Consider the following 144,179-nt stretch of genomic DNA (forward strand, 5'->3'; position numbering starts at 1 on the left):
TTTGTGGACGAATTGAGGATAATGAGGTTCTGAGGTTGGATGGTGTTGGTATGCGGCATGCATGGCGGAAGGAGTATTTCCCGCCCAGTGGAAAAAGGTAGATGTTGGTTCTAATACCAAAGCCCCAAAAACCACCTAGCCCACCACCACGGATATTCCAAAGTTACCTCTCGGAGAGACTTCTTTGGGACGAAACGGAAGATGGGCCGAAGGAATATCTTGTAACAGCAGGTGTTCCCCAAGGCACCGTACTGGGGCACCTGCTATGGCACATAATGTAGGGCGGAGTGCTCGGCCTTCGCGTGCCAAAGGAGGCAATATTGGTTGGTTTCGCAGATAACCTGGCAGTGGTAGTAGTTGCGAACTACCTCCAGGACGTCGAACTGTACAGAAATAGAACCATTCATGCAATTAAAGCATGGCTCCAAATAGTGAAACTGGACCTGAGCTATCAATTTATGAACATCAAGATGTTTTGGAATGTTCGCGCTCAGAACTGAAATAAAAACCTTGTAGATGGTAGGAAGACAAGTAATTGGTCGACATTTTGGAGAGCAAGAGGAATCCGGTTTCTTGGGGATGAGAAAAGTTATCCCCTTGGTGGAAAATTCGCGAACTAATTTCGGATCGACAATCATCTGATTAAAATGATTTGTCAATACCCTGTGATTGCCTTTGTAACCTTATCAACTCCTGGTGCCTTCCAATTACCTGCCTTTTCAAGAGATGCTTCTACATCAGCTTCAGTTACGTCAGGCGTCGTCATTTCGGGGAGGGCCCCGTATGAATGCATAAGATGTGGGAGTCACGTTGCTTCTAAATTGCTTCAATCACTTCTCCAAAAGACTTCTGCCTGATTCAGATGAAGGTTGCTTTCATGAATTGAGTTGGTGAGATTGGTTGTCTGTCCTTCGCTGAAAGTTCTTTTAATACCTACGGATGCGATTGCAGCATACCGCAAGTTTCTGCTTCAGCACCTCGAGGATTTCTGCGATTGGCACATCATTGGAGAGATGGTAGTTTCCAATGATGTTCGCAACGCATCTGTGCCCTCTTTGTGATGGACTTGCTTGCATGACACGGCTAATCTCCTCTCTCAAAAGTTCGAGTTCTCCTGTGCATACCCTTGTTATTCGCTCTAAGATGTTGATTATGGAGGCGAATAACCGTGGCAGCTGCAACCTAGATCAGGCCGTTATCTCGCTAGCCAAACCATCAGCCAAAATTCCATCAACGACAGCAATGATTTCAGTAGTTGACGAAATAAACTTTAGTTTTGGGATCTTTGGCCTAGCGTTTGGGAGAGTCTCAGCATATTCTGTTAATGCGACCTGGAATGGGGTCAAAGCCTCATTATAAATTGGATCGACATCACCAGTTATTAAGCTTTTCCTGACTACTGGATTCATGGAATGGCCTACAGATGGAGTACTTGTGTTGTTCCTTTGACTAGTCCGGTAATTTGATGACTCCAGACCGAGCTCAAGTGAAACCTCTTGGAAGATTTGCTGCCTAGTTGGTAAGGCAACTCGGTTGTTATTCACTATCACCCGGTACTGGTTGACGACGTCTGTTCCGGAATATGACTTAGTTCCGGAAATCAGGTTATGAACGCGTCATGTATTTCGGTGTCTATACCCTGATGGATTCCGTTCCAAATCACGGTAATAGGTGCGGACGATAAATTCATCGAGTTGTTTCGAAGAAACCATACGACGCCTAGGTCCTAGGCCTAGGTTGACGGCATAACCGCCAAAACATCCAAGGGCGAACAGCCGCTCTAATGTTGTTGAGCGACTCTTAACCGTGTTGGGTACTGTCTTCGCGTCCCCGGGTCGCATTAAAATTGTGAAAAATGTCCCCAATTTGCTGCCACGAGTATTGGGGAGATAGTCAACCCTGCAACAGAGCCCCAATGTTGCCATGTCCCATGGTTACCTCCAAAGGTAAGGAAGGTATTTGGAGGGGAGCCACTGAAATACAGTGTAACGTCGATTTCTCCACCCCGGATTACGGATTTTTTAACGACGTCTACTCCCCCTGAAAGGGAAGAATAGAAAAGGGAAGACGAACACAAATGGAAACTTTCTGCCTGTCCGTGGTTACTTATTAACAAGATTAAATTGCGATATTCGTAGCTGACCTGGTAGGTTATGTCACTCTTCGCAGCCCATGACACACGCCTGGTTGCATGCAGCTCTCTGTGTGCGACTCAGGTCGGGATTAACCTGGTACGCGAGGTATATATATATATAAATTATTTCAAATCCCCCATTCCATATTTTCATAATCAACGCGACGATAGTAGTCATGACACATGGTGACAATCATGGTCATAGACAATGTTTTCTATGACAGGACAAAATCAAATGTTGTCTGAATCAATCTTTGGCAAACTCCGGAGCAATTTGCACTGTTGTGTTTATCAATATATGTATATAATGAAGCAACTATCACCTAACAAGCAAGCCGTGCAACTTACAGAGCAGAGGTGGACCAGACCGTTCAGTTACTGCTTCTTCCATCATACTTTCTAGCATCAAAAGATTTTGGTACTGCATAAGACTTGCTTCCAATAAGACTACAGTCAGGATCCTGTCACAAACAAGGATACAGGCTTTAGGAAATCACATGAATGTTATTGTCAACATCAATCCTATATTACGTACGTACTTAATCCAAAAAAAAAATATGATTTTGATTAAGGATTATTCGTATATTGTACAGATAAAGCCCCCCCACCTTCGCCTAAGGTGGTAATCAGGATCAATATCATTCGTTGGAGATTACATCTTCCAGCGGTTATGATTGCAAGATTCGTACAATTTTATTTCATAAAGCCTCGACTCACGGTTCGGTTTGGAACCAGATAAAGTCGAAGAATCCCTGGTAACCTCAAAAGACGATAAACCAAATGCGTTTTCAAAATGGTCACCCGAGGAAAAATAATCTCCTTGTAGTCACTTTCATGTAGATCACTCTTCCGTTTGTTACATTAGCCAAGCCAATCTTTTTGAAATTAAATGACGGCAGCAACCTACTTGACGATATCCTTCATTTAGTCAAATCCTTTCCGAAAATTCCATTTTATTTTTAAAAATTGTTCATCCTTCATCAATTCCTCGTTGAGACCAAATAATGTTCAAACGTCTCCCAGAAACAATCTTTTCATGGAAATTCAATTGAGAACTTTTGAAATCATTTACAATACATTTTCCCCCTTTCACACTCTCACTCTCCCGAATTAAACCAATTACGAATCCGCACCCTTCCCATTGGCGTCGTGTCGTTAAGTTGAAAAATGGCAAATTGAATAAGTGACTAAACAGGGTCCTCAGTAAATAAACGGGGAGGCAAAGGCAATCGTTTATCTGTTTAACAGATTTCTAGACAAAACTGCAACCCTCGACGATTTTGTGCGGAATCAATGGTATATGAAATGTAATTCCCTTAATTCGATATGTGCTTGGCAAGGCACAGAGGGGAGACTGAAAGAAAGGATGAACGAACAGTGAGTGGTATCCTTGCAGATATGGGACGGTGCCTTGTGCAACCTCAACAGCAAAACACGTACACATTCGAACCCATCCTCGATACAGGACTATATGAACATCAGCAATGATTTCGTGTGACATTTTAGTAATGGGAAGTTTATTTAAACACAAAACGATTATACGCACAATGAGGGTAATGAATTTCATCCCCTACTTATGTTTTCTTTGATGAACAATTGCGAGAAATAATGGCAGTTAACAGGAGTCGCAGCCATGAGGCAAGGAGGATGCAAGGGAGGGTGACGAGGTCGATATCAGCCGATTAACAATATTATTTTTGGGGTAGATTTCTCGAGTGTGTATGTGGTAAAATCAAAGTTATCAAAGTGAATTCCAACATGCTTCCTTATGGGAAAGTGGTGAACGGAAGTTATTGGCAAGTAGTACAGCATTTCAAATAAGTATTTTTTTCAAGGACGTATTATTCAATCATGATTTTAACTAGGAGATGCATAAAGCGGTTAAGAAGAACCGAAACATACAACACAATTTGCATTTGGTAGTTTTTTAGGAAGCTCTGCTGAAAGTCATTCAGTGATGACCAAGCCAATATCGTCCTTGGTAGAATGTTCATGTATTTTCCAAAGAGGCTACAAACAGACATAGTAAAATTATCAGGCACAATCCGAACATTTTTCTCTGCCAGTGTGAATCTGAACAGCCCTTCCAAGCACTTCCTCAAGCAGAAGACTATGAAAAGGTGGCAAGTACGAGTACACGAAGGGGTTGAGAGAAACAAACGATCCATTGCTAATAAGGTTCCGTATACGCAGCGAAATTTGAAAAGGGATCATTTATTGCGAATAAAAGCGAACACCAGTCAGCCTAATACTTTAGACCTCATTTAACTTTGGCTTCATAAGCTATTTATTCGATCCTTCGACATACTTCTCACACTTACCCCCGCACCGACGCTACCCTTGATTTCCTTCCTTCCATTTATGCTTTATGTACGTATGTGCTCCTGCTAGGCTCAATCCGTATGGGTACCATATAAATCTGATGTCTTTTGTTCGACGGTTGAAGCGAAGTCTTGTTAAACGGAAATTGAGAAATTTGTGTTTGGAACATGTTTTAAGTTTCCACGCGAAAGCATTTTCAATATCTAATGTGTAAGTGGGATGCACCACTCGTGGTGTAGTTGGTAAATGGGATGATGATGATGGGAGAGTTGCTGGTGATAAATGAATTTATACTAATTTGATAGCGTTGTCATATGATTTGGAATGTGTTCAGTTGAAAAGATATCACCATTCATTGGCTGGTCGTGGGTAATTGGAAACTTTTCTGGAGTTTACTCTAATATTTCCTTATGTGCGAATATATAATTTATATAATTCGAAAAGTATATGTATGCAATGAGTATATCTGGTTGTTCACTTCAATATGATAAACAAATTTTCCCTCTTCCCTTACAGAGATTTCACTCATAATGAGCAGTTTTAATCTTCTATAATTTTGTTATTAATAGCAGAATCTCCATCAAACTTGCCAGTATGGTGCCCTTTGTAAAAACCTATATTTCGTCTCATAATTCTTGAATGAACTTTAAAGGACAGAATTATCAATAAATTTCGGAAAAATGCAGCAGATATTCGAGTGGATTGTTTTTTTTTGGGTGTAGGTGGAAATCTTAAAAAGACGCTACTGCACCAGGTTGTAGCAGTGTTTGGGATTTTCACCCACTAAAACCACCTCCACTTCTCCGTCCATATCCTCGCGGGACCACCGTGAAGTATTACTTCGCGAGGAGGGCTCCGGTTTACACCAACGCAACTAAGTCATGCGCTCATCGCGCTTTCCAAACTCGCTCCAGTTCCTCTTCCTTCAGCTTGTCCCGCATCGCAGTTATTGTTCTGCTTATCGCATGGGGTCCGATAACTGGCTTTTAGGAAGCCCGCAGTCACTTCGGCCGGATTCACCCTTCTTCTCCGGTAGAGACAGTGCGCCTCATTCGTCAGAAGATCCAAGGGAATCATTCCCGCTATGACACACACTGCCTTACCTAATACCATTCTGTATCCACTGCACACCCTCAGTGCGATTGGCCGGTACGCCGAACTTAACCTTCTCTAGTTTACTGTGTTATCTTGTGCGCACGCTCAGACAGGAGCGGCATATAGCAGGATGGATTTCATCACGCCTGCGATAAGTAGCCGGCGACTAGATTTTGGCCCTTCAATATTTGGCATCATCCTTACTAGAGATGATCTAGCTTTTGCTGCCTTTTCACGAGCATAGTCCAGGTACCCCTGAAGCTCAACTTAATATCTAATGATCGATTTTGAGACGACCTCGTGGTTACCAACGCAGATTTTAGCAGTGTTGTTTTTACTGCAATTGGTAATAAAGACCCCAAGCGTCTTATCTTCCGCCAGGTCCAATTTCACCATTTGGAGCCATGCTTTGATAGCATGAATGGTTTCACTTGCACACAGTTCCACGCCCTGGTGGTCTTTCGCAGGTACTACCACTGCCAGGTCGTCTGGAAAACCAATCAATGTTGCCTCCCTTAGTACGCGAAGGACGAGCACTCCGTCATAATGTACGGGGCCTGGGGGAACACCTGCTGTCACAATATATTTCTTCGGTCCGTCGTCCGTCTCGTACCAAAGAAGTTGCTCAGAAAGGTAACACTCGATTATCCGAGCTAAGTAACCAGGGGAGTTTAGCCAGGGTGCCCTTAATCCAACCCCAGTTGGCTGAGTTAAAGGCATGGCTGACATGCAGCTTTACCACCGCGCAGGACTTACTAGCGGCCGATGTCTCCTAGGCTAGTTCCACGACCGTTGCAATGGGATCAACCGTGGATCGCGCTCTACGAATCCCATACTGCCGCTCCGATAGACCACCCGCTAACTCGAAGAACGGAAGCAGCCTGTTGTATATCACCCTCGCCAACACCTCCCCATAGTATCTAACAGACAGATATGGACAGATATGAAGAGGGTGCGCCAGGTGGTTTTTGGGGCTTCTGTAGCAGAACCAACCTCAGCCATCTTCCACTGAGCGGGAAACACTCCTTCAAACACACATCTCAGGAACGAGAGGCAGATCGTTTCAGCAAAAATTCAATGATTTGTAAGATCTCCTTTAATATCCAATGCGGTAAGGAACTGAGGCCAAATGAAATTCGTAAATATCCAGAAAAATACGGAAACAGGAAAGCAAATCACTCTTCCGCTGAAGAATTTTGACCTAGAAAGGTCACTCTTCATTTTACTAGGAGTCAAAATTGTTGAGCTGTGGGAGTTTATTAAAGACGAACACCAAGTGCAGCAAGGAATACAGAATATGTACAGCAAATCACGGCAAAATTCGAAAGAATCGACCGAAACCATAGAATTGGTTCTCCGACAGTAACGCAGTCATTGCATGTGATACCCAACCGTATAGTCGCGGATCAGTCGATAAACAAGAGGGTTTGCAAAAGGAAAGAGGAACACCCAAGAAACTAACAGAATCCTCCCCAAAAAAACAAAAAGACAAGTCGTCCACTTTGAGGAAGGGGACAAAAACTTCCGCAGTTGATAGAATAACCCAAAACGTTTGCCCCTTCATGGGAGTCGATATCCAATCAAAAAGCTCGTGACAATTGGACTCAGTTTGAGCTAAACGATGTTAAAAGCAAAAAGGAAAATTGAGGATGTGTCCGGATGTGATCATCATTTCTAGCCTTGGTGGTATGACCTGCATACCTGAAGAAATGGAAAAGATTGTGGAGGAAACGTCAGAAGGATACGGAGGAACCAAAAGGGGGCTCTCATGCTAAATCTGAAAAAGTCCGACGTGAGCAAAGCCGACTGCTTCCACCGCTACAGTGGGTGCTCGAAAACAAATTATTATATAATTGCGGGATTTAAAGGAAGTCACTTCTTAGGCAAAATCTGCGCTGTCTTAGTAGAGCACTTTTAGCTACAAGACTTATAAGGTGCAGCCATTGTAAGCCTCAGAACGCAGTATAGAGGTACATGAACCTACCAGCAGAGGCAGCAAACACACTACTGGACGTTAGGGAGACCCATGTTAAATAGGTAATCTACGGACTTAAACAAGAGGTTCTTCAAGAGTTCTTGAACGGGCAGCTAGCGAAGACATGTGCAAATGACCTTCATTGATCTGACCGATCTAGAGGATTTGTGAAAAATAGTGACATTGCCCGGGAATGTGACAGAGACTAGTGCTGCTATGCGAAGGAAATAAGAGCTTGGATAGCAGACATAGTGCCAGAAGCCGGAAGACCTCCACTGCGGTGAGAATGAAGTTGATTCAAATCAATTGTAGTTATTGTAGTGTCACTCCTACCACCACCACTTCCGAATCGATGAGGCAAGTAGCTATAATAAGCGAGCTCCATGCACTTTGTGGGCATGCGGTGTCCTAGTCACCTTCTATTTGGTATGGAAGGGGAAAAATAGACGGCTTATACGTCTATCGTTGCAATATTCCCCCAAACCTGACATCGGCTGAGTTCGAAGACATATTGGACAAATTGATCTTGGACGCGAGAGGGCGCAAGATTCCCATAATATGTAACATCACTAATGTTTACAAGACGGCGTTGTCTTGGGAACACCTTCTCACAGTGAGGCGTCATGTTAGGTAATAGCAGTCAGGTTAATACATACCAGAAAAGAGGCACAAGTTCTGAATTCACTAGCACGCGATACTTCAGTCAACACTACACCCACAGTGATTACTAGGCAATCGCCTTCGGCCTGAATAACAAGCCCAGTGACCTGCTAAACGATTGGGGACCTGCACGTCCAAGAATGAGGAGCACGTCAGGCTGGTCTGCTAAAGCAATTGATTTGCAAACATTTATGGAAGTAAGACTCGACTAGGACACATGTCACGGAGTCATCGGGAGAGCATGCTACTTATCGATGCGGAGACGTTGTACTTTCCCAAATATAATACCTAATTGCTGGTGAAGAAGTCATTTTCTTCAGGCGAGGTGCCATAGAGTGCAGAGAGCACTGGGTAGGACTGACCACGAGACGAAGTACTGCACCTATATGGAAGCTCGAAGAAATATCAAACGAGTTATACAAAGAAGCCAGAGGGAGCGCCTCAAACAACTCCTCGCAGAGGTTTTAATTTTACTTTTAATAGTTAAATTAAAAGGTTGGGTAGTTCCGCAAGTTCATTCTCTGATCAGCATGTGAAAGAATCGTCAAAACGTAACAACAACAATAGAAATGGGGAGAAAAGAGTCGATAAGTATGATGGAAAAAAATCTAGACAAACTGGCAGCAACGTGGTCCCCGCTTGTGATACCTCTATATCAAAGTGCAGAAATAAGTACTACAGATTGGCAATGGCGTGATAAAATGATATAATCAGGTGATTTCGTGTCGAATACCTGCAATAAGGAAGGCTTACCAACGTGCAAATAAGGAACCGGTTATTGCTAGAGAAGGAGGGCATACAAGCTTGCCGGAGAAAGTTGCCAAAGGCGATTCGGGACAACAAATGAAAGGAACTGTACAATGAGTCTGACATCAATCTTTCGAAAGGAACCTATACAGTGGTAATGACCAAACCGAACGGAGGCAGTTTTATTACTCAAAATAGTGTCTATTTTAAAGTCAATGTGCTATTACAGTCTTAAAAAAGCATCGTTCGGAGAATACCACAAATATGACATATGCAAAGTTAGGAGCCAACAACGCATCTAGATTTGACGGGATACTTAGCATGACTCTGATGACAGGGATGAAAGTAAAAGGAGTGATTATTTTACAGTTTCAATGCCCGTTTAAGAGAGGGATTCTCTCGGAGTCAGTGGGAGAAATGCTGCTAAAGGGTGGTCAACCATTCTCCTATCTCTCTCATTTTTTTAATGGACAGTATAAGAAAGGTGCTAGACTTTGACTTAGATATTCCTAAAGCTGGACTTTAGTTTGTAGTCCACATTGACACTTCTCCTAAACACTCCTCGTTAATGCGAAATAAGAAACTAGACTAGACTGGAATGAAAGGATTTTGAAGGGACAGACATTGAATAATCTTAACTCTATCAATATTAACCTTCAATGACAAAGTTCTTGCGATAGATCTCCCAAGGACCTCCTGACCGGGATTTCTTTAAGCTGTCTTTACACCATTCCAATTATCGCTGATCTTAATTGCATACGACAGCAGGAAATCCCATATATAAAACACCGAATCATCCAGAACAATTCAAACCGTGAAGAAGGAAATTACGGCTTTTCTAACGAGAGACCTAGAGAGCAATTAACCACCATCCCCGAGAGCTTCAGCAAATTTTAACATTTTTTGCATTTTCCACTCTTGAAATTTCGAGTATAGGCACTGGATGACTCTTGAGCGATTAGTTGTTTCACCGTCGCCTGGTGAATCTCTTACCATTGTACCACCTATAGTTGTCTACTTTTAAAACTTTTTTTTTTTTGAATTTTCCTTTTTTCTAAGTTTGTAAGTTTTGATTCAACGAGTAATGTCGAAAAAAAAGCCCAATCTAGTTGGTGCAGCATAGCTAGATAAAAGGCTTGGTTAAAGCCGAATGTTTCGCGGTTGGTTTGCGGCCCACATCAGCACCTTTCCCGGTGCATGGTAAGATCTACTCTGCTTTGTTCAGTTATTCCGTCCTGCGAAATTTTCTCCGCTGGATCTGTCTTTCACTTATTGAGTTTTCCTACTGGTTCAGCCATCCTCATTTCAAATACATTTTTCATTATCGTTGTATCGTTTGTAGGACAGACTGACGCGGAATAAAGCTTCCTGGGGTCAACCTATCTCTCTTTTAGAATAAGTTGTCTCTTCTCTAGGGTTATGTGTGGCTTTTCAGGGGCCAAGCCTCTCGTCCACCAAGACCGTTAGTGAGTAATGATAGTCGCACCCTGTACCAGGTGACCCTACTATTAACAAAACGCTTCGGATCCTAGTCTGGGGAGTCGAAAACACCTCCCCCAATCCAGGGTGTCATGCGAGCCGTCTCCATTGGATAGTTTGCAGTCGGGGGTAACTAAGCGTATTCGAACGAAACCTCACTGATATCTGGTCGCCTCAGTGAGTAAGTTTGCCCTTACACACAAACTGGTTAACCAGGTGGAGTCACATCTCCGAAATATAGATGATTACACTCAAGAAGGGAGAAGTTGGGACGTCAAGCAGTAGGCAGTAAGCCAACATTGGTATACTGCGAGGACAACAACCAGGAAAGACCACTGCAAGGCAGGAACAAGCAAAAGCGTATTTAATCTCGGGTCAACACTATTAGCCAATGGAGAACTGCGTTGTGAAATTGCTTCACGCATTAACGCAACCTTGATGAAGTGGCGTTCCACAACTGGTGTTCTTTGTAATTGAAGTGTCAACGAACGCAATGTCGCCCGTCCTATCGCTCTCTATGGTTCTGAGTGTTGGCCGACTATAAAAGACAATGAAAAACGTCTTGCGATAATGGGGACAAAGATGTTACTTTGGACTAGTGGCGCGAGACGTTTTGATCACATCCGAAATGAAGACAGCCGCGATCGTTATGGGGTTGCACCGATCGTGGAAAAATTGCGAGAGAGGCATCTTCGATGGTATCACGGTAGAATTCAGTTGCCAAGATTGGTCTGAACATCGAAGTCGATGGTAAAAGACCAAAAAGCAGGCCGAAACAGCGGTGGCTTGATACAGTAGATGGGGATTTAAAAGCCTCGGGATTGCACCCAGATCAGGCATTCGATAGGGTCAAATTGCAAAACCGATCACAACGAGCCGACCCAGGTTGTGAAAGGGACAAAAGCTGAAGAAAAAGAAGAAGAAAAAAAGTTATTCTCGAAATACTGGTATTTGCAGGATAAAAAATATTTACCGCCTGAAACGGTGTTTGCAATTGTATCTAATCAACCTTAATTCGATCTTCTTCTATCTCTACTGGTGCACTTTACTGATGTTGCCAACAGTGGCTGTAGTTTTTGACTGCCACAAATTCGATCAACAGCCAAGTTGACTCGGTTTTAATTCAAATGCCAAAAAGATCCGTTTGAGTGCAGTATTTATAAACTCGCTATCGTCAAAAAAACAGCTGAAATAATCCAGGGACGCATGAGGGAATACCTCGAAATCTTGATCGACAGAGGCCAGGCTGACTTCTGCTCCGGATCCTCCGGTATTGACCACTTCTATATCCTTCGGATTGCTTTGAAAAAGTGGGCGAAATTTAGATCTCATCGCATCACCTGCTCTTCATCGATTTCGAAGGAAGTTTTCGACAGCATGAGCAGGGATTGTATGGCAGAGCGATACCAAGCATCCGAAAGTGGAGTCCACCAAGGTTCATCTTATACCTGTTATCATTTGTTCTTGTTATACAAAGGGAGGCAATTAGAGTCAGATTGAAAATTAACACCAACAAAACTAAGATTCTCAGTCTGACGACTCATTGCACTCTGCCAATCTGCAAAATGGACTGAGCATCGAAGGCGTTGACCAATTTTTAGATGTTAAATGCGTCGTTTCTGTTGACGGTAGCGGATATCGCTAGACACATTAATAGCCCTAGATCAACTTTCGCTGTCATGTCTCAAATCTGGAAATGTAGTTACCCCAATATCAAGACAAATTGGGACAGCTTTAAGCTAACATTCTTTCTAGGTGGCCAGATAGGAGTAGTACATAGAAATGGATCCCACTGTTGAAACTAACATACTTTAAACAAAGAACTCAGGCCACAGATCAATTGATCAGAAGGTGAAAGTGGCAATGGATAGGTCACACATTAAAGAGGGGCGACAATTCCATTGCTGACTACACTATGCATTGGAATCCACTCTCCAGAAACGGCCGACTAGTGTTTCTCCTCAGAATCACTTGGTGTGATGAAGAATACAGGGGTCTCGGGAAGTCCTAGAGGAAGTTAAAGCGCATTTCAGTGGACTTTGTACGATGGTGCGGAAATGTGGTTGCCGCGATATTTCCCACCAAGGGGGGGGGGGGGGGGGATTACAATCATATGCATATATTATTGCTTTTCAAAATAAATAGTTAATAACGTTTTGATACCTGATTTTCTCTGTTTTCACAAGAGAACTGACACAGATTCGCTCAGAGTGTCAAGCATACCCTGTGCATCCAAAATGACTGAAATTTTGGTGAGTATCTATTAGAGCCTGGACAAATACGTTCTTTATCTTTTATTGACTGGTGATGATATTTTCATATTGGAGTCGGAGACTTTTCAGAGAGACCTCGTACTTACAAAATGTCCAATAAATCATGTAATTTTATTTATTAAAAATTAAATACTCGAAAATAAACCAATTCAAATCATGACTATCTATCATAAAAATTCCAATAGCCATACAGTCTGGTTTAATTATATCTAAACCATTTTTCAATTTGAATAGGTAAATATTTTGCATAATAAAGTTTAAACCTCTGTTGTAGGCGGTGTGTATGTATAAAACAATGTCATCTTTGATGTAAGATACACGCAATAAATCTATTCAGGTTTTTTTTTATTTTTCGCTTCGTTGCGTCACTTTTATCTTTTTGCATTTTTTAGTAAAATCAGCTTGTGATCTGCCCACGCAAGTTCGAAATATATTTTCATATCAAAATAAAGCGGCTAATTTCACTATGGTATGCCAATTATAACTTTTGTTAACAAAAGATCAAATGGTACGAATAAATTTGAATGAATTAAAATGAAAAAAAAGTAGATATTTTTCATATTAGTTCATTAGAATGCATTCATGACTGCTTAGTGAGAATATATGTATCTTTTTGTTCTATAGGAGAAATGCTGCTATTTCCAATTTGAAAATCATGAAAGGAAAAACTCTTTTTCAAAATGTTGGCTCTTTTCGTGTGGAATTGAAATTCAAATTATATTTCCCTTTCACTTTGTCAATGGTGTTTCCTCCTAGATATTTATTCTATGTATTCTCAGGTGCCAGTTTGGTATTCAATTCGAACGCGTTCTTGATGTTGTGAGGGTTTAAAAAAGTCGATTCTCAATAAATATTCTCCGTGAAACCTCCTTCCCTTATTAGTCCAGAAATAGTCCTCATAAAATGTAATGACTGAAACTCCAATGACTAAAGTCCCATAAAGATTTCTAATTAAATCAACATCTTATTAAATTGTCAATGATTAATTAAAAATTATGAAACCATCGCAAAATAATTATTTCCTTTCATCAAGCTAATTACGATCGTTTAATATCTCGCCTGAAAGCAGTTGAGATTTTCATGGCAAGCCAGTCTTGTACGTTCTGTGTCGCCTTCCCCCTTCCCGGTTCCATGCTTTCGCTGTTATTCGTTAATTAGGCAAACAACCACCTTTGCTCTTCCACCCCCGCGACAACCTTTGCCCTCCTTTTGGAGTTTCCGACGCTCCATATCTGCCCCTGCGTATCTACTCATCTACCACCCACCGCATTTTGACCCAAACTTGATTGTGAATATTAAAGAGAAAATTTTAAATAGCCGTAATTAAGCAACAAAATTTTCTTTTCAACATAATCCACGCCATGTTTCTTCCGATTAAATGGTTGGCAATACAAGGGCTCAAACGCTGAAGAAAGAAAAGTGAAGGGAGCCATTATAGTCGTTCAGGACAAAGAAACGTTTTATATCAACGGAAAGCTTTCTCCGGGCTCTACGAAATTAACACAATGTAATTATTACAGCGACAACAACAACAATACCGTTTCGCTGGTCCGAAAATAAGATCATTTGTGGTCTTATAAATTCTGTCTTTTCCACCAGAGGAAAACAATTGCAACACGACAAATCCTTAATTTTCCGACAGTTTCTTATGTATCCACCGCCGTAGGAGTTTGTTGTCTGAGTAGGTGAAGGCGACGAGTGGTAATGGTAGGTTGCACTGTGGGTTTGTGTCGCACAGAATCACAATCTCAGTGTAATTAGTGAGAAAGTGGAAAGAAAATGGAATATTAACAACGCAGAGTAATGAGTACAAGTTATTTTCCAGGAAAATAAGTCGGTTTTAGAACATCAAGCAATCGTGAAATCATAAACGGCGTAATGAACGTAATAAGGAGATTATGATTGTTCTCTAAAAGTCATAATTGAAATACGGAGCTGGCTTGACTTCTGAATTGGCTAAGGAGATGTTTTTGAAAGCCGAGCACAGCTATTGCTCCTTTTCTTACTTTGATAATAATTGACGTGGTATAAGCTGGCTTATGATCCCCTTCGAACTTGACAAGAATATGAGTTATCCTTTCTATTGAATGTCAGAACTGAGACCAGCTTTGACAAGTACTAATCGAGATCTTCCGTTTGATACCCCACACGACCATATTTGGTGAAAGAAAATTATACAACCCCCCTTGCATGTATGGAAATCGTTCCTTAAGTTCCATGTAACTCACTGTATGCGTCAGCGTTCACAGTTTTCACCTTCCCACCGAATTTGGTGTCAATCGCGTAACAGACAGACAGATTCACTGACAGCAAACGAGAATACTTCAAGGAACTTTACGCGGAAACAGACCAAAACTATTGGGGAACAGCGTAGAGGGTGGTTATGAAGAGGACGAAAAAGTGAACACTACAGCTGACCTGTCCGAATCTTCAGGAAAGAGATTTGCGGTTGAATAGATGATGATAAAGCTACTGGCTTGGATGCTGATCCCAATAGAGCCTTCAAACTGGCTATTAAGACCAGATCCGATTGATTTATCAGCGTATTTGAAGCATGCATGGTTGAAGTAGTTTTCCCCGCTCAGTAGAGAGGCAACAACTAGTTTTGCTTCCGAAGTTCAATAAACAATCAGGATTTCAATTATCATACTGCCCGATTTGCCTTACCGACACATAGGAAAGATCCTCAAAAGGGTAATCTACAGTAGACTTCTCCCTATCACAGAACATAGGGATGGCCAATGGGGGCGGCAATTTGGATTTCCATAAGCTCACTGAACGATCGGCGCCGTTGAAGTGGTTTTGAAGCTGGCTCAAGATACGATGCCGTCCAATAAACACTGTATCGTGGTGACGTTGGAAATCAAAAATGCATTCAATTCAGGGAGCTGGGAGAGGATAAAAAGCTCATTGGCTAAAACGGGTGTCCCTAGTTATTTGACTAAATTTCTCGGAAGTTATCTCTAAAAAAGGACACTTTCGTCCTATGCGGATGCGGATGTCGTGGTCATCGTGGCAAAATAACCTGAAGACGTTAAAGTGTACGCTTAAGAAATCATTAGCGCATTGCCGGAGATGGTTCAGCTTGATCTTGCGAGACAAAAAGCGAAGGCGGTCTTAATGGCAAGAAAAGGAATACAATTAGTATTCGTGTCGGTAGCCACATCATCATTTCAAAGCGGTTTATCAAATACCTGGGGATGATGAAAGGCGCTAAAATCAATTTCAAGGGACGTCTGGAATATGCCTTTGAGAAAGCGGCAAATACCAGCGTATCATTAGCACGGATTCCTAGACAGTCCTAGACTACTTGTGGCCAGAGTAGTTCGCTCTACACTATTATACGCGTTACCAGTTAGGGATGAAGAACTAACGTATGAGAGCAGTCGGAGTTGAGAAAACATGACTTGCCACTTAGTAGCACTAAGGAAACAATCTCAGGCGAGGCAACATGCATTATTGCGGGAATGATGCCAATGGGCTTGATGGTTACAGGTAGTATCCGCACCAATTCAGTTTGGATGATTCTCCCTTTTGCCCTGAATGTAGTTGCGCACCTGAGGACCCGGAGTATGTCTAGCTCTGCTATCCACGATCTTTTCTCAGAGAGAAGAAGCCTGGAAATTCTCTGAAAATCGGCACAAACCCGAACAACGAGGTAATGTTGAAGTCGGAAAGAAATCGATGTGCGGTGAACCCCGTAATCAATGGATTCAGGCAGAACTTGAAAAAGTGGAGGAGAGCGCGAAGAACGATAGGTTTGATAGCTCAAAACGCAGTCTTCCGGGCGATGTAATGCTTTGCTGCTGTTCCGCGGGAAAGGAAGAATGAGAAAGTGAAGGTGGTTTTAGTATGTGAGAATCTCGCGAATTTAGACTCGGATCGCTATCTCGTTAGTATGATGCTCCCGACTCGAATAACAACACCACCTAAAATCCGCGCTGGCAATCAAGTGAGAGTCAACACTGAAGCCATCCACAGGACAGCCCTCCTCAACATCTATAAGAGCGAAATAGATGCCGCAATAACCGCAGTCAACAGAGATCCTGGGGATGAGGAATCAATAAACGACCTTCCCAATCACTTATCATTAATATGGCCACAAAAATACTTGGCCCCAGTCGGAACGGCTGCATTTTCAGAGGACACGAGCACGCGCGGAGTCTTCTCACGAACTCCGGTGAGCGGTGAAGCGACTTCACAGATGGGAAAAGGAAGCCTGGGAGAACCAACAAGTCTATGAACTGGAAAAGTACACGGAGCATCCGCACTAAGGGCACAAGCTTTACCAACATGTCAGCAGCATCAAGCGTTACGCACCTCGATGTTCATTTGTCGAGACAAAGAGCGAAATCTGATTTCCGACAGAATGGGCATATTGGAGCAATGGGTTGAGTATTTTGATGAACTACTGAACAACCAGAACATCGGCGTGTTGGAGGTCCTGCCAACTGAAGACGACGGACAAATACTGCCTCCACCAAGTATAGAAGAAACATCATCATCATCATCAGCGGCGCAACAACCGGTATCCGACCTAGGCCTGCCTTAATAAGGAAGCCCAGACATCCTGAATTTGCGCCGAGGTCCACCAATTTGATATCCCCAAAAGCTGGCGTCCTGACCTACGCCATCGCTCCATTTTAGGAAGGGTCTGCCTCGTCTTCTTTTTCTAACATAGATATTGCCCTTATAGACTTTCCGGGCTGGATCATCCTCATCCTTACGGATTAAGTACGCCCACCGTAACCTATTGAGCCGGATTTTATCCACAACCGGACGATCATGGTATCGCTCATAGATTTCGCCGTTATGTAGGCTACGGAATCGTCTATCCTCATGTAGGGGGTCAAAAATTCTTCTCTCGAACGCGGCCAAGGTATGGATGAGGATGATCCAGCCCGAACAGTTTATAATTGCAATTTCTATGGTAAAAAAAGAAGACGAGGTAGACCCTGCCTGAGAGGAAGCGATGGCGTAGGTCAGGATGCCAGACAGCTTTCAGGCATATCGAATTGGTGGACGGATATCTGGAATTCCTTATGAAAGCAGACCTAGACCGGGTACCGTTTGTTGCGCCGTTGATGATGGAGAAAGAGGATTTAAAATTGCCACTATGTGCACCTCATGTGCAGAATATCAGGCACCAATAAAAATGCCTATCTTCTTTTTCTTCAGCCTTTGTCCCGTTCACAAGCGGAGTCGGCTCGTCGTGATCGGCTTCGCCATTTGGCTCTATCGAATGCCTGATCTGGGTGCAATCTCGAGGCTTTCAAATCCCCGTCCAGCGTATCAAGCCACCGTTGCTTAGTTCTGCCTTTTGGTCGTTTACCATCGACTTCGATGTTCAGACCAATCTTTGCCTATGGTGAAAGAATTTCTAGCCGGAACTGTCAAACACTTTCCAGTTACACGACTCCTCTGTTACCAGCAACCGGCAATGCGGGGAAAATGATCAGCTCAACTTATCAACTCTTCTCTGTACTCGCTCGACGGAAACCAAACGTGATTCCAAAAGCAGTGTCCGTTTTTCTCACCGTCTTTCGTGAAAACTACACACCCCGAGCAAGCCACAATATCACGATTTCTTCCATGTCGCCGTTTTTTTCATCCTGTCAAAACAAATTCCCCAGCTATGATGCGCGGCAAGGCGGAGTAGGCCAGGCACAACGATAAATTTCCCTTCCATGGCCGAAGCTTAACGACTCAAATTTGAAATTTCAAATTTAAATATCCAAACTTCAAAAGCGGGCAGGAAAAGTATATCGATGTAACATATCGACCATTGTCAGTTGAAAAGATAAATGCGCGTCCATTTAAAACTAGTTCAGTAGGTTTTTACTCCTTGGTATTGTCCTACAATATCTATGTAGATTTAGGGAAGTTTTGCCAAATTACTTTCTTGCCATCTTTGCTACAAAGTATTCCAAGTGGTAAAAATGTTAAGAAGGCAACGTCATCGTCAAAATTTTGGTTTATATTTGACTTGTTAAGATCCATCACACTCTTGAGATTTTTGGGGAAGTACTTGCGCCCTTCATTCAAATTTTACTGAACAAAAGGATTTAGTAAAAGTACTAGACTTTTAATTAAATTCATATTGTCGCTTGGTTAAATTCGCTTCCGTGAACATTACCAGGGCCTACATTGTTGTTTCCTTTCCTTTTCGCTTTTCTATATTTCCCTGCGCCAATATGAGTGTTACTGATTTCTTTTAAAAATTTTAAGGCCTTATTTTGAGCCTGCAGTGTTGCTTAAGCTGTATAAACGGTTAACCCATCAGGAAGTAAAAATGGATTTCCAGTTTTTCTTTTTTGATCCTGACACTAGAATCTTTAAGGGGGTCATCCCGTGTGTCAGATACGCGGAATCGAATTTTTTTTAAGTAATATGCCAGATTAATGTCGATCGCCGTAATAAAGCTCGTATTTATCGATCCGAATGACGTTCGAATGGCTTCGCTAAAAAGATAAAAATTGAAGCCAAGGCTGTACATGTGTTCCTTCAAGAAACCTAAACTTTATGGATTAAGTATAACAGATTAAGGGCCAGTTAAGATTTTATGGCCAAAAATCGCATCTTACTTTTTAATTGCGTTTTTCTCGAAACTATGTGTTGAAAATCGGCTGCCACCATAGCCCAAAATCTATCCAACGAAATTCTTTGAAACTTTCAGGACGTATTCAGAACATATTTCTACGGTCCGCAAACTAAGATAATTGCGATTCGTTTAGTAGTTTTTTTTATTCATTGAAGAAGCCGTGAAAAAACACCAAAATTCTAGCGTGGCAGCAGAAAAACACATTTTTTTGGAGATGGGTATATAAATTGCCCTGTATTTCAATAACCGACTATGTGATCGTGATGGAAAAATTGTTATGCACACTCAAGATATTAGTAAATCTATGGTAAGAAATTCGTATTTGTATCTTTATCCAGTTCTTCACAAAACAATTGTAAATAAAGCCAAAAAACGGCCTTCACACGGGATGACCCCCTTAAGAAATTTAGAACGCTGACCTGATTTCGTTTGTTCATTTGCTGTCAGTTCAAATGTTCCTACTGAACAAATTGCTTTGGATTTAAGGAATACTGCTTCCTTTCTATGGGCTCTGGACGCTTTTTCTTTTTTAGACGCTTTAAAGTGGGCATTGTTTCAAACTGCTTCAATTGTCAAGATAGCAAGTGGTTTTCTAAATGTTCGAATTTTTCTTCAAAATTAGGCAAGTTTTGCGACTACACTCGGTCGAAGGATATCTACGATTAATCATTGATAAACCTGAAGAAACAAGTGCACCTAAAACAACGAAAATCCTACTTTATTGCGTTTGAAGCAAAATCCACGAAGAAAACATTTAACTTTGCCATTCGCAGATTTTATTACAAAACGGCCCATTTTTAAGGTTTTGTGTAAAGCAAAACCTTATTAAAATCGGTTTACTGTTTGTCACACGCATTTTTCCCGGAGGCGGTTGTGGTGATTGACACTCGGTATACCATGCATTAAGGCCTCCCACGAACGCAATCGAGGATCATGTGCTCTCGTTTCACACTAGTATATGTAACAGTCGCTCATATTCCACACTTGTCTCTCTTGCCAAAGGATAACAAACTAATAATTCTCATTTGCATACCGTCGTATGCTTCTCGCAAGTTGTTTATTACGTCTACAATTCCATGGTGAATTTGGAATTTGTCACAAAATTCTCTCCATATGTCTTCTTTTATTGTAATCTCATCAGGATCCATTCACTATGTAGGTATCTTGATTAATTGTCCCATCTAAGGATGCTAAGGATCTAACTACCAGGTTCGGTTAGCTGAGAGTCCTCCCTTCTTCATTCCCCTGATTCTTGTGATATTGTCACCTAGGCAGCTCTCAACAAATCTCTCTGTCACCCTTACACAGAATCTGTTTACCATTTAAATTAAATTAAAATCTAAATTGATTTCCTTTTCCTGGAAGATATCAAGCAGTCATCAAAATATAGGTATTTGAGAAAAAATAAAAATTTTTGAGAAAAGCTAAAGAAAACACTTCGGATTTTAATTTACCACTTCACTTAAAGGCTCAATACAAGTTTTGTTTAAAGATCAGCAATCGTGTAAGAATAGGAGAACGGGGCTTCTTTAGCTTCACCTATTTCATGCTCACGATAGTCCAAGCGCCTCTTCCCATTTTCTATGATTTCATTTACAAACCCAATTTGAGTTCTATACGTACTCCGATCCTGACTCTTTGGAACTTCTGAACTTTTTTGGTGTTGGAAGTCCTGCTCTAATAACCTCCGACACTTGTCTGGTCTTCTTTATGCCATCTGTCGATTCTCACTTTGGCTTTGTTTGAATGGCAATAGGTACTTATAACGATGAGGGCATCTTGGAATTGTTTGACAGCGCTACATTTGCAGGACATTGGGACGTCGAATTCAACTCTCTCATGGCCTTTTTAAGGTTTTGTGTAAAGCAAAACCTTACTAAAATCTGTTTAATATCTTTCTGTCCGTCCGTCCATCTTTCTTTGTTTTTTTTTGAATGAGGAAATCCATCATAGATACGTATCTGGAATCTAGGACACGCATGCCGGACGACTAACCTCCCATATTTTCTCCACACTCTACCCTCGGGACCACCGTTTCGGTATTGCTTCGCAGGGCTGTTCAGTTTATAGCTGTGCACTCTATACGAGCTGCTACCGCTTTGCTTTTCTTTAAAATCGGCTACTTTAAACAAATTTAAAATTAGTAAATATTCAACAAAAAATAATAATCCTAGGGATACCTGGAAAACTATGAAGAAGCACTGTGTAAAATTGCAAAACAATTGGTACAGTAAATTTTGAGTTATCGCGTACACGGGCTTCAAAAATAGCAAGTTTCAAAAACGCGATTTAAAGTTTCGCACACTAAAAAAAGCGGCCTTGAGAACACTGAGAACTTCGTCAATTTTACTCCGTTCGACTTGACATTCTGACATAACATTCTTGATATGCAAAATGTAAAAAAATGCTTTAAATACCTTAATCTCCCTTGATCTGTACAGCATCAGAAAATATTCGAAAAAAGAATTTTAGTAAAAAATTAAAGAAAAAAAAACATACATTTTACAGACATTTTGGGAAGAAATAGTATTCAGTTCACATACGTAATATACTTTCACGAGGGTTTCAGAACACATCAATCTAAAAATAATTCTCAGTCTTAGTTAGTTCCTTAAAAATACCTGAACTGACGAAAGCATAGAAGTGCACGGAGCAAGCCCGCTGGGGCGCTAACTGCAAGAGCCGGTTGTACTCCAGCAAAATACCCTCCTCGTGGACCGCGGCTGTGGGTTGCGGCGCTTGTTAATGGCATGTTGGCGAGAAGGCCCTCCAATATCTCGTCATAAATACCGCCGCTTTGCATCCTTTTTTCGGGGGTAGGATGGTTGGTGAATGCATTTATGCACACAGTGTTGAACTCCCGGTTCGGTATGTCGTCGGACTATCCACTAAATACCTCCCCATCGTCAGAGAGCTAGCCTGGAACCGTTTGTCACATTACTTCGGGCTAGTTCCCGAACTCTTCCGCCTTGCGGACCCTCAAATCACGAAATTCCTTTCACCAACGGGAGGGGAGGAAGGGAACTGTCAGTTTAAGTAATTCCCTGCCATCCGGCTCCTCCAGCGGTCGAGCTCCATCTTCTTAGCAACGAGAAGGGCCCGAACGTAATGGTCAACTCAGCTCCACCTGTCAGCACTCCTCAGCATCTCTTCAATAATGTTGTCTGAGGAGAGATCCCCTGTGTTCAAATAGAACTGCTGGCGAACCCCATCCCACCTTCCACAAGAAAAAAAAATGTGGTCGTCGTCGTCCACAACTCCATTGCAAAACACACAATTCGGAGATCGCGCCTTTTCAATATTGTGCAGGTAAGACTGAAAACTTCCATGCCCACTTAAAAATTGGGTAAGGAAATAGTCAGTCTCACCATGCTTCCGATTCAGCCACGCTACTAAGTTTCCGATGAGCCGCGCATTTTCATTTATTTTCATTTTCCACGAGAGCTGCCACTCGTCTAGAGTGCGTCGCCTTTCTTCACTAGCAACCACCTCCCTTGGCTCATCTCCCTTGCTCTTGTATTTGGCTTGACGCTCCTTAGCAAGAAGGGCAACGGGGATCACTCCCGCGATCACGATCACGGCCGGTTCGCTTTGCACCTTCAACAGAATCTCAATCGCCCTCTCCGAATTGAACAACCTCTGGTGCTAAGCTAATCGCCGTAGTTTGACCAGTACGGGAGGAAAGTCAGTAAATGTTGAAATTATGGAGTAAACATTGTGCCCTACTTCATGAATAAGGTCATCATTGACCTTCAGCTGTTCACCCTGGAGAGATGGAGGTAAACCATTATCTTTGCCCTTAAGAGCGCGCAAGCGATCCATGTCATCTCTCTAGGTGCGGCGGAAGCTTTCTTCACAAACAATAAGGCGGCATCTGGCAGTTGGGTTAGGCTATTTAGGCAAAGGTAACAACAAACAATGTCCAGATTGAGAAGTGCGTAGTTGTCCACTGTTTCGAGAAGGTCCAGTTGCATGCAGTGAATTCCTGATCCGTCTCGAGGAGCAGAACAAGGTCCTGGTGGTTCTTCTCGCGATCTAAGGCAATTCGACCATTCTTGTGTAGCGCCAGGGCAACCACGGAGGACATGCGTTTGTTTGATAGTATATGGATGGTATTGCCTTCTTGGTACTCCAATTGTATGAACCTCTCGTCCAAAGACTTAGTGTCACCTAAAAAATGACAATTACGCAATATAAGCTGCTTTGTAAAATTTATCTGGCCACGAGTGTTAGCTGATAACTGAGAATTTTTCAAGCTGACCTACACTTTTCCATAAGGGTCTACCATTTTATATATTTTTTCGAGTTCTATTTGCCAAAGGCTGCGAATTTTCAAACTAAATCATGTCTAGGAAAGTCTAAGCTACACTTTACGATAATCTTTGATCCACTCGCAAATTATAACACTATCCAGTTCTCCACCGAGTTCATAAATTCTAAAGTTCAGTGTATCCAAAGATCGCATCCCCAACAATTACCCCTGCCCTCTCACAACCGACAGTCCTGTTACAAATTAATTATTAATGAACACAATACCAGTTTTCTTCGCCTTCGCAATTTTTCATCCTCCTTACGAAACTATTGTCATCGTCGTACCCGTATCATCGGCCTCATCCCCAATTTGGCTCCACCGCATAAAGCCAACCCCCGCCCTTAGCCCCGAAAGGTAACTAGTACAGTTTCCACACATAAAAATGAATCTGACAATCCGATGTGGTGAACAAAAGTTTTCCCTTTGTTGTCGCTTGTCGCCGTATTCCTCCCATCCACTCACTTGAAAATATGGCAAAGAAAAAGCTCAGCAAAAAGCAGATATAGAGCTCGAAATGAACAACGTTTTTCCGACACCACAAAAATTTTCCACCACCTACACGTCAACAGCCCTGAAATGAAGTGAAAATTGTCTAGTGTAGACAGATCCAGTCTCGAGGGGGCGGGGAAACACGGTCGGGAGGTTGTGTGGGAAGCGCGGGAGGCGCTAGGCAACACTCCGAGATGACGAAGAAGAAAAACATAATTGCATTGTTTCCTCCCCCTGAAAGTTTCCAACCCCACATATCACAGAAGGTGAGTGTGCATTGAAGCAGCACCAACCCCACTCCGTCCCGATCTCATCCGCTGCGGCTTCAAGCATCAGCACAAATTTTGCACCCTTTGACTGACACAAAAAGGAGCACAACTGCGACACGCGCGGCAGGGGCAGGGGGAGGGGCAGGGCAGAAATGAGATGTAGGAGCAGACGAGAAATTTTATTGTCCCAAGGATAATAATTTCGCACTTATATGCTGACAAAAGACTTCCACCACCACCAATACACCGCAAGCACCAGGACGGGTGCGAAATAGAAAGAAGAGAATTCCCAGTATCCGCGGGGCACCCCCACGCCAGCCAGCCACTCACCCTGTCTCCGGCATCGCTCGCCCAGACAGGACGTCCCCGAGCTATTATGCTCGGCAATTAAGTCTCATATTGCCTGCCTTGCCCCCTTCATTTGCGAACTTCGAATGCATCGAAAGAGACAGGCGAGGCGACCAGTCGACTCCATATCTACGCCGGCTATGTACGCCCAACCGCATTATTTACATGAGCTTTATGTGGGAGACTGCGACTGCCCAATAAGATGGGGAATTGCAAGGGGGTGTGTTCTGCAGCCATTGCAGAGATGGCGTCTCGCTTCCACTCACGCGACCGCCTCTGTGCACTAATCGGCTGCCAGCGAAACCGGTTGAGGGCGGGCCTTGGTGCTGTCGCTCGTGCGGATTGGCAATGAGCGCCGCCTCTGCTGATTGAAGCGTTGCTCGGAACCTGTTCTGCGGGCAATTGAGTTGTGCAACCCTCCCCTGCGGTTAATTCTGAACGACTGAGATTATCGGGAAACCAGTTGCCAGTTGTAGACCAGTCGTGATCTTGTTTAGACGTTTTTCTTGAGATTTCTTCTGTGCGAGAGGCTGCCCGTTGAGTGCGGGTTTCTTTTTGTTTATTTTCCCAGAGTCCTTCGTGCTTGAGAGCTGTCTGACAAATTTGCTCTATCATTATTGTTGCCGGTTCGGTGTCTGGTGTGAAATTGTCGTTTTGTTGCGTGACACAGTCTCTTATCGCGCAGATTTAATTGATGTCGCTAATTTAGTGTTTTTTGCGAAACTGCAGTGAGGAGGGAAGCGTTCTGCACGCAATTGGATTAAATGTTGTGGATGCGTCCCATCGGTACAGCATCGATTTTAGATTTTATGGGATTCCTGGGCTTGTGATGTTGCTCGAACTAGAGGCTTAGTGCTCGGTCCTGACTTCAAGTTGATCCTTTTTTGTGACTTTGGGTGTGTAATACGTAATGAGTGTGACTTTTGTGATTGCAACAGAATACGCTCCCGGTTGGTTGTAGTGTGACTAAATGAACCAAGTTGCAATTGTGCCCAACCCCTGAGTAGAGAAATCACATAATTTAACAACATTTATGATAAAATCTTCAGGAATGACAGTGACTGGTATCCGTGCAATAATGACGAGCCCGACGGTTCCACCGCAGCAGAAAAGTTCACGAATTAGTAATTTCAGTGTCGCCAGCCTCCTAGCGGACACTCGACCCAAAAGCCCACCGGAGCCAGCGGACGTGATGCTCCCCACAAATCTGTCCGCCCATCACCTCAACCACCTCGCCCCGCCACATCAGAACAGCAGAAACAGCAGTAGTCCACCAAATGCTCACCATCATCTGCATCACACAAACCTTAATCACCACAGTCATCTTCTTAGTCACCAACCCCCAGCGCCCAGTTCGTCACCTGTCTCCTCCATCCAAGAAACAAGTAGTATTAGTACGAAAAATGAAAGACACACTCCACAAAGTTCAGCGGAATCTGAAGTGGACTATGACTCGAATCAGGAGGAAGAGGACTCGATTGTGGACATTGAGGATATGAATATGAATGATTCGCGATCGACACCAGGTCACGATAGTAAATCACCGCCTGTTCCAACAAGTGTCTCTGCAGCGGCGGCTGTGACCGCGGCAGCTGCAGCAGCTTCATCCCAGCTTCTTGCCACACCCGCCGCAGCTCTCGCAGGACATGTTCCAATCAGGCCGACCCCGTTTAGTGCGCTCGCGGCTGCAGCGGCAGCGTGGGGCGGAATCGGCGGTGGTGTACCCTGGCCAGCAGCGGCAGCAGCAAGACAGATGCCCCCCTTTGGACCGCCCGGATTGTTTCCTGGTCAAGGATTCGGACCCGGCGGAGTTGGTGGAGGTGAGTTTGTTTATTATTTTCATGTAGGCTAGATCGTGTAGATTCGGTGTAGAATTTTGATGTTTAGGATACTTCGATCCTGGAAAGGTGCCTTACAGGTCATCCGACTTTCTGGGGGTGAAGGGTTTGGTCACAAATCCTTCTCACAGTTGTCAGCTAACTCCTTGAATGAACTATTCTGCTACTTGTTGATCTTGTTACAATGGTAAAGCTACCTTCCAGGCTCTATTTTGATATCCTGTCTTGTCTTGTACCGCATTATCAGCTCGGGACAGTGATACGCCTGGACAGCGTGTTCGCTGGATAGTTTTTCGTAACTGCTATAAGGATTTGAACAGAGTCCTGATTGCTTTTCTCCAGTTAATATGAATTTCGGGGGTCTATAGTGTCTGTTTATCCTGCACTTCCTGGAAAGAGCAACAGTTGACCACAAGCTATGGCTATAATGGGTGTCGTGTTCCTCAAGAAATTCCGTTACAAGTCGATTATAAATACCAGTATAATGACGAAAGACCGTGGTTCTATGGTGTCAACCCACTTTCTTTATATGTGCTCCTCTTTCTTGTAAACAAATGTACGCAGAAGCTTCAAGTTGTACTGCGTTGTACTGTAACAGGGTCCTACGGAGGAAAATCAGGCATAAGTCAAAATTACGCACTTTCTCCCCATCCAAACTGCTTAATGAATCTAATTTTGGGGCAGTTTGTCTATTCCGGATCCCCGAGTATTGTCCGGGGCCAGGAGAAATCCTCTTTCGTCCTCTCCCCTTTTTCTCTACAGGGTACATATATGTGAAGATTTTGATAAAGTAATAACTAACTTAGGGATATCGAATTGGTGGACCTCGGCGCAAAACCGGGATGTCTGGAATTCCTTATTAAGTCAGGCCTAGACCGGATGCCGATTGTTGCGCCGTTGATGATGATGAATAACTAACTTATTGGGATCAGGATCGATATTTTAGGACTTTTTTTCGCTTACAAATAAGGAAGTAACAGAGAGATCCTCCCTTCAAGTGAAAAGGGATTATTCCTCCTTTTTAGATTACAATTTAGTTTATTCAAAACAAAACCGTATTTCGGGAATCAGTTATTACCTTCTTCAGTGTTTATTTCCTGCCAAAAAAGGAAGAACCGCCTTTTGTTTCACTTGAATTACTTGGTAACAAATTACTTCAAAAGTAGTCTTTTGTTTTTAGCCCCCATGCAGCCCATTTATTTAAGTTGACAGCAATGAAGAACCGAAACAATCGGGGAAAGGCAACAGCCAAAAATTAAACAACCCCTCACATATCTCTAATTGTGAATACATAGTATCTTTTTTATTTAAATTAGTTTTTAGAATTTTTTTTTTGAATTAAGGGAGTCCTGATTATGCCATCGACTTACTAGTGGGTTAGACTAATTGGAAAAAGACTTTGTTTCACTTTTTGTTGTCCTCCTATTTTGCACTAGCTCCCAATTTGTAAAAAATGCCACTTGGGGTTTCATTCAGGGCAAAGTAATTTTTGTACCTTATACACAGTTTTTGCTTCCGAGATACCTTGGCTCCCAATTTAGCCCTTTCCAAATAATATCAATAAAAGCGCGTAGACTCTTTTCGAGATTTAAGTTATAAAAATTAATGGGTGAACCTGATATGCTATAACACTCTGACCCTGTTAGGGCAAATCAGTTTCTTGGGTTGAGATACTATTTCCAATCTTAAATCTCAAAATAATTCGCGATGATGGTCTGATAAGTTCAAATTGTAGTTAAAATGTTCAAATTATAGTTAAAATGTTGCTTATCTGTCTAAATTTGGTGGTAGATGTGTCAAAATCATTAACATTTGTGTACGGTCGATTAATAAAAACTTGCTATCAGTACTGATTGCTTTTACTCATGGTTAGTTAGGAGTCCCCACCATCTAGTTCACTCAGTGGGAGATTACACAGTTCTGATATTTGTTTAACCTTAAACCAATCTTTCATAGATTGCTGAATGACATTCTCTAAAGATGCCTACTTTCCGTACTTGTGAACTCCGTTAAACTTGTTAGGCGATACTGAGTAATTACTTTTTCAAGATTTTAGAGATTACCGATATCCGTATGTATCATAGAAGTAGCGAAATCCTATAATACTATGGGATTTATTTTTTTTATTTTTTTGAGGATTTAGGGAGTCCTAAGTCCGCATCCAATTGATGTTGGACCGGACTAATTGGGAAGAAATTTTTTTCTATATTTGTGTTCCACGGATCCCTCTTTTATGAGCTAAATACTCAAAAATTCAAAAAAAAATCGAAAAAGTAACTGACAGTTTCGTCCTGTGCAGAGGTAACTCTTTAGACGCTGCCTCGCCCCTGCCGTAGGAATAGCTTATACCATTTTTAAGGATAATTCGATGGTAATTGGCAAAAGAAAGAAAATGGAGGGGGGCGGTGTGGAAGATTTATTTTTGATATGAATGTCCTTTGAATAGTTTAGAAGCGAAAAGCAGGGGATCGCATTACTAGATTTGATAGTTGCTCTTTGAAAACGGAGACATTCATAGCCAGCGTTTACATCATTTTTTCCTGAATGATTACCCAAATTATCTTTAGTAGCAACGAACCAATTTGCAGAATTCTATATTCAAATTTTGTTGAGACATTTTGAATTGGATGGGTTTTGAAAAAATAGAGAAAATTTAACTCACTGGCGTCAAATTATGAGATTTTTTAAAAAGACTGTTCAGCCTAAAAATCCAAGCAAGTTTTTAGAATACAAACCCTTGTCACGGACAAGGCAGTGGGTATTACCCAAAATGGGAGTGACAGTCGCTCAAAATGAATATTCAAGTTGACTATTGTCAACCACGAGGAAAAAGGTATAACATATAATTATCTGAAAAACTGAATAAGTTTGTTTAGGTTTTCCAAAACTAAAGCGCAGTTCCAACGAAGAACCCGTTGATTAACGTTGATTACCTTCATGCTAGCTAGATCAAGAAGGTAGGATATGCTTCGTTGCAGTGTATTTAGGTTTTAGAGTAGATATTCAGAGGTGACTCTACTTTACAGGCTGCCGGGAAGGACGCCAAAAATAGGGTGTGGGAAAACTTTGGACAGGCAGAAAAATATTCGGAAGAGATGTTGTCAGGAATATTGTTGACAATAATTTGCTGACCATGATTCTAGCTTTTAAGTTTATTCAAGATTCAGCTTTGACACCTGCACAAAGCGAAATATAAAATAGAAAACCGAAATACCTGACGCGAAGTCTGTTTTTATTGTTGAAGTCCGCCCCCCTTTCGAGTTATAAGCCTATTTTCGATTGCAAATTACTGCATTTCCTTAGAACTTGAAAATGAGTACTAAGCCACATAAAGAAATTGTATTCAATGGCATGTCTGGTAGCCCAAAGTGTGTTACACAAGACAAATACAAAACCCTTCATGACTGAAGTCCTTTGTTTTCCAAGACATCTATGTAATATTGAGGGTTGATTGGTCGCTTGCTTTCAAAAAAAATTGGGTAAAATTAAGTTTTCTGATAGTTGATAGTTCTGTGCTTCCACTTAATACTTTCCTCCTCCATCACTCAGGCTTGTAATAGTGAATTCGCGTCACTGGTTATAAGTCCTTCAAAAAGCTTCAATGATTAAATGTCTAATTATAACATGCAGTCCTTCCATGGTACAATTCTCTATCGAACTTGTCATCCTGAACTGCCAGGTACACGATGATTATAAAACTCTGATCCGAAATAATTTTAAGTATCCTAACATGAGTTCCTGGAAGTTTTGCGTTTCGATTCACCGTCTTGCTTATTAAATAAACCTCGTGTATTTAGTTTACAATTAACTAAGAAAAGTTAAAAATTAATTGATACCTCGTCTAGCTACTGATCACTTCAAACTATGCTTAACTTGGGTGATCGGCCGAGATCACGTCCTTTTTTCAAAATTTATTTTATATGTCGAGTTTGGGGTACAGTACATTCGCAGTCCCTTTGGCCTTTAGTGTGCTAAACCTTATAATATAATATGATCCTGATATTTGATGATGCAATAAATTTATATTAAATTTCTAATTTTGACTTATCTCAACTTTGTTAATATATGTGGTGTTTATACCAAACTTTTCAGTATTGGGCTATCTATTATGATTTGTATCGCTATCACCATGTTTTTTGATATTTTTTGGTTAGCTTGTTACTGGGAACGAGTCCCGTCTCACTGTCTGTGGTTTCTGACCCCTTACTCCCTTACTTTACAGCCAATATCAAAAGAAACTATTTCATTTTGAAAATTATACCTATTGTTTCAATATCTACACCAAATGTCACTCCAATATGTATTAGCTTTTACGAAGAGATTGGCTTTCAAAGACAGTTGATGCTGTATACTCCACAAAGTAGTGAACAGAGAAGATCTATGCATAAGCGAGCCTCATTGATTTTTGAGATCAACAGCGGCAATGTAACTCCCTTGGCCGGGTCACTTTTTGAAAATTCCTGGTTTTCTTGGTTTTGTAGAATTTTATGATGAACTATGAAATTCGTGATATTTGCTTAGAGAAGGGGAAAATTTGTTAATTGTTTTCATTTAACGCATTGAGCTTTAAGACATATTTTTGAATATACCTGAAATTTCACGCTCCCTTATTTATACAAATCGTGAAGATAACGATTGAAAAAAACCTCCTCCAAAGTTTTCAATAAAAAAAAACTGTCAATTTTTAGTTACTTTCAATAGTAACCTGTTAAGCTATTCTTGTTGCATATATTGGTCGTCCTGATTCCTTTACATGAATCTTATTGCCGCTAAATGGGTGGTATTGATTCTGAAAATCGAAGGACTGAGTGCTTACTGCTTTTCTATTGTTGGCCTTGCCTTTCTGGAAACTCTTAGAATTGGATTACAAATGTAGTCTTTGAATTTCTTTACTAAATAGTTTGCTGTCTCTTAAAGTGTTTCTTAGGGTCTTCCCGACATTTCCAATGTGCTTATATTCGTGATCAATTTCGTTCAAGACAGAACTCTGGTCAAGTTTCCTTCACCCGGATCAATACATAAAAACCGCTTTTTAGTAAGCCTTGAGAATGGTGTTCTTTTGCTATAAACAGGCAAGTTGGAGGATTTATTATGCTCATACGATTGCTAACTAGCCTTTTTAAGGTTTTGTGTAAAACAAAACCTTATTAAAATCGGTTTACTGTCTGTCTGTCTGTCTATCGGTCGTCACACGCATTTTTCTCGGAGACGGTTATGGCGAATGACACCAAATTTGGTGGAAAGGTGGGAACTGTGAACTCTCACGCATACAGTGAATTACATCCTTTTACGTCGAATTTAAGGGGCGAGGGTATCCATACATGCACAAGCTGGGTGTACATTTTTTTTTGATCAAATATGGTCATGTGGGGTATCAAACTAAAGTTATCGGTTAGTACTTTTTGAAGCCGGTCTTAGTTTTAGTACCAAGCAACCTTTAATTTTAAGTGGTTTTGCGTAAGTTACCCTAAAAGAGCGTGTTAGATTACTACAAACCACACTAAGATATGTCAGTAGTATAGTAGGATAATAAAAGATAAATTTGCCTTTGTTGCTGTTGAAATTCGGGGCTGTACTAAAAAAAGACAGGAAAAAAGATCGGTAGCTGCTTTTCTACCCAATATTTGCTAAGCCTAGTTTAATGGGAAATGACAATGATACTAAATACATATTTCGACTTCTTAGCCACATAAATATTTATATAAAATTTTAAATATTTCTAGGCACATATCTCTTTTTATTCCGTTTAATGCTTCCGGTTTTCACCATAATTTCTAGTCCACATTTTCGGTGACAAATCAGTTTTGAATATTTCATTTAATATTTGCTTATTTTTAGTTGCTAGCAGGATGAAAATCATAAGAAAAAAACAAGTAGAGGCAGCTTTCTAAGAATATTTAAATCTATAAGTATTATAAATTAGTTCGCTTTTATAAAGGTAACCGTCCAGAATTGTATACAACGAGTGAACGGACTAAAATTATTTAAATTATTTCTGACAACATTTTGTATCTAAATTTAATATAAATACTCACTAGAACATTCATTACTGATTTCAAAAGAGGGATATATGCGAGATCATTTACCTCAATTGCTTTAAGGCAATACATTTAGGCGTTTTATTGAATTCCATTAAAAAAAAAATTAGGAAAAAAAATATTTCTCTTTCCTTTTGATAAAATATTAAGAAATACTTTGAAAGTGGTGATGAAGTTTTTCTTGTCAAAAGAAATAAATTCAATGCTATACATATTTTTCGTTTATTCCCAGTAAATTTTAGCTTCCACAATTTGTCTACTAATTTTTTTGGGCGTTCTAAATCACTTTTGAAGTATTGCGGGTATAATTTGGGCGATTTCCTGGCATACGCTGGCTTTAAGTTTTGCAGAGATGTCGGGTTTATTAGCATAAGCCTTACTCTTCAAAGATCCCCCTAAAAAACCGTCTGGCACAGTCGGATCCTTTGATCGTGGTTGATAGTCATAACCGCTGTCTTCGAAATCAATCATTGTGGAAACATAGCCTTCAATAACTCCATTGCTTCATGAGCGGTGTAGGACGTTGCGTCATGTCCTTCATTCACGATCAACTTGCTTTCCAAGATATCACAAACCATTGTCTGGTATTATGCTCCATTGACCGATAATGTTGCGCCATCTTCATCCTCAAAACAGTACAGGTAAATGACTCTTTTCGAACATAGGCCGCACAACACAGTAAAACTTCACGACATGACAATTTGATGAATGTAAAAGTTCCTCTTTTTTTTACTAACTAATGCTGTCATCATCAACGGCGCAACAACTGGTATTCGGTCTAGGCCTACCTTAGTAAGGAACTGCAGACACTGTCAAACGGGATCCAGTGAGCTTCGTCAGTTACGACCACGCGGTTTCCAAAATCAGGTTCAATTTCAAGGATATTTTTAATATTTCCATCTCGATATTTACCGTTATACACACGTTTCATTAAAGTTAATCAAAAATGTTCTACGTTTCCAATACGGAATGTCTCATGTCGATTTGACATTGGACAGTTGAATTATACGTAATTAGCTCAAAAAAAAAGTGAGATTCTTAAAAAAACTGAGTTTTAAGTGAGTAAATTTTGGGGTAAACAAAGCGTTGTGCTGATAGACACAATCGCAACCCTTCTAGTTACCTAAAAGTCATTTTATTACCAATGTAGACGAGGCGATTGACAGTTATACTTTAAAGGTGGGTACAAAAAATCGGTCAAATAAACCGCACATCTATCACGTGTAAAAAGTATTTTCTTTAAGGTCAGAAGAGTCCTGAGTCCGCATCCATTTGCTGTTGAACTGGACTAGTTGAAAAGCAGGTAACTGCCAGTTTTTTTGGTTCACAGACTCGTTTTTTTGGGTTACTCAGGTTTTTCATAAAGGAGAAAGACAACCTTCGGTTTTGTGCAGGTCAGAGGCAACTAGACGTTTTTCCACCTCTGTCTTGGGAATATCGTAACTGAAGTAATTCCTACATGTTGATCGCTTCCTTCCAGAAAGTAAAGTAGCGTCCAATGAATTGCATCTATCCTAGACGAAGTCGTTGTTTTCTAAAAACAAGTCGTTTTGACCAACAATTTTAAGCAGGACATTCAACAGAATTGTATGTTATACTTATATTTGGTTAACCGGCAATTCTTGGTTAATAATGCTTATCTGAGTGTAATTATGTGGTGTTTCCAGCGATTAATTATTTTAAATAATAAAAAACTTGTTTTTTCTTATTCGCTGGTGTTTGAAGGTAAAAGGGATAAATTTTGAGAATATGCATAAAAACTTATCTTTTCAAAAAATTTGAGACTAGAATATCCTCTTCATCGCTTACAAGTTAATTTTTGGCCCATTTAATTTGTTTATTTGACAGTGCTAAGTTCAAAACGAGAGGTCCGTGGACCGAAAAAATGGGAGTAATTTGTTCTCCATTTGGACCGGTCTGACATTAAGAAGATGCGGGTTTAGGACTCCAAAACAAACAATCTCTAGCTGCAGCCAAGCTTTGGTCTGAATTGTGGGCGGATTTACTTTCGATATAATTTGCATCTATGTTGCGTCTCTTTTGCCAAAAGTTAGGTCTCCTAGATTTATTTCAAAATATGGGACACGACCTTATAAAACTCAGTATAAACCATATGCAATTCGTGCTTATTTGACAGCCGAGAAGTTTGTAGCTGTGGGGATTAAACAAAAGTTGAAATATCACAACAAAAAAAATTCTTAAGGGAGGGGTAAGGTTTTGTACTTTCAAAAAATTCATTTCGTTTTTTCTTATAGTTAAGCATGTATATCCCCTAAATTTCAACTTGATCCGAGTAAAATCCTCAAAGTTATCGAGCAGTTAGTCGCTCCCTTTGAATTGTAGTTCTAAGCTTTCAAAATTTTAGACGCGTTTTTCTCAAAACCACTTTTTCAAAGTCCGTGTTCACTTCCATTTTAAAACTTCTAGACCGATTCGTTTAAAATTTGATATACGCGTTTTGCATATGAAATACCTCCCCCAACGTTGAGTTTTAAAATTTTTTTTTTATTTTGGGAGGATTTTTACTTACAAAATGGCGGAATTTTTCGTGAAAAGTAGCACTTTTTACATTAAATGGCCGCTAAAAATCTTTAAAATTGAGAAAAAAATCTGAAACCGTTGAGGGAAAATTCATTCATATCTTGACTAAATTCAAATGGTTTTTTCTTTCAAATAATTTTCAGCTGAGATACAGTGAACACGGCAAATCGTCTTTTCCAAAGGGCTCTGGAAAAAGCTCTGTCACTGGCTTCTTTATGAATATTTTTGCAATAAAATTTTACAGAATATTCTTGAAAGTATACTTAATGATGTACAAAAGGTTTTAAGAAATTAACTCAAACCGTTTCTCTAAAAAGAAATCGTAAAAAAGGTGCATTTTTTCACGCTGAAACCGCTACCCCTCCCTTAAACAGTTTACTCGAAGTTTCTTCGGGGCTACATGATATACATTCATCGGGAGTCGATGAGGTTTCACCATCACAACCGAAATAATTTCTGAAAATTTAGAAAAGGCTAGTTTGGAATAATGAAGAAAGAGCACTTATTCATCCATTATCCGTATATGTCCTTTCGTGAATTCATAAATGGTAATGGTTTGCAGGAAAATAGCTTCGAAATTGGTAAACGTTCAAGATCTTCGCTTTCTTGTTTGCTCATTTCAATTAGTAAGATTAGATGGTGTGGAATTTTCAACTATGGTTGTAGAAAGCCCAACTGCTTTCCATAAAAGGCGTTTAACTCTAATGCATATGCATTAACAAAATGTCAGTCACCAATTACGAAAATAATAACTAATCATATCCTAATATCAAATTCACAACACAAATTATAATATAAAACCGTAGAACAAATTAACGTTCGTCACGATTTCGCTCTTGTGAACTTAACGAATTAACTACGTGGAAGCTATTGTTCGTCAATCAAGTGTTTCATTCAAACGAGTTCCGTAAGTTTCTCAATTACTCCAGAGGTAAGTGGCCTAGCCAGTGAGCAATTGTGATATGCGCTCACTATTTTCCGATCCCTTACCTATAAATACCTTCCATTTGATGATTACATTAGCATTAGAACCATTGAATTTATTGGCTTTGATTATATAATGCAGTGATTGGAAAAAAAAATTAAGTGATGATTACTTGAACGGCTTCCTGTTGTCAGTTCGTGCAATTTAACGAGAATTGAAAATTGCAAATCTTTCAGATGGCAAGGAATTGATAGCTTCCGAACTGCAATTGTAATTAGTCATCGGAATTCACAGGAAAGAGATATTTTCTCTTGATCGATGCCACTCAAATAATAATTAATTTGTTTTCATGATCTCACCAGCTAATTATGAATAAACAACTGGGAGATGTCACTTTGACCTGTAATGAATTGATAATTGAGTGAAAAGTAAATAGATTAACGCATTATCACTATATCGGCTTAAATTTTGTGTTATCACTTGAATTTCATTTTGGATGGAAACATAGTTAACTTCTCTGGTCAATTGAAGGGCGGAAGTCCGAGTTGCAATTCATTTCATTCATTAAATTTCTGGGGCTTTCGGCTGGAAGATGATTGAAGTGAAATTTTATATGAATTTCATGAGTTTTGAGAGTGAAATATGATATCACGCGCGTATCATATGCATTATTATATGCATCCACTTTTAACACGTTCCTCCAATAGGACAATGGCGTCAACTCTGCCTAAACGAATGCTATTGCCACAATTACTGGCCTCAACGAGCACAGTCTCATATCTTTACAATGGATTTGTAAATTAGAACGAATTACAATGATTCGAAAATAATATAAATAACAACATGCGTCCATCACCATTCAAAAATACAATTTCAAATTAGAATACACATCACCAGGATATTTTTGGATATAAATCTCGTTGACGCATAATACAAAATAATTCAGCTCTTTTCTTATCACCTTTTATCGTCAATTTAGCACCCGTCATTGTATAAATAATATAATAAATAGAGGCGTTAAGGCACATGGTGCTAGAAATATACATGTACAAGTACATATTCATGCATGCAATTTATAGTCAGCTTTTATTGAAGTAACAAGTTTATTATTTAATGGGATGGACAGTTTAGTATTGTTGTCAAACGGTAGCGGGCAGCTCAATTAGTTGATATAGGATGTTATTTGATGGTAGATTGTTAGTATGAATGCGTGCAGCGAATGTGAGGTCGCATGTGACATTGAAAAGATTCGCTGCCAGAACGATTAATTAACAGCTTGAACTGCTGAGTTCTGACATTTGTTTTGAAACTAATTCGTCTAGGAAAACAGCACTGCTCAGAAATGCAGGTTCTCAATAAAAGTCTTTACCAAGCTACTTCGAATCTTCTTTTTCTTGAGCCTTTGTCCCGTTCATAAGCGGGGTCGACTCGTCGTGATCGGTTTCCCTATTTGGCTCTATCGAATGCCTGATCTGGGTACAATCTCAAGGTTTTTAAATCCCCATCCAGCATATCAAGCCAACGTTGTTTCAGCCTGCCTTTTGGTCGTTTACCATCGACTTCGATGTTCAGACCAATCTTTGCAAGTGAATTCTCGTTAGCACGAATTTCGTGACTATACCATCGAAGACGCCTCTCTTGCAATTTTTCCACGGTCGGTGGAACCCCATAACGATCGCGGATATCCTTATTTCGGATGTGATCAAACCGTGTCACGCCACTAGTCCAACGTAACATCTTCGTCTCCATTACCGCAAGACGCCGTTCATTGTCTTTTATGGTTGGCCAACACTCAGAACCATAAGGAGAGCGACTGGACGGACGACATTGCGGTAAATTTTAGATTTAAGACTTCCGCTGATACGTGGATCACAAAGAACACCAGTTGTGGATCGCCACTTCATCCAAGTTGTGTTAATGCGTGAGGCATTTTATAACGCAGTTCTCCATTGGCTGATAGCGTTGACCCGAGGCTCACAGTGATTGTGTCTGTTTCATGGGGATCGGTTGTCAAAAATTCAGTTTTGTTTAGATTCAATCTGAGACCATGTTGCATGAGGCGGTCATTCCATTTTTGGACAAGTTGCTCGAGATCATTTTGCTTTCAGATGCTAGGAAAACATCATCTGCATAAAGCAGTGTATAGGGCGTTGGACGTTGGATATCTCTTGTGACGGTGACCATAACAAGAACAAAGAGGAATGGTGAGAGGGGGCTTCCTTAATGAACACCAACAGAGACACGAAACGGTTTTAATACACCCGCCACACTTAGAACTTTACTTTTCGAATTATGGTAGAGCAATTGAACCCAGCGCATGAGTTCTTCTGGCACTAAGTGTTGTCGTAAAGCATACCAGATGAGTTCGTGTGGCATACGGTCAAACAGAAATGCAATGTAACGAGGGTGATGTTACTCACGGTGTTTCTCCATGAATAACCGCGCAGCGTGTATTACGTTAGTAGTTCCGCAGTTTTTGACAAATCCGGCTTGATTCACGGTTATTTCAACGATTTCGCGAATACGGTTGTCAAGAATGCGTTCGAAATCAAAAGTAACCGGATCAGACGGTAATTTGAACATTATGCTGGACTACGTTTCTTTTTCCATATTGTAAGTTTAGTACTTTCTTGCCAGTCAGATGGTGTTCTTCCTTCCTAAATAACCCGATTAAAGAATTCACTGAGCCACAGTGTTAGGTCCCAGCTCTTCGTTTCCCAGAGCTCAGATGCGATGTCGTCAGGTCCTGTGGCTTTCTCCAATTTCATTCGTTCTATTGCCTCCTCCACTTCAGTTTTGTTGACAGTTAAGTCCTTGAGGGTTTTACGTGAGCACTTGTCTGGAAGACTTAATCCCATGGTCTTCTTAGGACACGTATTGATTTTGCCACCACTATCAAAGCCCCGCTGAGAGAAGCAACAACGGTACCAGTCTATACCAAGTGCATGGCTTAGCATTCATATTGGGGGATGCAAGAATTACCTAAATCTCTACCGAACGAAGGAGTCCGGCACCCGTGTTGAAACGCAACACCACGCCGAGGCCCGACGGTGTTTTCTCGCTTGAGCATAACCACAACCCTCATGAAACTCCCACTAGGGGGCCTACAATAACCGCCGCAAATAACCGAGCTGTCCTCACATACAACGGGAGTTCACTCGAAGTATGAGAGTCCAGGAGCTATCCCGGTTTCCATGGTATCAGTATACCCCTGGTAAGCTTTCGTGGCCAATTACCACTTCAGATGAGTCCCCGTGCAGGCTCAGGACTGATCGTCTTGATTAGGCCTTTGGAGCATTCGCCTACTGCATCACGGCCGGCAAACCAAAGTGATTACAGCGTCTCCCGGTGCCGGCACTATGGAGGTTCTCCTCGGCCGCTTGGTTTTGGTTTGGACGAGAGGGTTGCCGCCCCGTCTTCCTCAACGCCACCTCTGGCACCAGTTGCGTTGACAGGTAGAACTACTCTAAATGTCGGCAATGATTCTAGAAGTGGAGGATGAACAAATTCTTCAGTTGAAGTATTCTTGCCATTTATTCGTTGCGGCTCGACGGTTGGTAAGCAAAGTACCGTTCTTGTCATTAGCGCAACAGAAGTGTTCGATATCCAGTGTATGTTCGTTACGGCTTTAAGCAAGCCGGTACAGATCTCTCTCGCCATCTCGACTGTCCAATTTATCGTGAAGATTTTTGTAATGGTTCGCTCGGGCGACAGCGACTGCGACTGCTTTCCTTGCTTCCCGGTTGGCAGCCTTATAAGTTTGGTAATTGGCCGGTGCTTTATCGTCGAGAAATTCGTGGTAGAGGCGTTTGTTTTCAAAGACTTTCATTTCAACATCATCATTCCAAAGCCAAGTATCTCGGTTGAGGTAGTGCTTACCCAAATTGGTGACCCCGAGGGCTGCAGAGGCCGCTTTGTGGATCGTATCTTTCATTTGGTTCCACGAGGCTTCCACATTCGTAATGGTCGGTAATCGTGTGAGTGAGATCGTTTCTTTTTTCTTCTCACGGAATGGTAAAATGTCGGCGTTTTATGAAAATATAGTCGATTTGCGTTTTACTGTTTCCACTATAAAATGTAGGAAAATGCGACAATCGTTTAATGAACTATGTATTCATAAGCACAAGTTCCACACAAGGTCCACACAAGGTCCGCAAAATCGATTATACGCTCGCTACTCTCTTTGCGCGCTCCGAACCCCTCATGGCACCTGTTACCATCCACATGCCCATTAAGGTCGCCGGCAATGATAATATAGGCGTCAACAGGCGTGACAAGTCTTTTCGTCGAGAAGTTGCCAGAAGGCATCTTTCTCGGCATTAGGCTGTGTCTGTGGTGCGTACGCGGTGAAGAAGTGAATAGTGCGATCAGCTGATATAATGGTGAGTTTCATTAGCCGATCATCAAATCGTTCGACTTCTTTAATGGCATCACGGAAACCCTCTGAGATGGCAATGCCAACACCATATTGAGTGTGTGGGCTACCAAAATAGAGAAGTTTGTAGCCATTTTTACCGCGTTCGCATTCAATGTCGCAGCTTTTGGCTCCAGACCATCGGGTTTCTTGTAGAGCGCAGATGTCAATGCACCTTTTCCGAAGGGCTCTTGCGAGTTCCTCCGTCTTTCCAGTTAGGGTACCAACATTTAGCGTGCAGACACGTATTTGTTTTGTTCGTTGTGTGCGGACTAATTTGCTTACGTCCTGACGCCGTCCATGCATCAAGAACCCTTGCCCATTTCTCAACAGAACCGGGGCCCGTCCTGCTGCGTCGACTGAGGTGGACGCCCTAGCATTTCTCCGGGGCTTGTGACTCAATCCGTTCAAATGTTCTCAGGAGAATATCAAATTCAAAACAATCAACTCCAAACTACCATCAATAATCATCGCTTTGTTTCGAATTTCCGATACAAAATCCCTGTTTTGAAAATTTCATCCCAACACTATCTAAAACATGACATAGCAACGTACTATCTTAGAGATACATGTCACCCAACAAGACAAACAAATGTCATTGGAATTCACTTGGGGAGTACATCCAATGGTATCTATTTCAGTGAAAACGATGGACTCGAAGACTATTTCAGTGAAAACGATGGACTCGAAGACTTCTTGATCCCATATCAAGTTAAACAAAAACCTCGGGATTTTGACTAGTCTTGTCATTCGAAACCCTTTCTTTGTTCCTTGATTGTGTGCCACCGAGATCGTTAGTAGTTAATTGATGGATTGTGATAAATTGAATTTGTCATAGCCTAATTAGCTGCTTTTGTTCATGAGCTTGACACATATAGAGGTAGTAGGGGTAGAATGAAATTTGCTGCTAAGGATTAGATGGGGAGAGGCTTTTGTAGAATATTTCAAATTAGACTGGATTAAATCGACTAATGAAATATTATATGTAAAGGTACTAAATTGACCCAATCTGCCATAGTCTTTGCTCCATTAACCTTTGTATAAATCCCAATGAATCTCCGTAAATGATCACTCCTGGTTTATACCAATTCAACGACGGACATTCAAATTCCAAACCCAACATAAAATATTGAAACTCAACACTATATGCCCTTCCTACACAAATGTATACAAGTTTCATGAAGATATGGGCAATGTTTTACTCGAAACTATTCATGATATCATGGGAACTCTACTTTTTATTGAATCACATTTTCGTTAATAGTTTTTCTCTTCAGTAAACACACAATGGGCTTCTGAAGTTGCTACATTTGTTTCTTTTGTTGACAAATTGTATTTGATGTCCCGTCCCGAAGTGTGTCTTGTAAAGTGATAATTTAAGGTGAAATAAATTTTCCTTGGATATCTGAGCGTACGTGGTTCTGTTCAAATTTTTTATAATATTGAACCCGCCTTTGGATATTTTTTATATATTTCGGGAAAGAAGACAAGTATCTTTGATGAGAGATAAAAAAGAACCTCTAATAATGATATCCACTTTGATGCAGTAGAAATAATTTTAAAGACTGTCCCGAAAACAAGATAGAAAGATGAAATTGAAATATTTGTAAAACCTGGTCGCTGCTCTATTTTTTTTTATAGTGCTGAAAGTGAACATACTGTAACGAATCTACCTGAAATATAGGCTTCTTTTTTTGTTCAGCTAAAGGACCGCTAACCACTCATCACTCCATCTGAAACCGTACTTCGAAATAGATGTCCTTGTTTGTATCAGTGGATTGCACCCGACCTGGATAAGAGATTTTTTCAAATTAAGGATCATTTATAATGGTCAAACAGGTGCCACAAGTGAACATCGTAAATTTCGGACCCTTAAACGTTTTTTCTAGGGCAGATCCCAATTTATATTTCAATATATGCTAGGAGCCGTGAGAATTACATATATTTCCACTTTATCCAACCTTAGCACGAGATACAATTTTAATTTAAATGTATATAGCAGGGGAAGTATTTCTGAACCATTTGACACAAGTTTAGTATCACATCTTCTTCGAGAGGGGACTGTAATGGTGCACAAATGAAGGTGGGATGAAAGTGCAAGTTTGGCTGCCATACTATAAATGGAAAATAAGCACAGTATCACACAAAATATCTTAAATTGATAATTCAATTAATATGTTGTAACACAACAAATGAATAATAATAATATACTATGAGGAAGTATATGCATTCAGTAGTAGTGTATTCAGTCGGTTTGGAAGGGATTCCTCCTGGTAGAGATGCAGAGTTAGAGGCGTGGGCCGTCGAACGCTAGTGCAGGCCCTGGGCTCCGAAATCAAGTAAACGTTGTAACCCATTCAATTAAGATTCAGCAAGTCAGCAAGTCGTGAAATTTATCTGGCTTTGTGGTAATATTCTAGAGCTTTCTGAAAACCTTAACTTTATACCGTCAATTTCGCTTCCCTGTTTGCTTATTTGAGGGAGACAATTTTCTTGAAGGCGAGTCGTTATAATGCCACGTTATTTACCGGTGTATATATGTCAATTCATTCATGGCAGAAGCTATTCATATATAGATGGTTGTAGTAGTCTGTCAGTTGTTTCTTCTTATTTTGACATCTGGCAAAAATAGATAACACACACCGTTTGAGGTTTCATGAGATAACATACTTTTTCATCGCTTTGAAAATGTCGAATCCATCTCCAGAACTTATAATTTTTGGGGGATCTCCCTCATTCGTTTGAAGAAAAGTGCTGCTGAAATTCGTTGTTTGCTGGTGGATGCGTAGCTGAGCATGCTCTTTCCCAAACACAGTATAAGCGATAACACTGAGACTCATTGACTACTCGCAGAACAATTGAAAACAAGCGAGGATATCCTTACCTTTAAAAGGTGGGAAGGTCAAAAGTGTGGAAAAAGGGTGTCACAGGGAAGACAGCAAGAAAACCGAAAAACCTTTCCAGACGAACCATGCATTGCTTGAAAAGCGACTAGAATGGGATGCCAGGTGCAATACCAGTCAGGGACACAATTGCTGCAATTCGTTTGGATCCCACCCTCTCTACACTACATTTGGTGCCTTTTGACTTCCGATGAATAATGCGCTTCAAAAGACCAACGCTTCTACTGGCAAGGTATCCACAAAGCACAGAAAATGAGAGATAGGTCAACAGTTTTACATCCACGATCAAACCGAATGTCCACGTCTTCAAATGACCACAATACAACGAGAAATACCCTAAAGTGATTTTGCAACCTGCTGACGTCGTTTTCTCTGACTGTCATTTTCTTCGATCAATGAGTATCTCTGATTTTATGGAAAGGTAAAAAATTCGATCAAATCGTAGATCGCCTCAAAAAGTTTTCACTCAATTAGCTTGTGTGAGTTGCCTGTAGCAGTCCGGAACTAAGTTGTGCTGAAGCGTCCATCGATATCGCCAAAATATTGTTGGGCTCTGGGAAATATCACGACCTTATTTTTTTCTTTTTTTTTTTACCCCTTGATCCATGAGCACAGGGGATCTCTTGACACCAGCAATAATTGCGCGCTATATCACCACCTGGTACTGTTTTTAGTAGTGTCTAGCGATGTCAGAATTTTGATGTTTGGGTGAATATCTCCTCGTTTTTGAAAAGGATTCACCTCAATATCCAGCCGTTTGTTTTTATCCCTAAGGAATCTAGCGTTTTTCAATTGGTAAGGACTCAAGTCTTTTCAATTGGTAAGACCTCTACTTCTTTTTGAAGTTATCTGTAGTGAAAACATCAATTTACCAGCCAAAATTCCTGTAATTTGCAGGATGTTTCAGGCTCAGGCTTAGGGATTGAGTATGAAAAAATTAGCAGCTAACATTCATCGAATACCTATGATAATATCTTTATTAGAAACAGGACATATTGTTAGTGGTTTGAAAGATTTGAGAATGGTGACTTCAAGTCGAAAGCTGCTAAATGGATTTAAGTCCATCCATTTAACAGGTTTCTATTGCTTTCGAACAAATTTGTACTCGCACCTGTCAATTTATCTCAGGTCGAAAATTTAAAAACGAAAATTGATTGAATATGAACACTGTGTGACAATACGTAGGAACGGGACCCACCCCATATCCAAGCTCTTCAGCTCACTCCGGGTCTGGGGGCAATCCCCTCTTTCTACTTATCTCGTCATGCTCGATGTGGAAGCATTACGTAGTTGCACCTCATATATCGGTGCTTGTTCTCCTATAACACTGCGACTCGATATCGGTCCTTGGTTTTTGCTCCTCTAGGTAATGCGACTGCGTCCTCCGAAAATTGAGCAGCGTGTAACTTGTATTAGCGATTGAGTCCTATCTTTTTTCGTTGCGACCTAGACTTTGAGTGGGCTATCGTCCATACCATTTACATGGCCTGCACACTGGACCATCCGAATTATAATATGGAATACATTTGGTTCGTCGTATATTATGTCATGTCGTAGCTCACTGGTCGTCCACCCTCATTGGGTTTAAGGCCTTTTCTACTCAAATTCATAATTTTCACAATTAAATCGGCTTTTTTCGAGGTTACGCCTTAATTTTGTAATTCCTTCAATGTGGTTGTTGCATCGAATTGGAATTACGAAATTGCTTGGAAAAATTATGAAATCGGTTTGAAAAATTATGAATTTACTTGAAAAAACAAGCTATATGAAGTTCTCTGTGTGGCCGCCAAAAATATGCCTAAATGTGTGATTTGGGCTGAAAATTTGAAAATACTCAATAAGAACTCACTTTGCTTATAAAGCCCTTATTACACTGAAGGCGCAACAACCATAGTATGATCTACTTCTGGTTTGAAAAAGAGTTCCAAATATCCCGGCCAACGTATACAATTTTGGTATCACTAGCAGCCTACGTATTCGCTCCATCTGAGGCAGGACTGAGCTTCTTTTTCCTTTATAACTTCAAAAATCCTTTGGAGGATTTTCTGTAGGAAAGTATTAATCTTCTTTTTCGAAATTTGCATCAAGGTCCACGTCTCGCACTCATGCAGACGCGTAATTTATGATTCTGTAGGTTTCTCCTGACTTCTTTTTTAGGGGGCGAGGCATATAATTCTTTGGGGTTTACAATAATCTGCCTTTTGTTTTTATGCTTTTCGTTTCCGTTCTTCGTGCTCCTAAGTAAACGAGTTGGTCTACTTGTTTCAAGTTGTACTCGCTTGTTCTAATATCCTTCCGAATAGAAGCTGCTTTTCGTATTTGGTCCATATATTTCGTTTTGAACTCGTTGACACTGAATCTCATTTCACTCGCTGGTGAATCTAACTCTGAAATGCCTCCTTCATACGCAGTATTGATAATGCAAGAATATTTGCCCCGCTTGTATTTCTGGTACCTACTGAAGTCATTTTCGTGATAACTGTTCGAACAAGAAAGTAAAGAAAGTGAGGACGAAACGATTCTTTTGGTTAAGTTCTGAATCTGTGATAGATCTTGGTACCTGCCTGACCTTGTAATCAGGTACAAAATTGATCAGAGTGGTGGCGAGACCATCCTCTTTGTTAAGTATCGGCTCTCTCTTTGGTAGAATTTTTAATATTGCGAGAAATTTTCGAGTCCAGTTTCTGAAAATTGTTGGTCCGTTGAAATTGCCCGGACCTGAAGAGACTTAAATAACCCTCAATGATGTTTTCTGCATGCTATTTTAGTCCTTTCGTCAGTTTTTAACCAGAGTAACTAATAATGATTTGCAGTTTACTGAATATCCACTGATGGTCATCCTCTTCCCCCACAAGAATTAAAAAAATTAATTTCCGACACTGGAGCAAGGAAGTAAGGAACAACCCCAACTACTTTGAATATTTTACTGTTCAATCGAAGTGGTCTTCTCCTTAATATATGTATATGGTTGCCTTTTAGTCCTTGGTGGGGTATAGCGCCCCATCATTCGCGGTTACCTGAAATGCACTTCATCCTTCCCAAAGTTTGTTAATTGTTAGAGAGTTAAGTATCAGGTCCAATGATATATATGCAGAATGGACACATAAAGTTGAACTGAAACGCTTTCACTAGATTTCGGCCGAATCGTGTCTTGAAGTCTCACCTTCATCTTTACTCAGTGCTTAGAAGGTTGATCAAAAACATAATGACATAAGAATATGAATGAATTTCAAATGGAAAATGCTGATTTTGAAATGAAAAATTCTGAATTTGGTTGGGAAAATTATGAATTTGGCTTACAAAAACCTTTGTATAAGTCGGCATGATTTGTTTTTCTTGTTAATCACTTCTTAGTTGACCTAATAAAGCCATTTGTTTCGTTTCCTTTTGCTCCAAATATCATTTCAGCTATGCTCTGAGAACCATCTTTAATTTTACACTTCATTAGTTTTCAATTTTCTTCGGCATTAATCTGATGTTGCGTTTTAAAATAGGCGTTTATAGTGGAAATGAATGCTCCGGTTTTTCCATATCAAGTTTAGGGATCCAGGACTTTCTGATGTAGCTGCATTTTGTTACGCCCTGACTGCATTTAGTTTGAATAAGGAAGCAGCCCGAGTAGCAGTTTGCTCCTCGTAGTCTCCTGACACCTAAGGTACTGGAGAATCATTAATCAGAATATGGTCGATTTGGTTAAAAGTGTGTCCTTCGAGTGATTCCAAAGTTATTTTGCCTTATGTCCCTTAGGGGGTAGAATTCGCGACTATATTTTTGTTGGCGAAGTCGGTGGCTCTTTTACTATTATTGTTGTCATTATCGTCTCTTTCGAGCCTTGAAGTCACGAAAGGGCAACCAGTCAAAAATTCTGTGCAGTTGAGTGTAGAAACGACCTCTATTGGCGCCATTTCTGCTCTTTTTTCGCCTCAGTGGGTGAACCATACATTGAGGAAGTTTACTTTGAATCAGATTAAAAAGGTTTTTTTGTTCATCGGTTTGATGTTCGTTACTAGCTATTTAACATAATTGTGTTGTTTATGACACAGGTGACACCAAATTTTCTATTTATTGCATTTTTGTAGCTGGTGAAATTTTTTTAAGATCTTAGGCCAATTTCTTAGATTGTAACTTTGTTCCGGGATGTCTCCTGGTGAAGCTTCCACAAAAATTCAAACAACAATTTATTTTTCGTTATTATTTTCCGAGGCAGTACAGTCAGCGATTCACGAAAAAACCCTCTTCAACCTCCTCCGCTTGCAGTTTTGACATGTAGATGCTGAAATATAGCGGTTGCTTCACAGGATTTGAGGTAGCCGTCCGCCAGATTACCGTATGGCCTTGTGATCTTCACTATAATTTGGCTATCCTTAACTGATTTTATTGAGTCAGGTAAAAGTTTTTTTTTTGCTGAAGATTCTGGAAGTCCTGAGTCCGCACCCAATTGATGGCGGACCGGGCCACTTGAGAAGCAATTTACTTCCTCTCTGGTGGTCCAGGGACTCTTCTTTTTTGGGTTAAACACCCAAGTTTTTCAAAAAAGTTGACTGCCGGTTTCGTCCAGGGCAGAGGTAACTTATCAAGGCAGAGGTGAGGCAGCGTCAGATGAGTTGGCTCTGTCATGGACGAAACCGTCAGTCAACTTTTTCCATTTCCTTACTCGCAACCATGTTGGTTTTCGTTCTGGCTTTAGTAAATATCTTTATAGGCATAGCTTTTCTTTGTACATAGTAGGTTTATGAATTTTCACAGAAACCTATCTAGAACGCACTGAAAAGATTAGTTGACGTGAAATCGTTCAAATTGCAGTCACATCATCCAGCACGAATGCTTTGTCATACCCTTTGATATTACAACATTCAATCGGTTTTATTCCATCTCCATTCCGATCTAAAACTTGCATTTATCTTATTGTTACGTATCCAAGGCATTCAGATTTACAAAACGTTCACACCTCAAACGAATCACCTGACAGTAAACTCATAATTCACAAATCATATTCATCCGAACAAAGTGGAAATGCCACAAGTTGCTAATCTGCAGCGAATGCAATTAAATTCATCATTCATAAATTCATGCAGTCCAATTCGCTGAGACGATTAATTACGCAAATTAACGATTAATTAATAATTTCCATATCACATTTCAAATATGTAGGAGCATCATCACTTGCATACAAACCAATATAAACATTAAACTACTGCAGCTTGGAGAGGATAGTGCAATACTTGCATCTAATGCAGTTCTGCTGCGAAAGTGTGTAGAAAAAATGCATCGTGCTACTGTTTGGTCTGAATGGGTGCTTGTGGTCCCAGCGGGAATTAGAGTGTGTTGCTGTGGTTGAATGGGATTTTCTTGCAGGGGATAATGTTTTCATGATCTCTTGATATTTTACGCAATTTACAGAGGTTCGATTATGTGTTTGTATCTATTTTGAGTAATACTAGATACAGTTCTGTGTACGTATCTAGTTTGGTAGCTTGGGGCGGGGCAAAGGCTGAAGAAAAGGAAGAAGAAGAAGAAGATTTTACTAGTCAAAGATGCGTTTAATATCTCTAATGAAGAACATCTTTCCAGATGGGAAATGATGCATAAAAGATAATCATTTTGTGCATGCGTGACAGAAAAGAAAATATTTTATTGAAACTGAATTGAAATGAGGAGATAGGAGAAAAAAATTCAGGGAAAATAATGGAAAAAATACATAAATAAAGAAAAAATCGAAAGAAAATACTCGAGTGTGGAAGGAAAAAAAATAAAAGTCAAAGACATTCGTACTGAAATGAGAACTGCTTTTGCATGACCAATTACAGCTGCTAATTAATGTTTCTTGGTGAGATTAATTAATTCCGTTTCGAATTCACTTTTTATGAACGTGCATATAAGTATAGATACATACAACTGCAAGTATGGAAGTGCATGTACGTTTTAGACGAGAAACCCTTGTCTCAGAAGCAATTGAACTTCATGTTTCTGGAATTCCTGCTTACCTTTTTTCTTGTCCCAAAGTATTCAAGTGCTTGAGGCTTATTCCTTCATGTTGAACAATATAAAAGTCTGATCGTGATCCTGGTTGGCAATTCAGTTTAGACTTTGTGATGTTCAAGCGATTCGTAATGAAAGAGCTTGAACAATTCAAGTGATTTGAACAAGACGACATTCGCGCGATTCACCATTTTTGGTTTTTCTTTCACCAGGTCAACGCTAATTGATCGAATCGTACTAATTACCAGAATCTGAGAAAAACAATCAGAACAGATTTGTTTCCAGGCTCTAAGGTATGTATGGGTAGGATATATGTAGTAGGCTCCCCTAATAGGAAGGAGACCGAAGGCCTAGGATTTTAAAAAGACTTAGAAATGATTTAGGATTCATCGCAGTTTTGGCCTAATTTTCACGGAAGAATAGCTTGGAGAAAAGTGAAAATTCGGCACCGACCAACATTATCTGGTGTGCAGTTTGCTCCAGGCGAAAATCCATTGCCTTGATGTGCTCGACAAAGCTGAAGAGATTATATTTTTCGGCTTTTGAAAATGTGGAGCCTTTGAACAGAGCCTCTTGAACCTGAGTAAAAACTTGATATGATTTTTAAAAGATTGCAAAACTCGTGTTTCTCGCTTTAAGAAAAAGGTGTACTGTCCAAAAATTAATTTTGCAATTAACCGCTTAAAAATGAAAGAATTTTAATTAGGACCAAAAGCACTACATCTGGGTCGTACCAAAAACGGATGTGTCGCCTGTACTTCGTACGTTATACGCTAGCCACTGATGGGACCATAATGACGACTTTGGCAAGGGTAAATACGGAATATCATACGTATCAGTAGTCGGTTACGTACGTAATTCTCGCCTAATTAATTATGCTATTGGTGCTCACATTGATGCCAGGCTATAATGAAAATTTCTTTGTAGAAAAAAAAAAAAAACCGTAACTAGTGACAGAATTAATTGCTTGCATAAGCTTTGTGGCGAACGCAATCCTGGACATTTTAGCTTATAAGTCTTAATTGCTACAACTACTGAACGTTAAGTCAACTTTGCCGCACCGATAATTACGCAAAATCGATCACGATTAAAAGTCAAATGGCGAGTTTTAATTAGTAGAAATTTCAAACGTGTACTGTTATAGTCAGTGGCTGCTTTCTCGATTAGTGGTGCTATAAAGGTGAGACATTTCTTGTTTGGCTTCTTAATTGATCCAATTAGTATATTGTTCCTATGATGTAGGGTATAGATACTTTGACTAAGCTCACTTAGACTGGATCCACCAAGGAGAAATCCTATTTAATGAACCACTCTTGAAAATAACTTGCCTGAAAATACTCAAGAAATCGTTCTGATGAAAGGATGTTTGCGTCCAAATTTAGGCCATATAAATTAACATTAGCATTAGATACAAGATACATCATCAGATTTTTTTTTTCCTGTCGTTTTTGGCTTACCTTCACCATACCTGACGCAACTCATCGCTTTGAACACGTTCCTTACCTAAACTTGCAACTTATTAATCTGAACATTTTCTTTTCTATGTTTAACTGCGTTTTCGCACATTTCTTCGCCATATTCGTATTGTTAATTGAAAATCATCAACAAATTGATTTTATGCTTTTACCGGAATGCAAGTGAACAGAATATCAATAGATGTGGGGAGCGCTTCATTAGCCCTAAAAAGGCACAACGTCATTGGGTTTCATCTGTAATGGAATTGCTTTCATATTTTTCCTATTGAGACAAGTGTCCACGTCTTCCTACATATTTGGATTGCATATTTGCGGATTATTGAATAATGTGATGCTTTTGCTTCAGGGGAATGTAATAGGAAGGAGTCACTTGAATGTTGTAATATTATGCATTTATTCGATTTTTACTATTTCTTCTTCTCCAATAAATCCTAAGAATTTTCAGCCGGTTTTGGTGACAAGTTCAGAAGAACTATTGGTTTAGTGTTAGTTATCGCATTTGGACATCAAGTGAAAAACAATATCAACAATATATGACTAGTGGGGGGGAGCGGAGCTCCAAAAGCTCTGGCTTTTTTTGGGCCCATTGTATTGTACTATCCCCTAAAATTACCTATTCAATGGCTTCTCGAATCAGAGAGCATCCTCCAGAGGCGGAGACTATTCAGATTCTTCATTGAAGAAAACTTTACGGAGTTGCCTTCGTCTGAGGTCTGAGGAATTCGGGCAGGTGGGTATGAAGTACAGTCCCATAACCGGTATAACCGCAACCAACATCCCAATTTATTTCCAGCTGGTAGTTCAAGGAATAGTGTTCAATTAAAATCGCTAACAGGGTTTTCATGTCCCACTTCTTAAGGGCTACAAAAATACCCCCAACCCCAAATTCTTTCACAAAGATTCTGCCTAAACCAATTTCACCCTAGAGTAGACGTGACAATAAATGGCCGCATAGTTTTGGCTCACCATTGCTGGTGCCAGTCCGCCAGCTTTCCCATTATCAGCGCTGTTCGAGTGCCCTAATATCCACATGAGGAATATTTCGTTCAGTCGACCAAGTTTCAACAACCACTAGTGTCAATTCCATTCCAACTGGTATGATGTGTCATTCCTGTTTAGTGCTGATAACGCTGCCTGGTTGTCGGAACCATGAGACGACCCCGCCATTTTGTCGCAAACATTCTTCTTCTGTCAATAAAATGACATATATCTCCGCCTGGAATATGGTTGTCGTTTGACCGAGAGTTCGAGCTAGTTCCATAATAGGATTTGCCGAGAACCGTGATTCGCCCGATTCATCTTCAATGACTAACCTGTCGGTAAAAGCTATTAATCCTAAAAAAAACGTGGTCATTTATTGATCATTCTTCTCTCTTGGTGATCACGACGAGGCATGTCTTTTTAAAAGAGAATCTGTAAACCATCACAGTCACCTGATGTTTGCCAAAAACTTTCCAGATGGATGCATGATTGTATGATTGGCCACTCGGAAATGGTATCTAGCCCATATGCGTTTCTGCAGATAGCCTAGATTCATGTTCAGACTTACTGCTTACGCTACTAAGGCCTATGCACTTCCTGACGTTTGATTAACTGACCTCAGGCGTACTTTGCTAGTTCCTGCAGACGACTTTAGTTTGTTACGGTGTTCGCCGTAGATCAATGTCGAACTAGGCTCTTCTGCCACACTTGTTAATTTCTCTCTTCTTGGGTGAAATCGCAGGAGATGTACCTCCACCTGATGGATCGGCTTGTTTATAGTAAAGGGTCATTGTTGATTGTTCATTTGATTCCCACGAGTATGAAGATTAGGAGATCTGTCATGACATAGCCTACCGTATCACGCTAGGATTAAGTTTACTCATTGTGGCAACCAAGTGTCAGTGATGCTCCGTTCCAGTTCGAGTGCGCTCAGTTGACTATCCAATTGCCAAGGCTCGCATTACACTCTAGATTGAGGGAGACGATTTTTACCTCTCAAATCTAGATCCAGTTTAGGTAGACGCGAAGCCACATATCAACTCCAAAGAGCGATAGGTTGGCTCCTAGTCGGATATATTCCGGAATATCATATCGCTGATGATGATCGGTGACATAAGAAAACTCCTCCATATAGGGAAACTAAATGTTGGTGTAAGATAGAAAGGAAGAGTAAAGTTTTTAAGGCTCGTGCGCATCCTAATTTCATTACAATCCTAATTAATTCGAAATTTCATGGGTTCAAGACATGAATACAAATAGATTCTTGTAAGAACTATTACACGAGAAAAGTTTGTTTAAACAAAACATCCGGGAGGGTCCGGAATTCTCGTGCATTTGCTTATCGTCGTTGAGGGCTGCTGGCCTTATATTGCTGTCTGAAGGTCGAATTCCCATTGTCAAATGTCCTTTCAGTAGTGTCGGAACATTTCAGAAACAGAATCTTTGGTATGACTTGCAGTTTCGTCGAGGGCAGAGGCAACTCATCACACGCTGCCCCGCCTCTGCCCTGTTCACCGAAGTGATTACAAGCTGGCACTGCTCTCAGGGCAGAGGCGAGGCAGCATCTTATGAGTTGTCTCTGCCTTGGATGAAACCGCAAGTCATATATTTTGCAACTTGGATGCTTGCTAAAGGATGAGGGATGATAAAGTATAATAATAATAATCGTTGGCGCAACAATCCATGTTGGATCAAGGCCTTGAAGTGTGTTAGAGCACTTCATTCAAGACCGTAACGGTACACTAGGAGGCAGTGTGGTCAGCATTGCGCTGATAAAGTATGTTGCTTTCAAATTGACACTAAGGATCCGAAATGGAAAGCCGAAATACTTATCGGATCCAACATTAAGCATTGTCTTCTAGAATATTACTGCAAAGACTACTTCGAAAAATGGTAATCCAATTGCAGGACTGGACTAGCGAGATAACCATCACCGCGATCGACTGTCCGTCAAAGTTTAAACTCACTTCTCAAGCATTCGAAGAATTTTTTTAACACACTGGGGAACAGATTTCTTGTTGCTGGAGACTTTAATGCTAAGCACCGGCATTCAGACTAATCATTCCTAAAGAAACGCAACTGTGGGAAGTGCTAGCACTAGGCATTAGGCTTGATATCCTCTGGATCATCTGGATAGCTCACTTATTGGCCAGCAGATCGACGAAAAATTCTGGACCTGATTGACTTCGACGTTACTAAAAACGTGAAATGGGAGCTGATAACGAGCGAACCATGTTATGACTTATTTTCAAACCACTGGACTGTCATTATGGCATTTGCGAGCGTATCTCATATAACAAGCTATACAAGTAGGCAAATTAACAACCAAATCTACGAACTGGTTGAATTTCCGTAAGTGTATAAGTACTCATCTGTAAAGTATCTCCTTTGAAAAGTGAAGTAGACAAAGCCCTGTTGAAATTCAACGAACAATGACCCTGGCTGCATAGCCATCTACCCCACACCGATGTTTCGGCAAACTTCCAGAAAATATTTCCCCACACAGCATACTACAGCTGGTCCAAATAAAATGCAAGTTGTGAAAACAGTGACAAGGTCACAGATATACAGTTATCAGTTCAATGCGAATCGCCACTGCGATCAGTAGACGGCAGTTGAGCAAGAAGTGATGCAAAAAAGGGGAGGCATTTGTAAAATATATGGAAAAAGTATTCCTGCTCAATTTACCACAGATGGAGTCAAGACTTGTAAAAATGTCTACGGCTATGCCGATGGGAACTTCTTATTCAAAGCTAAACAAGTTGCTTGAGTCTTTAGAAAACAAGTGCATTCCAAGAAAGCTACAGGATATGACCTGATCATGGGAAAAATATTGAAGGGAATTCCGGGGATTGCTATCACTCACATGACTCACATTGTAGGGCAACCCTTCGTCAGAGTGTGGCATTAAGGTCTGATTTTTCAAATAAAGAAGTTGGTTTCAGTACAGTTTCACCGAATTTTGGAATCCTATACCTCCTATATCTCGGGTCTATCAAACTACCCTAACCTGATAACCTTAATGTTTGCTGATGCTACTGACAACTTAAGAATCCACACCGATCCCAGATCGGATTAAAACAACTGACAAACCTATCTAAGACGGAGTGAAAATTGGCTGACAAAATGGAGAATTTGGGTAAAGGAAACCATGTGCTATCACGTCATTTTCACCCTGAACTGACAGAACCGCGCTAAGATTGGCATCCATTCCCTCTTTTACTACAACCGGAATGATGCCTTTCGGGCCCCACGTATGTGTCCATTTTGCTCGCTCCAGTAATACCTACTTTGCGTACCAAAGCCTAGTCCTTTGGTTGAAGGTTGTATGCACTTGTCGGCCCTGGGTTGAGATTTTGGATGCTGCTGGAAAGTGCAGTTCAAACAAATGGTTTGCCGTTTCTTCATCGCATTCTGCGTACCTCCTGCTTCGTAAACATAGATAACCCAACTTCTGGCTATGTTCTCTGGCAAGAGTGCCCTTCGATTTTGAAGTCGCCTCGGGAGAGTTTGCCTCTCTCCATTATGATGGTCTAGCCGACTTTATGCTCATTTTTAGAGTTTTCTGAGCCTCGGATTTTCTGCTTAATTCATGTCATAACAATGTCAGCGAATTACAGGTCCTGACTAGGTAATAGGAAGTATAAATCTGATATCGATTGAGTGTGACAAGTTAGCTTGACAACCTTGAGCTGTCAATTTTTTATTTTTCCTCTCCACGTAGTATATGAAGACATTGACAAGTTTCGATCAGCAATAAATTCCTAATGAAAACCGTTTCAATAATTTTATCTTTGAAAATGATGTTCGTATCTTTTACCCCGTGAAATATAGATATGAACTAGGCTCGTGTCTTTTCATCAGTTCAACGGTTTGAATTGCCGTTGGACAGTACCACATTTCAGAAACATGATACGGTTAACAAGGAATAATCAACGCATGATTTCGCCTTACTTCATCAAACAATATAAGCGCTGATTAATAATGATGAGGTAAAGAACGATTCGAAATTATCATAATATTTTCGTTAATCCCTAGGATTTTCTCTTTGAAATCAACCAGTTGAAAGATAGAAATAACCGACGGAAAAGACATAACATTTACCAGTCACCAAATTTATTGCTGAACACCAAGGAATATTAATACATCTCTCCACATGGTTCTGGCTAAATAATTTCTATAAATCTAACATTATTGATTTTATAGTCGTAAAATATATCACACTGATTTGTATCGTTGTTTGTGCGCGGCACACTTTTGGTTTTTGTGTTTTTATATCTTTTTGTTGTCTTTCTTTCTTAATTTTGAGAAAATTGATGAAAGGTAAAGAGTACAAATGTATAAGCGCATACATAATTTAACGATTCAAATATGATAATGTAAGGCGTCTGAAGAATTGGTGGCACCACATTTGTTATATTTTTGATTGTTCAGAAACCTTAAAAGAGTCTGGATTGTGTAGATATTTCCCCCTGGTTTGGAATAAATAAAACTATAATCATCAGATACTAATTTTTGGGCAAAAAACATAGTTTCGGGTATGGTTGATAGTGATTAGAGGAGAAGAAAAAAACAACAATCAACGAAATAAAATTGAGTCGATTTGAATTCCATCCATGGGGTTCGGCTTGAGTCAATAGTCGGCCTCAGTGTGGTTTACCATTAGATTTAGTTAGTGAATGAAAACTAGAAATTTTTCACTTTTTATTGACTGTATCAAAGTGAGCATGAGATTTCGGGATTATTTGAAGATAATAAATTAAATAAAAAAATATTTTCTGCCCCATATTTTAGATTGAAACTAAAATTCGCAAAGTTTAACATATGCACATATAATTTCGTGGGAATATGCAATATAGGCAACAGGTTATTGCGTTATTTTAAAAATCAATCTTATACATCTTAGATAAAATGTGGAAAATCGATTGTAGAATATTCCCACAGTTTGCTTTTGGGGCGCCAACATAAGATTTCATGAGAGTCCAATGTCTTTTATTTCATTTTCATTTTATTTATTTATTTAAGACACAGAACAATGCGTAGAAAAGATACATTCGACTAGATATTGTCCCTGAAGGGAGGAGAGAATAAACGCTCTTATCTTATCTTACGCCTATAACCAAGAAGGGAAAAAGAGTCAAAGGAACCAAGTCATTAAAACCCTCACATAATTTTGACAAGATAAGTGTTGGCTACAATTATCTTTATTAAACATATACAATATTTCGGGAATCAGTTTTTCCCTATCTCAGTGTTTTATCCTGAAATAAACTTGATTCCCTAAATACTGTATATATTTAATAAAAATAACAGGCGGGAATAGTTTCGAAAAGTACCAATTAAGCCCTTTTGCTGAAAAAAAAATTTTGCACCCCCATTCGCATGAGCTCCTCTTACACTCAACGGAAAATAGTGCCACTTGCTATATGTAAAATGATTTGCAGAACACACTTTCCCACCCAATTTGGTAATTCGAACAAATTGGGTGTGACAGACAGACAGACAGACGATTTTAATATAGTTTTTTTCGCCAAAAATCTTAATGGGCGTAGGGTTGTTTCGAAGAAAAAATGGAGTGTTTTTAATATTTTTTTTTGGCCGGATACTGATAGTACTAACTTATTTAGTTAATTTCTAGATAATAATGAAACAATCGAACAATATTTCCCAAAATTTCTATTGCAAAAGATTTAGAATTTAACGAGTGACAGTGAATCTCCAGAGACACTTCGGGAAATAGTTGTTTTGCGGGGTACCCGATATCTTGCGATACAAGCATCTGAAACACAAAAATCAAAACGCATTCGTTAAAGGAGATGTTTTTTGAGGGAGCCCTGGAAGGATTCGTTTTTTTTTGTCGATTTTTAAATTTTTCGAATTTTGCTATTAAGTCAGTGAATTTAAACAAATTCGTCAATTTTACTTCGATCGTCTGGAAATTTTGACACAATATTCGCGAGATATCATGCATTCATTTAAAAAAATAAACAAAAAATTCAAAGAAAAAACTTTAAATACCCCACCCTCCCCTTAAAAAGGGACCCAGGATTAGATCAAACATTTGGGAAGCACGATTGACAACATTAGGGAGGGAGGGAGGGACAATTAAAACGAACGGAAGGTCAGGTATGGTGTTGGTCGCCCAGCAAGAAGGGGGGTGTCAAATCCTACTCACTTAGAATGCATAATTTGCAGTGCATAGTGTGCAGAACACTAGAGAAGGAGTGCAAGGGTCTCGGAAAGTCGTGGGGGATACTGAAGGGTGTTTCAGGTAATCGCGATCGATGGCACGTAGGTGTGGTTGATGGGCTATACCCCACCAAGGGTGAATGGAAACCATATTTTGCCCCAATTGTGCCCAATACCAATTCCAGGCGCAAATTCTAGTACAACATTTACAATAATATCATCTTCAGATATCCAAATTGGGTACTTGACAATCTTCTTCAGCCTTTGTCCCATTTGGTAGCAAGGTTGGGTCAGGCTTACCACTTCTCAGGGTCGTAAGTTTAATTCGAGAAAAAAGGGGGGATTTTTATATCCTCGTCATCCCAGGCTATCCTTATTTTGGTTCGCTTTTGGGTCGTTTCTTATCGATTTAGGCCGATCTTGGCTTGGAAGTGATACTCGTATTCAGCACAAGCCATGACTGTATTTTCGAAGGTGTTTTTCTTGGGATTTTTTTCGATGATGGGTGCAATATCACATCTATAACGGATACCTTCATTTTGGATATGAATGCAGTGAGTTAAGCTGCTTTTCCAATGCAACATCTTCGTCTATTGCAATGACCTCCGCAAGGGTGGAGGTCTGTTGTATATGTTAGTTTTAGCATCGGACCAATGACACTATCTTGCGGCACGCCTGCTTCGATGTTATATTTCCCAGATATTTAGATGCTATGTTCAACTTTCTGCCAGTGATGTTGAAGGTCAGTGTTTCCTGAAAAATAGAAGGCAACATCTTGTTAACTTTATAGATGAGGCGTTTACGTCACACCTTATCAAGCGCTTGCGGAACATCCAGAAAAGCGCCGAGCAGTAGCCTTTGCCTTCGACAGATTTGTTGATTTCTTAGACAATCTCTTCGCCTGTTCAGTTGTTCCATGTCTTCCAGGGAAATCGAACGAATGGGATGGTATAATTCTGTTTAAGTGAGGCCGCAACGTGGACAACTGAAGCTTCTCAAATAATTTCGAGATGATCGATAGAAGACTAATGGGTCTATATAACGTCATACTTGTCGGGTCCTTATCTGTTTTCGCGATCATTTTGATTTGCGGAACCTTCCAATCAGGAGAAAGTATCCGAAGCCCCATTGTAAATATGATTAAGTTGGATACGTGCAACGTTAGGCAATTCTTGCAACACGTTATCCGTTACTAAACCGTTTCTTGTGGCCTATTTTGTGCTGAATGCTATTAAGAATCGCATCATTTTAGCAAGCTTGAAACGTATAAGTTTTCTTGGTATGGTTCGTCATTCGGAGGTGGCTCCTCACCGTGTTGAAAATTGGATTAAAATACGTTCCTATGATGTTTTGCAAATGCAGTCCTTTTCTCTTTATCACTGTGTGTCCAGGTACCGTCCGACAAGCTTATCGGCGATTCACGCTGTGTGGGTCTTTCTGAACGTTCCATTGCTTGTCAAAGTGAATAATATCTGCTTGATGAATTTTGTGAAGGTTTTCGTGTTGAAGGGAGACCCTATGTAGCTCTTTCTTCGCTGCTGTCAGTCGCTTTTTTAAGCTGCCTACCAGTAACATCTTAGTATCCTTTTCTTGTTTTTGTTGGTCATCAATTAATTTCCAAGATGAGGCTGCCGTAGTTGTACCCACCTTTTAGGTTAGTGTTTCACGATAAACCGCTGGTTTGATCAAGACGGTAAAAGTCCTGATGGCATTATCAATGTTCGTCTTTCGTTTTAAGTGGCAAATGCTGCTTATATGGGCACTTATATACATATTTTCGGTATTCAAGCCATTTTGTCTTCTTTGTTGTTAGGTGCAGAGGTTTTCCCGCTCAGGTGTGAGTACAAGTATAAGATTAGATGACCGGTGGGTGATCAGAATCTAGGTCGTACGATGGCTGAGACAATAGTTGCTCTCGCCAATTCTATAAGGTCAGGAATTTTATTGAGGTATGTTAGCCAGTACCTTGGTTTTCCACTGGAAACTATGCCAATATCTTGATTTCTCATAAGAGCTGTTCATAGGTTCTTGGCTCTTGGAGTTGTTAATCGTGAGCTCCAATGTATATGCTTCACGTCTCCGGCTGCAATAAATCTGTTGCTGGGGCTTTTGAAGAAGTCCTTAAATTGTTCGATGGTGATGGTGCACCTTCGTGGACAATAGATTGCTGTCACTGTAACAGACTCCCCCCATTCTTCTATGCGGATTGAAGTTTCTTGAATGTGTTTCATTGGATGATCTTCAAGGGCATGATGTTTTACTCGATCTTTTATAAGACCAGTACCTTCGTGCCCTTTTTCTTCGGTATGTTCAGTGCCTTAAAATTTATAACAATTTATACGAACGCAGTTTTTTTCTGCCAGATGGGTTGCAGATAAAAGCAGCATGTCAATTTTATGGTCCAGGGGAAGTTTTTGGATTTCCAGCTTTTGGCGACCAAAGGGCGTTCGTATTCCTATAGCAAATTTGGGCCGTTTTCATTTTTGCCTAAGCAGAGTTTCATTCATTGTTTGAAGAAGTTACAACATAATATTTTCTAGATTTCCAGTTCCAGGTGGGTTTTGTGCCGATGAAGCAGTGACTCGTTTAACAATGCTAGCAAACATTTGTCCTTGTCGGGCAGCAGGGGGAGGTTTCTGCTCATTCGGTATGCTTGAATGTAAATTGTTATGGGCTGCAATTAGTTGTGACCTAAGTGGCTGAAAGACGGTTCGTAGGATATCCGCGTAAATAGGACAAACCCTAAAGTTTACTGTGTGGTTGTTTCCACAGTTACTGCATTTTCAAATTGGGGTCTTTTTATTCGCTTGACAGTCTTTGGTCTTGTGTAAATCGCTGCAAATGACGCAGACACTTGGGAGTAAGAAATACATTTTAGTGTGGCCAAATTCTTGGCAGTTGTGACATTGTATTGAACCATTTCGTTTATACGGTTCTTCAACGTCAACTCTTCGATATAGCATAGTAGAAGTCGCAGTTCGTATATGGGTTTCGTTCTTCCCTTGTTTTTTTGGATGATGCTTCCGACTCGGCAGGAAACCTAGGTTGTTGTATTTTGTTTCGATTACTATTGTAAGGCATCGATTTAACTTTAAATTCTAATTCCAACAAGGATTCCGCTCTTTGAAGTTGCCGTCGTAAAGTGATGGATTTTATTTGATTAGAGTCTTTCTTCTGGTTTGTGGCATAATTTTGGCTTTCTTTTCGTTATTTTTGGAGGAACTTCCTTTCGTACCTCATCCAGTTTCATGAGGTCCCCTTTCTAGACTCCCTTTGATCATGCCAGGACAATATTCGGGATGATTTGTACAGTAGCGTACCAATTAGATCCACTGTTCTTGAACGATGTTGAACAATGCTGGGGTCAGCCCATTGCCTTGGTTTATATCGGAATCTGTGCCAAAATATCTTGTTATCTGTTTGTGTAGCTTTACTGGAACGTTGGAATAACTTATTGACATTCTGGTGAGTCTAATCACTTTTCCCGAAACTTCAATTTGGACAATATTTTGTACAGTGCCGAGCGATCGATACTGTCGTATGCCAGTTTGTAGTCCAAGAAAATTTGATGGAGATCAACATTGTATTCCCATCACTTCTCCGGTATCTGCTCGTTATGTGCTGGTTTCTACCCCTTCAGGTTACCATAAATTTGCCTCAATCGCTATGCATGTGGCTTTCAATATTTTGGAGTAAATTTCATGGCAACAAGTTCAACAACATTCGCGTATATCTTGGGTGTCAAACTTACAGATATCGAGTAGATGTTAAGATCATTTAATTTTCCACAAATTATAACAAAATGGTTTCCAAGATAATTTTAGATCAGTTACTTAACCCACATTTACAGATAAAATAATTAGCTATGACTTACAAACTAGTTCTTAGCCTTTAAAATAGGAAACTTAATGGAAAATTATCGAATTAAATTCAATAGCATTTTCATCAAATGTTTGCAGGTTAGTCCCATAATATCTTGAACGTGTTGTGTACGGAACAGATATTAGTTAAATTGAGAATTTTATTATCTTTGCTTCTCTGAACACTACACTTTAATTTTATATTTTGAAAAAAAGCCTCATTTTATTGACTGTCGAAACAAGACCAACATCATTAAAATTAATTTTATTAAATTTCTATGAACTGGTTTCAAGCCCATCAGATCTTTAATGATGTGTGCATATGTGATTTTGATTATGTAGATGTATCTATAATATAGTGAAAAGTTTCATGTGTTGGCGTTTTTATTGATTTTCAGTCAACCAAGTGAATTTATGTCATCGTCGTTGTCATAAACAAATCACACCAAATTGATATTATATATCGACAAGATACTTGCAGCTTCCAATAACTTTTTCGTTTTACTTTTGGTATTTTCGAAATGGAATGTTCGGTTCTTTCATGATTATTTTGTTTTGCTAATCGAGGTAGCTACAATGTCGTCTAAATACGTATGCAAAGCAGTATCAAGACAGTGATTTATTATCAATCATTTTGATTTTCATGAGGAACTGGCTATTTTCAGGTGAAAGATAAATTGCTGACTATTGAAATTCGATATTAGGAGCTAATTAGTTATATTTGAATTGTTTTTCTACTCCAGGAGGAATCGGCAATTTAGACTTGAAAGTTGTTTAAAGGAATTGATTAGAATCTTTATTTTTTGCACTAAATAAATCATTCTTGGTTCAATAAAAATTTAAGGGAGTGATCCCAGTCTTAAAGGCCAGGCACGTTTCTCTACGAATCTTAGCATAACTCAAGATAACAAGTGGGGACCATAAAATAAATGTTGTCAGCCATTGTACTATATGATAAGGTGTTGCTATTTCAATAAAATAAACCACGAAAAGTACAATTCAAGCAGAATATTTTAGGATAGTCCGCCGTGCCTAGTGAGTGAATGTGTATGCGTTCTTGAATGCGAATGCAATTAAGTCTGCTTGTTCTTAAAATTTAAATACAAATCACTGCTCAATCAACAAGTGCACCACTGCAAAAAAATGTAAAACGCTTGACAGTGTCGGAATGAGCCATCCCAGTAGGAAAGTATGAAACAAAGTAGATTTTTTTGAAATCTCGAATCTGCTCTTCTGGTGTCTTCATAATTTTAAATTTTTTTAGTCCTTAGCTCCGAAGGAACAACAATGTCCTTTCCTATATTTACTTCAAAAATGTCAAATACTGCCTTAATTTCAAATTTCAAAAAAGCGTATCTAAATCTTCAATAAATTTCCCAATAGAATCCGCACCAATTGCCAGACACAAAGAGACAAAAGCAGAAATTCTCCCAGAAGACTATCTGAAATCAATTACCAGATTATGTGGCGTCGATTAACCAAATATCTGCACACTAAATAAGCTGTCTCTGCCATTTGTCACTGAGAATCTTAAGATTTTTTTCGAACATGTATCTTTTCTTGCAACTGATTTTTTAATCTTTTTTTTTTATTTTTTTCTCATGTTGCAATCTTTGTCTTCTGCTTTTCCCCGCCGGGTTCCCTGTAATTAAATGCTAAATTCTGGCGGTTTCTGGTAAAAATGTGACCAATTTATAACATGAAATTGCAATCGGAGAGAGAAAGAGGAGCACAGCCCACATGAAGAGACTGAATTCGTACACCCATTCTTAAAAAGAAAAGAAAATACATTAGGGAAATATATGGGGTATTCACGCTATGCTAAATGAAATGGAGTTAAAAGGGGGCATTCAAATAAAAGCACAAAAAAAATTTATAAAATGCAATTCCCCGACACTGACTGAACATTTCGTTTGATGTCTCTCTAATAGTTCGTTTTCGGTAATTTTGGAGCCCTTTTTCGCAGACAAAAACAACATTTTTTTTAAAGCCAGGGAAATATGCAAATTGGTTTTAATTTTCATGTCGTTTTAGAGAATTTCGGGAAACTGAAGAATGTTAAAGTGTGGTCATAGATTTTGTTAATTTGTCGCAATTTGGCCAGTTGTGGGTATAGGAGGCTCGACGACAAAGTAATCTTTAGTTGGGCATCTGACGGTCCCACGATATTTGAAGAAACATTCTAATCATTTCGTGTAGTGAGTCAAGTGGGTTTTTTTCTGCTTTTTCAATTCCAGACAAAAGGAATTGCTATTTTTTGATGTTGGCAGGGGTATTGTTATCACCAAATGGGATTGGCGATATTGTGAGCCTGTCCTGTGTTTGGAGATGACAGAAAATCCTGGAAGCTTCAGTGCTCATCTGACCGTGAAGTTCTGACCGGTTCATCTGTCATTTGGGCAAAGCATAATCAGGTACTACTTCAAACGTTGTGCCCTCTATGTACACTCTACATTTGCGCACTGCCTCCACCGCTGCCTAACATTTCTGTCCAGTGACTGTGTAGTTTCGCTAAGGCTAAGTAAGCTTCTTCAACATATAGGCACTCCATCTCCCTCCTCTGTCTTCCACATCAGCACCGCTCCTATGCCATATTGATTTATGTCACAATAGATGATTAGAGGTTTGGAGAATTCGGGGTTGTACAAGACCAGAGCCGAAGAGAACTCGCCGTGCCGAGGTGGCTTCCTCAGACCAGCAAAACTGATGCTTCTTTCAAAGCTTGTCTGTCAGTGGTGCAGTCACTGAAACGTAAATTAGCACACATCGCTGATACCACCCAAACATTCCAAGAAACCACTCTAGCTATTTGCCAGTTTTCGGACAAACAAAATCGTTGATGGGACGTGCTCTCCTGGATTTTCAATATCAACCCAGACCGTCTCATACAGAGAGTCACTTCGCTTGAGAGCGGCAAGTACTGGTCGAAGGTCTCTGTGATGACCGGCAAGTCATCTAAATATACGAAAACTGGATAGCACAAGTGAGCAGGGATGACTTTCTCCATCAGTCATTGCATGGTTTGAGTTGCATTGTAGAGGACAAACGGCAAAGTTACGAACTGATAGAGTGGTCGCCCTGAAATTGTGTTAGCAGTCATATCCTTATGGCATTTACCAGAACGCATCCTTCCCTTGGTAGCACTGTTCGCCTTACGCGCATCAAAGCAAAGACGCACTTTCCCGTTTCCCGTTTCCGTTTCATCACAAGGGAGACCGGCGAAGACCATGCGCTTTACCATACCTCGATGACTCCCAAAGCCAACACCCGGTCAGTCTCTTCATAGAGGAGCTTCCCGATGACGGGGGAGACTGAAAAGTGTCACTGCTTGATCGGTTTATTATCCCCGATATCGATATGTGTATCGTTCGACTTGTACGTCCTAAGTTCTCCGACTCAAAAAACGGAGAACTGCCAGTGACATCATCGAGCCTTTCTCACTGGTGTGTTGTCAACTGGCGTTGTTTGACGCTTTTGAATAACACCTACATGAAGCCGAACTATCTCAAAAAATAAGCAGCAAGGTATACATTTTGGATTAAGGGGGGATAAGGAGGAACAACATCGATTTCGTCAACTGTCGGCTGTTCTGAGATCCAATTGTAAGAACGGTAGAGTAGTAGAGACGATGACTGCGCATTATTCGCCACCAATAATGACGTAAGCGAAGGATTAGACGCTTAGGCTTTTTCTTTGCCTCCTCTGCTACTCTGAAAATTCGTTTTCTGGCCTCTTGATATTGCTGCAGCTTTATGTGCAACGGCCTCCGGTGGTAGGGCGAAATCCGAGTAAGTCATATCTATGCTGTTGGACCGCTTCAACACGATAAATTTTGGAGTTACTGTATAAGATGTCGTAATATCCACGCAGTCACGTGTATCCGATGCAGGAACGCTCTGACGACCTGGATTCAGCTCTGGAACTCGATATATTGAAAACCCGGCCTTACGCGTATTTGAGAGCCCACAACCGCAACAGAAGATCTTAGGATCCTCCCAAAAGTCCTCGTTCAAATGTCCAATCAGCCGACTATTCCAGCAGACCAAATCAGAACCACAATCTTGATCATCAGATTGAGAATTTTCTGAAATTTTCTTCATATCCACTTCTTCTCTAAATTCAGCGGAGTAACTGTGTTGTGTAAGCACAAAACCAGCACCGAGGAAGGACACATGTGTCCGAAACACGTGTCCGTAGTTAAACCGCAAACTTTTCCTTTTAATAGGTTTAATTAAAACGAACTATAGAAAGCAAAGGAACTACTTTTGTAAAACGTATAGCTGTGCAATGGGTTAGAGAGCCTGCTTGAGAGATATTCCTTTAAAACTTCGATCTGCTGCACTAACTCACACAGCTCACGAACCGTACTAGCCCGAAAGTGCAGAAGTTGTGTCTAAAGTCAGGTCTCTTTCTAGTCTATAGTTCAAGGATATCCCAGTTATCTAGAGAGTCCTTAAATTTCCAGCGAACAGCCTCATGAAAAGAGGTCCACTTGATCCGTCTGACAGATAGGTGGTAGGATTGAGCGTGTTAAAGCCTCCACGAGAAAGATAAACTGGCTGATTGCAAAGATTTTGATGTGACACCAATAACCAGCCCCAGGATCCTTTGATTCTGTAGACTCGATGCGTTGACTTGACATTAAGCGGTTTTGCCTGGAATCCCAATATATTCCCGCGTTAAACTGGTGATTTAATTTTATTATTGGCTTTGGTTCACCGTCTGTCTGCAATAGACAACTGTTTCAAAACACTTGCTCCGATTATTACGGAATTTTAGGGAAATATGGCGAAAACAAATAAATACTGAATAAATAAAGATCGAGGGGGGGGGGGGGGGTGAAAGTACAGCTCGAAAAACTGATTCCCAAGCCGGCACTGTCGTAAATTACAATTATGTAGTGATGGTGGGTCGGGCAATCCCGGAGGGCACCCGACCGCGTAAAGCCTTTCATGTAATGTGGACGGCTGAGACTGTCAACCCGCGGAGGCAGAGTCATAATCTTAGCCATTTGGCACCAAGTGCAGTGTATAGATCAGTTAAAAAAGACTCCTCCGATCAGCTAAAAATGATGCGTGGGGTCTCGGTTATATATTCGAAAAATTGAGGCCGCACAGAAGCTTTATTTCTTTAATGCCCAATAGATGAGTGGAATTATGCGGACATTATTTTCTACGGATCCTGTTCCTGGAAGACGCTGGAGGAAACAATCTTCCTTATGAAAACTAGAATATATACGGGCATAGCTACGTATAAAAACTGGTGTTTCGCCATCGTCCTGACCTCCTGCTCGGCGCATTCAATGGTTACGTGAAAGGAGGCATTTTTGCTTGTCTTTGGAAGGTGGCAAGGCTCGCGGAACTGAGTGAAAATCCTCGAATATTTGCGAAAAGCTCATGAGAAGTATACTCTCCGAAGTGATATGTCCTAACTTGCAGTTATCCCCGAAGCTACAGATACAGTGGAGCGCTCTCCGGACTTGAGGGGCTTTGACAGGTTGAGATGTTTTGGCATTACGTTCGGGTTCATATACTATCGAACAAGATTGACCTTGGCCGGTAGAGGGGCCAGAGGACGGGGTTTTTTTTTGAACAGACAGTTTCCTTCCCCCTCTCCCCTCCGGTTGATGAAAGGAATTACCTGACTTTAAGGCTCTCTAATGCCGGAGAATGGTAAAGCTACTAAGAGCCAGGAAATGGCCCAGTTTTTGAATAACCCTTAATCTTGACCTAATTGAAAGGTCCATTATTTCATTAAAATGAAATGATCTCTTATCGGCACCGGAGTTTCCCAATATCTTCAAGTTTGCTTTCATGCAATTAGATTGTTCCATTATCAGACTCTTATGATGAATAGAAATAGCTAATAATTATCACTTTGTTAATTTCACCGCCACCCACCTTGATGTATCTTTAATTAAGAACCATTTAGAACATTCTAAAAATCATTAATTTAATGCATACCCAAATTAATATCACTTTTTAGGTGGACTTTACTTTCACTCAATTACCATCCAGAACTTTGATTCACTACGAACGCAATAAATATCTTTAATCGTCTTCCTCTTTTCACTCTTAAGTGCATTTTCAATGGAACAACATATTGGATGAAAAAGTAGTCATAAATTAGATGTGTTTCGACTTACCGAGTACAAGATTTATTACCAAATTCTCAAGATACCAAAGAATATCGATGCTTTAGGCTTAAATTGTTGATATGTTTTGCCTCCAGAAGATTGTCACATTTGACGCATTCTTCCAAATAAAGATTTGTTCGGTGCTGGTAGCTTCTACAAGATCAGGGCAATATTTTGGGGGTCTGTCTCGCAGCCGCGATGCATTGCTTGAGTGGCAGTTAATAGATGATGTGCCCTAACTAATGGTCTATTAGTCAGCATCAGTGAGACAGTGTAGAGAGCGTAGTTTTTTCGGCCCCGCGGAATAACTTTAATTTAAGTGTATTTCCTTTCACAGATGGGATGGGGTCTGTGGTAGAAGAGACATAGTTTTAACTCTAGGGACGTTTTTTACTTTTATTGAAAGAGAGCGAGGTTATGACAATCATACTCGGTGGAAGAATCCCAATGGCTCAAAAAATTATAGTCTAGGGAGGCTTACCGCATTTTGTTCAATCCACTAACCAAAAATTTCAGAATTAAAAATAAACATATCAGTCTTTGATAATACCCTCATTAAATTACAACGAATTTAGCAAACGTTCATCCAGCTGACACCATCTACAAATATTTACAATAAAAGATTCTTACTATTGTTCTCGTAGCCTTAATTCAAATCAAATAGCCGAAATACTCGTTAAGTGCTTTTAGTCACACTTGAATTATAAGTACATAATACACAGCACATACCGCACAAATGCCACATACATATGACGTCCTCCTCAAATTATTATTTAGGGGAATGATGATCATATAATTACCAAATCCGTCCTCTGAAATATGGTATGTGTGCAATGTACAGAGAGAGCGTGGAGTACAACAAACCTCACAAAATGATCTTCCGCCGGAATTATCAAATCAATTTCAATATAGACACGCGCATTATGTCAACTATCTGTCCACTTTACTTAAAATTATTATCAAAATAAATTGACAAATCAATTTTCTTCAATTTAAATAATTCTTTAATTTTATTCTGTTGGAACTTTAAGCACGCAGGTTCACTAGTAATAGTATCACTCAAGTTTTGAATGAACGGGGTTAATTTTATTTCATCTTTTATAATTGAGAAAATATTTTTTGTGGAATGTTAAGATAGGGTTTATTCGTGGGGTTTTTGATTTATTGTTATTATTCATGCATTAATCATTGATTTTAATTATTCTCATTACTCCCTGATTATTATAATCATTCATTATTAATAATCGGAATATGTCCATTGGACAATAAGAGAAGACGTATTGTAAATGATTCTGAGCTTCCGCCAATGATGCCCCAATAGGAAGGTAGCAACCAAAGCTTTTCGTCAAATCGAATGATGGGAAATCTTCACAGAACTGCTTCGACAAAATCGGAATAGTGCATTAGACTCCCCTGATGGTGTACTTGTCGAACAAGAGGCGAGGACTGACAGGAAAAACACATCCTGAGGATGACAGCAGTAGTTTTCTGCCGCAAACTGACATCCATCATTGAAGTAAGGGATCAGGACTATCTTGTGAACAAACAATAGGTAGAGGAAGTGGTCGTGCAGGACTAACCAATGTGACCAATTTCAAGGTAGGAGTACCGTACCCGCGAAAACAGTGAACCCGTTTCTCGATGACAAGAAAATTAAGTTTGGGTAGACCATCTTCAAAGTACAGAGAAACGCAATTCAGTTACAACTGCTGGGCCTCTGAGCGCATCGCCGAGGCCTGCAAAGGGTAGGGCAAATAACTTTGTATTACAATTATGGCTAGTTTGGACACAGAGCCAGCACTTGCTTATCGCCAAAATGCTGTTTTCTATGCAAAGATGTGGCGTGCGATATGACTCACGTTCCTTATTCAGAGGGCAGTGTCATGTACACTCTGCAAAACAATATAAGTAGGTGTACATAGACGAGGCAATGCAGTGAAAGATAAGGATTGATATGTTCTTCCTCAGCAAACAGTAGTGAGATAGCTGATCACAACTATGCCATCTCGGTGCATTTGATACTGTTGTCATCTGGGTTCGAAGTGTCGCATACTTACAGCTTGACCGATGATTTCGTCGGGTCCATTGTACGAGAACAACTTTTCTCAGGCTTTTGAGGCATGAATCTTAGGCCGCCAGGATGGGATTCGTTCTCCTGACTATCGGTAGCGCTCCCAGATTCTGGCACCCAATGCAATGACGGGGATACTGAAGGATTACACGGCTAGTCGTCGACAGTGAATTTGGCTGCTCGCAATCCACTAGGGGTAACTAAGGGAAAATTGACATAAGTAGATATCTCGGTGCTATCTTGAAAGGTATAAATGAACTAAACGGCGATGCGATGCGACTAAAAGCTTTTTAGTAAAGTAATAAACATGAAGTTAAATTGTTGAGGATGCTGGAAATCCTGAGTCCGCATCTATTTGAAGACGGACAACGATGGTCGGTCGACGAAAAAGTCAGTTAACTTTTTTGATTAAAGTAAAATTTGAATTTTTCCAATTAAACTTTGCATATTTACACGAAAAATAAGGATTGCGAAAAAAGCCCAATGAACCTTGAGATGAAGTTTATCACAGCAGCCTACGACATTTCGTAAAAAAAAACCTGATTAAAAGTGTGTACTGATTGACAGCAGAAAATACCAATTCGAGAAGGAATTGGATCGGCCAGGGTGCGATAAACCAAGATTAAGTAGCCCTTAGATGCGCAGGATAAAAAGATGTGAAGAAGGAATTATATCGTGAAATCAATCGGCAAAACGCGCTTTGCTGTCACAAATTCGTGAAAGTTGGTCAACCGAAAAAATGGACCCCGTTGACCACATTGTTTGATAAAGGCAGCTAAATTGGAAGAAATCCTGCAAAAACACTTTTTCCTGCCTATCCTATAAAGATGACGTTATCGATAGGGAAAGATTACTTCCAATTGCTCAGCCTTCGTGGTAAAGGAATTGGAAGAAGCGGTCTTGCTCAGGAAGAACTAAAATGCCCGAAACTGGATGGTATCTCCAGCGAAGTGCTGGTATCTCGCGCACCTTCGAAAGGTGGTCTGTCAATATGAGATCCTGGATGTTTGTCATTTTATCCCCGGTGGTGGCCGTTTTCGGGATACCTGGAGGTGGCTCATCAAAAATCGACGTGCGACCACGTTGCAATTCGTTAAAGCAATTTTTTACGTACCCTGCACAGAATCCAAGCGCTATTTGATTTTGCTGTGCGATTTCCTTCCAAGAACATGAATCGGATCACCAATTGAAATTGCTCTTTTTCCATTTTTCTAAAATCCGCGGGCACACCTGCTTCTTTCTATACGTGGTCAAACTCGACTAAAATTCTGAGAGGCGTCTACGAGCATGTATTACACGATTGTGAATTTCCCTTTCGATAGTGGCGGTAAGACTAAGTGCTTATCGGACCACCCTTGCACATCTTTTCAGCTGATCCAAACAAATAAAATTTAGGTTGATCACTCCAAAGTAGTTGAATTCCTCCAAATTCTGCAGGCTCTGCATATCCTTTTGCAAGCTGGATATAACGCTCTAAAAGTTACAAATCCTAGATATTGCTGCTGCGACTTAGTTGTCCTTTTATTCGTTTCTGAGTTCACGTAGAATATGGGAAAGGATCAACTTTGCTTTGGTTCTACAAATTATTTTATCTTCAGCTGTACTCGGTTTCTTTGCCCGCCGCTTTATTTGTTTTATTCAGTGTTCATAATCAACGATTTTGCAGTGAACTGTTGATCTTGACCACAAACATTTCTTCGCAATATCGTGGTTGACATTTTCTCCTTGACGTACTAATGAGTTATGATTTTCCTCATTCTGGAGAATAGATTTCCCTCACCATCCATCCACACAATTTTTCAAATTGAACAGAAGAATACCATTAATCTGAAGAGCTTGAACGCTAACGCTAACTACGTGATCAACCAAAACCACCTTCAATTCGCAGCTGACAGTAACTGAAGTGACAGTTTTTCTCTTCAAACTACGTGTCCCATTCGTGTTAACAATGTAATTATTGCTATTTATGGGACTGTCAATTATGCGACCACTATTTCGAGGTTGTCAAGCATACGGCAGCAGGTGTTGCACCCTTCCACTGGAATACTGGGAAGGGGTGTGGTGCTGACACGCAAAGACCGAGGAGATCTTAGTTCTTCGTCAACGTATCGCTCTTTCAGTGCTTGTCACCAAAGCAGGATACGTTTAAACTGGGATACGTTTGGGCAAGTGATCCGAACGCTTAGTCGAACTGAAGTCCACAATTGTCTCCACAAAACTCAGGCAGGACAAAGAAGACTGAGAGCCAAATTGGGAGGGGATCTATTCTTGGTTCGGGTCTCTGAGAAGTCGTACATGATTGTCTACTACGAGCCTAGATGCCACGCGAATTCCACCTGGTCGGGTACGTGGATGTTACCGCGACCCTAATTGTTGCACATTCTGTTGAACAGATCCGGGGTACGCTAAGAGTAATCATGCGACCGTAACGGTACACTACAGTACACTGTAGGAGGCATCCTGATTTACCTCAGGTACTTATTCATAGCTGAGTCACCAATGAAATTTGAACTGCGACCTATCGCTACGTCAGCCCTGCGCCCTAGCCACTTGAGCGATTCGGACACAGAGATATCTAAATACCTCAGAGAAATTGAGAAGAATAAGGAAGCTGTTACTTACACTCTTAGCATCTGGTAGTCGTCTTACGGAAGCGGAACTAGAGGGAGATGAACCTCATAACTCAATAAAGACTTGGAACCGTGGTTTAAACGGATATATCTAGAGAAATTGAGAAGGATAAGGAAGCGGTTACTCTTGAGGATAGTACTTACACTGTTAGCGTCTGGTAGCTGTCTTATGGAAGCGGAACTAGAAGGAGATGTACCTCACAACTTAACAAAGACTTGGAACCCTGGCTTAACCGGAGACAGAATTTAAGCTACCTTTGCACAAAACGGGGTATCATCTCACCATCTAACTTGACTACTATTTCATAGAAAAGATACATCAAATTATGTATCCAATCCAAGTTTTAAACAAAACAATCATATTTTAAAAGTTCGATAAACTGAAATTTTATTAATACTTTTTGCCCGTCAACTGAACTATCTTTATCGAAATGCAATTTGTCTGTTTCTCTGATAAAATTCGCATAAAATTTCAGATAAGCCCCCAAAAAATTACCTTTTAAATGTGTCCGATGGTTGTGGAATGGAATACATGAATTAGTTTCAGATTATATTTGATGATTTAGCCACATGTAAGATACATTCTAAACTTGATATATTGTGCAACCGTTTAGTGAAGTATAAAGATAAAAGAAATTAATTAATTTAACGCAATGCTAATTTTTGATTTTATGGGAATTGAGTCGCCAATTTAGGTGAGTGATTTTGTGAAAACTACATTTTAGTGTTTTTTTTTTTAATTTGCATATTGTTGTGAAAACATCATTTGTAGACCGTTACATTTGATAACGGAGATTTATTTAGTTTATTTTATGGTTGTATCTAATTCAGTGGACTATGTAAGATTTATAGCGTTGTCAAACTGTTCGTATGTCTGACTTAGCAAAAGGACTATCCGAAAGATATCCATCAGATTTAAAAATTTATTAGATGAAAACAAATATAGGAAACAAAGATATAACACTAGAAAGAGAGTATGACTAAAATTGGTCCTTTTTCTTTGTCATTCGGTCGTCGCAGCGATACAATCTTTTTAAACTTTAGTCGAAATAAATTTTCATCGAAATCGGTTCATTGTCTGTCTGCTTGTTTCCGAATAATGAAGTTGAAGGCTGAGAAGAGGTGAAGGAGGTGCCTGAAGTGCAAGTGTTGAAAAGAAAGGCGAAGTCAATAACGGATAAACCAAGGTTATGAGCAAAAGGGCGAAAAAGAAAATGATTAGAATTCGCTCAGCGGCGATTGTTCTGTTTATTTTGGGCAATCTGTCATCGATCCGAAAATATCGGAAATAAGATTTCACTTTCGAGCTGAAAAGACCCAGCATGGGTAACGCGTTCCGTCCCAGCAGAGTGTTTTGCCCTGACCTTTGTTTGTATTGTATTTGATGCTTTAGATCTAGCAAGGGAGCGTCCCTCTGTCTAAAGAATGTTCGTGTATTCTAAACGTTCGTTTTCCTCAATTTTTATTCTTGAATACTTTATGACGTAGAGCAGGGGGAGTCTGTCCTGCGCGCATGATAATTAGTTTACCATTAAGAATGCTCTTTTTTAAAGTTCAATTAAAACGCAACGTTAAAATATTTTTTATTATATTTTTTTTAATTTTCAACAGAATTTAATGCCCTTAATTGTGGACCTCAACAATTTTCACATAGCCGCCTTGCCAGTGTCGGCAGGACCGAGTATGAGAAACTCAATTTTTCATCACTTTTGAGCAAATATTCGACTCTATTTCGTCAATTGACTGTTCAATGTGTCGTGAAGCTCGTCATGGCTGGTTTGTTAGAGTAGACCATAAATTTAATATATCCACAAAGAATGGAGTCTGGCGGTGTCAAATCCAGCGAACGTGGCGGCTCCGTCAGGCCGTTTTTTGGAATAATCCTATTGGCGAACTTGCGCTCACTAGAACAGCGGTACGCGATCAAATTTTGCGTGCTGCATGGGAAGAATGCAACAGAAACTTATCAAATACTTCAAGATGCCTTTAAGGAGGAATGCATTTAGATATCCCAATGGGGAAAGTGGCACATGGTCTTCAAGGATGGGCGGGAGGAGGTCACTAACGAGCCTCGTTCTGCTGATTCTCTTCTTCGACGCCAGAGGAATTGTCCATTTTGAGTTTGTACCGCAAGGACAAACTATCAACGCAGCCTTTTACCTGGAGGTGCTAAAGAGACTGAAAGGACGGGTCGCATGCGTCAAATCAGGCATCAAAGACGTTTTCAAGTTCCACCATTGTGAACAAGACCTCCATGGTGCCCCAGCCTCCTTATAGCCTCGAAAAAATAACTGAAGAGAAAGCACTGAGAATGATGAGGACATTCAAGTTAAAATTACAAGGTTCCTGAGAGGCATTCCAGTCGAGTAGTTTCAGGGTGTTTTCCAAGCGTTTTAAAGTATTTTAATCATCTGTACCAGTTGGGTGAATAAACTTATTTTCCCCGGTATATCCGCATTACTTTTATAATTTTGTTTATTGACGAAACCACTCTGCCGAAAGTGAACCTCGTCGGTATAGATGGTAGTAGGTGTGGGTGATCTTGAAGGGATATAGGCCAAGATCCTTGCATAAAATGGGTCACATTGTCATTTGTTTGAGCCCCAACTCTTGAGATGGACGTGGAATGGACTCATCCTCGGTACGACTGATTGAAACAGCCGTGATATTTTCTTCGAATCGCTTTTTGCATTCTGTTTGATGGCTTCACATTCAAAAGAGTTAATTTAGAGTCAAACTTTTCCACCATATCAACAATAGTCTTCTCATCTGGACGATTATGGCGACCGTAAATTCCGCGCAATTCACGCTATTTTTATAACAAATTTTGATAATTTGGGGATGTTCTTCTGGCGTGTAGTTGGACATCGTTAAATGGCAGACCTTGGCTGTCAAAACGCGCTTTGGCACTGGAGAGGAGCTTCACGCATTTGTTTATAATGACGTTTTAAAAAAGTGGCGTCCCTATTGGTAAATCCGGTCCAACCCAATTTGGGATATCATTTTGGTCCGTACGTTTAGAGGAAAGAGTTGGTAGATTAAGAAAAGAGGAGTGTTGGTGTGTAAGGGCCATAAAGACTAGAAGAATTTTGCGTAACTCAGCGATTTTTTCCTGTCAAAAAAAAGGTCAAAAGATTTGTACCAATTTTTTTGTACAAAAACAAATTAAGTATTTCAAAATGACAGAGGCATGTGGTGCTCTGAATAAAAAGTATTTGTGAGCGATATACGCTCTTCCAAGAAGGCACAAAAGATGCTATTGATAAAGCCTGCTCTGGACGACGTAAGCAACTGATGAAAACGTTGAAAAATTGAAAAAACTAAATAGTATTGGAGGATCGTTGAATTAACATTAGAAAAGTTGCTGATAATATTGGGGTCTCGTTTGGTTCGTTTTAAGCAATTTTGGCGGTTGTTTTTGGCAGGGGGGCAGGAGATGCGTGTCAGTGAAGTATGCTACAAAACTTAATTTTAACCAGAAGAACCTTCGCGCAAGTATCGCCCAGGAGTTTCTGAGTGAAGTCAGTGACGATTTTGATCTATAGAAAAGGGTCGTAATTGTGCATTTGGTCTTCCTCATTCCAAAACTGAAGAGGCAAATGAAAGGACGGGGACTTACAACGGTTGAGGAGATAAAGACTGCATCACCAGAAATTCTCAATGCTATACCAATAAGTGTTTCCATTATTGAAAAAAGCGTTGACACCAGTATGTTATTTCCGAGGGGCCATGCTATAAAAAATTAAATAAAAGCTTTTTGACAAAACTCAAAAGTCAGCTTATTTTTGGATCACACCTCGTACCGACGAAGCCAAATGTATATCATACAAGTCATTCAAATAGCGTATTTCTGACAACATCAAGATTTAAACTGTGCAAATCGAGGGAAAATCGATTTCTTGAATCTCTGAAGACAGAACAAAATGTCGTTAAATCAGACTTGCTTCTATCCACAAAACTGTTTGTACCTGAAGTATTGAGCTTCCAGTTTCCACTTTGTTTTCGTAACAATTTTAAATTTAAGTGAAACTGATCGTCAGTTTTTTTTTATAATCCTAATGTTACGTACGCCAGCAGAAGCGGGACAGCACAAAGATGAACACAAACATCCATGACCAAGCGGGGCCCGAATCTGGGAGAACGAGGTCCAGAGGTTGGTGCTCGTCGAAGTGAGGCATCGCCATTTTTCATGTTTTACCACCAAAAAAAAAGGATATCCAAGGCTTTTTGATTGTAAACGCATTTTTATTTTCACTTTGATTCCAGTAGTTTGCTCCTCACTTCTTAAATGCATAATGCATACCTCAATCTCCAAGAATCAATACAATTTCCCAACCTCGAGATCTCCGCCGTCAATTCTACCTGCTTCCAGGTGGCAGGGTAAAAAATTAACTGAAAGCAAAAGCCAAAACGAAGCTATAGAATTAAATTATCTAAATTGATAGCTCCCCGTGGGTTTACTCAAACGCACATTCGATACAAAGGGGCTTCTGTGGACGCTAATTAGGTGTTAAGTTATGGGTCCTATCTAATTGCTAGATCTAACTATTTGAGTCTTCTTTATGGGTTATTTGGTAATGTATCCGACATACACGCTAACTATAAATATATTTATCCAATTCGAATTAATTAACTGACGGACTTCCATCCACTGGGTAAGTTAGGGTCTGTGACATAACTATTGTTCTACCATCACCATTATCATCATCGAAGATAATAGTCGATATAAATTTCATTAGGGATCTCTGTAAAAGGAGGTTTTATCTGATTCTGAGAAAATCGAACACGGAAACGATAAATGACAATTTTGGATGTCTTATCGAGAAAAGATAATCTTCAGAAACGAGAAAAAAAAAGGGTTCAAAGAAAATCAGGAGTTGTAGCTTGTTTTCAAGGTAACATCTGCTTTGAGAATTGAGGACAATTTATCTGATGCATCTATGTGGAATGAAGGGGTGATGACAATTTTAAGGAATAAAAATAAATTGTTGAAGACATGTGACCACTAGATCAATTATTAATTTGGCCTATTCAATAATAAAACCTTACAATGCAGTGACAAAAGTAGCAATTTTCACTTGAAATATGGGTCCTCTGCATGCCAGCCCCGTTCTTCGAATTTCTGAAAATTAATAAAATATAATTTGTCAAAGTTTTTACTGTTTACATCGTTTTCATTCTCCATTAACAGAAACAATGATGTGTGAAAAGGGAGCACGATTTAAACAATTAATTTGCGCTTCATTTCAATAAATTCAGTGGGGCAAGAAGAGCTGAAAAACGTCCTCCTTTCTTTTCACATATGGTAAAATGGTTCGCTACTAAATTCCCACTGAGGAATAAATACAGAATGAGATAGGACCATCAGATATGACAAAGTGTACATTTGTCATCTGGGTTTCATTCAAAATTAAATGAAGCTGTTAATTAACGTTTTTCATGCTTCCTTTGCATTCTAAGTATTATGGCGAATACACTAATTGTCTTGAAAATTATATGGGGTAGGGATGTGGATGAATTTATTTTTGGACCATAATTTTCGAGAATTTTGATGCCTTGAAAAGTGAGACTGCCTTAAGCCCAAATTTTCGTTAGTTATTGTAATTCAACTCAAGGCCGTAGTCTAGGTTCTTTAAGATGGTCCCAAATATCTTGCCGAATCTTAAGTAGAAAATATCGAAATCTCACTATTATACAACACAATTTGCATCTATTCCTAATACCACGTATCTTTTCTTTTCTTTCCAGACAATGCAGAAGGGCCTCGTATAAAATGTAATTTACGTAAGCACAAGCCAAATCGGAAGCCACGTACTCCATTTACAACGCAACAATTGCTTTCTTTAGAAAAGAAATTCCGCGAAAAGCAATATCTAAGCATAGCAGAACGAGCTGAATTCTCATCGTCGTTAAGATTAACTGAAACACAGGTGAAGATATGGTTTCAAAATCGACGAGCTAAAGCGAAACGACTGCAAGAAGCTGAATTAGAAAAAATTAAGATGGCTGCATTGGGACGAGGTGCGCCTGGTGCTCAGCTTTATATGGGCTATTTTCATCCCAGTTTAATGCATTTAGGATAGAAGCCAGTGTCTATATCAGTAATAATAACTTAAGATAATAAGATATATTAAAAAAAAGATTTATATGTATTTGTGAATAATTTCTTTTAAATAAATAATGTGTAAATACATGATTGAACAAATAAAAAAAACACAGACAAGCCTACAAACGATTTTGCTACGAGAAGTGAATAAATGTTCTTGCGAGATGTTCCTTTAGTTAAAATTTTGAAACCTCCCTTCAGACTTTCCTCAGTGATCTGTTTTTCTACTCTGAAAAATTAACTCCATTTAGTACTAATTCGGTATTCCTTCTTGAATTTATAATGAGAACTAAAAAACCGAACATTGTACAACATAATTCATGCAATCTTTTCTATGGGGAGATAAAATACTTTAGATGAGCCTTGTTCAAACTCAGATACTTTTTTATTTCTGCAATAATATTACGTTTTTGTAAGCGACCCCCTAATCTAATAAAATTCCAGAGAAATACTCTTAATACCAAGATTCAAATTTATATTTGCCAACCTTACATACATATGTCGAATTGAGAAGCTCATTCGCAAAAGGTGCTAAATCTACTTTATGAAATTTACAGATTTTTATGTTTTGAAGAAACTTTTTACCTCTCGAATTTAATATTATTTCATAAACACTATTTTATGTGTAATAATATTAAAAAATATCAAGCTGAACTGTCATTATCATTCCAAATCTTATTACTATATCTCAAGTCAATTAACTGCAAAATAAAAATCACATTTTCCCAGATATTTTCTCAGATAGATATAGTACGTTTCGAAACTGAGCTTCTCAATTGTAAATTAAATAATTTAAATTACAATTTTCATCTTGGCAAGAACAAACTTTATCTCAAACGTGCTATTTCGCAATCTAAGTATGCATTGAAAACGACAAAAAAAAACAGATAATTTACTAGATATACACGCAAAGGAATGAATATCTCGACTGTTAAGTATTAGGGTCATGCCTAAAGAACAAGTATAAATTTAGGTAATTTAATTGAAAAAAACATACCGAATAAGATTCTTTTTGTATAATCGTTATTTATTTATATATCCTGCCAGAAATGAAAAAAAAGATATCTTCTTACTTCCCTCTTTTTGTTTTTGTAAATAGTTTCCCATTAAGATATATTTAAAATCTTCAGTGTTGTAAATATTAGCATAAGATAATTTAAAATAAAATAGTTATTAGTCAAATATGCCTATTTTGACTAAATACCCCCCGGCGAAATTGTCATTTGAATTATTATTAAATTGACATTTTCGCGATAAATTTGAAAAAGAAAAAAGTAAGTTAAATTGGTAGCGAAAACATTTGTAAATAATTTAAATCTAATTATGTGCGAGATATTAACGTAAATATTGAATATAAGACTAAAAAAACTGTAATAGTGTTATGAATGTAATTATGATGAAAATTCTTATTATAAATGTAATATTAGAATTACGGAAAATTGCAAGAAATAATTGAATGAATGGAAAAAAATGTCAAAGTTGATATTGTATTATGGAAAATGAATAATAATCATTTTTTGTTGAAATGAATTTTGAACCTGTTTTTCTGAATATTTGTTTGATCAGGTTTCTACAAAGGATCTGGTTTCGTAGAAATACGACCCATGTAACGCCGATGTTAATTTTGACGCCCAGTTATTTCTCTAGTCAAACATACAAACGATTTTCTGTTGCTAAATGGAAATATGGTAGCCACAGTATCTATTAAATGGAGCATAGTACATCCCCCGTGACCATGCACAATCATTTTTCATTCGACGAAATGCGCTTTAACTCTATCCAGAAATTCGCAAAAAATCTGCCCTCCTCCTGTACAATTCTATGCCATGTGATTCAAGGATGCCCCACTTGTTATTCTGCCAAAGTGGGTGTGACCTAATCACTGCTTCTTCCTTGGTGTTTATTTTTAGTTCGACCCTTTACACATCCAGAATTAGTAAGTGGAAATCCATGACTCGGTAGGACAACAGCGAGACATCACCAGCGTAGTCGAGATGTCTTAGGAAAGATGCCGACCATTGAACTCTTCCACATCCTCCAGTAAAGGCAGCATGAAGAACTTAATCGATAGCAAGAAGGAATAGTATCGGCAGTAAAATGTAATTCTGCCGAACTTCACTTTAAACTTCAAATTCCTCCAAAATTTTAATATCATATTTCGCTCTGATAATAGCTAACACATTAGTTCATCTGCAATGCCCTTTCTTGTGTAGAACTTTCTAGACACACTCCCCACTAACGCTGTCGAAAGCCATCTCGATATCGATGAACAGCAGGTGAAGCAGAAATTTCATTTCCGTACAGTACTCCAAACTGATCCACAAGATGTTGTGGTCAATGCAGGAGGATGTTGAGCGAAAACCAGTCTGCTCTCTGTCGATTAATCTGATACGTTGACTTCAAAAAACGTGATGCATTCACTTCAACGGAAGAGGAGAACATGTCTGATAACGGCCCAGTGCTCATCAGCAGCCTCCGTGGAGCATTCCAAGATGGCTGTCGTCCGGTCAGCAAGATGGTCACCACTGTCAAACGAAAGCTGGGTCCGTAAGCCAACCGTGTTGTATTTCTAGGTTGAATCTTAAATGGCCTAATGTTGGGCTCTGTGCTCAAACAATGCGCTACCAAGCACGAGGTATTGGAAGTTGCAGAAAGTCGGAAAAGTCTGACTACTACCGTTACGGTCCCCAAGACCGTATTCCCACAGCACATGTTCGAGCAAGGTTAACACCTTGCCAGAGCCCTAATTGTCATTCCGGTCTCCCATCTCGATCCTAATATCATTTTTAGGAAACATCTCCTAAAATGCATCCGCTTTGCAGCGGAGCGTAACATTGCATCATTGAAATTTTCTAATCCTAGATTGGAATCTCACAGCTAGTAGTCTGCTTGATACACACACATTTTGATCACATACAAAATGAGGATATCCGCAATCGATATGGGGCTGCGCTGATCATGGGAAAACTGCGAGAGAGACGTCTTCGATGGTATGGTCACGTAATTCACGCTAACGAAAATTCGCTTGCCAAGATTGGTCCGAACATCAAAGTCAGTGGTAAATGAACAAAAGGCAGCCCAAACAACGGTGGTTTGATATGTTGGATGGGGATTTAAAAGCCTCGCGATTGCATTCAGATCAGGCATTTGATAAAATAAAATGGTGAAACCGACCACGACGAACTGACCCCGCTTATGAACGGGATAAAGGCTGAAGAAAAAGAAGAAGAAGTGGCAATCCACCCGGATTTTGGAGGCCTCACCAGATTTATGTAGAGAAATCTGTGGAAGACAGGCTCTCCACTTCAGTGGAATAGGTGGTATCTACGACGCAATCAGCCATAAAGGATAGTATAGCAACTCTCTTAATAAAATGAGCTGCAAACCTAACCACGGCCGATCTGTCGGCGACGCTGTTGCCCAACTCTTCCAAAAAACGGGAGAGAAAGACTCATCAGAAGGAAACTTCCACCGCAAAGGGGAAGGGATTACAGGCTTGTTTCTTAGAATCTTCTTCTTCGCCTCTACCAAGAAAAGCGGAAAAAAGTTAAGTTGGTGATGTGGACGCATTCTGGTCTGATTCCGGTATATGAAAACAGATCCATCGAGCCCGGACATAGTGAAACTAGGAGGGCTCCCAGCCGACGACCACGGACCGCACTGTGAAAGAAGGTAAAGTTTCTTGAAAATGAGGACATGGATGTTGCTACACCACGTCCTGTGGTGATATCAGCGAAATCAGACACAAGAAAGCGGAAATCTACACTGAATGCAGCAAACTTTTCAGTTAGACCCAGTTTTCATATTAGACTACACTTATGCCTGCAAACCTAAGGGTTAGGCAAGTAAATTTGCAGCATGTCAAAGCCTCCCCCTATCTACTGGCAGCAAGGCGAAATTGCGGGACTGTCCTGATTTATTTCTGATACAAGAGCCATGGGTACGTTTTAGCAAAATCCATGATATTGGGTCAGTCAAAGGGATTAGAATCATCTTCCATGAGAGATCCTCTAGACCGAGGGCCTGCGTTCTGATGTCAAAATTATCAGAAGCAACCATTCTGAGACAATTCTGTTCCCAGGCCCTTGTTATGGCCAATTTGCAATACCAGCTTAAAGGTAAAAGGAGAAACGTCATAGTTGCCTCTGCTATCTGTAGTGTATGCTGAATCAAGTGGCCTTAAATTGGTAATAGGATGTCACGCGAACGCTCAGCATATTTGTTGGGGTAGTAGCTATTGCAATCCTAGAGGAGAGAAGCTGTTTTATTTTATCACTTCAGCTGATCTGATGACCGCGAACGTGGGGGGCTTACTTTCGTGGGACCAAGAAGAAGTGAATTGACCTGCCCTTCAAAGGTGTTAAAGTTGATTATAGACTGGAGACTACTAGATAAAGCCTCACTCTCAGATAATCGTTACTTAGAATTTAGTCATACTCTTGCAAGTGAAAAGTCTGTAATACAAAGAAGGATTCCTGGAAAAACGGATTGGACAAATTTCAATGAAATTCTTGGCGACAAAGTCGAGCTCCTAAGGAGACTAAGGACTCCTTTGGCAATGGAAGATCAATTGAAAACTCTGAATCGCACACTTTTAGAGTGCTTTGAGGAGGCTTGTTCTATTTCTCGAGGCCAACGTGTTAAAACGATTCCATGGTGTAACCAAGAAATACAAAGACTCAGGAAATCAACCATACGACTTCTAAATCTTGCTTGCAAAAGCACTAAGAATGAACACAGGCTAAACTTTCGGAGCTCACCGTGGGAATATGAGAGGATCGTAAAATGTTCGAAACGAGACTCGTTTAGAGCATACCGGGAGGAACTGGAAGGTGAAAGAGAGGCTAGCAGGCTGCGCAGAGTCGACCAAGTTGAGGTCTCTTCGAAAACCGGGTAGCACTTGGAAGTATACCATCCGGGAGACCTGATGAGAGAAGTGGAATGGAAGGAGTTGAAGGTTTTTGCAACCCTTTCAACATGCAGGTGCACTTGGCATGGATTGCGTCTCTCCAGCAATGCGAAAGGAAGGTATGGAGCACTTAGAGCGGTTGCTAGGAAATATATTGTCTTTCTTTCGGCTATGTGCCTACCTCTTGGCAGAAGGTTGGCTATTCTAATCTATTCTAAAGAACTTGAGACAGATCAGCTTGTGGAGTATGTTTACCGACTCATTACTATGCGAACTGTAAAAATTTGGCAATACACGCTCAAGTTTATGCTGATGACTCGGCTGTCGTTGCTCTTGATTCGAGCGGTGTTTAGAAATATACAACGTGCCGTTGATTTGATAGATAGTTGGTGGCCCGGACGTGGACTTTCAATTAATCCAAATAAAACCAAATGGTATCATTTACAAAAAGGAGATGAGAGATGAGGGGACAACCATTCAACTCTCCAAAGAAGTGATATATCTGGAAATCACTCTAGATAAAAAGCTTCTTTGGAAGAAACAGGTGGAGGTAGACTTGAAACGAGCTCTCACAGCTTATGGGCTGCGCAGATATACTTTTGCCTCAACATTGGGGATTCAGGGCTTATGTGGTAATGTGGATCTGTTACTGATTTACCTGGAGTGAAGCTTTTTTGGTATGGGCCAATGACGTCCTGGGCCGGTGGGACTATCTGGCCTAGCAAGATAGCGGAGAATATTTTATAGATGGTACTCAGCAACGTGACACGTTTATTATACCTGCCCTGCGTGATATTTCACTTTTTATGTATGATACAGATAATGCCTCGTTGCCACTCCCTATTATTTGTAGTTCTCTGTCATTTTCAGTTGGTGGGACCTCCGATTCACGGATGTTCTGTTGTTCAGTAGTTCATCAAAGTACTCAACTCATCGCTCCAATATACCATTCAAATCAGATTTCTCTCTTGCCACGGCAGGATTAATATTGAGGTGTATAAGGCTTCATCCTGCTGACTTGTTGGTAAAACTTGCGAGTCCTAAGTCCGCATCCACTTGATGCCGGACCGGACCAAATGGAGAGCAACCTGCTCCTACTCTTCCACGTCCACGGACTCCTCTTTTTGGGTTTAACATCCAAGTTTCCAAAAATAAAAAAGAGTCGAAGACGGCTACGGTTTCTTATCAGGGCAAAGGCAACTCTTCAGATACTGCCTCACCTCTGCCCTGCGAGCAGTGTGACCGAAGCGGCTCCAGTTGGTCCGGTCCGGCATCAAGTGGATGGGGACTTAGGATTCCCCAATCCCTAAAAAAGCTGTTTAGCTCAGCCAAGCTTTGGTCTAAACTGTAGGGGATTGGCTTCGGTATTCACTCTCACCTGCTTATCAGAGGGGATTCTGGGTGGTGTCGTAATTCGAGCTCGAAGCACCATGCCAACGAGATAGTGGTCCGAGTTTATATTGACCCCCTATATGTTCTGACATTCATCAAGGCTGAGGTGGTGACGTTCAATCAGCATGTGGTCAATTTGGTTGACAGTGGTTCCATTCGGAGAGGCGCACGTATGTTTGTGGACCGGTTTTCGCGCAAACCAGGTACTTGCAACAACCATTTCGTGCGATGCTGCTAACTAAATAATCCGCAGCCCATTATTATTGGTACCCCTTTATAAGCTATGGGAGTCGACGTTTCGCCCGAATATGGGCTCCGTCTCTACTTGACTGCTGAAATCCCCAAGTATGATTTTGATAACATACTTGGGACAGGCTTCGAGGGTCCACTCAACTGCCTCGTAGAAGGTATCCTTCTCCGACTCTGCAGTCTCCTCTGTAGGTGCGTGAACGTTTATAAGGTTTATACTTCTAAATTTGCCTCGCAAACGCAGAGTGCATAGCCGATAACAGCCGGTTTCATTTTTTGCTTGACTAAGAAACCTACTCCGAGCACATGGTTTACTGAATGGCGCTATAACATATGGTGTAGTTGCTCTTCTCCAGGAAACCGTTCCCTGTCCAGCGCATCTCTTGAACCCTGCATCAGCCTTATATTTGGACAGGGTATCGCCTAGCTGTTTAGCAACATTCAGTCTGTACAGGGAGCGCACGTTCCATGGCAAAATGCCCAAATTGTTAATCCGTTGTGGTTGCCCGGTTCCTCATTGAAAAATCCACCCTGTCCGAGGCTCCTTCCGTGGCTTCGTAACTTCGGTTTTCCGTGTAGCGTTGTCAACCCTACCCAACTCCTAACCTGGAGGACCAATTGGTACATTTTGTCCAATTTTTAGACGGGGGAGACTTGCGTTCATCCCTCTCCGTCTGCAGTTTATCATGAAGAAAGAACTCCCAGCAATCACCACGTGGAGGTGGAGATAGGGTTTGGTAGTAGAGCTGTTGGTGTTGGTTCAGCAGGCCTTTCCCACGTTTTATATTCCATCGTGGGTACCAATCCACGTTTCGCCTTGGGACCTTTGACGGCCTGGACGTCCAGTGGGGCATAGGGAGGCCAAAATCTCCGGAAAGGAAGAAAGGGAGGGAGAGGAATTTGACAGTAAGGAGTTCAGACAAGTTGTCAAAAATTCTTCATACAGGTGAGAAGGGCAAGCACGGGGGACCTATACACAAGATACAATGAATTGAGGGTTGCCGAGGACGTCAACTTCGTGTGGATAGGTCACCTTGAAAGATGCAATCACCTGGTCGGTGTTGTTGCCTTTTGTCAGTTTGACGCAGGACAGAGGAGAAAGTAAACCAACTTTGCTCTTTATATACTGTTATACGGAGATTAATTTATTTGAGTATGGCCTGAGAGCCATTTCGGAAGAAAGTTAATATAAATCTATATATATCCATGAAAGGGGGAAAGCCCAAAAACTCACGTGCTGTGGTTGCGAAACTTATTTTTTGTAATTCATGCAATGAGGCAGTTTTGGCTTTTTCCTTTGAATACCTAAAATAGCAAATGAAGCAATACGAAGGTGAATCTTGTAGGTTGAAAAACAATGCCAATCTTTTCCACACCCGCAACTCTACACATGAACATGACTTTCATCTATTCACATCAGTACCGCCGCGCTTTAAATATTTGGGTCATTATTTTTCACGATTAGCCAGTTTAATTGTAAGTGATAGGATTACCTGTTGAGTTCACATTTAACCCCAAAGTCGATCAAGGTCCAATCAGAACATTGTAATTGCAAGAAAATATGTTATTTAATTCGAATAATCAGCCTTCGAGTCGGCAGGTGGTTCACAAAATATACAATAAGTAAATCTGGCTGGAATCACGTTTCACTTTCCCGCTTCCCAAGGGAGCGTGAGGACAAAGACGTTCTATGTACACAACGTATGTATCTAGTTAATACTACAAGATACAATGCGCAGTCATGTGGTTGTACAGCACGACGAACGAGGAGGTTCATATATATATCGTACACATGCAGGAGATGAGGAGTAATATCATTCCGATAAGGCGATGATATCCCGTGGAGCAAGGCCGCCTGCTGAGCGAAGATGACTTTATATCGAGAGAACATGAGTGGCGAATGGAGTCACAATCAAGTCTCAATATCGCCCCATTAGGTGAAAATATTACTTAATTGCTTCCCAAACAGACCGCGGGGTGTGGGAAGATCAACTGCCACATCCCGTTCCTAATAGCAGGACACTTTTCAAGCCTTCTCCGGCCTTGAAACTTACAGTGATATGACGAAAATAAGCACCAACAATTACGTAGGGTTTTCAAGGGGGAAGTGTTAGCCATTGTATGGAGAGAAAATGAAGGGGTTTTTCACCACTTTGGGATCAATTTTCCAATGAAACCGGATGACCAGCCTTCTCAGAATTTGCTAAGGCATGCACATGCACCGCAGACATTAGTAAAGAAGGGCACAGGGAAAATCGCAGAAAATGCTTCAATTTCCAGTCAAAAAACAATCTTAAAAATTTTGCCAGGAAACTTGGGAATATTCAGATAATCTTTCCAGGCAGATTGAAAAGCAAATCTCATGGTGAGAAAACTTTTCCTCTTGAATGGGCCTTTTGCCGCACGTTTTGAATACGATGTTCAATTAACTTTGAAAATGAAAATAAAGCTGTTTGGAAATTCGCCATGGAAAACAAACCGCACGCTCTTCGAAAATCTTTTCCCACTGACACTGTAAATCAGCATTGGAATGAAGTGCACCTAAAACTTGTGGAGCAACATTGGAAAATCATCCAACCGTGTAAGTTTATTGATATTTCATTTTTCTTTAATTAATTTTCATTTATATGCTCGTTCATTTCCACCATTGTACGCTAATCTGTTTGTTACCTCCTCAATGAGCATCTTAGAGAGCTTAATCGCCGATGAAGCCATGACTAATGAGGTTCAATATCGTAGCCCGCGGCATGATCCCCAGCACGAAGTTTTTTTGTGGCTTCATTGCGGCTCCATAGGCCGTCTCGCAGCATAATTCCTTGACGTCACTCCGTGCATATTCATGCTTGGATTAATTAACTTAATTCATTAGCACCGAATCAGGCTGTCGGGGATGGAGTCGGATTCTAACCCAAGTTGTTGTTCTCAATTAGACTATTTCAGAATTTAATTGTCATTATTATTTGTTTCGTAATCTAAATATTAAATGAAAATGACTGGAAAAAGACTTTTGCTAATTTCTTAATCAAATTTTCGCAGTATGATTTCGGCTGAAGCGTCGAATCATTGCGATTTTCATTATAATGCCTAATCTAGATGAACAGGAATGAAACGCAAATTAATCTACTTCGGTAATTTGGAAAATGATTCTGGTAGTTTTTGAAACTCTCATACAAAATTTAAAAAAAATATCTTTGTGTATCTATTTGGTGGTTGATGCTGGGATGGGAGTCATATCATGTATTTTCCGTTTCTGCAAAGTAATTTGCAATCGCGTTTTTCACCTTCCTATCCCAATGCGAAATGACGAACGAGTGCTCTTGAAATGAACCCTGAATGATCACAATGTAATTCGGAGAATATGAGAATTCAAATACAGTTTCGTGTGTTGCTTTAAAAGATACGCACATCGCCTCTTTGATGGTTTTATAATTTCATGGTATGACTTTTCAATCAATTATACTTAATTAATGGCATTTGAAATGAGGACCAAACCAACGCCTCTTGTCTATGAGAATCTTTTGTACGTTGTAGTAACGAAGTACCAGAGAGAAATCAGCAAAATGTTGCTAATGCTCGATGAAACTGTTATAAGAGTAAGGTCTATGACATAGTGAAGACACTTAATCAAACTGACTTGGAATGTGATCACCTAATTTTCGTTGGTAGCATTGGCCAAAATACTTCAGTAGGCTGCTGTCCTCAACTCCTCATTTAATTTTCTTAATAATGGGATGCCCACTTTTTTCAAAACACCGTCTATGCCTAATCAATTGGGCTCGGTTCTAGACACAGCTCTTGCTAATTCTCCTCTCTCTATGCAGGTGCTAAATGCTCCTCCTAAATTCAATATTAATTGAAATAGACTAAAAGCGCAGATTAGCAACTAAGTGCCTTTAGTAGATATTTCTACTCTTACTAACACTGGTGATCAAATAGTATAGGCCACAGGGGCAAACGTAGATTGGTACTCACGATGGGGCATAAAACCTGCAGAACGCCTGCTGAACCAACACCAACAGCTCTACTACCAAACCCTATCCCCAAAGATGCAGACGGGTGAAGGTGAATTAGGCGCGGGAGCCTAAAAATAGTACAAATTTTACCAACTGGTCCTCCAGGTTGGGGGTTGGCTAGGGCTGATAACCCTACACGGAAGACCGATGTTACGAAGGAGGCTCCAACAGGATGGACTTAAAAACCACGATCTCGGCAGCGTAAACGGAATAACGATTTGCGCATTTTCTCATGGAACGTGCGCTCCCTGTGCAATGATGGAGCTGCCAAGCGGCTAGCCCACACCCAATCCCAATATTGGGCTGATGTAACAGCATTGCAAGACATGCGTTGGACAGGAACTGCATTCCTAGAAAAGGGTTACTGCACCATATAATACAGGGTGCGGCAGCATAACTTCCTTTTTTAAAATGCGCGCCACTCAGTTAGTTGATGTCATAGCGGGGCGCTAGTGGTCTCGTTCAAGAGAGGGATGCTGTAAAGTTTTGTCTCGACACGGTTCAGTCGCCATCATGCGTTGGAATAGTGAGGAGCGTGCCTTTACCGTTGAGGTTTACTTTTCAAGTGGATGTTCGGTTATTGCAACGCAGAGTGCATTTCGGAATCGCTTTAATTTAGCCCCGTTGGCTCCCGTCCCAGACCGCAAATCAATTGTTACATGGGTCACTACATTCAGACAAACTGCAAGTGCGACAAGGAAGAACTGGAGTCCCTCGGCCCGTTAGATCACCTGAGAACATTGAAGCAGTGAGAGCGTCAATGTTGCGATCGCCACGGCGTTCTGCGCGCAAACACGCATCTGCCCTTGGACTATCCGATCGTTCTGTGAGAAGAATTCTTCGTGATGATCTTCATATAAGATATGAAGATAAGATGGCGATAGTGGAGGAACTTTCAGAACGTGACTTCAATTCTCGGATGAACGCGTGTGAGCTTCTTCTTGATGTCGTTCCCGAGGGTGCTATTGTTTTTTTTAGCGATGAAGCCCATTTTCATTTGTGTGGGTCGGTTAACAAACAAAACATGCACTACTGGGCTGACACCAACCCTCGAGAATTGCATCAAAAGCCTTTGCAATCACCCAAAGTCACAGTGTGGTGTGCAATTTCCTCAGCTGGAATTATTGGTCCCTGGTTTTTTGAGGAAAATGAGGTTACAGTGACAGTGAATTCGGACCGGTATGTAAACATGCTACAGAATTTTTTTTTTCCCACAGCTAGAAAATTTGGATTTGGGGGACACTTGGTTCCAACAAGACGGTGCAACAGCACACACTTCAAGAGCATCGATGACTGTTTTGAGGGAACACTTTCCAGAGCGCCTTATCTCAATTAGAGGCGATTTGGAATAGCCGGCACGCTCTCCCGATCTGTCCCCTTGTGATTTTTTTCTATGGGGTTTTTTGAAATCCCGTGTTTATGTGTACCGTCCAAGAACCCTACAAGATTTGAAGACCAACATCCAAGAAGAAATTGCCAACATAACATCTGCTATACTAACAAGAGTCATGACAAACGCCAGAAATCGGTTTACGCAATGTATGGAGAATGGGGGACGTCACCTAACAGATTTGATCTTCAAAACAATGTAAATAAAAACTTTAGAAATGTACATACATTATAAAAAATAAATAAATATTTTCCGATGCATACAATAGTTTTTATTGAGTTCTGAAAAAAGGAAGTTATGCTGCCGCACCCTGTATAGTGGCCATCCAGTCAACCATGTGCTCGGAGTAGGTTTCTTAATCAGCCAAAAAATGAAACCTGCTGTTATCGGCTTTGAAAACATAAGCAAACGGCTAGGCACTCTGCGTTTGCGTGGCAAATTTAGAAATATAAGCCTCATAAACGTTCACGCCCGTACAGAGAAGATTGCAGAGTCGGAGAAGAATACCTTCCACGAGGCAGTAGAACGAACCCTCGAAGCCTGTCCCAGATATGATATCAAAATCATACTTGGGGGATTTTAACAGCCAAGTAGGGACGGAGGCTGTATTCACGGCGATACGTTGGCTCCCATGGCTTACATCAAAATACAAATGATAACGGACTGCGGATTATTCAATTAGCAGTGTCACACTGAATGATTGTTGGAAGTACGTGGTTTACGCGGAAACCGGTCCACAAACAAACGTGGGCCTCTTCAGACGGCACCACTTTCAACCAAATTGACCACCTGCTGATTGAACGCCGTCACCTCTCAGCCTTGATGAATGTCAGAATATATAGGAGGGCCAAAATAGATTCGGATCACTATCTCGTTGGCATGGTGCTCCAAACACCCAGAATCCCCTCTGACAATCAGGTGAGAGTTAAGACTGAAGCCATCCACAATACAGCCCTCCGCAAGACCTATAAGAGGGAAATGGATGCCGCAATAACCGCAGTTAACAGAGTTCCTGGAGATGAAGTATCAACAAATGATCTTCACAATCACCTGAAGAATGTTAGCATAAATACGGCCACAAACATACTTGGCCCTAGCCGCAAAAAAAGAGTCGGAACGACTGGTTCGTCGATGCATCTAAGCTAACAACGGAACGGAAGAACGCCGCATACCGAGTAATGTTGCATTCTCAAAGGTCATGGGCACCTACGCAGACTTATTACGAACTTCGTCGAGCGGCGAAGCGACTTCACAGACGGAAAAAGGAAGCTTGGGAGAACCAATAGGTCTGTGAACTCGAAAAGTACAGAGAGCAATCGCACGAGGCGCGGAAGTTTTACCACCAAGTCAGTAGGACAAAACCTTACACACCTCGGCGCTCAACCTACCGAAACAAAGAGGGAAATCTGATTTCCGACAGAATGGGTATATTGGGGCGATGGGTTGAGTACTTTGATGAACTACTCAACAACCAGAACATCGGCGATTTGGAGGTCCTTCCAACTGAAGACGACGGATAAATACTGCCACAACGAAGTATAGGAGAAACAGTCCGTGCAATTCATCGGCTTAAAAATCATAAGTCGCCAGGAGCCGATGGAATTACAGCCGAATTGGTTAAATATGGAGGCGACCAATTACACCAAGTGCTTCATTAACTTGTGCTCAAAGTGTGGGACGGTGAATCAATGCCTGACGACTGGCAAAGAACCATTATCTGTCTCATACATAAAAAGGGAGATATCACACAGTGGAGCAATTATAGGGCTGTCACATTGCTGAGAATCATCTATCAGATATTCTCCACTATCTTGTTTGGCCGGATAGCCCCATACACTCAGAACATCATTGACCCATACCAAAGAGGCTTCACTCCAGTCAAATCAGCAACAGATCCGATTTCCTCTCTGCGGCAATCGATGGAAACACTGGTGAAATATGGCCATCATTTGCAACATCTTTTCATCGACTTTAAAGCTGCGTATGATAGCATAGCCAGGATAGAAGACTGACTAAACTGGCTCTGACCAATGTGTGAGGCCAAATAAAAGCAGTTGGATCACTCTTCAGATCATTCAAAATCATCAATGGTCTAAGACAAGGGGATGTAAAATTGATAGACCAGTAGCTTACTCCAAACTACAATTTTATTTTATTATGTATATATATTTCGGGAGCAACTTACTCCCTTCATCAGTACAAAGCTAGCTTTGATGAAGGGAGTAAGTTGCTCCCGAAATATATATACATAATAAAATAAAATTGTTGTTTGGAGTAAGCTACTGGTCTATCAATTTTAGACTTAACTACAAATAAAAGACAATATCTAACGTTTTAGACAAGGGGATGTCCTATTATCCGTCTTCTTTAACCTAGCCCTGGAGAAAGTAATCCGTGATGCTGAGGTAAATGCGAGAGGTACGATCCTCTTTAAGTCCACCCAACTACTGGCCTATGCTGACGATATCGAGAGCTGGGGAAGAACAACCCGAGGTGTACAGTCTAGCTTTATCCACATCGAGCAGGCCTGTGAGATCTTGGGGTGCAGACAAGATGAAGTATATGGTGGTAACGTCAGGGCCAAAACCAAAACCGAAAGATCGAACAACATCGAATTGCACTGGTCAAACGAAAACAATAAAGATAGGAGACTACAACTTTGAGGCCGTTGAAAATTTCTCCTATCTAGGGTCGAAAATCACAACCGATAACAACTATGACGATTAAATCCGCTCACGCTTTTTGGTTGGCAACATAGCCAGTTTTAATATACAAACATTGTTTCGCTGGAAGCGTCTCACCATAGTGGTAAAGCTCTTATTGTACACGACAATGATCTTGCCATCCCTAATGTATTCCTCGGAGACCTGGTTTCTTAGCAAAATAAACTGCGAACTCTTGACCGCGATCGAGAGGAGAATCTTCCGCAGAATTTTTGGGCCCCACATGAGGATGGGGCTATGGTCCTTAAACTATCGCATGGAGAAAATTTGGGTAGTGGTTATGGTTCCATGTGTGTGAAAAACAGCAGCAAGCCTTCCGACTAGTTTTGGTCTAGACCCTGACGATGAAGGTTTATTAATACATTTAGTAAATAGGTGTGTTTTTCACTTATGTTGGTTTCTCTCGAAGGTCATTCCAGACATAGTGCGAAAAGCCTAGACTAATCTACTGTTCAGCGCAATGTAATTCGAGGGCTCCTCACTCGTCAGTCATTCTGGGAAGGTGAGTTCCATTGTATATCATAGCCCTCAACGCATTCATCGCTCTTTCTTCCTGTGCGACCAATCCACTGCCGCTTTCGCGCTTTAATGAACACATATGCCAATAACTGGCTCATATGTCGACTCAGGTTATCGTTCGAGATTTTCTCAGTACCCCGATGAAACGGTCGATATAGGTGCTCACGAAGGCTTGGAGCTTTTCAGTAACGGTGGCTTTTATTAGGTTGTTGCAAATAAAATGGCCGTTTTGGTATTAAAATTTGAAACGACTGTAAAACTTACAAAAATTTATTTATTTAATCAAAATAGGTGCCAGTCGATTGAAAACACTTCTCCCAGCGAGATTCAAAAGCATGTATGCCAGTTTCGTAGAAGTCCTACTGTCGGGTGTTGATAAATTCGTCGAAGGCAGTTTTGACAGCCCCTTCGTTTCTAAATTGTTTTTCCGCCAAAAAATTATCCAAATGCTTAAAAAAGTGGTAGTCGGTTGGCGAAATTCGTTCAACTTTTGAACCATTGTTCTGGATACATGGGGTCGTGCATTGTCGTTAAGGAGTATCACACCATCTTTGTTGACTAATCTCGGCCGTTGTATACTCCATTTTTGGTGCATTTCCTCGAGATGGACACAATATTTCTGTGCATTTTTCGTTTCTCCAGGTGCCAAATAAGAACAGTCCCCATTGCCTTCTTCGGATGGAGGCTCAGTTTCGGCATATGCTTCGGGGGCTCATCAGCATTTGGGCTGATCGGCGACGGTTGTCGTATAACATTCACTTTTCATCATATGTCACTATTCTATGCAAAAAGGGATCATTTCTGTTGCGGAAGAGTAAAGAACTACAAATTTCCATTCGAAGCGCCATGTTTTGCTCCGTAAGAGCATGCGAAACCCATTTGTCGAGCTTTTCCACCTTTCCAAGTTGTTGATAGTGCCGGGAAACTATCGAATCGTGGGATTCAACTAGCAAACGCAGCTCGTCGTTATCAATCGATGGTCCTGTATGTCCACGTGGCTCAATTTGAAGGTTTACGGCGCCTGATCGGAATTTTTCGAACCACTGTCGTGTGGCTCGTTCGCTTACCGTATCAGTTCCAAATGCGCTATTCATGTTCCTGGTCGTCTCCGCTGCTTTATGACCAAGTTTGAACTCATACAGAAAAAGTATACGTTCTTGGCTCTTTTCTATCCTTTTTTCCTTTTTATTCACTGTTATCACAATGATGGTCAAAACTGAAATGACTCCTTGATTAAATGTAGGAGTATCTATACTTCATTATCCGACACCAATAGCGCCAACTGGTGGTGGTTTGATACAGCAAAATCGCAACTAACTTCATTTATTGCCAAATCGGCCATTTCATGTGCAACAACCTAATACTTCCATATACCGTTCCCATTTATCAACACGCAGAGGACATTGGTATCGAATAACCTCAACCTGTAGGTGATGGGGTATCTGCATTTCAAAATTGTAAACAAAGTAACGAAGACGGGTCTAGCGATTTCAATACTTTGGGTGACGTCAAATTCATTGACACCATCGGCAAAAATGATGCTGTCACGGTAAATGAAATGATCGACGCCTACGATGTTCTGCCCGTGGAGCAGATAAGAAGAGTGCGATAACTAGTCAGATTGAGAATTTAAGTTTTGTTGGATCTTATTTTCCGCCTTAATCTGATTGCCTCACTTTCCAAATCCTGGGCGATTTGCCCAGGGTCTCTGATTCGGTGAAGGGAGTAGACACATCTCATCAGCATAATCGAAGTACTTGAGGAAAGATGCCATGATTCATTTAAGTCCTCCGGACAAAACAGCATGGAGAATGCCACCGATAACAAGAAGGCATGGTATCGGCTACCGAATGCTACCTTGTGGGACTCCGCTTTTAACTTCAAACTCAAAGGGAGGCTGAGGGCTCCGTCAGATCTATGGCCAAGATACCCGGGGCGGGTATCTCTGCTGCCGGAAGACGTTCTTCGATTCGTAAAAATCTGACAGCTTGGCACATCTGAATATGCTCTATGGGGGATAGTGTAACAGGCTGAGTGTTTCAAGCTGCAGTTTCTCCTTATCTCCTTACCTAACCTAAAGCAAACAATCCCTTATTTCCACTGAAAATACTGAAATGGTAAAGCTGTTGGGTATGATACACCTGGGAAAAAGCAAATCCCAAATCAAAACTTGAGAATTAATTACATTACACTCGTTGCCTTATCCAATTAATTAAATTTTATTGTGGAGTCCATAAACAAATTTCCGGTAGGTTTCTATCAGTAATCTGTTCGAAACAATTTAAATTCGAGCAATTCAGCGCAGATTCAAGTTCATATTAAGGAAACGAAAACGCAGCCACCAGTCATTAAATCGTAATTTGATATTGTTCAAAATGCAATGGAGAAGGAATTTCTCTGTGTTGAAAAAATCCTCTTAAAAAGTGTTAATGGATCATAATCGCCCATCGAGCAATTAATCTCTTTACATTAGCGTTAAAGTGCTTCATGTTTTATGACACTGGCCAGCGGCTTTAATGAGCAATCATGACCAGCAGGAAATTTCATTCCGAGATTAGATACTGAATACAATTAAATCGTTGTTAACGTGTTAGGATTGGCTAATGCTTTACTTTTTGCTCGAGGGAGAATGGATACCAGAGGATGCCCATTCAGAAGGTTCTCAGCCACGAGCGTGGGGAGGATAGTGTAAAGTAGCGGTTCGCAAAACCTTCTGATAACTCATTCATTCATCTCATTACGGCCTCACTAATGATCAAAATACCCAACTCTGATCTAGGTTTAATTTCTAACGCAGAACTTGTAACAGAATCTCAGCTCCATGTGAGTTTCCTCACTCAACCTTTAAGTGCCGCGATAGGAAGCCCAGTATCTTGAAACTTTAATTACAAAGTGTATACTGGGCTTACGCACATATGGGCTCCATGTTGAGGCCGTCTCTTGACACTCATTATTTCATCGTTCAGCTGTTAACACAATAATCGACATCTACTTCTTTAACTATATCTTAATTAGTTCCTGGAAATCTTCAATCTTATTTTCTCATACCAAGTAACTTTACGATATGTCATTAAAAAATTAATAAAACCAAGACAAAACACATCCACAGGAACGCTTTGCATCTACTCTTTTTGCTGGTAGCAGTTGCTCTATCTAATTTTTATGCGCATATTAAGTAATTTTCACAGGAATCGCTGCAATTATAACTACAAAACTAGAATTCTGAATGGGCCATTTTTCCGTACCTCAGAATACAAAAGCATCGATATCATTATGACCGTTTTTATACATTGAAATATATTCCGAGTTTCATGTCAATTTTCTGAAATTAAGAAACGTGTCGAAAAGGTACCATTTCTAGACAAGGGGAGTCTTGTCTGTGGCCAGCTAGGTGTAGGAAATTTTTGAATTGGAAACCAGTTTATCACCCTATTAAAATGTGTGATGTTGATGACAGGTGAACTTATTTATGATATTCATGGTATATGGCTTTGGGCATTTTGTGGATTTTAAGGCCGCTGGCGCACAATAAAAAACATTTTCGCTTAAAAGGAAAATAGATATTTGTTATGTGTTAGATATAACCACCGGAAGACCAGCGTATTAGCCTAATTGCATCGTATCAACACTCGTGGTACATCGGAGCTGAGGTGCCCAAATTAAATTTGCAGAAGTGCTCGCGCGATCCTTCATGCCTTGTGAAGACATAGTTGTAATAATCTCCCCATACTTTCTCTGTGACTACTCTTAGATAGCATACTTTTCTTCTTTTCAGCATTCTTCCGTTGCCGAAAAATTGGGCTTCCCAGAATATTGTTACCTTCTTAGCCAAATTGTCAATTGACATCGTTACCAAGATAACAAGCGGTGCACCCTCCGAGACTGTCCTGACGGCACAACACACTCTCAAGCATGTTCTTTCTATTCTAATATAGGCAGCCATCCAACCTGTAAGCAGTTTATAGGTATACCACCGTCCTACGCTTGGCATTATCCTTGCTATCTGGCTGGATCAGTTGCCATGAAAGTTGTTTAACATATGGGAATGTGAATCAGAAAAAACAATCAAGGTTAGGAACCGAAACCCCTCAATAAAAAGTACTGTGATTCAAGTAAAACCAAATTTCCTTACTGTTTGCCAAAAGAAAGAACATAACATTGAAGGACATGGCTCAGATAGTATGGTCAGAATTTTCGATCAAGTGGACTAAATACTTCAGGTGTCTTATAGATGACGTGGGAAGGACTGAAACATCCAAAAGAAATCCGAAGGAACCGCGGTTACCTAAAATGCGCTTCAGGTCCCTCCACGAGCTCCCGAGACGCTCGCACTCATCCTTTACTGTTCTGCACCTAGTACCCTTGCGCCCACCCACTCGTCTTTCATCTTAGGAGAGAAGATTCCACTGCATGGCGTAGCCGGCAAAGCAATTGTTGCCCCTCGTTAAAGCGTGTGCTATCCACTGTCACTTCCAACTTCCGATCACGGGGAGTATGACTGGCAGGTCTGTGCACTGACCAAGTTTTTCGCTTGAAATAGTATTAAGCTAGCGTACTTCGATGATATGACGCAGACATGTATTGACGAAAGCTTAGGATTTTTGGGTAACGGTGGAGTTCACTGTCCCTGCACTAATCCCATAGAGCAACCCAATAAAAATACACAAAACAGTCTCAACTTGATTTTGGTGTTGAGATATCTGCATTTTCAGATTCTAGATAGTTCAGCGAGTGTCGAACTAGCGCTATTAATGCGTCGGAAGACATCCAGTTCGGTGCAACCGTCGGCGGAAACCACGGTTCCTAGGTATATGGATTGATCGACGCTTTTGATGCTCTGGCCATAATAACTATTAGTTTCTCCGGAATACCCCTACCGCGTAGAGTACTCCAGATACACTCCTTATTCACGATATTGGAAGCTCGATGAAAAGCAGGTGCAGCGAAGATTTAAATTCCACACACTGTTCCAAAATGATCCGTACGGCGTTGATGTACTCAATGCAGGAGGATACGGAGCGGAACCAAGCCTGCTCTCGACCAAGTATTTGAGATGTTGTTTAATGCGCTCCAGAATTATTTTAGCTATTATCTTTGCGACGACAGGGAATATGCGGATATCCCTCAAGTTGTCACAATCAAAACGGGTCCCTTTCTTTAGGATCTTGATGATCATTCCCTTCCCCATGTTGGTTCTAATGAAGTAGCAGATCTGCAGTAGCTGCAGGTGCAGCGATAAATAACTCTGCGGGGAGATCGTCAAACCTAGCGGCTTTACTCCGTTTGGATGCATTGATGGCCGAAATGATTACTGATTGAACAGTCCGTATCCGCATATTACAGTGACTAGACATTTCATCCACAAGAGGAGCAACCTCATCGGATGTGATACGGTTAAGAACCGTGGTAAAGTGTTCTTTCTACCTCTTCAGTTTTTCATCATCGTAAATGAGATGTCGGCCATTGACCTCCTTTACAGGACCATCGAAAGATATGCGACGACATGCAAGCTCTTTTGCGATGCGGTATACAGGTCTGAAATCATGGCGATGGGCATCTTCCGCTTCCCTGACTACCGAAATAGCAAATTCTCTCTTGTCATGGTGTATATTACGCTGAACTTCTCGGCATTCTGCTTGGTATCACAGTTTGAGCGTGACACGCCCGCAATCACTCGCAGCGGTAAGCGGTCCTTCTATTCATAGATCCGCTTTCACGATTCCGCAATCAGTTGGAGCTTATGGCACCCCTTTGGAACATGCCCGATGATCTGTGTAGCATCGGAGAAAAGAACATTTTTGATGGCAGCCCAATGCTCATCGATATTCCCAGGCGGGATATTCAGTATCTCTGCCATTCGATCAGCAAGAGAGTTGTCGAGTGACAGCGGTGTCGTACAGGCAGTCAATGTTGAACGTAGGGGGTTGCAGCTCCCCAACCCTAAGAGAAATGAGGACGCAACACGCAATCGAATGGATGGTGACCCCTTTCGAGGCCAATGTCATCGTAGTGCTTGATGTGATTGCTCGTTCGGTGTCGGCCAGTTGAAACTCAACTGACCCTATGACAGGGTCTGTGCTCCAACAATGTGCCACCCATTACGTGGCGGTGGAAGTTTGAGAAATCCACGACCCTCCCACCATTACCACTATGGTCACCATGACTGTGTGTCTCCATCACATACCCCAGCAATGTGTTATCAGATCTCACCTTCACGATCACAATTTCACCTTTAGGGAGCCTCCCCTGCACTGTGTTTAGTTAAAATTTTGTTTAAGAATTGAGGGGTTTCTAAGTTGGCCATCCACTCAATGGCGGACCGGACTAGTTGTAAAGCAACATGCTTTCTCGGTTGTGGTCCACAGAACGGACGAAACAGCAAGTCATATTTTGCAACAACTGAGAAAGCATGTTGCTTTCCAACCGGTCCGGTCCGGCATTAAGTAGATTGCGGACTTGGGAATCCTTCCCTCAGCCGGCTTAGACCTAGAATTTTACAAGGCCGTTTTGTGTCCAATAAAATTCATGCACATCTCATCATCCTTAATTAATATAAAGGAGCAAATACCACTTTGTAACCACTTCGGTCACGGTGCTCTCAGGTCAGAAGTGAGGCAGCATCTGATGAGTTGCCTCTGCCTTGGACGAAATCCCAAGTCATGCGTTTAATTGCCTGCACAAAGTATCTTCCTCCACTATATCGGAAGTTTCCGTTGGGGCGTGGCATTGTATAATCATGGAGCTCCGAAATTTGGACTGGAATCTTGCAGTTAGAAGCTTGTCAGAAACTGGCTCCCAGATCAGATGTTAAGACACAAAAAGAAGAAGTGGGTACATTTATCGGGAATGAATAGGACAGTACCACTTCTCAAAACCCATTTCGCTGGCTCCTATTCTACGGTGGAGGACATTGACATTTTAAGACCGCAATGACAGACAGGTGAAGGAAGAAGCAAAACTGCAAAATAGTGATAAAGGGCGGTGTGGCTTTGGTATACATGCCATGTCCATTAAAGAACTGCATTAGCTCGTAGCTTAGTTCTCCGTCGCTTCTTTCAGTCCATCTTCGAAAGTGCGGAATGATGCGGTAGATCCAACGGCCAGTTTGTGCATCGTTTCATCGTTCGGCCGTGCTAGTTGCGGTCGAAGCGCGCTCTCTCTCTGATACGGTAGACCCTCCGATTGCACACATTGTGTCGTAGAGATGAAGACCTTCACTCGCTAAGATGTCTATGGGGATTATCCCTGCCAGTACGTATGCTGCTTCTCCTGATGTTGTTCGCTAAGCATTGCATACCCGGAGTGAATTTAGTCGATACGCCATTCCTAGTTTTCCGCAATTTGATTTATTTTTCAACAGTTGCCCAAACTGGAGCTGCGTAAAAAAGCGCGGAAATAACTATCCTTGAAATAAGACGATGCTGACTTTGGTTTTGTTCACCAATGCTCGGTAGAATAAGAATCCTCGAGATCGTTACAGCGATGGAAAAACTTTAGTTGCAAACTACTCTATATGTTTAGACATTTACTGTTTCCTGCAATGTGGGCGTTGTTGATACATTGCCTTTGAAGTGGTGGACACAAACTCTCGGTGTGCGCCATTTGTGTGCATGGAACGTTGCGCATGTGAACACCGGGAGGTTGGTTGAAACTCTTGGAACAGGTGGGGTCGGGCAGAAGGGTACTCCTGGGAATGGTGCCGCTACAGTTGAATTTGATAACGACTGCCTACGAGCCTCCATGCTCAGGAGGCCATCGAGACGTGGCAAACCTTCTATGTATTTGTGGACAGTGGAAATGGCATGGCTTCAGAAGGAGACACAGGCTCCGCCGTTTAACACAACATGCATGCACCATAATGACCGAGTATAAATCAGCCAAAAGGAGACTCTGCGCAATAAACAGGAGCAAAGCTCGCTGCTGGCAGAATCTGGTCGATGAGGTGAATGGGGGCTCGGTTACAAACTGGTAACCCGAAAAATCGGGGCTCTGCGGCAACCCTGTTCACTAAAGGCCGAAAAGATTGACCGCATTGTACAGGGACTATTCCCTGCGTACTCCGTACGGGATGATAACGTTGGCGCGGAATGTCGACTGTCCACTTTTCTCTATAAAAGGATTGGAACAAGCAATGAAAATTAAGAAGGCGCCAGGACCCGATATTATTCCAGCAGCGGTATACAAACTGATATTCCAACACCGCCCAGACCTACTGCCCGGCTTATTTAGCGCTTGCCCGAAAGAGGGCATTTTCCTTGCACGTTGGAAGGTGTCGAAGCTTGCGCTGATCAGCAAAGAGAAAGGTGGCCCCGAGTTGCCGGCTTCATACCGCCCACTTTGTATGTTTGACACTGCTGGAACAGTGCTTGTAAGGCTCATTACAAATAGACTCGCTGAAGCAATACGCGCTGCCGGAGATTTATCTCCCCGGTAGTTTGGTTTTTGAGCAGGAAGATCCACAGTTGATGGTGTGATACAAATCGTGGATGCCATTCGACGAGCGGAGGCACATATCCGCCGAACTCGCCTGGTGGTGCTTCTCGTAACGCTTGATGTCAGAAACGCCCTGAATTCTGTAAGATGGAAGGACATTCTAGGCAGACTATATGTGCTCTTACGGATATTGAGGGATTATCTGAGGAACCACTTCCTGCTCTACGAAACACTAGAGGGTTAGAGGAGGATGGAGGAACTCTAGAACACTGTTGATACTGAACTATGATAATGTTCTTAAACTCGACATGCCAGAAGAGTCGCGCCTGGTCGGTTATGCAGGTGAGGTCACAGTGTTTGTTGCTGGCCGCACTATTGAGCAAGCGAAAAGCAAACTTGGCATATGGATGCAACAGGTAAGCGGATGGGTGGCTACTTATGGTTTCAATCTTGCACTGGAAAAAACCGAAGTAGTCATCCTAACTAAAAACAGAATTCCGACCCTGCTCCCCATATCGTTCGGCGGGTCGATAATTGAGTCAAAACCAGAGTTTCGGCGTTAAGTAGGCAAATATTGGGGATCCTAAGTCTAGCAGTTGACATCTCCTGATGAGTTCAACACAGTCTGTCCTACTTCACGACACAGAGGTATGTGCTGGCGCTCTTGGCAAGGAGGTATATTGCAAGCGTCTCACGCAATTACAGAGACCGCGAACTTCGCGTCTACGCACTGTCTCAGAACCGGCCGGGGCGGTAATCGCGGTAGTGATCCCCGTTGCCCTTCTTGCTAAGGAGCGTCAAACCATATACAAGGGCAAGGGAGAATAGCCAAGGGAGGTGGTTGCTCGTGAAGGACGGCAATGCACCCTACTCTCTTGGCAAAATGAAACTAGAGGCAGATGGACTGCGCGGCTTATCGGCAACTTAGGTGCGTGGTTGAATCGAAAGGATGGTGTGACTGACTATTTCCTTCCAGTTCTTAAGTGGGCATGGAGATTTTCAGTCTAACCTACACTAGATGGGAAAGGCACGATCTCCGGATTGTGTGTTTCGCAATGGAGGTGTGGGCGACGCCCACCACACTTTTTTTTCTTGTGGAAAGTGGGGTGGGATTCATCGGCAGCTCTATTTAAACACAGGAGATCTCTCTACAGGTCGCATTTTCAAGGAGATGCTGGGGAGTGCTGACAGGTGGAGCCGTGTTCCCCATTACGTTCGGGTCCTTCTCATTGCAAAGAAGATAGACCTCAATCGGTGGAGGAGCCAGATGGCAGGGGGTCCCTTGAACTGACAGTTCTCTTCTCCCTCTCCCTTCCCGTTAGTGACAGGAATTCCCTGATTTGAAGGCTCCGCAAGGCGGGAGAGTTCGAAATCTAACTCGAAGTAATGTGACAAACGGTTCCAAGGTAGCTCTCAGATGATGGGGAGGTGTTTAGTTGGTATTATGGCTACGTACCATTGCGGGAGTCTGTGCGTAAATGTATTTACCTAGGCTGTCTCCAAAAAAAGAAGGTGAAATTTACTTACTGAGGCAACCAGGTATCAGTGAGACTCCGTTCGAATGCAACCAATTACCTCCGACAAACTTTCCAATTGGCACGGTTCGCATGACACCCTGGATTGGGGGAGGCCTTTTTCGACTCCCCAGTCTAGATCCGTAGCATTTTGTTAATAGTAGGGTCACCTCGTACAGGGTGTGGCTATCACCACTCTCAAGCGGTCTTATTAGACGAGCGGCTTGGTCCCTGGAAAGCCCTACATCACCCTAGAGGAGGAAGCTCACTCTCAAAGAGAGATAGATTGGCCATAAAGAGCTATATCCCCCGTCAGTCTATACTGCAATGCACTGCTTGACCCCTCTGTAACCCCTACCTACTTCTAGTTTGAAAGTTTTCTGCCCAGTCTTTGGGAAGAGGATATCCTTATATCTTTTCGTCCGGTTTTGTAAGTGGCTCAAATGTCATACTTCTATTTTTTTTTACCACCACACGTCCGGCAACGATAGGTCAATTTCTGTTCGAAATCTGGGAGCCTAGGGTCGGTTTCCCCATGTTCAAAGATAGATGATGACTTAACATTCCAATGGGGTTAGCCTTCTTATAGGGCAAGTTTATAACTAAAGGATAACTGGAAACATTGAACAAGTAATTTGCAGAAAACAACTAGGAATTACTGCATTTACTTAAATTGATCAATTTTAAAACGAGGGATCACAAGTATCTCCTCAACTCAGCATAGTTTAAATCCCCAAACTGAATTAAAATCAAAACATGCCATGCAACAATATCAGGAATTTTAATTTGTTTTCATCTTTCAGTTCAGCAATTTCGAATGCAATTTTATTATCATCACCCGAAATCTGGTCGAAAACTTCATTATGCACTAATCGGCAATCAAATCTGGTGGCAGCACATACGAGAGTAATTTACAAATTACATTCGCAATTATTTTATGTTTCGGCCAATTTCCCTTGGCTAATTTATCAGTGTTATGTCATCTGTTTGAAAATTGATGGCTGCAGGCATCCAATGTGAACTTTATGCCCTAATGAGAGGAGTCTGCTTGCTGAAGTGGCCGTTTAATGTACGCGTATGAACCGATGTGGGGATCGTTTTGCGGTAAAAAGTCTATAAACTCGTTATAATGGACTTTTGAGAAATGTCTTACATCTCAACTAAGAGATGCGGATCCTTAGGAGACTTTACGGGAATGGAACTACAAATAGATGCTCGCTGAATCAGGCTGCTTTCTTACACAATACTTAATGAGAATTAAGAGGGCTAATTGGCAAGTGTGGGTTGAACCATTCAAGTTTCAGTTACAGTAATCCAGAATCGGTGATGTATCATCTGCTCCCACCCATCCCCAGCCTGAAATAGTAAGCAAGGTAATAAGGGATAGCACTTTCCTTAGCAACCTCCAAATGGTCCATTTATGTAGATCTTCCTAAGGGAGCCAACCAAATGTCTTCTTCGATATTCTGGAAATCTCCACTAGCCCTGAATGAATGGAACCAACCTTCTGATTAAGTGCTACTAGCAGGCACTGTATCTTTATAAGACTCGGAGCGCATTTCCAAGAATCACTCGGCAGTCGTGCTAATAATCTTCGCTAATATTCCTTTGGCTTTTTCACCTTTTCTCTTAATAGGGTTATCAATTCACAACGCATTTCTAAGTCGTAATTTGCATTTAATTTTTATTTGATGAACTCCACGTTCACATCTCGAACCGAAAATCAACAGTGGATCTTATTATGACCAGCCACAGATAAAAAATACCAAAGTTCCTACCTCCATAGGAACAACGGAAAGAACAGGTAGGACTGGTAAATGGTAACTGAAACTTTATGAATGAATGAATGAAAGATCTTTTCAGTGATGTGAATGAAATCAGTTTCAACTTTCAAACACGTTTAGGTTTTGGACTTAACATTAAGTTTAAAAGATTGTTGGCTTTGGACTAATAAACCCCAGATGAACACCGAAACACTACTCTGAACGGTCGTAAATCTTTGGTAGTTGCAAGTTCTACTCTACTATGCTGAGCTCCTTGAAGTCATTCAACGTTTATAGTTGAGTTATTGTTTATCATAGCGTATCTATTTAATGAATGGATGGAATAAAACCGAACAATTACTTGGAAACCCTAGCAATAAAATTACCTAAACGATTGCCGAAACTGATAGGAATTTATTTTTGCATTTAATTAAACCTCGTGAAAAATCAAAACGCCGTTAGGGAATTATTTATTGAAGGAATTTCCAAATCGTTTTGTACACAATGTGGGAGAGTACGAGAATTGCATGATTTATCTAAAGAGTTGGTGTCGATAAGTAATCTAAATTTGATTTGATCAAACAAATCGAATTGAAAGTGCCAACCGAAAAGCCGTGATAAAAAGAAAATGAGAAATTATTATATCATGCATCAACCATTGTATCGTCTCGCATTTTCCTTTTCTTGGAAACCAAACCTTATTAAAATCGCTTCACTGTCTGTCTGTCTGTCTGCCGCACGCACCTTTCTCAGAAACGGTTGCACCTATTGATACGAAATTCGATAGGAGTTTTGAAGGGTGAACCTCAACACATATGCTGAATTACATTGCTGCACGTTGAATTTAAGGCATACACCTAAAAGCGGGATGTAATTTTTTTTTACAAAACAAAGGCATAGAGTAGTACTTTCCGAAGCAAGTATTGGTTTTGTCATTGGTTGCAAAGCAAAGGAACCATTACTTAAAGAGCTTGTCCTTAGAAAATATTCTACCGAAAAACTTTCTTGAAAATGTTTACTCAAACGAAGTTAATAATAGTACATTATTATATTTTGGAAATTGCCTGCGAACCCCCGTAAGTTCATCCTGGATTCGTGCAGTGCAGTTATATAGGTTTTAATATAAACTGGAAAGTTTGGTGGAAATCCTACTAATATTTAAAAAATTATAAAAGTTCGAAGTTGTTTCTATTGCGTCAAATTGCTACTGCGAAATATCTGTGGCCGGGGTGAAATCTATGTGGACCTCTTGTTATCCCTTTATTTCATTAAAGCCTTTGTTCCGGACCTTTTAAAAAATTCCAAGCATGAGGGGAATTACCCCCTTTCACCGTTTTTCATCAGGCGCTTGCCTAGGCAAATGTAGATAATAATTCCATAGATAAAAGCCATTTTATATGTATTCAGGTCGGCTACCATGACTCTAAGGACATGGAAAAGTGCTTGAATAAGCAATCAGGTGAATATCTTAACTTGCAAATCCGAAAAGTAGTTTAGCTGACGCTATCTTCCATGAAGTGGTAGGGGCGATTGCGCGGGCATTTCATCGAAAACATTACATGTTCGGCACCTTGCTAGGCTTCCCTATCCTTTCGTTATTAGTTGTGGCTGAAATCCTAAAGGAACTTTGTAGAAGCGGAATTAGAGAAGGGGTGTCCGGGGACGATCTGTTATTACTGTAGGGATCCGTCCGCTTCTCCATCAGTGTGATATTACAGAATAGCTCGGTTGAACCATTCTCGTAGGCTGTGCAAACGGTCCAGGAAACTACTTATATCTGAAACACTAGTTCTGACAGTAAATAGGGAGGGCAACCAAGGATGGATTTTAAGATATACATACATAGCCATAGTATGTCAAATCTTCAGGCTGACATCATATGAAAAACCGCAACACGGTACAGAGTGCAGTATGCGCTGGCAACACGAAGCGCGTAACTAAGTCCTTCAGTGGGTATGAGTATTTTATTGCAACCCTTCCTGCCTCTTCTTGATATTAAATTAACAGTAGCATGCAATATTGTCCGGTTATGAGGATCTGGATTCTAGATGGCCGACCGCTACTTTTCAGTGGATACACTAAATCAGAAGGAGAGTTGAGCTTACTAAAAGAAACACAAAAAGCGGATTAGTCAAAATTGTGAAGTAATAGAGAAAGTTTAAATGAGAAGTCTGAAGGCTCTGAATGATGATATGAATTCCGTCTGAGTCTCCCTATTCCACTCCCAGCAACATTATTCCTACTCAGTCATTATTTGAGCAATAATGCAAATGATATATTCCTAGCGTCTAATATCAAAAATGATCTCGAGCAACTTGTCTAAGAATGGAATGGTCGCCTCATGTAACACCGTCTCAGATTGAATCTGAATAAAACTGAATTTTTGACAACTGATCCCCATGAAACAGGCGCAGTCACTGTCAGCGGCAGTGACCTGCCCATAACTGAGTGATTTAAATATCTCGGGTCGACACTATCTATGGAGAATTGCGTTATGAAATTGCTTCACGCATTACCGCAACCTGGATGAAGGGGCGTTCGAAAACTGGACCGGCCGAAATAACGGTGACTTGCGACATAATCCAGATCAGACCTTTGACAGAGCGAATTGACACAACCAATCAAAATGAGCTGATCTCGCTTGTGAACGGTACAAAGGCTGTTCAGTGGGCGAGTATTTAATTCTTTCCGTAACTAAAAATCTGGGCACAAGGATAGCATCATTCCTGCTTTAGTAATATATGGAGTGGAGCCCTGGGCCTGCATATTCGGAATATATACCGCGGAAGCCTAGAACATGTGTGAATTCGAGATAACTGGCGTGAAGTGAAGGTGATATTAGAGGTGAAACGGAAAGCTTCTGACGATGAATATATGCTTAAAATCATTGGCGTGTAAAGAGGCTGGCACCTGGAAATCTCTTTCCAAACATCTCTGGCTCTAATGCCTGCCGGTCATTTAATTACCAGAAGGTATACTCTGTCGTAATCACCAAAAGAGAAGAATGATTTGCAAACGGCCACGAGTCTTTGGGATGAAAGACCTAATATTCATCTTAAAATAGTTATAGCTTAAGTACTGAGGAAGAGAATAAGTAGCTCTCGAAATACGTATTTATTAACTATTAAAATATATTGTAGTAGGAGCAAGCTACCTAGTTTTATTTTTAATATTCATCACCGACTGGCCAGTCATGGAAAAAGCGTTGGGGGCAAGGGCGTTCCCGGAAAATGTGAATATGTAACTAACACAACTTTTCGGAAAAATTACACCCAAATTGCAAGCGGAGATTTATGCTATACTGTCGGCAGCAGAAGCATATTTGCGACAAAAATAGCAAGGTCACACCATTCGAATCTGTTTCGACAGTCCGGAAGCGCTATCTTAGAGACGATTGCGACGGCATATCAAGCCAGTTACTTACCAGTTGCTACTGAAACTTGGCCGAATAATGGGTGATATGGGTGCAGCAGGTGAACATTTTCATGAAATAATCGGGGGTCACTTGAGCGGGGTTGTTTTTCGTCGCTTAAGGTGTGGAACATGAAAATCCTAGTAGCGCTTTTAACGAGAATGACTATATTCGGTGGAAAAAAATTACACTCTCTTTTTGGATGCTTGAGTTATTCCAATTTTTCCAGCGTACATATGGCAGACAGGCAGACGAACAGAGAGACGAAAAATGGCCGGCGAACAGACAAGCAGAGCCAAGGATGCAGACCACGTTTTCTTCACTTGTCCCAGATTTGAAAGTTAAAGGAGAAACCTTCGGGCTGAGCTAGTCACCTGTTTAATGGTGGAAAATCTGGTGAGCTACATGGCGGAATCAGATAAAGCATGGAACGCTTTAGTTGCAACTTTGAACCGGATGCACTATTGACTAAAACAAGCAGAACGGAGGCATAGAAAAAAAGCCACTGCAAGCAACATCGTGCAAAGTAGTAACAACTAACTCATGTAGGGTGAACAAGTAACAAATGAACAACTCTGCGAACTGCCACAAGGACGGTGATCCCGCAGGGAGAGTTTGGAGAAAATATGGGAGGTTTTAGTCGGCAAGAGTATTGGATACGCGTCTTTGATAGCAAATGCGTAGCTTGGGTCGAGCTCTTTTTATTAAAGTTTTGTCTTACACAGAAACCCATCTCTCTAAGGTAGTGGTTCTTTTAAAATCTTCATTTTTCGGAAGTAACGCCATTGACAAATTGGGCATGTGCCTGCATTATCTACGACTGCTTTATATTTATTTGGTTCTAATGCCACTAACTGGTTTGAGTTGATTTTGGTACTAGCTTCCAGCAGTATCAAACAACCGTCGAGTGCTTCATGTACTTTCTGTTTATCTAGATATGGCTTGATTTAGTACCAATGCCAAGTGATGAGGCATTGATTGTGTCCTTGCATGCCTTATTGTAAAAAGTTTTTCTCGAAAGCTATATAGGACGCGTCCTCAGGTGGCCAGCATAGGCATGGGTCCATTAGGGAAGGTAGAAATAAATTACCGGTGACAAACCGGAGCAAGTTGGGGCTAGTCACTGAGAACTTTTATTTGCTTTAGAACCAAGAATACCGCCTCAGATAGTTTTGTTTAAACGTAGTGAACTTGGAAAGCCGCAGTACACAATTGCAATCTGAAATATGTTTGTTATAAAACAGATTTTCGCTGCAGCTTCTTAAAGAAGTATCCCCTGGATGATTGACGAGCGGTTGAAGGGCAGGCGCATCGCAATCTGTAGCGATAGTTGAGTTGCATTGAGGGCGTTTAGTAAAAGGAATGTAGAAACCGATTGAATTCTGTTTCTAGATTTAATAGGGTGGATTTACTCTGGGTACTTGTTCATTGTGGTGTAGAAGGAAATGAAATCTCGGATGCCTTAGCAAAAAAAAGTTTCAACTTTCTCCATGCCAGGACCGGAACCAGCAACTGGGGTGTCGATAGCATTGGCGGATGCTGCTATCAAAAACTGGGAACAAGCTCCCCATAATGACAGGTGGCGAAGCTGCTAGACAGACCAAACTCTTCCTGTGAGAACCAAAGAAACATATTGCAAAGCAGGAAGACTTGTAGACGTATTGTAGGCATTCTGACAGGCCATAATTCACTAGCTGGGCATATGCTCAGAATAGGAATGATACGAGATGATACGAGTTCATCCTGTAATGAGGAAGCCGAATCCACGGAACATTTTCCATTTGAGTGCCCCGCTTACGGACACATCAGACATCAGATTTTTGGTGCTGATGTGCTCCAACTGCAGCGGATATCATTGCATCCACTAACGGAAATCCTGCGATACATAAACGAATCCGGGATATTCCTTTAGACGGGGGAATCGAGTACAATAGACCACTAAGGTCTGAGTGCTCGGAGGCTTTGCCTCTCCCCCACCTCAAACACACATACACACATTAATGTGAAATCAAGTTGTGATTAGTATTCTCAGCGAACATCATAATAGTGGAGTGCCAAATCACGATTTACGCTCTTTAATTGAGCATTGGAGTACGTGGGCAGAAAAATTGCAATTATAGATCGAGAAGGAAATGTGTAATGTGCTTCCGTAGTAGCGTATACCGACGGTGTAAATATTAGCATAAAAGCTTCGAATACTGTCGGTAAAAGCTGGGCGAATTTTTGGTCATCCAAACAGCATCTATTCTGATTAACTTAGGCTCATCTAAACAATGTTGGACAATAGTGCCGCGGAAGGCTAGGATGTACAACTTAGTTGAATATGGTAAACGGCGAGGACAAAGCTACCCTCAGAAATTTAAAAAAAGTTCCGCCTGCAGCTAAATGCGCAATGGAGCTCTCACCTTTTCTCAGTGTGTGACCTATCTACTGCCATTTCCATCACTTCTCATCCCTTAATGTTATCACTCACTCGATGCTTTTTGAATCGGTATATAGGCACACTTTAATACGCAATTTGCTCCCTTTTCAGAAATAAATTTGTTGTATTGTTTATCTTAAGCTTTCAAGGATTTACATAAACAAATCACAGTGTCATACCTGACACGCCGAGCTTTCGGTTTCCGACTTGTTACTTCCTTTCCTCCTCATTAGTGTCTATTTGGCGTAACATTCAAACTACTTTAAAGCTGCTATTGTCGCGCATCTGTACACAAATTTCATTAAGTGATTACTGATTTATGGTTTATCTTCCAACCATCTACAGAAATGAATATCTTAAGTTTCAATGGGTGTCCTTTTCCTCGATTTGTTAGTCGGTTCCTGGCAATTGCTTATATTCGCATCTAAGCATAATAGATTGAAAATGTCTACTTTTATTATCAAATTTTGAATGCTTATTGATTGTCAGTAAACCTTAAAAACCGAAATGTGAATGGGTGGACCAAATGCTGTCCACATTCAATCTTTTTGAAATAATCTAGGCTAATTCTTTAAATTCCTCACTACATCAATTTAAAAAAATCGATTTTGTGGCCATTTCGGAGATTATTTTCCCTCCCCTTTCATTTTCTCCATTCAAATAACATCCACCCAATTAAAATTTCAAGGCAATCCAATTTAATAGATTACGCCAATGGGGGATGGGGGGTAACAATCGTGAGCGAAATTAGGGATACTTTGGAAATGGATCTGATATCTGATTGTGCCAATAAAAGCTTTTATTGGTTAATTAAGAAACGTTTCTCTGGAGCTGATAATAACGTGATTAGAAAGATCCTTGGTGGTTGTAAAGTTACGTTCTTCTTGGCAGTCCATCTCCTTCCCCGTCTCCCCAAAAAGGAGATAAAACGACCGCCCATTCATTTTGGAGAACTCCGTTATCGTATCCATCAATAAGTCTGCATCAATAAATCTAATTACAGACTACTTACTTTACGTTTCTTTTCAGGCGAATAGTGTTAGCAAATCACGACGTATTAAACTGCTTTGCACAGTCATCTCACAGTCAGAAACACGAAGTGCCTTTTTAATTGTCGACGCCATTTTGGATCAACCCATTCAAGAAAGAGAAGGCAAACCATTTGCGAGCTTACTTCAGCCACAAAACTTCATCCCATCCTTCGAAATGCCACAGTTTTCTTTTCACAGTGAAAAAGGAAAATTTGTAACAATGTAATTATTTTCCACAATTGGACATATTGATATGTCGTGTTTATGGAGCACCCTTGGCTATCAGATTTCGGTTCCGCCATCCTATTTCCCCCCTTCGGGATATCATCATTCCTTGAAAGATGTAAGAGCCAGGACGCATGTCCCGAAATGAGGTCCAATAATAGGAAACTCTCCTTTGAAATTGTTTCCTTGTGGTTGTGTAGGGGTTGTATTGATTTTTCCTACCATTTTCGAAAATTCGTCCTTTATGTACTTATTTGATGGGGTAAAAGTTGCTTCGTTTGCGAAAGCAAAATGCATGATGAAAGAAGGTTGAATAATGTCACTCCTTTCTCCATTTTCTTTGATTCAAGTATACAGGGATGTACCTAGAAACCGGGGGATGGTTGTGTTTGTAATTGCTGAGCATGGAATCTGCTGAAAAAGGATGCCTTGTAATATTGTGGATTGGAACCAGACTACATAATGGACGGTGAAAGGCTGTAGGGGGTAACGGCAATTAGAAGTATATTAACCGTAATTAAAAATTACGTAATTAAGGGCAAACCGGTTGTCCATGCCTATGTGAGATAACTTAATCATGGTGGTGTGTGCAGTGAGGAGGGAGTAGAGTTTGTGAATCCGGAACACACTCTAGATACTTTGGTTACGAGAGCATGTTGTTATAAACGGTATTTTGTTCGAAATAGTCTGATCCTTGCTTGTTTGGAAATTAATGTTTAAAGGACTTAAATATTTCCTACTTTGATTCCTAATATTCATAATATCAGAGATTTAGTTTCTTTACATTTGCCATTCCGACTGGAAAGCCCTACAGGAGCAGAAGTTTTTCTAATGAAAATTCGGGCAAGTTCACTTTTCCCTCTAGAACACAATCTGCAAAATTGAGAAAACGCCAGGTGGTCATTTATAGCAACTTTTGTATTGACGTCTTCCATATATAATAAGATCTTAAATTACTAATAATACTGCGGATAGGGAACCCAAAGTGTATATTGTGATGGCCGTATTTTCCACACAAAGCTTTTCGAGTTGTGACAAAACTTCTCGAACTTTCATAATACGGCCAGGAAAACTTATACACGGTTAAACGAAAAACGCTACCGGTGACAACTAGTGGAAATGTGCCATTAGCTGTCCAAATCTTCCTATCCTTATTGGGATATACTCTAAATTTTCTTTACCTATATTAACGTTTCAAGTTCCGGATCTTGGAGCCTTCTAGAGAATATCTGGTACACGATATGCAGTAAATTTTTTAAGCTAATCAAATGCTGCCAATTGTCTATTTTTTCTCGGAATCTCCAACTCATTCGAATTGAGAAGTCAACAACAGCGTCCTTTTTGAATCAGGTTTTACTCACAGGTGTCTACATCGCCCCTTTGGTATGCTAAATGGAGTCCAACTAAAAGTCCAGACTTCATTAAAGATCCATAAAAAACGTATATTTAACTTTCCCTCCCTTAACAGGTCCGATTTGGCGATCAACGCCCTTAAAAAGTTTTAACACCTCAAAGTAGTCCTTTTTTGCCAAAATGGTAGGGTTTAATTTTTAAAACCCAAGGTATATACGGTAAAATGGAAGTCCTTTCTCTACAACTCCATTAAAAAATTGTAGTAGTTGCCTCTGGTTGTTGGAATATCCGTCCTATTCCCCTCTTCACCCGCCTGAGTGGGGTGCCCTAATTTTTTAAAGTCGAGTTACAGCTTTTGGGAAATTCAAATTTACGATGATGATATCAAAATTTCCTTCTGTTGAGGTGCCTTAAGTGGAAGCGACTGCCAAATTTTGCTAGGTAGCTAGAGAGAATTGATTCGCTTCTCCTTCCATACCCTTGATATCTTCTCGAGGTGGGGCTCAATATAAATTCCCATCGGCCATAAAACAGTGCAATTTTGAGGTCGCATCACCTTTTAGGACGGAGAGAAGGCGATCACCAAAAATCTTCAACGAGCTTTGAAAGGAGAGGCCTTGACGGGAGTAGGTTTGAAAATTCAAACTTCGTAATGATGGGGTGGCGCGGCAGGATCCGCAGCATTCGAAATTTATTTCAAATGTTGCGAATGCGGACAAGTAGATGGCGCGGAACTCTCCACTCGTTTTAAAACTCGCCACGGGAGTGGAGGATTAGCGGGGAGAAAGTGCCGTTGGTTGGGACAGAAAAGACCGCATGGAAATAAGTCGGTCTCTTGTGTCTCAACCACCAAGGAAGTTGGAAGTGGCCGATATAGTAGTAGATATAGTGATAACAGTGAATTGTACCAATTTATATTTATTAAATTTGATAATTTCAATTAAAGTGATTTTGTATTTCAAAATTTCTGTTAAACATATTTTCCATTGACTATTATATCATGTAATGGTTTCATTCGTTTTGTCTTTTTCATTTTGCTGCGAATAATTTGAGATTTCCACATTGCGATCTGCTGACGTTTTTTCGTTCGACATTTTTGCGAATTCCAAAATCACTGCAATTGCGGAGCGATCAAGACGTGAGCGAAAAGGAAATATATGTTGCAAAATAGAATTATAAAAATCGAATTCTATAATGGTATCAAAAAGGACGACTTTAGGGCACCTTATTTCTTTAAGGGGCAATGACCGCCACGAATTTTTATCGGGGTTATAGGGGGAGAACCCCCCCCCCCCCCTTAAAAACTAAACTTTATCAAAAGTTGAATTCAATTTATTTTACTGTTTCAATTATCTATAGTTGCTCTGGTTGACCATGAACAGACGCTAGACGCTAGACAGCTAGGAAATGATTAACAACAAAAAACATCTTTACAAACCATGAGTGAAGCTCTCGTTTGACAATGACCTACGGCAACCGCTAAAATGGCAGAGCACGGCAGAGAATTTCGGTTTCGTTCAGTTTGGATTCTAGCTTTCTTTTGGTGTTCTCCATAAATAAACCTGGCCGCCCATTATGAAGGTTTTTACAACTGCAGTTTCTCTGTGAATGTCAGCTTTGTGGAGCTCTCTCCTTACAGTTTTTGTCGGCACAGTATTACTCAAATGGGTGTTAGGCTCTGCTTTAAATTTTACCGCGGTAGTTTCATCGTTTTTTAGTATCAATTTTTTTATAGATCCCTGGTCTCTGTCCATTTAGCTTTAGCTTCCGTCTACAGTTCCTCTTCGCCAGTGATGTTTTCCCTTGTTTCGTGTATGCTGTCATTGTCGGAATACCGTCACTCGTGAAACGTAATACAGTTCAACTGTTTTCATCAGAGATCCTTCCGCTAACAGAGCACCAATGATTCGCCCTTTTCATAGTTGGACAAATCATGCATTAGGGGGTGTAAATATCGCAGAATACAGAGTCTACTACACTGAAGTCTAACTTCCAATATTTTCCGTGTCAACTGCACATGACATTCAGCTCACATGGAAGCAGTGGTGAAAAGAAGCACCTAACTGTACTCCATAGCATAGCACCTAACGGCACTCCATAGCATGGTGCTCATATTATTTGTCCGATCTCTGTATGTTTTCAAAACAAAAGGAATACGGTGGGAATGAACAATCAAATAATGGGATAGCAAGGAAGTGGCTTCCGGAAGACCATATATGTTAGCATATGAAAAATATAGACCAAATTCTAGTTGGAAGGCAAAACAATGAGTTCCTTTTTAATATTTCGTATTTCCGAGACAAAGGGAGAATTTTTCATTAAATATGAAGAAAACAACAAAGGTTCCTTGCCTTGATAGAGTTTTTGCTACCTTTTATCGGATGTAATATAAAGGTGGCTAAAGGTGCTTGTTGGCGAACCTAACCAACGTTTTCTAAGCAGCTTCGATAAGGCATTTAGGTAAAGTGGGTGCAAGGATATAAACGCTCTCAGTGCTACTGTCTTCGCAATGGTAGCTGAAACATTATCCAGTAAGAACTTTACTTTTATTACCCAACAAATGAAACATGATGAAATTGGAAATTTAATTTAAGTAATAACAATGACAGTTTGCAGAAAAATACTGCCCGCCGTACGACCAGGGACCTAAGGCGTCTCAGATAATTTTGAGTTTAATCTAAAATCTAAAATGCTGTCTCACATGAATCTAAGGATTCCACCAATTTCATTCAGGGACTTAATATTCAACAACTCTCTGATTTTAGCTAGATCCCTTAAGGAGAAATGCGGGTGGCGCTTATTGCAGAGCTATACATTTCCAGTGATCTAGATACCGCTAAAGTCCCCATTTTCAAAGATATGGGAAGTCGCATCTGGTATTAATGTCTCTATAGTAGAAATGGACAGAAATGAAGACATTCCTCCTGGAGAGACTCCACCAACATCACTGGGATCACGTTATTCAGTTAGTTTCGATCGTGACATTTTCTGATAGTCGAAGCTCGAGCATTTTGTGATTCACTCTTCATTGATTGCTTCCTGCTTCTTTCCCATATAGTGAAAGAGGCTCGTGAGCTGGCTGTTGTTCCATGTGGACTTCATTAAACCGTCCCATATCACTGCTTCCAACAAAACTATGAGAAATTTTTCCCATTGTGATCCGATATGAATTTGGTAAAGTGTTTAAATGTTTGTGTGAACTCCTTCAAAGGAACCTATCCAGGTCTCTGGATTCTCTGGTGGGTAAATAAGCACGTGGATAACTTGAACTCGGTCCTGACCTGTATCATAGAAAGATATACTCCAACTAAGTTATACAATATGGTTCTCTTTCATTTTTAACCTTGCGTTACTGTGGGCAAGAGTAAACTGTCAGAAGAAAAACTCTTATCTTATCTTATCTAATAGCATTATTGGATCAAACTTAAATGAAGTTTATAAGAAGCTAGTAATTCGGTGAGAAACACACCTTTACCTGATTCCGAAACCTGGCTGGAAATGGTCCTTAATCATATGACTTTTGAAACCCAAGAAAGAATAATAATTAAGTCACTTTTTGTAAAATTCTAGCAGGTAAAATCAAATAACCCACCATTCAGAGTTCTCCTGTCGTCCACCGAAACATAAAACTACAACACATTTATTAGACCAAAATCAAGATTTAGTAGTCCTTTGAACCGCATTCTCCATAGTTTGAAATAGACTAACTAACCTTCGTAGGCTTTATGTGTTAGGCATGGCTCTCATATTTGGCAGCTCTCCTTTCGAGGATGGACGGCCGTACTTATTTCTATAGTAAACAAAAATTATAAAGCCGATCTTTACAATATTTTTACTTTTTAGCGGAAGCCAATTCCTGATTCCTGATCTCGGATAAATTCCTTTTCAAACATTTGCAACCAGAATTAGAAAGAAAAGTGACTGCTTTAATTAATTAAATCAAGTAAGTAACTTTTAGCGGCGTGACGAGTATTGACTTGCGAAAAGGGAAAATCGTAGGATTGTTTCCTCCACTTTGGATCTGCACCAATTTGGTTATGGCTGATACTTTCGAAATATGTTTGGATTTCATTAATTTATATGGGCTCATCATCATCATCATCATCAACGGCGCAACAACCGGTATCCGGTCTAGGCCTGCCTTAATAAGGAACTCCAGACATCCCGGTTTTGCGCCGAGGTCCACCAATTCGATATCCCTAAAAGCTGTCTGGCGTCCTGGCCCACGCCGTCGCTCCATCTTAGGCAGGGTCTGCCTCGTCTACCATAGATATTGCCCTTATAGACTTGGGGGATCATCCTCATCCATACGGATTAAGTGACCCGCCCACCGTAACCTATTGAGCCAGATTTTATCCACATCCGGACGGTCATGGTATCGCTCATAGATTTCGTCATTGTGTAGGCTACGGAATCGTCCATCCTCATGTAGGGGGCCAAAAATTCTTCAGAGGATTCTTCTCTCGAACGCGGCCAAGAGTTCGCAATTTTTCTTGCTAAGAACCCAAGTTTCCGAGGAATACATGAGGACTGGCAAGATCGTAGTCTTGTACAGTAAGAGCTTTGACCCTATGGTGAGACGTTTCGAGCGGAACAGTCTTTGTAAGCTGAAATAGGCTCTGTTAGCTGACAACACCCGTGCGCGGATTTCATCATCGTAGTTGTTATCGGTTGTGATTTTCGACCCTAGGTAGGAGAAATTGTCAACGGTCTCAAAGTTGTATTCTCCTATCCTTATTCTTGTTCGTGTTTGTGTTTGACCAGTGCGGTTTGATGTTGTTGGTTGATTCGTCTTCGGTGCTGACGTTGCCACCATATATTTTGTCTTGCCTTCGTTGATGTGCAGCCCAAGATCTCGCACCAATTGTCGCCTGCTCGATCTGGATGAAGGCAGTTTGTGCATCTCGGGTGGTTCTTCCCATGATATCGATATCGTCAGCATAGGCCAGTAGTTGGGTGGACTTAAAGAGGATCGTACCTCTTGCATTTACCTCGGCATCACGGATCACTTTCTCGAGGGCCAGGTTAAAGAGGACGCATGATAGCGCATCCCCTTGTGGTAGACTGTTGTTGATGTCGAATGGTCTTGAGAGTGATCCTGCTGCTTTTATCTGGCCTCGCACATTGGTCAGGGTCAGCCTAGTCAGTCTTATTAATTTCGTTGGGATACCGAATTCTCCCATGGCCGTGTACAGTTTTACCCTGGCTATGCTATCATAGGCGGCTTTAGAGTCGATGAACAGATGGTGTAACTGTTGTCCATATTCCAACAGTTTGTCCATCGCCTGCCGCAGAGAGAAAATCTGATCTGTTGCTGATTTGCCTGGAGTGAAGCCTCTTTGGTATGGGCGAATGATGTTCTGGGCGTATGGGGCTATCCGGCCTAGGAAGATAGTGGAGAATATCTTATGGATGGTACTCAGCAACGTGATACCTCTATAATTGCTGCACTGTGTGATATCTCCCTTTTTATGTATGAGACAGATAATGCCTCGTTGCCAATCGTCAGGCATTGATTCGCTGTCCCACACCTTGAGCACAAGTTGATGAACCACTTGGTGTACCTGGTCGCCTCCATATTTAACCAACTCGGCTGTAATTCCGTCGGCTCCTGGCGACTTATGATTTTTTAGCCAATGAATTGCACGGACTGTTTCTCCTAAACTTGGTGGTGGCAGTATTTGTCCGTCGTTTTCAATTGGCGGGACCTCCAACTCGCCGATGTTCTGGTTGTTCAGTAGCTCATCAAAGTACTCAACCCATCGCTCTAATATGCCCATTCTGTCGGAAATCAGATTTCCCTCTTTGTCTCGGCAGGATGAGTATCGAGGTGTATAAGGTTTCATCCTGCTGACTTGTTGGTAAAACTTATATGGGCTCATGATATCCGGAAATCAATATTAGCGAACTTTAAAATAGACACTTATCTACAAGTCACCGGAATACGCTTAAACGAAGAACTTGCTCGGCGCACAGGCCTGCCAAACGTATGCAGTGTGAAACACATTAAGAAATTGGCTACAAATCTACTGTGGGTTACGCCATACAGTGGAATCTACTGAAGATGGCCGACGAGTGGATCGCCTCTGAATTACACGCTCAGAATAATGGAGGAAGAGCGTAAGCATCTCGGGAAGTTTCGGAGGGAGCCAAAACGCATTTCAGCAAACCGTAAGAAATATTATGTTTTCTCATTCAAAAAGTAATATTAAGAAGTAGCTTGTATAAATCCTCAAAAAAGTTACATATATAAAAATATATGCCAATGAATTAAAGGACAAACTTTAGGGATGTTTCTCTGGTCCTTACTTCGTTCTGGAAAATAGAAACTAGGATTTGTGTAGATATTTCAGCGACATTTCAGAATCCCTTTGGTCTTGAAATGCCAAGACAGGGTGGAGCGCAGAAAGCCCGGTCGTGAAAGCTATTTGAAGCTAGGTGAGTGCTTCCAGTGAGGATGTGGTCTGCTGTGGACTTTCCACCACTCGTTTGTCGTAAGGTCCAATTTTTCTGATTTTCTCGTAGTCACTCAACGAATGCTGAGCTATACAACGAACCTACAAATATTTTCGAGCCTTGCATTTGAAAGTAGACCTATACGGCCAAAATTAGCCAATTACTCTGACCAACCAAAAATGGATTTTTTTTCAGAAGGTTCAGTTCCTATTCGTAGTGAAAATTTGGGTATTCTTAAAAACTCTTGAAAAATCTAGGACTTTGAAAAGTAGTTCTCTTTCATCAGTTATACTATTTATTACATTATACTCTCTTTTACGATAATATTCATACCTTGATAGAAAACTTCATTAAACATTCGCCCGAACTAAATACTTTCTAGAACTAAATGACTTCCGTAGAATTAGGCAACTAATGAATATAACCCCCAGAACTGAATAAAAACGAAAACACTGTCTACAAAACCTACTCTAATATATAATAATCAACAACCGTAGTAAAATATTATAGGCTTTTGCCTACTCCATAAATAATTTTCACGGACTGGTAGCATGTCATGGCGTATAAAATATTTGAATAAATTGTTACACTTAATTTTTATAACATAACAATAGTTTCCTTTCAACAAACTATTCTTTTAATTTGCCTAATTCTTTGGACATGCTAAGCTCTTATTGCCGGTAACATCTTAATTATACACGCAGGTTGTACCCATACAATTAACTAATTTCCCCATGAACATGGAACAAATTAATTTCATCAAGCTCATTTCAGATTATACATGCAAACAAGATAAAACAATGCTGCCTGAAAATTTTGTTGCCCAGGGCAGGCGAATTTTCCAGAATTTGTTTCAATGGATCCATTTTTACATGCGTCTTACACTGGGGTAGTTGATCCTAGATTTCTACTTCTGATTTATTTTACTTATTTTAAGGCAGTCCTTAGAGGCTTTCGAATTTCGACCCCTGATTTTCTAAGTTTGCCAACTCAAAACCTCCGACATTTCTTGGCGCTACTTTAAAACTAGACAGTTCCATTTCAATGGCCAGCAATTCCACCTTTCTTTCTCTCATAATTGAATTACATAATTTCACGGAGCAGTAATCATTTAACTTACATTAATTCTATGTGCTTGAGAATCAGAATGACCCCTGCCATAAATATTTATGACAGAGAGCCAGCTCCAAAAACACCCAGCAAACAACTTAATTAGTTCAAAATATTTACATCTAATCTGTTGTGGATGTTTAGTAGACAAAAGACGTGAACCTGTAGACACTTGTACTGAAAAATGTCTTGGAAATGGGAAAGGTAAAAAATATGAATGCTCAAAGTTGGCTACCTAAAATGGGCTAATGCCACACACACGCTCCGGAGGCGTATAATGGGAGATAGTCCTTCAATAAATTATCGAATGCCGAGAACTAACTAGTGGAAATACCATTTCGTTTAATTAGTGATATGTTTTCTGGTTAAGGTTCTTTCTGTATCTTTTATCTAGACCATTTGATTTGAGAAGGATGAGGAATGAGGAACTTGAATTCAGTAGCAGACGTTCTTTCACAATAATTTATGGGGTCCTTTTATAAGATAACAATTAATGTACCTAATAAAGAAATTTAACTTGGGCTACTAGATTATTGGAGCAGGTGGTTTTTGCCTTATAATTATTATACATATATATCCTGAATTTATAGATTGAATAAACAAAATGGTCAAGGTTTATACCAAGGTGAGATTAGTGATGTCTTTCCATTAAGAATTATCTTGATTATCATAACCGCCAATGTTATTCCCAAGAATCGTGAATTATTTTATCCTTTTTTCGTTTTCAGGATGCGTTTTGGCGGTTGATCGATCGATTTATCTAAACAGTTCAAAATAATTTAATTTCATGGGGTTTCTGAGCTTGGAACTATAAATCCATTCTCTGAAAATTTTGCTTATTATAGTCAAGGTTTCCGAAATTTCGACGGACATACCTTTCAAAAGAATGGAGTACACTAGAGATTCCCACATTATATCCTTTCTTTAAATCGAATTTCTATATATGTTTAGGCATTTTACATTTTAATTTGGATATTTTGTGTCTAAACGAGGTAAGATGCCGAGAGTCACGGGGAGAACGAAGGTTTTGTTGTGATGTAGCCGTTATACTCTAGCAGCCTTCCTGAAAATATGTTTGGAAGTTAGTGTGACCAACGAAACTGATTTCTGAGTTTATGATAACTCACAGCCATCACCAGAAATCTTAATGGCTCTTGCTGTAGTAGTGGGGAATTCACATTACCCTGAAAATTTTAGATAGATCCGCCCACAATCCCCTCCATTAAACTTCTTAGGAAAGTTTAGACCAATGGATTGGTCCACCATTCTACACTCAGGAATAACATTCCTAACCCTAAGTTGGATTCTGATTCACTGAGCCCCTTTCTGATTTAGCGCTACCAATACGATCTCGCTAATATGCACATTCGGGTATTGAAAGCGCCTTTGCCTCTAAGACTTGTTGATAAATTAATGCAGAAAGCAAGTGTACCCAATTGGCATCCTCGAAAAAGCCAGCTCTCTCACCCACATCTTCAAAATCTTCGTTTACTGAAAACATCCCCCCCCATGTGCACCATCTGGGAAGCGAACAGATGATAACCTTAAGGCGCCAAGTCAATGAATGCCAAGAAATGCGGGGGGGGGGGGGTGTTCACTTCACTTTGTCAGTAAACCTCTCTTTTTATTATGAATCATCCTTTGCAATTTTTTTACGGTCTCACAGTTTCTTTTCCCATATTCAATCAATATGATGATGATGATTGTGACTTTTTGGTAAAGGTTAAGAAGTGTGACACCATTGTTGAGAGTGTCTGCTAGTTTCAGGCGGGTAGTAAGGAAACCCCCGTAAATGGTTTTAACTTCATTAAAAATCTCAATTGGAGTTTTTTCCCTTTACAACGAGTTCCCAGATAAGGATGCGAACTTTGTCCTCAGCGCGAAACGTGAATCAATATTTTTCATAAGAGATGATCCTGGGTCAGGAGAGAGAATTAACCTCTCGATCTCGTCCCTGTGGATTTCAATCTCGGTTTGTCTTTGTAATTGTTTCCGCTGCCGTAAGCTTATCATTTCATCATCAATGGCGCAACAACCGCTCCACGTCTGTCTTAATAAGGAACTCCAGACATCCCGGTTTTATGCCACCAATTCGATATCTCTGAAAGCTGTCTGGCATCCTGACCTACGCCATCGCCCCATCTGAGGCAATGTCTGCCACGTCTTCTTTTTCTACCATAGATACTTCCCGGGTTGGATTCACCTCATAGATGCTGAACTGGATTTTATCTACAGCCAGACGGTGGTGGTATCGCTCATAGATTTCATGGTTGCAGCTGTTATCGGTTATGATTTTTGACCTTAAATAGGAGAAATTATCAAGGGCCTCTAAGTTGTAGTCTCTATCTTTATTCTTTTTGTTTGACCAGTGCGATTTGATATTGTTGGTTGTTTGTTTGTTGATGCTGACATATTCCCAAGATCTTGCGCCTATCGCCCCCTGCTCGATCTGGAAGAAGGCAATCTGTGCATCTCGGGCCACTCTTCCCATGATGTCTATATCGTCAGCATAGGCCAGTGTTGGGTGGAATTAAAGAGGATCGTGCCTCTCGCATTTACCTCGGCATAACAAATCACTTTTTCCAGGGCCAGGTTAAAAAGGACGCATGATAGGGCATCCCCTTGTCCTAGACCGTTGTTGATGTTGAATGGTCTCCAGAGTGATCCTGTTGCTTTTATCTGGCCTCGCACATTGGTTAGGGTAAGCCTAGCCAGTCTTATCAAGTTCTTCGGCATACTGAATTCTCCCATGGCGGTGTATACTTTTACCATGGCAATGTTATGATTGGCGGCCATAGAGTCGATGAGATGGTATTGCAATTGATGGCTAAATTCCAACAGGTTTTCCATCTTTTGCTACAGAGAGAAAATATGATGTGTTGCTGATTTGCCTGGAGTGAAGCCCCTTTGGTACGGGTCAATGATATTCTGGGCGTATGAGGCTATCCGACCTGCCAAAATAGTCGAAAACATCTTATAGATGGTACTCAACAATGTAATACCTCTATAATTGCTACACTGCCTGATATCTCCCGTTTTATGTATGGGACGGCTAGATGATGTCCCGTTGCCAGTCGTCAGGCATTAACTGGCTGTCCCACATTTTGAGCATCAGTTGAGGAACCGATTGGTGTAGTTGGTCGCCTCCATATTTAATCAATTCGGCTATAATTCCATCGACTCCTGGTGACTTATGATTTGTAAACCGTTGAATTGCACGGACTGTTTCTGCTATTCTTGGTGCTGACAGCATTTGTCCGTCGTCTACAGTTGGCGGGATCTCCAGCTCGCCGATATTTTGCATGTTGAGCAGTTCATCAAAATATTTAACCCATCGCTTCAATATGCCAATTCAGATTTGCCTCTTTGTCTCGACAGGATCACCATCGAAGTGTATAAGGCTTCACCCTGCTGACTTGTTGGTCAAACTTCCGCGCCTAATTCGGCTGTTCCCGTACTTCTGGAGTTTACAGACTTCTCCCAGGATTTTTTTTTCTGTGAAGTCGCTTCTTCATTCGACAGATTTCGTGATAAGTCTCTGTCTCTCGTGTCTGCGTTCTTCGAGGATGGAACATTGCTCGGCCGTCCTGTTGTTAGCCGACATTCATCGAACCAGTGGTTACGTTTTTTCGCGTCTGGGGCCGCTTGTGGCCGTTTCAACGATAACGTTCTTCAGGTGGGTGTGAATATCATTCGTTGATGCTTCATTTTCAGGACATCTGTTGACTGCAGGTATTGCGGCATCTATTTCCCCCTTGGCTTTGGGCTTTGTTATGGGTGGCTTTGGGCTTTGTTATGGGTGGCTTCAGTATTGAGTCTCACCTGATGTTCAAAGGAGATTCTTGGTGGTATTCGAGCTCGGAGCACCATGCCAAGGAGATAGTGATCTGCATCTATATTGGCCCCCCTAAATGTTCTAGCATTTATCAAGCCTGAAAAGTGCAACGTTCGATCAATTTGGTTGATCTAGAGTGGGCAACGTTTGTTTGTGGATCGTGCTCCGCGCAGACCAAGTACTTGCAATAACCATTTCGTGCGATACTGCTAACTGAATAATCCGCAGTCGTATTCCCAAATAAAAATATGGGAGCCAATGTATCATTTCATCCCTACTTGGCTGTTAAAATCCCCAAGTATGATTTCGATATCATATCTGGGACAGGCTTCAAGAGTTCTAGTGCTTCGTGGAAGGGTATCCTGGAAGGAGACTCCTCTGTTGGGGCGTAAATGTTGATGAAGTCTATATATTTTAATTTGCCCCGAAACGCAGAGTGCGCAACCTTTCGCTTATGTTTTCAATGCCGATAACAGCAGGTTTCATTTTTTGGCTGACTAAGAAACCTACACCGAGCATATGCTTTACTGGATAGCCACTGTAATATATGATGTAGTGGCTCTTCTGGTAGAAGCCGCTCCCTGTCCAGCGCATCTCTAATAATGCGGTTACATTAGCCTTATATTGGAACAGGGTATCAGATAGCTGCTGCGATGAGGTTCTTAATTTTCCCTCCCTCTCCAAGAATTTAGCCAGCCTAATACTTTTGATCGTGGTAGTACAGTCATCGTCCTTGATCCTGGTCTATTGGAGACCTTCTTTCCTTTGTTTCTCTGATGTCTTCTGGTCTTGTTTGCTTGGGCTTTTCTCGACAAAGGCTTAGTTTTCTCGTGAGCATCCTTGACGGCTTCTTCCGATTTCAGGTTGTCCTGCAGAAATATTTCTCTACCTAACGAACTATTATAGTTTACTTTCTGTATTGGGTTATGCTTGTTTGTTGGTTCTTCTATCTTTCCATCTTTTTTTTTGGGATCAAGGCCCGACCTTTTGATGTAACAATGTGTAAATGAGACTTCGATAGAATGCAGCCTACTTGCGAAGAAGCATTAAGTAGGGTCATCACGAGCGCGGAACAACTTAGAAAATAGGAAAAGTGGTAAAAGTAGGACGTACAAGTCCATCAGCGCCGGTTCACTGAAGTCTTTCGTCGGCACATCTCAGTACCAGATTGGCTCAGGAATTGGGTTGGGTGTCTTTTTACACTCTAGTGTCTTTCAGATCATATTAAAATTTCACGTGTCTAATGCATAAGATTGTGGGATCGCATCAGAATCTGAAATATCAATTTCGGAAAATCACAACAATTTACGGTGAAAGCATGCAAACGTAAATTAAAAACATGTCGGAAAGCCGGAAGCTATACGTTTTAGGTATGGAAGCTTTTGTGTATTTCTGAGTGGGCATTTGACCCATTAGTACCCAGCACGAAATATATGCATACATTATGTGAGAATCTCCACTTTCGCATGACACTGACATTTAAAGTCTTGAATTTGCACAGAGGCGACAACTTTGACTCATCATAGCTTTGTTAGTAACAGTGCGATTTCCACCAAACTTGGTAGGATAGTGCTTTGTTATTTGTCACATTGCTGCAAAATTTCGTGATTCTACGGTGAACTTAAGGGAGGTTTCAGGCTCAAAATTGTAGTAATATACTATTATTGACTTTATTCGAAAAGATATAGGTATGGAGGGTATTTCGGAGCCTAGGAACCATATATTAGCAGCCTCGTGATTTTCTTCAGATTTTTGGGCTGACTGTGAGACTCCCCTCCCCATTTCTAACAAACGTCAAAACAACCACCAGTTTCAGAAAGTACTAACCGCGACCTTTCATTTAACACCCCACCTGACTATATTTGGTGAAAAAAGTGTACACCACCTCTTTGCATGTATGGCGACCCCCCTCTTTAAATTCGGCGTAGAATGATGTAACGCACTGCATGCGTTAGCGTCCACAGTTCCACTAAATTTTAATGCCGTATGCAGCTTAGACATGGAGATGTTTAAACCGAGCATATCGCTCCATAGAACACCTATAGCAATCGCGCAGAAGGATGTATCCAAGGGAGAACGGTGGTCGTGACACCGGGTGCTCAGTATCGAAAACCGGATCCGTTTAGGTGAAGCTCAATAATTATGAGATCTCTCCCAATATCCAAGGCGGAAAAGAACCTGGGCCACAGGAACCCCATTACTGCCAGAAAACGCACGGAAAGAAGAATGGAGGCTTTGGAATAGAAATTCGACCTGGAAGAGACATCCTTCATTTTGCTTGGAGCGAAAATTGTTGAATTTTCAACGTACACCAAGCAATGAAGCTAATGGTGAGAGCCATCAGGGTTCTACATAACAAATCGCGGGAAGATGAGAAAGATTTGAAGGAGAGCCCTAAAATTACTCTTTCGACGGTGACGCAATCGACGCAGGTGATACCCAACCGTATACTCGCGGATGGGCAGAGGAAAAAGGGGTTTCGAGAAAAGGAAATCAGCAGGTTCCTCCTCCATAGGCGGAAGAATAGTGTCTAAAACACCAAGGGAGCCGATGTCTCGAAAGATACACGGCGGTTGGACTAAGGTCGGACCAAAGAAGCTAAAAAAGAAGAAGAAGAGAATGAGGATCCGCCCCGAGGCGCTGGAAACAGGTCACATTGCTTTGCATTGCAAGAAGGATTATAAATGCATGCTGCGTGATGTAAAGGACAGTCTGAACAGAGGGCATATTGCCGGAAGCGGCAAGTGTCCCGAGTTCAAAAAGGCGCTAAATGCAGTGAGAAAGTGCAACCTCCCTGTAAGGTTGCTCAAGACCTGCTCTCGTGGACCACCCACGAATGAGAGGTCAAGTGACTATAACAAGCGACCCCTATAGAAACGCTAACCCTAACAATAATGTATGAGTAGCCGATCCAACAGGTGGGGCAGCTTTGTGGACATGCGAGGACCAACCATATGGGCAAAAATAGACGATATATACGTCAACAGCTGCTGTTCTCCTCGAAGCCTGTCGTTGGCTAAATACGAGGACATGCTAGATGGATTAGTTTTGGATGCAAAAGGGCGGAGACCAAAAGGCATGTGCTGTCAATGGACTGCAGAATGGGGAAGTTCATTTACGAATGTAAGAGGGCATTGTCTCTTGGAAGCTTTCGTGTAGTTACATATCATATTGGCTAACGACGGTCAGGTTAATACTTACCGGAAATCGCACCTCCCCGTTCGGTTGTAGATATGATCTTTGTTAGCCCTTCACTAGCCCGCATTATGTCCTGGAACGTCAGTGACCAAGTCAAGTGGTTGAAAATCTGTTCGTCCAAGAATGAGGAGAGCGTCAGATTGGTCAGCAATTGACGAGTAAGTATTCAAAGATGTGTGGTCAGATCAGGACACTATACAAGGTAGACCCTCGGAAAGAGTCCTCCATATCACGGATTGTATCGCGGAGACATGTGACTCATCGATGCCGGGACGTTGTACTTTCCCCAGTAGAAGGCCCAACTGCTGGCCCAATCATGAATTGTCAGATCTTCGGTCGGCGTGTTACCGGGCCAGGCGAGCGGTCCAGAGAGCAATGGGTAGTAAACTCAAATAAGCCTGAAGATAGCTATACAGCGAAGCAAGAGGGACTGTTTCAAATAACTCTGCGCAGAGTCAGATATAGTCTCATGGGGAAGCGCCAACAGGGTTGCGATGGGGAGATTTAGAGGTCAGGCAGCTCCGCTAATTACATGTCCCCATCTCCTACTGAAAATCGTTCGGGGTTTGTTCCATCAGGAGAGCGCAAGCGGTTAAAGTCTACAGAAAGAATACATTGTCTCCGCGGGTGTTCCACAGGGCTCTCTGCTGGAACCGTTGTTGTAGAACATCATGTATAATGATGTCCTCAACGTCGAAGCTGTTAGTGAGGCCACAATAATAGGTTACATCGATGACGTAGCGGTGATTGTTGTTGCAAAAGATCTGGCGGATGTGGAATTATATTCACTCGAAGCAATCGCTGCTATAAAGAAGGGGCTAAAAGATGCAGGTTTCGCACTCGCTAAGGATAAAACAGAGGCGGAGCTTATCACGAAGCGAAGTAAGAAAACCACTGCCGGTATCAGAATAGGGAAGCATATCATCACTTGAAAGTCAACAATGAAATATCGTAGAGTGATAATAGATGCGAGGATGAATTTCAAGCAGCACTTACAAATGTTTTCACCAAGGCGTCCAATATTAGCATGGTCCTGGCAATGATAATATGCTCGTAGAATGCTTATAGATAGAGTGATGAGCTCTACACTGCTTTACGCAACGCCAATTTGGTCAGCTGCATTGCATACCGCATGGAATGCTCAAAAGATGAGCGCGATTTATAGAAAGACCACCTTAAGAGTGTCCTATGGTTCTCGATTCATATCGGACAAAGCGGCCTATACAGTAGCCGGAATGATGCCGATCGACATTTTAGCCGATGAGATGACACGTATCTAAAATCGACTCAGTTTTTCCTCTGATCGATAAGTGAAAAGCGCCGAATGGGTGGAATCGTTAAGCAGGTGGCTGCAACAGTGTGACCAGACGAAAAAGGCTCGATGAAACCACAAATTGATTCCCTGCAACAAGGTATGGACGCAGAAAACGCATGGTGAGATAAAGTATATTCTCACGCAATTTCTCACAGAACATGGCGGTTACCGTAAATACCTCTATAGGTTTAAACTGGACAGCTCACCCAACTGTACTAGCTGCAACGGTATTAAGGAGGCATGTTTTCTTCTATTGTCCTTGATACACTGAGGAAAGTCAAGAGGAGGCATTGAGAGGAACAGTAGTACCGAAAAATATCATTGGGAAAATGCTTGCGAGCCAGGAGAGCTGGAATGTAGTGGATGACATGGTTGGGCAGATTCAGTGCAGGTTGAGAGAGACAGAGGGGCGAGAAAGGTGCGGTAGCGAGAGCAATCGATAGGTGAAGGGAGAGGCTAAAAGCCATGTGCACCGGTGTATTTGGAAGATTTCCACTTTCGGAAAAAGACAGACAGACAGTAAACCGATTTTAATAAAGTTTTGTTTTACACAAAACCTTAAAAATGAATATTTCCGTCCGGAAGGGTCGGGGGGGGGGGGGGGGGAGACTTAACCTTAGGACCCTTAAAAGTGCACTGAACGTGACGTTTCAAATATTTGATATCGATAAAGCTGGGCTTACTCAATTTTGCATGCAACTGGCCATTTGCTGTAAACTTTGGGATACATAACTGATTTCGAGGCACAATTTTTAGCAAAGTAACGTACGGCGATAAAAATCTATAATAGTTTGTTCGGATATCTTTAGATATTAAATGCTTTATCATTGAGTGAAAAGGCTGAAGATCGAGACAGCGTTCTTTTTTTGTCATTTTTTCAGTTGATATTGATGATAATTATTGGAGCTATTTTGATAGAATGTAACCCTATGAATATTTTTAAGGTTTTGTGTGAAACAAAACCTTATTAGAATCGAGACGGTGTCTGTCTGTCCGTCTGTCTGTCTGTCTGTCTGTCCGTCGGTCACACCCGATTTATTCGGAAATGGCTAGACCGATTGCCACGAAAATTGGTGAGAGTATGTAATCTAGTGTTCCCTTTACATGCAGTAAGTGGCGCCATCTTGTGTTAAGTTTAAGGGGGGGGCTCCCCATACATGTGAATGGAGGGTGCACATTTTTTTTCACAGAATGTAGCCATGTGGGGTATCAAATGAAAGGTGTCAATTAGTACTTTTCGAAACTGGTTCAATATTTGATATTGGGTGAAACATAGGGGAGTGAGGGCTCAAAATATGACCCCCAAAAAGTGTAACAGGTCTCATTCTTAGAACCTATCCAACCGAAAAATCTGAAAAAAATCACAGTGGTGCATCTCTACGAAATCTAGGCCTCAAAATATATCCGGTTCCGATATATGCACAATTAAAGTTAATAATAGTATATTTCCACATTTCGGAAATTTACCCGGCACCCCCTCTTATGTTCATCCCAGAAGTACAAAATTTGGCATGCGTGTAATGAAGAACATAATGCACAGTTTGTTCAAGTTTGAAAAAACCCAACCATTATTAACAAAGTTATAGGAGGTGAAACTTTACAATTTTGTGTGAATTTCGTGCATTCTACAACCTCATCACATATCAATTTGTCAATACCACAACGAAGTAGGTTCGTATGAATTGGGTGGAAAAGAATTATTTTGTTTTAGTTCTTTAATCATTTGTATATGAATATCAATTATTCCAACGAGACATGTGTGTATGTGGGTATATAGTATATGCGTGCTAATGAACTTTGCGGGTAGAGCCTAATTCAGATAGATATAAGAAGTGAATCGGAAATATGGGTACCATCAATTTATATACGTGCCTATATGTGTACAGTATTCGAAAATAGGCAGTTTGTTTGTTTAGGATGAGCGTAACATCTACGGCTGTAATATGTACGTATGTCTCGTAGTTTTGTAGCTGTACACGGGTAGAAAAATGTGCTTTGAAATTTCTTAGATAAGATGAACACAAAACCTTTATACCCGAAGCACGAGCTTCCGGTATTCCGACTTGTTTTTACTTCAGGACAGTTACTTTAAGATGATTTTCTTTAAAAAAACAAGCTGGTAATAACTTCAGTTTTAAGCACTCAAAGAGATTTTACCATACTCATCAAATGTGGACCATTCTCAGGCGCGCGTTCAGCAAATAAATAAGGTTTCGCAGGTTGCATAACTCTGCTTTTTCAAAGTAGCACGTTCAAATTCCTTCTTGGTTCCAACTCGACTTCCCAAAAAATTGCCCCTTTTCCCGGTTAAGAACTTTGTCCCCTAGAGCGATCAGGTAATCAACCGATAGTCCGATATAAAAAATTGACAGTTTTTTAGCTTAAACAATCGATCAAATATCGTCATTTCAGGCCCAACAACTGAAAGGTCCAGGCTGAAAATTGAGCAACAAACATGCGATAATTTCAGAACATTACAGGCATGAATATTTCTCGGCAAATATGCATCTAATTACGCACTTACATGGAAATGTACATAGCATAAAAATGCTACAGTGTAAAAAAGGATCGATTTTGTTGTAAAGATGTGATTATTGAATAGAATGTAGGAATGCGAGAGATTTTAATGTTTATATGGTTCTGGATAGAAATAAACATGTTGGTTTTTATTGTTGTTGGAGTCGGGAAGGGATACAAAAAATCAGAAATGGAATATCGAAACGATAAGAAATGCTGGGGAAATACTCAGTTTTGCCTGCAACCGTCGATTTTTGTAAAGTTTTGGGTACATAACTGATTTCGAGGCACAATTTTTAGCAAAGTAGCGTACGGCGATAGAAATCTAGATTCACAAGGGCTCACTTTAGGTATTAAATACTTTATCATTTGGTAAAAAGGCTGAAATCGAGACAGCGTTCTTTTTTTGTCAGTTTTCCATGTTGATGTTGATGATGATTATTGGAGCTGATTTTGATAAAATGTAACGCTTTGAAGACATTCAACTCTGTTAACATTGTTAACGTCTATGCATATAATCAGTATATTCTTGCCCATTATAGAATCCTAAAATATCTTACAATAGTATAAAATCCATATTGGAATGTTTCATATATGTATAAAGCTGGCAGAAAGGCTAACGCTCCTATATACTACAGACACGTTCGCGCTATCTGGTCAATTGATCACAATGCCAACTGATTCTCTCTAACATGAAGATTTATTCAATTTTATTCGAATTTCATTTTCAAAGTGTAACTGGAAACTCATTGAAGATTGTCAATGAAGGGGTCATAGATTCCAAACTCAGGCTGACATCTCAATCAGAAGGTAGTCAACAAGCAGAAAATTATTGTTTGCAATTTTCATTAAATTACATTTTCGCGGCCATCATCATCCTGCCGTGCAAATCATGAATTATTCTGACGAGGTGGTAAAAAAGTGAGAAAGTTAGCCGCCATATCACCTAAGTCGGGATAGTGGGTACCACTGGCAGTGAGGGGAAATTGGGGCATTTTGGGAATTCTAGGTAGGATATCTGAATATGATAAATGTAGGCAACCAGTAACAATCTTTTTGGTTCAAAGAAATTTTGTTGAAAAATTACCAAAGATGTTATTCAGAGATATAATTGAAAATCGCGGAAACGTTTTTTAAATAATCTGTCAAGTACTCATTATCCAATTATATGCAGTTATTTTGGAAACATCTAATCCTTTACTTTGGACAGGCTGGAAAAAAAATCGGTTTAGTTCTAAGTGGTCCTCAAACACAGCGTCCTCCTTTATATGACTCTTAGCCTCAGCTTCAAGTGAAACATCGATTTACAATCAATTGCCTCCTTAGCCCCAGCAAGACTTTTGAACGGTGGTCAGTTAGCTGGACTTGAGTTGAGACGATCTTTTGGATTTCTGTGGATTCAATTGAATAATTTATAATAGCCGCGAACGATGATTTCGCCGGTATCGCCGGTTATGGTTTATTTTCTTAACGCAAACACTTATCCGAATCGTCCACACCTGTATGACTTTGTTAGTCGCGAATTCCGGCAAAGAAGGTGTAGAGGTTACCCGTGATTTACAACTACGTCGAATCTACACCGACCTTTTAATTTACTGTCAATTAGCTTTAACTTGAAGTGCTCAAATTAATTTTGAAGATTTAGGTGAGGAAAATTAATGGGATCATGTCTGGGTTGAGTTGTTGGTCAATATTGCTCATTGATTTCTAATTAGGTTAATAGTGCTTGTTTGCCGTTTTTAAATCTGAAACTGACCACACATGCGAAGTTTGATTGATAGCAACGTCAATTGAGTTTAGTTAGTTAGTTTAGTTTACTGGTGGGAGCCGCAGCTCCGAGCACTCAGGCCATTATTAGGCCCATTGTACTATCCCCGTAAGTTGCCTATTCAATGGCTTCCCGCCTACGGTGTTTGCAGGCTTTAGCGAATCTTAGAACATTCTCCAGAGGCAGAGAGTGTGCAGATTCTTCATTGAAGAAAACCTTGCCAAGGTGTCTTCGTCTGAGATCTGGCGATGCCGGGTAGCTGCATAAAAAGTGCAGGGCTGTCTCCTCCTCCTCCTCACATTGGCTGCACAGGCGAAACCACTACCCCAATCTTTTCCAAATGGTAGTTTAACGGGCAGTGTCCCGTCAAAAGCCCTACAGGGTTTTCATGTCCCACTTCTTAAGGGACAACAAAAATGCCACTCTAGTGGCCCTAGGCTCCTTCACAAGAATTTTCGCTTGCCGACAAGAGTCCAAATTTCTCCACTCCGTTGCGTGAATCCTTGCAATTTCACCCTTCAGAGTAGACTTGACAGTAGATGGTTGTATTCCAATAGCTGGTTCTGGCCCTCCCATTGTGGATCCAAACTCGGCGAGCCAGTCTATCAGCCTCCTCATTACCGGCGATGTTAGAGTGCCCCGGCACCCACATCAGGAATGTTTCCTTCAGTCGGCCAAGTTTCAGCAGCACCTAATGACAACTCCACACCAACTGGCTTGATATGTTGTTGCCATTTAGTGCTGATAATGCCGCCCGACTGTCGGAACAGATTCGAATGGTGTGACGCCTCCACTTTTGTCGCTGCCAATAAAATGGCATATATCTCCGCCTGGAACATGGTCGTCATTTTTCCGAGGGGTCGGGCCAGTTCCAGAATCGGATTCTCCGAGAACACCCCTGCCCCCGATCCATCCTCCATGACTGACCCGTCGGTGAAGATTATTAGGTCTGTAATCTGAAAAGGCTCATGGCCACTTGTCGACTATTCGTCTCTTTCGGTAATTACGACAGTGTATGTCTTTTCGAAGACGAATCTGGAAATCATATGTTCGGTCGGCATCAGGGCTACCGGATGTTTTTCAAGGAATTTCCAGATAGACGCATGCCCGTTGGATTGGCCGCCTTTCCACGCCCCAATGGTATCGAGCCTATATGCGTCGTTGGCCGCTTTCCGTTTCACCTCCAAGTGAATGGGGGGTAAATTTAGGATAGCTTCAAGTGCCGCAGTCGGCGTAGTACTCATTGCTCTAGTAATACTTAGGCAACCAAGTCTCTGAATCTGCGTTAGTAGCTTCCTGCTGTTAGCAAAGTTCAGTCTTGGCCACTAGACGATGCATGCATACATCAAAATGGGTTTTATTATGGATGTATACATCCAGTATATCCGTTTAGGTGAAAGTCCCCAGGTCTTACCTATCGCATTCCTACAGCACCAGAGCAATCTGCAGGATTTCTCATATTGTTCCTGGATATGATGCTTCCACGTTAACTTGGAGTCGAAATGTACTCCTAAGTAGTTGACTGTTTGTGCCAGCTGGATTTCCGCCCCTGCTAAGGTGGGTAGCGTATAGCTGCCTCACTTGACGTTTCTAGTGAACATAACTAGTCCAGTCTTCCTAGCGTTCACCATGAGTCCATTGGGGAGGCACCAGCTGTAGATTACATGCAAAGTTGCATTCAAGCGATGACATACTGTGTCCGCAAACTTGTCGGTAATTATTACGGCTAGGTCGTCCGCAAATGCTTGCGCGACGACTTTTTAGTCCTCTAGGAGCCACAGCAGGGTATTCATCACCAAGAGCCATAACAGTGGAGAGAGAACCCCTCCCTGTGGGCAGTCCCTGAGACATCCTGTTCAATAGACTTCTGGCCGACCAATATGTAGACTTTTCTCCACTCTAGCATGTGAAGGATCCAACTGATTAGCAGCGGTTCGATTCCATGCTGTCTTGCCGCATCACAAATTGCCGCGAATGAGGCATAATTGAAGGCACCTTCGATGTCCATGATGCGCCTAAGGCGTATTCTTTTTCGGACATCGCCTTTTCAATTTTTGCCGTAAGTTCATGGAGTGCTGTCTCCGTGGATTTGCCGTGAAGTGGCCACTTAGGAATGTGTGTATCCCTTATGAACCGATCTACTAATCCTTCTAGTCCTTTTAGCAGAAAGGACGTTAGGCTGATCGGTCGAAAGCTTTTTGCGTGTGTGTTGGTGGGTTTTCCTGGTTTAGGAATGAACAACACCTTCACATCCCGCCATTTAATTGGAATATAAGCGTGTGCTAGGCATGCACGATATATATTCCGAATGTGTAGACCCAGGGCATCCATTCCTTCTATTACTAGCGCAGGGATGATGCCATCCGGACCTGCAGACTTGTATCTATGGAACGAGTTAAATGCCCATTCCACTCGCTCCAGTGATACTACTTTGCATGCCAGATTCCAGTCTCTCGGTTGAGGGCTGTATGCACCTGTTGGCCCCGAGATTAGATTTTGGATGCTGCCTGGGAAGTGTACTTCAAGCAAATGATTTGCCGCTTCTTCATCACTTTCTGTGTACTTCCTATTCTGTAGACGTAAATAACCCAGTTTCTGGCTACGTTCTTTGACCAGAATTTGCTTCAGCTTTGAGGTGGCCTCAAGAGAGTTAGTCTCTTCGCAAAAGCGTCTCCAAGATGATCGTTTAGCCGATCTTATGCTCTTCTTTAGAGCCTTTTGTGCCTCTTTATAGCGATTCCAGCTAGTGCTTGATTCACCCTTCAGAGCACGATTAAGGAGCATCCTTGTCGTTCTCCTCTGTTTTGCCAAGTCCGAGTTCCACCCTGGTGTTTTACCCTTCTTCTGTAATCATCTGGGTTGTCTTCTCAACTCCAGCAATGGATTTGATGCGCTTCCTAGGGATCGTGACTCGGGCGCTGAATTCTGTTTGATACATTACCCAATCTGTCTTCCTTGGATTCCGAAATGGAGTGGGTGGAGGTGGATCCATGCCCATAACGAAATCAATGCGTCTGTGATCCGAGAGTGTGATATCGTTTGATACTCTCCACTCTCCGATCAGAGCCGCGATGTCAGGAAATGCCACCGTGATATCGATGACCTCTCGCCTGACCACGTTGAAGAAAGTGGGTTCATTACTCACATTTAGGATCTGCAAATCGGGTCCTACTAGATACTCCAGTAGTCTCGATCCTCTTGCATTGATGTTCGAGCTTCCCCAGCATATGTGGTGAGTGTTGACATCACATCCTGCTATTACCCTCCATGCCTCTACTTTTGGCATATTGAATAGCTCTGATGAATGTTCCACTGGGAACGTCTTCTGCGTCGTAGGGGAAATATGCAGAGCACCATAGTATCTCTTTATCTCCCTGTTGACTTTTTATGGTTAGCTTAGCCGATGTGGTGTCGCCATCACATAGGTCGTTGACCAGGTTAGCCTGGAAGTCTTCGGAGACTACCATGCCGGTGTGTGGTCGATCGCTTCCATTGGCATACAATAGGTCAGCATGTTGGAAGTTTAGGCCCCTGACTGCCCCACCAACAACCCACGGTTCTTATATGAGGTATATAAATGTCTTGCAGCTATTGATCCGAGGACTGATAAGTGCAGTCGCCGCTTTACAGTGCTGCAAATTTACTTGGGAAATGTGGCACCTCATCTACGTTTCAGATGTAGATGCCGGGGGCTGCATGTCCCCTTCAATGGTTTTAGAAGCCGACGTCAATTGAGTTTATTTATTTATTTATTTATTTAATGAGGACAATACACAGAAAGCAAATTTCTTATTACATATTGTCCTCAGAGGGAGGAGCAAGTAAATGGCATATTTTGCGCTTAAAGCTAAAGAGGGACATAGAGCCAAAGGAACCAAGCTGTAGGGCATTGTAGGACCGGCAAAACCTCGGGATCGGAGAGTGAAAGTAAATCTCGAGCTCGGCGAAGGGTACATCAAAAATGTCCGCGTTACGTGTGTTATGAGACGAGGCGATACGGAAAGTAATATCCGAGTTGGCGGAGCAGTCCATCAGACCATTGCAGAGTTTGAAAAGAGTACAGATATTAAGGAAGATACGGCGTTTCTGTAGGGAGGGGAGATTGAGGGTGCAGAGTCGTGACGGATAATCAACCCGTGGAAGGTTCTTTTTGTAAAAGGGGAATTTGCGTTGTACAGCTTCAAGAGCGCGGCCGTCACGGATGCGGTAGGGGGACCAGACTACACAGCAATATTCAAGGATGTTTTTGACAAGGGAATTGAAGAGTTTTAAGGAGGGCTGGATTGAGGTAAAGTCGGACGAGGAACGTAGGATAAAACCAGACATTTTGGAAGCTTTATTGATGATGTCAACGAAGTGGCAATTGAAACGAAGTTTATCGTCGAATATTACACCCAGGTCTTTGAAGGAGGTCAGTAGTGAAAGGGGTTGACCACTGAGAGAATAGGAAAAGGATGATGGGGAGGGTTTAAGGGAATAGCGCATCCAGTGGCATTTGTTGACATTCAGTGTTAGCTTGTTGACCGAACACCAACGGGCTAAATTATCAAGGTTGGATTGTAAGAGAGCACAGTCCAATGGAGACGAAACAGAGGCAAACAATTTAAGGTCGTCTGCCTAAAGCAAATACGGACAGGTGAGGATGGAGGCGAGGTCATTGATAAAAAACAGGAAGAGTAGGGGGCCAAGTGTAGAGCCTTGGGGAACACCAGACGAAGGAGAGAAGGAACGAGATGAGTGACCATGAAAAGAAACTTTGCAGGAATGGTATGAGAAATAGGAGGAAAGCCAGGGGATGACTGAGGGAGGGAAGTCTAGCGAAGAAAGTTTAGAGAGGAGAATGTTATGGTCAACGGTGTCAAAGGCTTTGGAGAAATCGGTATAAACAGCATGTACCTCCTGTCGTGAATTCAAGCGTTTAGCAACAAAGTTGGTAAAGACCAAAAGATTTGAAGCCGTTGATCTATGTTTCACGAAACCATACTGCTCTTTGACAATGAGGTGACCGAAGTGCGCGGTCAACCAGTCGTTGAGGTATCTTTCTAGGATTTTGGAGCAAGAGGAGAGAAGGGAAATGGGGCGGTAGTTCACAGCAAGGGAAGGCTCTCCGCTCTTGAGGATAGGAATGATAAGGGCCTCTTCCCAGAGACGGGGAAAGTAGCATTCGTCTAGACTTTTGTTGTAGATTATACACAGTGGGAGGGAAATGTGTTTTCTACAGTTAAGGAGGAAGAGATTAGGAAGCCCATCGGGGCCAGGTCCGACATTGGGGTCAAGGTTACCAATGAGGAACTCAACCAAGGAAGGCGTAAGGAGAGGAATGGCTAGTAATCCGGAGGAGTCTGTGGTTATGAAAGGTGTAGAGGGTGAAGAGCTCGAGGGAGAAAACACTGAAGAGAAGTAGGTGTAGAGAAGGTCGCAGGATTGTTGTGGGGAGTTGGCAGTGGAGTCAGCGAAGCTGATAGAAGAAGGGACAGATTGAGTTGGATTACGAGAGCTGCGAGCGTGAGATCAAAAGGGTTTTAAGTTACCGCGGGCAAGGGCGGCTTCGACGCTCAATAAGTACCTTTTACGCGCTTTTCTAACCATTGACTTCACAGTATAGCTTTAAAGTGAGCAAGGTCGGCGTCATTTTTAGAAGCCCGAAACTTCTTCCGCAGTGTATGTTTCAAGCGAATGTTAATATGAAGTTCCGTTGTGAACCAAGTTGGGTAAGAACGTAGGCCGGGAAGAGAAGAACGGACATAACAGGAGAGGAGATCAGAGAGGATATTGTAGAAGGTGTTAAGAGCTTGATCACATGATGAATTACTTAATATATGTACCCAGTTGAAAGACGCTAAAGCTAAGTTCAGACCGTCAAAATTGGCTTTGCGGAAGTTGAACTTAGTGGGTTTACGCTTGGTTTTGGGTTTTGAACGAGGGAGGTCCGCTTCAAATTCAACCGCGGGATGGTGAGCGTCGGTTTTTATATACGGGGATGTGCCAGCAAATAAAGAGAGGTGGCGCTCGGGGAGGTTGGAAAAGAAGAGATCGAGAGTGCGGCCCAAGGAGTTTTTGGTGGTATTGAAATTTAGGGCAGAGCAAGTATACATAAAGGAAGAAAGTGGGAGGGAAGAATGGGAGAGGTTGTTGGAAAGAATTGGAAGACTAGGATGATTAGGTCAGTTAAGCATGGGGAGGTTGAAATCTCCACAAAGGAAGAAAGGGAGGGAAGGGAATCTGACGGTAAGGAGTTCAGACAAACTGTCAAATAATTCTTCATACAGGGCTAGCACAGGGGACATAGACACAAGAAACAATGAACGGGAGGAAGTTGGGTGAGGAGACACGAAGAGCAACACAATCAAAAGGAAAGCCAGAGGAGGAGAAGACGAGTTCAGCGGGGAGTGAATCTTTTATAGCAATTAGGACTCCACCGCCAGTGGACTTACGAGAAGCATCCCGGTCCCTGTCACAACGGAAAGTGGAGTACTCTTCGGGGAGCTCAGAGTATAATATGGCATCGTCTAGCTAGGTTTCGGAGATACAGATGGCATGGTGTTGCTGAGCCAGCGCGGATAAATTGAAGGCCCCCAGCTTGGTTCTTAAACCCCTAACGGGGTTAATTCGGAATTGAAGTTTATCGGTTAATGCAAACTCCATAGAATGTCTCCGTCGTGACATATTTTCCGACGCTCGGAAGCAGATTTCTTTACGAATCTTCAATCTATAACTCCGAGGGTTTGCATATGAATTTCATCTTAACTACCACAAAATGCACCCCAATTCCAAACCCACAGCATTCTGTCCTTATTATTGATAAAAAATCAACTTCCTCCCTGTAATAACTACTCCGAACGCCATTCAGACACCATTACAAAATGCCTTTCTTATTTATTCCAGCTTCGTCCCATCGCAGTAGGAAATACATCACATGCCTATATAAATCGGGTCCCTTTCAATAGTAATCAGCTCATAATAATATGAAAAGGCAGTTATAAATAAAAATGGCTTTGGCAGCTCGACATCCCCGATATGAAGAGTGTCTCAATAAAACCCGCACCCAACAAAAATATGCTAACACAGGACACATTCACATGCGAGCGTATGATATTGCGGAATAGGCCGGATATTTGATCTTGGAGATTAAAGGATTGTCATCGTTTTGTGCAGACTCAAGAGAAAATTGGAGTCCATTGTGCTCTATTCAAGTGAATATTAATATAGGCTCCGTCACTAGACCAACACGACGACATCTTGGTGACGGCAACGCTGGTAATGATGACAAAGATGGCAGCGATGATGACGATATTACCGATAGAAGGTACCGCGTCGTCAACTTTGCAAAATGCAGGGACTGAAGTGAAGCCCATCTATCACCAGAAGTACCCTAGCAGTCAGGACTTTTACCCAGGCCTGAAAATATAGCAATTTGAATGTCTGCGATGGGACTACCAATTGCGAATAAAGTGGGGTTGTTAGAAGGCCAATTGGCTAATAAAATCCGCAATAGCAGAGACAGCGCTTGTGGAAGCACCAAAAAATAAGCTTATTGCTTCCACTAACCAACTCTCAATAACATTTTCGAAGCAATGAGACATTTTCTGCTCCTGTTTTGGTTGCATCTTTTCATTTACGACTCTGAATCAAGAAACTCACTACATCCATCTCCTTGCATTCGTCCAGATACCAAATAAAATTTCTCGACTATTTACACTGAAATGACAAGAACTGATTGAAGGTGGGGGTGCTTTGGGGCGCGTGCGCCTAATTTGGTTTGTCACTTCATAAAAAGTGTCAAAGATAACGTCGTAAACTGGCCGAGTGCTACCCTGAAAGTTATGAATTTATGTGTTAGAGACTTGATACATGGCGCAGAACGGATGCATGAATGCTGTCCAATTTCATTCAAGTGTAAAATGGACTTTTGTCCTTTCAAAATGGAATTGGTCTAAAAAATTGAAGAAAATGGATGGTATCAAATCCATTGGAACAAGATTTCTTACCGGAAACAAAGTTGGTAATAAAGAGAGGATTCCGATTTCTTAGAGGAAGGGGTGACTTTTATTCGAGTTATTTTTCCGTGAATTGTAACACGAGATTTTGTTAATCCGACTTGGTAGGAATTCTGGGATTATTTATATTTTTCCCAAAATAAATTGATGGAAGGGAAGATATAGAAAACAAATCGGAATACCGGAAACTGGACGCTTCGAGTATAAAGGTTTTGTGTTCATCTTGTGGAAAATTTTTTTCTATGCACGGTTTTCCAGGCATACAATGATAGAAATTAAAAATATTCCTTCATATATCTAACTCTGCCGTTCACATGAGTTCACTTTATATGACGATGACGTCATATATACACTTCTCAGATTGATTTTTGTTCAAATTTTTGGGTTGGATAGGTTCGGGGAACAAGACCTGTTACACTTTTTGAGGCATACATTTTGCCCTCTCACTCCCTTATATTTCATCCAGTATCAGAATTAGGACCACTTTCGAAAAGTACTAACCGAGCCCTTCCGTTTGATACCCCACATGACTATGTAGGTAGGTAGGTAGGTATCATGGCCGCTCAGCCCAATTAGCGCTTTGGTGCGCCACAAACTCCTAAGACCGTGACTGTTGTTATAGGAACAGGGAAGCAGAGTCCAGCTGGCTCGGATCTTCAGAGCCAGCCCGTAGCATTCACGAAGGAAAGCAGCTCTCCGACCCTGCAACCAGAAATCTCACTGAGGTCCCCAAAGAATGGTTTACCCAGTGTCCGCAGCCTGACTCGAGCCGGAGCTGGGCAATCGCAGAGAAACTGCATGAGGGTTTCCCTTCCTTCTCCGCAGCTTCGGCAATGCGAGTTGTAGGGTAAGCCGAGCCTAGCGGGCTGGTCCCCTATGGGCCAGTGTCCCGTGCAGACTGCCGTAATCTTGAATGCATTTGCACGCGTCTGGCACAGGAGCTCTCGTGATCGGGCTATGATATAAACGGGCTAAATTCTCCTTGATTTGGCGCAGCTTGTAAGCTTTTGCCATCTCAGGCCTGCGGCTGCTAGGTGGTGCGAGTAGACTCGGCCCCCGACAGTCGCCAGCGGAACACCGACTGTATTCGCCGAGGGACTGCCAAGAGCAGACCCTTGCCTGGCCAATTCGTCAGCCCGCTCATTCCCCTCTATGTTCCTATGCCCGGGAACCCAAAGGAGAGTGATCTTAAGCGTGCCACCTAGATGGTTGAGCGCGTCTCTGCACCGCCCCACCAACCGGGAAGATGTCGTCGTTGAGTATAAGGCCTTGATAGCCGCTTGGCTGTCTATTAGAATGGCTGTGTTACGCTTGGGGTTCGAATCACGCTCCAGCCATCGACAGTCTTCCAATATCGCCAGTACTTCCGCCTGGAATACACTGGTGAAACCTGGGAGACCATACGACTTGGATACACCGTGTGTATTCGAGAAAACCCCCGCGCCGACTCCATAGACCATCTTTGATCCGTCCGTAAAGAATACCGTGTCATAATCTTGCAACACGCCGCCGGTCTTCCACTTTGCCCTGGTTGGAAGGTCCACAGCAAAGTTTCTCGTGAAGTTCAGCTTGCGTGTGACATAGTTCGTGGGGGATGCCCAGATTTCTCGAGGTATTTCATCTAGGATGTTGCTGTGGCCGTAGGACTTCGCTGCCCAGCATCCGGACTCACGTAGTCTGACGGCACTGCACGTTGCAACATATTTGATGTGGAGGTCTAAGGGGAGAAGATGTAGAAGTACATTGAGAACATCTGCCGGACAGGACTGCAGAGCCCCCGTAGCACCTGCACACGCGGTTCTTTGAATCCTATTAAGCTTCGTTCTATTGTATTTCTTCTTCAAA

The 144,179-nt window shown here is 41.1% G+C and overlaps 1 protein-coding gene across 1 annotated transcript; it reads left to right on the forward strand.

The window, feature by feature from the left end:
* Positions 1 to 25,187: 25,187 nt before the first annotated feature.
* Positions 25,188 to 80,268, forward strand: LOC119658378 (muscle segmentation homeobox). Its single transcript, XM_038065744.1, has 2 exons — positions 25,188 to 26,524; positions 78,433 to 80,268. The coding sequence occupies exons 1-2, from the start codon at positions 25,738 to 25,740 to the stop codon at positions 78,765 to 78,767; spliced, it is 1,122 nt and encodes a 373-aa protein (XP_037921672.1). The 5' UTR covers positions 25,188 to 25,737; the 3' UTR covers positions 78,768 to 80,268.
* The last annotated feature ends 63,911 nt before the right edge of the window (positions 80,269 to 144,179 follow it).

Source organism: Hermetia illucens, chromosome 5, assembly GCF_905115235.1.
Source record: "Hermetia illucens chromosome 5, iHerIll2.2.curated.20191125, whole genome shotgun sequence".
Classification (NCBI taxonomy): domain Eukaryota; kingdom Metazoa; phylum Arthropoda; class Insecta; order Diptera; family Stratiomyidae; genus Hermetia; species Hermetia illucens.

Bases quoted from the DNA above. Each gene is read 5' to 3' on its own strand.
- LOC119658378 (XM_038065744.1), top strand. From the start codon at position 25,738: ATGATAAAATCTTCAGGAATGACAGTGACTGGTATCCGTGCAATAATG. The intron at 26,525-78,432 runs GTGAGTTTGTTT...TTTTCTTTCCAG, and splicing joins ACCCGGCGGAGTTGGTGGAG to ACAATGCAGAAGGGCCTCGT.